This window comes from Nothoprocta perdicaria, unplaced genomic scaffold (assembly GCF_003342845.1).
Source record: "Nothoprocta perdicaria isolate Ctin4 unplaced genomic scaffold, notPer1 scaffold_2, whole genome shotgun sequence".
Taxonomy (NCBI): domain Eukaryota; kingdom Metazoa; phylum Chordata; class Aves; order Tinamiformes; family Tinamidae; genus Nothoprocta; species Nothoprocta perdicaria.
This window is the reverse complement of record NW_020455204.1, coordinates 671466-814275: the sequence shown is the minus strand read 5'-3', so window position 1 is coordinate 814275 and position 142810 is coordinate 671466. Positions and strand designations below refer to the sequence as shown.

Below are 142810 nucleotides of genomic sequence, written 5' to 3'. Positions count from 1 at the left end.
TCGCTTACCTTTAGCAGGTGTTATCACCTCTCAAAATTCTTATGAGCACAAGGAACTATTTTTTCACTCTGTAACATCTGACACTAATCAGAGACATCAAAAGTTTATTTCAGTGTAGACAGAGTTAAAAGTCTTAAAAAAGACAGCTTGTCCTAGATCCATTATAACTTATAAAAATGTTTATTTTGAAAACAACAACAACAACAGCAACAAAAAACAATAAACTTTAGATTTATTGTCATCTCATGGTAATTTATTGCATGTTTTCTTCCTGTCTGGAAATATATATAACAAGGCATTTGGGAAATGAACAGAATGAACTATAACTCAGACATTGTTGTGGTTACCTTGTACAGAATTCATTCTTCTGTGCAACTTGGAAATATATAAAATTTCAGTTCTCTAGGCATGTATATTCGTGATTCCACTAGCACATAAATCTTTTGCAAACAGCATTAAAGAGGTGTTTTTTTTTTCTTTTTTCCTTCTTTACCAGAAATTGGAATTTGGATTATGAAGAACTAACTCAGTTACAACTGTCTTTCTTAATAGGAAGCCTGTAGTATATAACTTCCTCCTTAACCCCAGGGAAATGGCATACTCTAAGGACATCTCAGGTTTGTCTCTTATATTTTGTTCTGTCAGGAAAGCCCAAGAGGAAATGATTTCAGAGCTCAGGCAACAGAAGTTCTACTTGGAAACACAAGCTGGGAAGCTAGAGGCCCAGAATCGAAAATTAGAAGAACAATTGGAAAAAATGAGTCATCAAGACCACACTGACAAGAACCGCCTGTTGGAGTTGGAGACTAGGCTACGAGAGGTGAAAACTTAGGTTTAACCTTCTAGACAGACGTACTTGAATGTACTACATTTTGAGTATTACAGTGAGAGCTTAACTCAAGTTGTCCTAGTTCTAAAATACAATGGTATTTTAAATTGTATTTATTTTGAGCTGGTAATACTATATTTTCCCAGGAGTTAAAAAAGATTGCTTATTGGAAGGAGCTGAGAGTAAGTATTCAGAATTTATCTGAATTTTCAGATGATCATGTTTTTTTCATACAATATCTGTACAACATCATTTAACTAGAATGGATATGAGGTAGAAAAAAGCTGAATTAGGCGCACTGACCAGCTTGCCTACAGACTTAATGGTTCGGTTTGTACTTTATTGTAGAACAGAAACCAAGGGACACAAGAAAATATCTTTAAGAAAATAGGAAGCATGCTACTTTCTGCATGATTTTCAGAAGTTTTCTAGAAATGTAACAGTAATAGAAAAATGCATTTTGTAAGATTTGTGAAGATTTGTGGTTCATACTTTGTTTTTAATTTTATATCAACCAGTTTGAATCCACTCTAAATCTTCTTTTACCTTCTCTAATTTCACTCCACTGGTTTTGAGCTAAGAAATCTTATCTTTAGCTAAGATAAGATCTCAAATCTCATCTTTAGCTAAGGGGATTGGGCGACCAATGTACGTCTTTGACCAGAAGTTGTATAGAACTCATATAAGCTTTCTGTCAGACTTTTGCTGCATCTGCAACACAGCAGACAGATTTACATGCAGTAGCAGACAACTTGAAGAAAGTGCTAAGGTTTGCAATTCATTTTGAGCACTGAGATCTGTTCCGCTGCTTGTTCAGTTCTGATCCATTTCTGGAAGCGATGTGTTTATGAACGTGGTGATATTTGCCTCAAAAAGATCTTCAAAAAAAGCCATTCAAGTAAGCCTAGAGCTAGCAGATCTGGTTGATATGTTTAAAAAGAACTTGAAGGGAAAGTGAAATATGCAAGGAAATTGAAAAATGTGTGCATTTGCATAGATATAAAGATTGGTGAATATTTATTCATTTATTCATAAAGATTCCCAGATACAGTGTTTTAAATTTTAGTTAGGGAAGAGCACCACAAATTATTTCAACTTGCATTCTTTTTATATTAAAATCGACTGTGTGATATTGTGTCTTGTATCCTTCTTTTTATTTCAAAATATCATCTTTTTTTTGGCCTTTTTCAAAGCAAACTAGTAGTTTTTAGGTAGCAGACAAAGCTGTATCCTTGATTTTCTTTGACTTAAGCAATCTGTGAAGATGTGATTTTGAGGTAGACATTGTCATGTTACCCTAAAGTGAGGTTTGAAATGAGACTACATTTCCTGTAATTTCTCAGTTTCCACATTAGCAAGTCATATTTGCATGCATTTTTTCCTCCTTCAGGTTAGTCTAGAGCATGAAGAACAGAAGCTGGAACTGAAAAGGCAGTTGACAGAATTGCAGCTGACTCTCCAGGAGCGCGAATCCCAAATTACGGGGCTGCAGGCTGCACGGACAGCCCTGGAGAATCAGCTCCGGGAAGCCAAAACTGAGCTAGAGGAAACTACAGCTGAAGCAGAGGAAGAGATTCAAGCTCTCACGGTGAGCCCTAAAACTACTGACAGATTGGAATTATGTAGGTGCATGTTTCATAATAAGGTTAATATTGATTTATACTTCTTAATTTTTAATTTTTAAAGCAGGACATGAATTGTGCCTTGTTACTGATAGAGGCAGGAATGACTAAAATGTCAAATTTCATCTTATTGCTCTTAACCATATGACTGCTTCCTAGTGGTGATTCATTAGTGCCAACATTGATTGGTTCTTTGCAAGAACATTATTACTTTGTGATGGAGTGAAAGTTGCATCTGTAGTTGTTATTGCTAAGGATTTTCCTGCCCAATTTCCGTATTTAAATAATCTCTCATGAGTTTGAAAGTACTTCATGATCATAAGTACTTTGATTACTCTCTCTCAATTTTCCTGCTTTATGCTTGCCTGAAAGAAACAAAATTCCTAGGAAGACAGTATTTTAACACCCCGATCTTATTATGGTGCTTATTTGATTAAAACTTGTCACGCATAACTTGCAGTCTCTCGTCAGCTATGTGAATGATACAAAAGAAAAAATGTCAATTAAAACTCCTCCTTATTTTTTCCTCTTGGTAAATGGAATGCTAAATTATATGCTGCTGCTTGCTGTCTCTTGACTACAAAAAGATGCTTTCAAACTGCTCATTTCTAAGTAATATTTTCTTCATGATGGGTCCCCAGGGCTGGGGAGGGAGGGAGTAGGAGACGTAGGTGACCCACTACCGTGGCTGGTATCTAACCCTACTGAGGCAGCTGTCTTGATGACCTTCCAATTGTGTCATGTTGAAGTTTTGAAAATAAGCATTCTCTAGCTCTTGATGGAAAGAGGATGCTGTTGGGCAGGTGGAAGGGAGAACCCTTCACTTGGAGTTATTCTAAAGCAGGTACCTGCTGGGAAAGTAAGGCAGCAACATCTAAGCTTTAGAATAACTGAATAATACATGACATCTGTTTCTTTTTTGCCCAAAATGGAGGTGATCCCCTTCCAGCCAAAAGCTTTGCATACCAACTGCTATCACTGCTAAGGAGATCACAATGTCCTTGGTGTCTTTACCTACACCACCAAGGAAACAGATGAGTGTATATGACCTGTGTTCACTGAGTTATGCAATTATTTTGATGAAATAGTAGTGCTTTTGAACTGACTTTTGTAGGAGTGAGGTAGAACATCTCCAGATCATTTAAGTCTGGTTTAGTGAGCTTGGGGTATTTATGTCCTTGAGTATTTTTATAGACTTTTTTTTTTATTTTTCACATTGCCTGTTGTGGTAAGATAACTTTTCAGCTCTCACATTTGACGTCTGCTATACAATTTTTCCTGTTTAGTCTCTTGGCTACAAGGAAAATGTTCTGAATGAAGAAAGGTGGCTGAATGTGCTGGTGCTCTAGCCTTTCATTTGCTATGGGCTGAGATAGCATCTGAGATTAGACACTTGTTAAATCAGTTGGACAGTCTGAATGAATTTGGAGAGAGGCCATGAGGCTGAAACAAGAACTTGTGCTTTATCATGCTTTGCTTGTAAATTAGGAAGTAAAATGGTGCATGCAATACTGCTTTCTTTAAAACAAGCGTTTGCATTTTTCAACATTGGGTGCTGTCTTCCAAAGAATTGATTATTCTATTACTGATTCGTGGAGAGGTTCAGGATTAAATAGTACTTTATGGTACCATATTCAGGATATTCAGGATTCAGGAGGATTAGCAGAGCTGTTTGGGGTAGCTTGCATGGTATTTCATTGCAGTTTTTCTTTGCAAGCATTAACCACTGCATACAATTTATTTTACATGAAATGCAAATCTGGACATGGAAGTGAAAACAACTCAGTTTTAACGATGTACAAGCTTCACATTGAATTGATATGTCTTCTGGTGACCATTTAAGATGGAACCTTTTACATAATTCAGTTTGTGGGTTTGTACATTGGTCTAAAGTAGTTCAGAACGGGGAGCATGAGCATATTTTGATTGAGTAGGATGTAACTTTTGCTAATCAGTTCTTTGCAACTACAAGTGCTTTCATAGCCTGTAGCATATGCCTTCCAAACTTTGCTTGCTGGTAGATTGTTCTGCAGTTTGTTTAGCAACAGCTGTTGGATTCTAATTCTAATGTATGAAAAATTGATAATTAACTTCTTACCTCCTTTAGGCACATAGAGATGAAATCCAGCGTAAATTTGAAGCCCTTCGTAATAGCTGCACAGTGAGTATTAAATACGGATCATTGAATTATTTTGAAATTAAGGATAAGAAAGCAAACAATTTATTCATTTACTCCTTGATGACATTAGATCCTATGTAGAATTCTGGCTTCAAGGAGTTAGCAGGAGTTAGATTGATTGGATTCGATTCTTTTTAGGCTTCAGGTAAACCTCAAATTAGAGGTTTTCTTCTGATTATGAAATTGATTCTATTCTTCTTTTTGGAGAAGAAAGTAAATTAAAATATCTCATTGCAGTGCAGCTAATAAGAATGGTGTAGCAGCTGCAAAAAATGGTTGCGGGTAAAGATTTTTTCTGCTCACAAGGAGAAGAAAAGATCTACCTGTCCAAATCCTGAGCTGCCTTGTAGATCTAGGCTAGAGTGGAAGAGCAGTCACACTCCTCTGAGCTTTACGGAGGTCTTCAACAGTTTGAAGAGAAGAGAAATTTTATGAAATTATGAAATAATACACTGCCATCCTATTCAAGGAGCAAAACGGACTGAGGATCTTAACTTGTACTTTCTGCTGCTTGAGATCTCTTGCTATTAGATATTTTCTACATTTGATTCATCCATCTAGGATGGATGTCCAAGGGGTTGTCTGTGACTAGGGATTCTTGCAAGTTGAGACTATCTTCAGACTTATTTGTAATACCTGATGGAGAGCATCTGTCTTCCAGTGATGTGAGTTATAGAAATGTTCCAGCTACAGTCCTCTGGATCAGCATTGGCTGCAGACCTCTCCCAGTTTCTTCTACCCTACCTTGTAAGCAGGGCTTAACTGCTATTTTTTTTTCTCTCAGTCTTAGTTGTTTACCAAATTTCAGTATTTTCCTCAAAAATAATTTTCCATACAGGATTAATGACAGATTCTAAACAGGTATCTTGCATACAAAATTCTATCCTACAGAAATAACTTTTCAGAATAGGAGTTTCTGTTTTCATCACTTGCTCTTTAGCTTAATGCTCAAGCAAGGCAATTCTTCTCTGCTTATAGAGCACACTGATGTGAAGAAAAGTAGAGTTTACTGAAGAGCAATAACCGTCATGAAAAAGAAATTCTTCAAAAGAAATTTACTCTTTTCACTTCTCAGATGGATCCTCTAGCTCCATATATGTTATCATATATCTTACATCTACAACTCTCTTCTTTCCTTGTTTTGCCTTGCCCTTCCTTCAGATTGACAACTTTTTTCTAGAAAGTGCTTATGCACACACCTCCCTGCAGGCAAAATCTAGTCACGTGGGAAATCTTACAGCTTCTTTTCACTACATGCCAGGCTGCCTTTCAGAAATTGTAATTCATTATTTGGTAGCTCTTGGCTTTGTAAATGTGGCCAAAAATCTCCAACAGTTAGGAGCATCGCGTAAGATTTTGAGGATGTTGGGAGCTTTGAAGGTCCTGCATGAAAGGATTTCTGAAAGTGCTGAGCACTGTAGGTCCTTCAGTGGGATAAGCGGGTTCATGCATCAGAAGTCCTCATCAATAAGAAATTAATGATATGGTTACTAAATGAATAATACATGCTCATCATACATTCTCTTTGCAGCCCAGGAGAATGCATATATAATTCAATTGACCATGGATGGAAATTTGTTTCTTCTGTGTAAGAAGAGATTCTGGCTGTCCATCTTTTTTACTGAGGAGATAATCATGTGTTGACAAGGAGGGATCAGGGAATGTTTTTTTGTGGTGCCTTCATTACATACTCCTATCTAACAGCAACCAGAATGATTCAGGCTTCACTTTTTGGTGACCATGTGCTTCTACTTGCGAGTGATTAGAGCTTATGTTCATTTTAAGATGAGATGACACGTCAGTGGAATAATTCTAATGTGCTTCTGTTTATGCAGTGTAAATAAGTGGGCTTATTCTGTACCAAGTTCTCAAAATACAACCTTTCTGAGATGAAGCAAGTTCCTTGAACTGTTCTGGTAAACTTCGGTTTAAGATTCATTTTGATTTAGTATTATGGACTAGTTCAAAACATACTGAGAATAATTTAGATGATATTAGACAGAAATATTATTGAAATACCTAATTACTTCAGTACTTTTCTTAGTGTTCAAAAGGCATTCGTCTATTTTTTTTAATATTCTTCTGGTTCACTAGCTTCTCACAGGTCACATTTTCTGTATACCGAGTATCACACTTCAGATGTGTGTCTACTTTTCCTGCACCCTCATTGCCCTTCTGTCTTCCTTTTTACTGAGCTCTCTGACCCAAGACATTTATTACATTCTGCTTTTTGTCCGCTTTAAATTGATTATATTTTGGGGTTCATAAATAAAGACCATATTTATATGGTATATGGTATATTTATATGGTCTTGCTTTCTGCCTTGTTTGTGAATTCATTTGCCCTGATAGCTCCGTATTGTATTACCTTGTGACATCTTTCTTTTATTAGGAGTCAGAAAATATTAGGTTTTGCTTTCTTTGACTGTCAGTTGTAGAAGAAATTATTGGATAAAAAGCAATATCTTATCCTAATCTTCCCACAATGATAACTCATCCAGCAAATCTGTTGAGGGGGAAGGACAAAGTTTCTACATTTAAAGAAATCTCTCAAAAGCATAATCCATATGATCCACTTGACTTTTAAATTTAAAGGGCGATCAGAAAAAAAAACTTAGAAATAAAGTGCATTTTCTTAAACAAGAAGATTAATATTTTTGTCAGACTGATAACCAACTGTCTCATAATACTGGCTTATTTTGGGTTTATTGATGTATTTGAGGTAAAAATACAACTAGATTGATCTCAATAGTTGTAGAATTACTTCTAAAAGAAAACATTCACTAAGCAGGTGGTAGCATCTGTAGAAATTTAGAGGAAAAAAACAGTCCTATAAACTCAACTTAGTAAAATATTATAGCTGTTTCAAGAAAGAAAGAATCACCCGACTTATTCTTGCAAGTGGAATGGAAGATTTTAATATGATTTAATATTTTTTCTGGTAAAAGAGGAGTTCCATCTCCCCCTCCAGATTCTTCTGTCATCATCTTGTGCTGCAGTCTTTATTGACATTATCACACTTGATTCTACCCTCGTGCTATTATTGAACACTTGCCTGTGAGAGTCGATGTTGAGTAGTTGTTGCTTTGAAGCTGCAAGCCCTGTAGGCACACATGAAATTTTCCTCATACATGAAGTCCTGTTGATTTCGTTCTAATGTCATGATTTCACACTGGCTCTTCAAGATGTTATACAGAATAAAACTTTCCATAGTCTTGATAATTAAAAAAATATGTTTGAAGATGTATTATATATTTTGATGCTATAAAAATTATATTTCAGAGATCTTGCCTGCTGTATTAAGGCTAATGCCCAGGCAAAAACTTTTGTGTGGCTTAGTTAAATTTGTAACAAAATATATTGATTGTTGATCGTGAGGGGAAAGTTATCCCTAATTCTCATTTAATGGAAATTGTGATGATTGCTGTCAGTTACAGGCTTAAATGGAATTTTCTAGTTTTGTGAAGCAAGGCAGAACGTCTGAGACTTTTTGGAGCATTACTGAGGTGTTGCTGTGTCTAATGGTGTCTTTCTCCTGGACATTGTCATCATCATTACTGGAGAATGAGGTTTATAGTTGGAAGATGTAGCTTGTCTGCTTTGGACCAGGATGGAGGAGCAGCGAAGGTTCTGTTGGGATGACAGGGTGGTGTGGGAAGGAGAGGAACTTGGCCTTTCAGTGTCCTTCTGCTCTGCAGCTGTTAAGGAGAGCACTGTCCTCCCCTCAGGCTAAACCTTGAAAACTTTTTGGAGGTTGGGATCTCCTGGTAAAGCCACAGAAATCATCCAACTACGGCAAAAGGAGGGAAGTGAGGAGCTGGTTGTTACGTATCAGTCATACAGGTAGCCATACAAGACTGGTATCTCTCTGCTGCTACGTACTTTAAGATGTCTGGTATTCTGTCTTCTTCATGGGAAAAGTTCTGGGTCTCAGGTCTAAATGTGAAGAGGTTATGGTAAAGTGAGACTGCTGCCTGGTCTACTTATTCCTCACACTAATTTGGTGAAGTAAGATAGCTGTTTTCCCCCATCATTTTACTTCTTATGGCTAGCTTTCTAGGAAGGATTAGTGTGGGGGCGAGGGGCAGCAAGACTGGGATGGAAGTGGTATGGAACTGTGCATCAAACTGGAAATTTGCCTTAAGATTGCACTAAAATTTGTATTAAATCGCAAATAACATGCTGCTGATAGCATCCTGAAGCAGTAGCCTTGCCTGTGTCTGTACGTTCTCCTGCACATGTGTTGGTGACATCTGAGAAGAGAGGCATCTTGATGAAAGATCTGAATAAGGTTATGGAGAACTTGGAAACCTGCAGTTAGTCGTATTCTAAAACTGCTTCATTTCTTCATTTCTCCTATTGCTTTGTCTGTGTTTTTTGATACATGGAGCATATAGATTACATTTTGTAATTTAAAACATCATGGTCCTGAACCCTTGATTACTCAGATATTTAATTTGTGATCCAGGCCTGGAGAATTGTGTAGGCCTAGCAAAAACAGCTGTCAATCTGCAAAAATCTCACAATATAGAAACACTTAGGTGGTTTGAAACTGTGAGTTATGGGGAGGGAATTGTGCTGAATGCCTTTTGCTCAAGAGTTGTTCTTTATCAGTGTAATGATAAGTTGTGTGCTGAGATGTGTCTTTTAAAGAGTAGTCATACAAGGTTAGAATGGTCTTGTTAAGCTGTAGGGAATCCCTTAGATTAGAATCCCTTTGTGTTGACAATAAATAATCCCTTTGTGTTTGGAATCCCTTTGTGTTGACAATAGACATGGGTAACAGGAACTGTCTTTCACCCATGGGAGAGTCATTTCAGGTGGACTTATTCTGCCAACAGTTTAAAAATCAAATTCTGTTAATTTAGGTTTAAGAGAGGCATGGTAGAAAGTTGCCAGTACATGCCTTCCAGAGTCTTCAAAAAGAAATGTTTGTCATCTTTCCTGATAGCTGAGTAGAGCTGTATGTTCTACTGTGTTAGATATTTAAATCTTTCTCTTGAAAAGGAAACCAGGACATCTAAAATTGAATGTGTGGCCAATGTTCTGGGATTTGAATTTTTACCACTTCATATGAAGTGCATTGTTCACTTTACGGCAAAAATGCCTCTTGAACATCACTGTAGTAGTTTAATGTGAATTTTATTGAAATTTCCAGTTACTGAAGTTCGTTTTATTAAGTGGTTGTCAAGATCGTGTTGAAGTTTCCTTCTCTCTCCTGATATGATGAGTTTGCTTTTGAAATAGCAGGAAGGTGCAGATATTCACCCATCAAGTTTTCATGGGCTTTCATTCCAAAAAATTATAAGGGAATGTGACAACAGCACACTATTGCTGATATTTTTCTTTACTTTTCATTTAAAGTGTAGAGTATATTACACTAATTTAACAAGTGGATGTTTACACCTCATTAAAAGCAAGGCTACTGTTCTTGTTGAATTTTCACAATTTTCACAATTTTCTATCTAGTTTATTGTGCTGCCAAACCTTCTTTCTTTATATATCTTATTCTGCCATCCATAAGGCTGTTGACTTTATAGACTCTATTTCTCTTTTTTGTTTGTTTTCTGCTTTCCTTGGCTACATATAGTGTCACTTTTAGTAATTTAAACAACTTCTAGGCAGACTTTAGATTATTCTTTCTCCACTACAGCAGCGCCTCTTCTCCCGTTTTGTTAAACGTTGCACTTCAAAAATCTTTGTGAGAAGAATTAGCCGAATTCACCTAAGAGTAAATCAAGGCAAAAAAACCTAATGTTTCAGCAAAGAGTGCAGCCAGAACTCCCATCTCCCAATGCCAGAACTCCCATCTCTCAATAGGTGTGACAATTCTCTCTCAAATAATAAAATGATTGTAGTACATTGGTACGCTAAAGCAAATTAATAAATATTTGGGCTATTTTCTATAAGAAACAGAGCTCTGTTTCTATTTAAAGTACATTCTTATGCGTATAATCTGCAATTACAATATTGCTTCTGTTTAAATTTGGGAATTAAAAAAAAAACCAGAGGAATGCCAAGTTGTCTACTTGTTTGGCAATAAACAGTTCTGGGAGAGGAGACTGCTTTTTCAAGACATTGTACTCGCTCACAATGTAATCTCATTTCTTTTTGCTTTTAGGTGATTACGGATTTAGAAGAGCAGCTGAACCAGCTCAGTGAAGATAACGCAGAACTGAACAACCAGAATTTCTTCCTGTCCAAACAACTTGATGAGGCTTCAGGGGCCAACGATGAAGTTGTGCAGTTGCGAAGTGAGGTTGACCATCTCCGTCGAGAGATCACCGAGAGAGAGATGCAGCTCACCAGTCAGAAACAAGTAAAACTTCATACATATCCACGGGTCGCAATTAGCAGAAAGGCTGAAAATTCTTTTAGCTCTCTAAATTCTTTTGAATTCTTTTATATCTGGAACAAATACGTGAATATTCATTCGTATTAAGAGCGGATATGCTTCAGTGAGCATTTATTCCATTTTGTAATTTATAACTCTTTTTCCTAGAATAGTTGAATGGATTGAAATTTTTAGTATTTCCCTTGGTATTTTTAATACCAGGCAATGGTATGGGGAATTTGTGTACTTTGAAGCTATTGCAACTTATTCGTTTTATCAATTCCTAAATCTTGATAATGAGTAGAACTAGAATCTAGATATTGAAGTAGAACTGACATTAAAAGCAATCGCAAGTGAATGTATGGAAGCCTTGAAATAAATGAGTTCTGATTTACCAGCTTATGTTTGCTGCCAATTTACATGTACTGTAATTCAAATGATAAGGCTGAAGCTTAAAGTGTATGCTTGATGTGGGATGTGAGAATTGATAGGAGGATTTATTTTTAGACGATGGAGGCCTTGAAGACAACGTGTACGATGCTGGAAGAGCAAGTAATGGACTTGGAGGCCCTGAACGATGAACTCTTGGAGAAAGAGCGTCAGTGGGAAGCATGGAGAAATGTTCTAGGGGATGAGAAGTCCCAGTTTGAATGTCGTGTTAGAGAGCTGCAGAGGATGCTGGATACTGAGAAGCAGAGCAGGTTGTCTTCTCCCCCACCCCTTGCCTTTTATTAACTTGTACAAAAATGCTCTGTAGAATATAGTATAAAAATTATATTTAGAATAGGATATGGGAGTTGGAGCTAAATATAAATTCTTTTGATGTACTTCTAAAAATGGTGCATCAGTTAATAGATGTTCACCAGTGATACTGTTCTTTACATTTTTGCGCATGTGTGATTGAGGGGAGAATGGTATCATTGTAATTTAAATAAATGGCTTGATTTCTTAACTTCTACTTGATCATACAGAAGACTAATACTTGCTCTTGATACTCTGGATCTTGCAATTTTCAGGCTCTAGTTTTAACAGGGTTATGCAATATAAAGCGTTGCAGCAAGCAGTCTGCCTTTATAAAGTAACATCTTGAATTTCAGGCAAATCCCTGAAAGAGTTATTGATGCCATTGTGAGATACAAAGAGGACAAACCCAGAAGAGCGTTAGGTAACACTATTTTCCATTTTAATACAGAGTGCGAGCAGATCAGCGTATTACTGAATCTCGCCAGGTGGTAGAACTAGCTGTTAAAGAACACAAGGCAGAGATTCTAGCTCTCCAACAAGCTCTGAAGGAGCAAAAACTCAAAGCTGAGAGCCTTTCTGACAAGGTAAGTGACTTTAAACCCAAAGCTTTTGAAATGAACGGAGATATTTTCCTTTTCTAGAGATGTTACTTGTAGAATGCAGTCTTTACAAGATGCTAGAGTGAACTAAAAAAAACTTGGGACCACAGAATAGAGTTTTCTCTCCAAGTCAGACATCTCAGATTTCCTTCTAAGTAAAACGAGAGCAAAAATCAGTTCATGGTGTCTGGGGCATATGGTAGAATCTGTTAACTTGATGTCCACATTTGAGCAATAGCATACCAAAATTTTTTGTTTGTTTGTTTGCTTTTTTTTTTTTTTTTTTTTTTTTTTCCTCATTATAGCAAGTAGAGAATAATTGAATCATTTTTCTTTTGGGCATGCCTTGTGAACCTGGATTTTGAGATTATTGAACTTTGTTAGTGCTCTGTGGCGTTCTGACTGTCTTCCCTACCTGCCTAGCTTAATGACCTGGAGAAGAAGCATGCTATGCTGGAGATGAATGCACGCAGTTTACAACAGAAGCTTGAGACAGAAAGGGAACTCAAGCAGAGGCTTCTGGAGGAGGTAACCTTGGAAACTTCAGAAGATTCCACATCTGAAACCAAAGAGTTGTGTGAATAGTTTATGAACTAGAAAATGAGCGTTGCACATCCTTCCTTCTATTATGTAATTGAGGAGAATCGATAAAGAATTTATTCTTTTTTTTAATTAAAACTTTGCAAAATGAATGTCTAGGCTAGTAAAAGTGAACTGCTCGAAAGAAGGTGAACTGGGAGCCAAAGGTGACAAGCAGGATGGACCAGGGCTTTGCAGTCAATGAGCACAGTTCCCCCGTAGCTGAACAAGAGGAGCACAGCAGGGTCTGGTGGCAGTACCCAGATTCAGCCAGTGGCCCAGTGATCATTAGAGAGGCTTGCAGTGACAAAGCAAGTTCCAGCCTCTGATAGGGCAGGTCAGGACCAGCAAGGTCTATGACTGGGTACAACATGTCTATAACACAGTTCTGGCACAGACCAAGGGTGAGGGCCAGAGTTTAAAAGCATCTCTGGAGGCAATAGACAGAGGGTGCGTGGGGGGAGGCCCCAGATGAGGCTTTTCACAGCTCTTTCTCATAATTTAGCTGTGCTCGCAGAAGTCTGATCCAAGGTTGAGCAGTCGCACCACAGCAGTGAGACTAGAAATCAGGCAGCCAAGCCTGGGCAGCAGGGGAAAGGGCTACAGAGGGGGATTATAGGGAAGAATGGTTACGGACTGGAGAGGGGCTGTTGGTGTATCCCAGGTGCTGACAAGTTATCCCAGAGCTGACAGCTCCATTATGCTTCACAGAAAACTATTCTGTCTTTTGGTTCATGGTACATGAATGTTAGAGGTTTTTCAGGATGTTTCTCATACAGGTAAAATGAAGTCTTGAAGGTGTTAGTAGTTTATCGTGTCCTCTTTGCTTAGTTGAACACCAAGATGCAAACAATTGGAGTTAATTTTCCTTATCACATATGACTGCTAAAGAAACAGGACTTTATTCTGGTTAGTAGGAAAGATCTCTTTTACAGGGAAGCATTGGGTGACTTGTGGTGAAAGTGTAGAAGGCTTGAGAAACCGATGTCTAGAAATTCGTGTATCTATGTGCAGTCTAACAGTTGAAGACTAAATTTTTAAACAAATGACAAATTACTTGAATATATTGTTGAAAAAGATGGTCTTTCTGGGAATTAATGTAAATATATTGCATAGAAATATTTATTTAGGGATAAAGCATCCTGAAGAGAAGGAGGACTTCTGGGATATTGTAATTTTTCAGCTGTTGAACAAATGACTTTAGTTTTGAGTTCTGAAATGATGCTTGCTTTGCAAGAAATAATATTGTGTGATAGCTTTTGTTTTAAAAAAAGAAAGCAAACACCTTTGTTTTTCTCTTAACAGCAGGCAAAGCTGCAGCAGCAAATGGATCTGCAGAAGAACCACATCTTCCGCCTTACTCAAGGTCTGCAAGAGGCTCTAGATCGAGCAGATCTTCTGAAGACTGAAAGAAGTGACCTGGAATATCAGCTGGAAAACATTCAGGTGAGGGCGAGGAAGAAGTGGACAATGCTCTGTGGTCAGTGCTTAATGTGAGGCTTGGAGATCTGACCTACTGATTGTGTGTGACATTTCCTTATACTTTTTTGTTTGGTTGGTTTTGTTTAGTCCTGTTTTGCAATTGAGTCAATCTGGGGTTTTTTTGTTTTTGTTTTTCTATTACTGGGATGAATTTTCTTGAGTATCTGTATGTGGTTCACAGGTTCTCTACTCTCATGAAAAAGTGAAAATGGAGGGCACTATTTCTCAGCAAACCAAGCTCATTGATTTCCTGCAGGCAAAGATGGATCAGCCAGCAAAAAAGAAAAAGGTGGGTGAGAAAGGTTTGAGAGGCATAGAGTTAAATGACTGATCAGTTTGTGACTTAGTTATGTGCTGTGTATTCAAAATATTGTGTTTTATCTTTCTTTTAATGTTTAACACAAATATGTTCCCATTTAAGAATGTTCTAAGTCACTAAACACAGCTTTACTGGGCAGAGTGTCTTCCTTGTAGCCTTTCCAGTATTTTGTCATTCCTTCAGAAGTTAAGTTTGAACCCAGTAGTTACACCTCCATGAGGCTCTAAGCACTTGGGATTTTAAACATGCAAATATTTAATTATTTTTAAAATGGTAAGTATATATGTGTGTATGAACATATTGTGTATCTAAAGTAGTTGTCTCATAGTTGCAGCACAGTATTGATTAGTCAGGAGATAATGGCTTGTGACACATCTCTTTCATAAGCCTTTCTGTCATTTTGAATTAAGTCATATAAATTAATTTTAACCCCATATTTTAAGATCCTCTGTTTAGTTACTCTCGGAAATTCAAGGTATGAGTACTTAACAGGTAATGTATTAAATGAATGTGTATCTCAACATTTTCTTTCCAGTGTCAATTTGAACTAAAAAATCCATCCTTACATATATCAAAATTACCATTAGGCCCTCTGGCCGGGCTGCCACTAGCTAGTTTCGCTTTGCCTAGATGAAGCCATCTCTTACTAGGAGTTAGGAGTTGTCTGTGTGTTTCTGTTGCTAGGGCCTGTTTAGTCGGCGGAAAGAGGACCCTTCTTTACCCACACAGGTTCCCCTGCAATACAATGAGCTGAAAGTGGCACTAGAGAAGGAGAAGGCTCGTTCTGCTGAGCTGGAAGAGGCTCTACAGAAAACACGCATTGAACTCAGATCAGCTCGTGAAGAAGGTAGGGGTTAACAGAAAAGGTGAATCTGGAGGAGACGCACGTTTTTGGTTTGAAAATGCGTCTTAAATAGTGGCCACTGTAACAGTAACATATCTTATTTAGTCCTTATCTACTGATGTGAAGATTCAGTAATGCTGCACATTTGTTTGCATTTGTAAACATTGCATGGTTATGCAGAACCACTGCTGTTTACCAGTGCTTCATATTGGTTATGTTAATGTGCTGTGTTTATCTCATCTGTAGCTGCTCATCGGAAGATAGCAGACCATCCTCATCCATCCACGCCAGCCACGGCCAGGCAGCAGATCATCATGTCTGCCATTGTCCGCTCTCCAGAGCATCAGCCTACTCCGATCAGCCTGCTCGCTCCACCCTCCAGTCGTAGGAAGGAATCCTCCACACCAGAGGGTAGGTTCTTTGGGGTTATGAACTTCTCTGTTCTTTTTTGGAATAAATCTACTACTTATTTCAGTGCTATCTTTTTTTTTTTTCTTTTTTTTTTCCCCCAAATAGCTATACTTGGTGGCATACAAGTATTTCTGCAGGTCTTCTGAGATGTAGCTAGCATGTTTGGAAGCTGGTGTGTGGAAAACTGGGGCTGGAGAGTTGATTTCAAGAACAGATTTTATCAGTATAGGAGTAATAGAGGATAAATTTGGGATTTGATTTAAAATTCTCTATTTGGTTCATTTAATTTATTTCTGAACATTGAGGAAAAAATTAATAGCAGAATGTATTGTTTTAAAACTGTTTTCCCTCAAGGGTATGTTTACTGTAATTTACTTATGCATTGGTCAAAAGGTCTTACAGATCTTTCCTTAGCAAATAACACTTTCCCTTGTCTAAGGGCAGAGTTGTTCTCCTGCTTAAGTAAAAAGGCCTTTGTTAGACATAAGAGGAGGATATTAGATTAAATAGGCATTAGACATGCCTTAAAGGATAAACTTTGTTCATAAACAATCAACAACACAGAGCTGAACTGCTAGCAGGGATTGTAGGTGTGCTTTAAGGTGTGCTGGCAATAATGGTTAGTAGGAATGTTGTATGAAGAAGGCCTGCTGTTTTTTGATGATAATATAGCTGCTGAAGGGTTTGTTAGCTATGAGCAAAATCAGCAGATGAGTATATCCTAAGAACTGAAGCTGAGGACAGACATGAACTTTGGTTGCATTGATTGGCTTGTTACATCATCTTGCTACACCAATATATTAGCCATTTAATTCTCTGTTCCGAAGTGACTTTCTGTGCAAGGTAGCTGCTGAGGTGGTCCATGTAACTTAAGATATGCAGAATGCAAAGGAAAATAGTGCCTATGTTCGGCAGGTCTTTAATGGAAATTTGCAGTTCTTTTTTTGCTATGCTGGCTTTTAAATGCCAAAATCTCCTATAATTTTCATCGCTGTTACAGCAACCTGATAATAAACTCTGGTCCCTTCCAGAATACAGCCGGCGCCTGAAAGAGCGAATGCATCATAACATCCCACATCGTTTTAATGTGGGGCTAAATATGAGAGCAACAAAATGTGCAGTGTGTCTGGATACTGTGCACTTCGGACGGCAAGCATCTAAATGTCTTGGTAAGAGCAGGGAGTGTGCATAAACAAGGTTTAACTGAAATGAAGGAAATAACATCAGATGTAGAACAAGTTTTCAGTGAAGAGAGTTAGCTTTTATAGTTTCTGGGCTTAGTTGAAAGATCTTTTAGAAAAGGTTGGTGATCGACTCAATTTCTTAACAATAACCTGTTATTTTATGCATGGTGTTTGCTACAAACAACTAGAACTTGGGACAAAATATGACAATCAGAAACTCGTCACCAAGGAACGTACATTGTCTTCAGGACCAGCATTGTCTGTCAAAAGTGGAAAAATCAATCTAAATTCTTTCCAGCTACATGAGACTTTTTGGTAGAATAGTCTGCAGCACTGGAGCTATGTAACATGCCACATTGGAGAATATCTGATATTTTTAGAGTATAAAGAGCTTCTTGAAAAGCAGGGATCGATGACAGTGAGAAGTGGAGGCAACCAAGTTTGTGTGTGTTTTTGTGTGTATATTGTTTGACAGATTTTTTTTTCTCTACCCTTTTGTCAGAGTGCCAGGTGATGTGTCACCCAAAATGCTCAACTTGCTTGCCAGCTACTTGTGGACTGCCAGCAGAATATGCCACACACTTCTCTGAAGCATTCTGCCGGGATAAAATGAATTCTCCTGGTCTGCAGCTGAAGGAGCCGAGCAGCAGTCTACGTCTCGAAGGGTGGATGAAGGTGCCAAGGTATGAACATGGCCCATATCAGGTGCTGGAACACATGGAACAACTCTATATATTCTCATCGTTCTTATAATGAGATAATTGGTACTTGTTTTGTTCAGAATCTGAGTAGAAAATCTAACACAGTTTTTACTTCTTTTCCTCAGGAACAATAAACGTGGGCAACAGGGCTGGGACAGGAAATACATTGTCCTAGAAGGAACCAAAGTGCTCATTTATGATGCAGAGGCGAGAGAAGGTAATTCAGCGCTTCTAGGAAACTTTTAATCTTCAGATAATGTTTGGTGAATGGAGAGGCTGAGAGAATGTTATTGTGTGCTGTGCCCATACTTAATGTAGCGGAAGTTTTTTGCAGGAAGGCAAAGTTTTGGGATTTCTTTCTCCTTAGTTTTATTAGCTATGTGGAAACATCCAATGTGTCATCTTGCCATCACAGTTATTTTCTCACTGCTTGCTTGTTTGTTTTTATTCTTTCTGTGTCTCTCACCATTCTTCCTGAAGCTGGACAGAGGCCTCTGGAGGAATTTGAGCTCTGCCTTCCTGATGGGGATGTAACTGTCCATGGAGCTGTAGGAGCTACTGAACTTACCAATACCGCAAAGACAGGTGAGAATCAATGAGATCAAAAGGATGTCAGCTGGCTTGACATCAGTTTGGAGCTAGTTGGGCAGAAGAGAACTTTCTCCCTTTAACTTTCAGTCTGTAACTGTGCAATTTTGAGATTACCTCTATTTGAACTAGGTTAATAGGTCAGATGTTTAGATACACTTCTGTTGTGATGGTTGGACTGTGTATTCATCAAGCCATATGGAAGTAAATTTTAGTAGTTTGTAAGCACTCATTTCATTTAAGTTTCCTCTTTGAATGTTCTCTATCATGTGTGGACTTTCATAATTCATGTCCCCATTGTGCTCAGAAATTTATTAACTTAGAAATATTGTGGGGAGTATAGAGTCCTTTATTATGAAAAAATGTTGGTGTTTTGATTTGTATGTATTTGTAGAACTACATTTCTGCATTCATTTGCAATGAAAAGATTGTATGTGTCTTGACATGAACATTAAAGGATACAGATTGTTTAAAAACAAAGTTTTCCATAACCAATTTTTACAGATTTTTCCCAAAAGCATGCTTGAACAGTTCAGGGACAATTTTAGTCAAGTGCCTGTTTTTGTAGTTTTTCACAATGGTATTCTTTTGCTTTTATATATAAGGCAAGAAGTGATATTTATTTAGCAGAGACAACCTTATATGTGAGGTGTGGATACATCTAGCTAATATTTAGCTTTAAATAGCTAGACTGTGCAGTACCTGTAAAGGAGAAACCTGTATAAAATTGCCATGGTAACACATCATGATAAATACAACATTCTCTCCAATGGTGAAATACACCATTCTCTCAAAGGTGTTAATTTAAATCCACTGACAATATTGCAGAAACTAATATAAGTCTTATTCTATCTATATAACATCTCAGATGTGCCATATATCCTAAAATTGGAGTCTCATCCACACACCACTTGCTGGCCTGGTAGAACACTCTACCTATTAGCACCCAGTTTCCCTGACAAACAGCGCTGGGTCACAGCACTGGAATCAATAGTGGCAGGTGGGAGAGTTTCCAGAGAAAAAGCTGAGGCTGATGCTGTGAGTATAAAAGTTTTATTTAATAATAAAATATTCTGGGAGGGAACAAAGTTAAGAAAATTATTTTTTCAGTATTTGATATACTGAGGTTTAACTAAAGGTAAGTTCATATTTTTGCATTAAGATATGCAGTCTGAGTGCTGGGTACTGGAGTTCATTAAGAGACTGCTATTTTATCCTACAGTACTTTGCTTTAGACAAGAAGAGTATCTTAAGAGCAACCAAACCTTTTTTTTTTTAATGTCTGTAACTGCACCAAACAGATAAAGAAATATGGATTAGTTGGACTGAATTTAATCTTGTAATGTACTACATTACATGGTATGAGCAAACCTCAAAGGATAGACAGACAGACACAAAAACATTTCTCTTCTTCCATTCATAATAGTATTTTGGGGTGGGGGTGGGGGTGAGGGAGGGGTATTTTAATTTTTAATTTTGGTGATGGAATTGGAGGTATTTTAGATAGCTTTTTCATCATTACTGTGCTGATAAAGCTCTGTTTTCTGACAACGGGAAGTTTTGCTTTATATCACTGAATATTAAAAAGTTAGCTCCAGAAACAGTAAATATTTGCTAGCAAGAAAGCATCTCCTCTCTCGTACAAACATTTCCTGAGTCTGAGAATATGGATGCCCCCACAAACTCTTGTAATTTTTATTTATGCTCTGGGAAGATTTCACTGCTCCACTTGAGACTGAGAGACATGGAAAGAAAAAGGACGGCAGTAGTGCTTGTCTGTATTTTGGTAGATAAATTGTTAATTCTCCTTCATCTTTAGGTTTCTGAGAACAAGAAATCTGTGCAGGCTTTTCTCTTGTCTTAAATGACAAGTGTAAGCTGTTAAAATGCTGATCAGTTCCGTCCATATTACGACTAGACTTCACAATTTTAGCAGCTAAAATTGACCCAGTAGTTCTGCTAGATTAGGAGCTAAGGGAAAAGCTAGATACCGTTTTCTCAATACCGAATATGAGAGAGAACAGATAGAAAACATGATAAAGATTAACTTAACAAGGAAAAATCTTTCTATAATTTACAGAAATTGCTTGGAAACTCCCTGCTAAAGCTAGAGGGTGAAGACCGTTTGGATATAAATTGCACGATGCCCTTCAGTGACCAGGTAATGATAATGCCCTGTTGGACTTAATACCAGGTATCAGCTATTCCATTCTTAGAATTTGTTTCTTAACAACACTATTTATAATTATACACTTCATTGATGGATATATATATATTTTTTTTGTCTTTTCATTCGTAACCCATATCAGCCAAGCTTGCTCATGGAACTTGTTCTCATGTAATGCTCTTTTTTGCCTTTGTAGGTAGTGCTGGTGGGAGCAGAGGAAGGTCTCTATGCCCTGAATGTACTGAAGAATTCCCTAACTCACATCCCAGGGATGGGTGCTGTCTTCCAAATTTACCTCATCAAGGATCTGGAGAAGCTACTCATGATAGCAGGTAGGGCACTGCATGTTCCATTTTGTCTTTATGGTAATATTACCACTTCATGGTAGTATAATTACTCTCTAAGGCCAGGATGAAACTGTCTGCCATACAGTGCCAATGGGCTAGGTTTTCCTTTATTTTTTTTTTTTTACAGACTTCTTTTATTAATCGTGTATCATTAGGAATCAATTACTGCGGTTAACATAGTATTGTCCAAGATTTTCACATAAATGAAATGTGAGTGAAGGCTCAATTACATCACTGTATTTGAAAGAAATTCAATTTCCAAAGCTGAGGGAGGGAAGAACAGAAACAAAACATTTCCAGCTTAGGTTAGTAAAGGTTTTAGTGCAAAATAAGTGAATAAGTGTCTATGCTTCCTTTGTGAGCTCAGTACTCTGAATGTCACTATAGTTAAGCCGCAGTTGTATGGGGATTTTTTGTTTGGTTGGTTGGTTTTTTGCTTGTTTCTGGGTGTACAGCAGTAACACTTAATAGCTAGACCAACTTCAGATGGAATGGGGTAGCACTTCTGAGCTACTTGCAGTCCAGAAAGCCCAAGAACAGCTTGTACCTCCTGCTTCTGCTGTACATTACTTTGCCAAGAGAGACCCTTTAGTAAAGAAGGAGCAGAAGCTGCCTGGAGTGCTCATCTCCTAATGGAGTTACTCTGGGGCTGCACAGAAAGGGATGAAGACAGGAGAAATAACTATGACTCCGTGCCAGAACTAAGGATCCTACAAAACCAATTCAATCTGAAGACTGCTGAGCTGATCGGAGAGGTCATTTCTTCCTAATCACTGCATAAAACTTTTCTTAACATAGTTACATTTGAAGACCAGAATGTGGTCACTGTGATCTATGGCCAGCAACTCTCAACCTGTCATGTTTTAAAGGCTAATCCATGTAACAGAATTAGGATTGTTTTCATTATTTAAAATTACCTTGTGTCAGTAGCACCAGCTGTAATCTCTCCATCTGTGTGGTTTTCTGGAATTCTACCTATTTTGGTGTGGCCTTGTTGAATACTAGGGCATATCTTCATCTACAAGCCCTAGTCACCAGATGTCTATATGACATTTGCAGAGAATTAAAAGCAAATTATTTTTCTTGAGATGTTTTAGGGGGATTGTTTTTCCTTAGTATAGCTCTAAATTGTCCATTCCTTTTCCTTTTTATTATCCTAAAACAAAAAATAATTACAAATGCAAAATTCACAACAAAATTTAGAAAAAAAGATATGTTATTGAATCTCTAGACTTAGGAGAAAAACCTCGTAAGTGTCTACGTGTCTTTGACACTTAGTGTCTAATGCTGTTCATTGGGGCCTTTCTTGCAAATCCCTTGCAGGTTATGTTGGCACAGAGAAAGAAAAAAGAAAAAAAAAAGGGTGCTAAAGCATCTTGCCCTTTAAGAAGCTCTGAAGGATAAAAGAATACCTTCTGGCTAATTTTGGATTGTGCCCTAACAACCTAACAAGGCCACTGTTAATGATGCTCTGCTAGACCTTAGCAGCACTAATAATCCATGGAGACAATGGTTCTTCTCCCAGTGGATTTATTGCCTGCCGTGAGATCATTTTTGGCAAGTTTTCTGGTTCACTTTTAATAGGAAAGATGTGGAAAGAATGCTGCGTGTATCATCCTCTGTGGCTGTTACCACAGTAACAGTCTGTAAAGATATGCTGCAGCTTAGGTAACAAAACAGACTTTTGTAGAGAATAGGGAAGCTCTGCCTTGACAAAATATAACAATTTGTGTCTCCAGGAGAAGAAAGGGCTCTGTGTCTTGTTGATGTAAAGAAAGTGAAGCAGTCTCTAGCACAGTCTCACCTCCCTGCCCAGCCTGATGTCTCACCAAATGTCTTTGAGGCTGTCAAAGGATGTCACCTGTTTGCTGCTGGCAAGGTAGGATATAGTTGCTTCATGTGTCAGACCCCCTGTTAGCCTGTTTGGGGTTTAATATAAATCAAATCCACATCTTTATTTCATTAGCCGCCAGTTCAGGATCTCTATTTTTGCATTTGATGTTTTTCTTCAAAGAAAAGGAGCACTGGGAGGAAGAGAAAAGACACTGAGGTGGAAACAGAGTGGAGGATCTACTACAAGTATGAATAAGCTCAGTCAGAATAACACGGTGGTTTGTCCTAAGCTGTTACGTAACAGGAAGTGTAGCACAATGTGGCTCAACTGCTTCCTCACAGCTGAGTTCAGTTTTTAGATTTATAATTAGTGAACTCCAAGAACTAATTGTTCTTGAATGTAGTCTAACAATTTCTAGGGGAGCAAATTTGCTTTATGCATTTGTACTAATTGATAGCATTTGATATTTACGCTAATTCCCAGTTTCAATAGGGAACGTTCAGCCATAAAAAAAAGTTCCCATTAAGAATCACTTCTGCAAATTACTTAGATTGATATCAAACTGAACATCATTCAGTTTGAAGTAAGGCTTGAAATCACAGTGTGAGGGGTTAAAATTAGGTCTAACTGGGATAAATTTCTTACCACTTTTAATGAAATATTTTTCTGTGGAAAAGCTTCTAATCTTTTAATAACTTGTTTCAAATATGAAAGAAATCACAGAAGCAAATCTATGTTCTCTTTGAAGAACGTGCAGAGGCTGTTCATTATTTCACTAATTGCAATTACTACCCTATTAAAAATATACTTGTGAGAGGTACTTGAAACTGTTTCATGTGCTTGGCCTCAGAATTTACTCTGTATTCCTCTCCTGAATTGTGTTTGTGATCTCTCCATAGGTTGAGAATGGTCTTTGTATATGTGCAGCCATGCCCAATAAAGTGGTTATTCTGCGATATAATGAGAACCTGAGCAAATACTGTATCAGAAAGGTAAGCTGAGTAAGTTCCTTCAGTAGCACATTGCATGAAGACTTTCGTTTTGCTTGGGAGCAACGTCTTAAAGATTTTTGCATGCATAACAGTGTTGTTTGCCGGATAAAATGACAGCAAATTACAATGTAGGCTGTCTAAAATTGGAGTAGGCAGCAATTTCCTGTAAGAAGAGTTGACATATATGGAGAGGGGCAGAACAGCATTGTGAATTTAGAGATACTGGTCCCAGCTTTAATCATAGACTTCCTTTTTTTACCCAAACGGGCTTTCTTCTTAATTATTCAGCAATGTTGCTTCATCTCTGTCTTAAGAGAAATCCACAATAAATGACTTCTCTCTTCTTTGCAGTTAAAGAAGCAAAGGGTATCTTTTCTTTTTCAGTGTTCATGTGAAAATCAAAGGGTATTTGTTAACCTCCACACAGAACAAGTTAGTTAGCTCTGTTTCGTATCCTAGCCTGATATATGGGTACTTATGCATATGTATAAACCAGACAAGACAGTAAGATTTGGATCTCATGTGCCTGTGTAGATAGCTTCTCTGCTGTAGCTCTTCAGATAGCAAATTATAGGCAGATAATACCCCGAGCATCTAACCTAGTATTCCTCTTGACCACAGGTCTAGTGAATGTCATGATTAAATTTTATATGTCGATAGACATCCTTGGACAGAAAAATAGGAATACCTAATGAAATTTGCCCCTCCAGCAAAAGTACTTTCTCAAGTATTTTAAACAGTTCGTGAGTTTGAAGTTGCATTCTGTCCTTTTTATAGAGATAAATGTTGCAATCAGTCATCTTTTGGAAGCAAAATCTCTGAGTAGTTACAGGGACCTCATACTGGTTTGTGTTTTCTTCTTTTCCAGGAGATTGAAACCTCAGAGCCTTGCAGCTGCATCCATTTGACCAATTACAGCATCATCATTGGAACCAACAAGTTCTATGAAATTGAGATGAAGCAGTATACACTTGAAGGTAGGAGACATGTCCTGGTGAACACCCCAAGTGGCTCCATGATGCTTTTATGGGGATTAGCACCACCACTTTCTAAAGAAGCTGGTGCTGACTGAGCTGTTATTTTCTGTGCTTTTTACAGAGTTTCTGGATAAAAATGACCACACTTTGGCCTCGGCTGTGTTCGCTGCTTCCACCAACAGTTTTCCAGTCAGTATCATACAAGTGAACCCCACAGGGCAGAGGGAGGAGTACCTGCTGTGTTTCCATGGTAAGTGTGTTGTAGGATAGTACCTGCTTTCTTCAGTACATGAACTATCAGAAGATACCTGACTGCAGGAGTAATGGAAAACTAAACAGAGGTGACTTTGATACAAGATATCAAAGATTTATTCAAAACTCTGAATCTAAAAGCCCCAGGTGAGCTGCTGGCAGCGTGAATAGCAAGATGCCCAGGTGGGCTCAAAAATGGCACATTCTAATAATTCAGGCTACAGGAACAGTGTTGGTCAGCTTGCTTTTGGCTTATACATTCTTTGTGCCTATGAATCAGTATATGAGGGAAAGGAAGCAATTGCAGTGAAAGGTAAGTGCAAAAAGAGGTTCAATTGTCCTGAAAAAATATTAAGGTTTTTCAAACTTGGTAATTTTTTCCGTCTTCCAAACATAAAGATGCAACTTTCTAATCTTGGGGCAAAATAAGAGTTGGTTATTTTCTCATACAGCTGCTTTTACTGGCCCCCTCGCATAGTGCCATGGCAATACACAGTAAGCCTTCAAAAGCCCACTAGCAGTAATTGTAGGTGAATTACAGCAGAAGTCTCATAGTCTTCCAAACTGTAGAAGTAAATGGATTCATAACCTTACCTTAATTAAAGAGAACTACCTTTTGGTGCTTAAACTACTCACAAATCTAGCCTATTTGATGTCACTGTTAAAAAGTACACAGTTAATTGCGTTTGTCCCCTCAAAAATAAACTCCAGCTGCATACTCATTACATGAAATTACTGTTTTTGACAGAGTTTGGTGTCTTTGTGGATTCCTATGGCAGACGCAGTAGGACAGATGACCTGAAATGGAATCGCTTGCCATTAGCTTTTGGTACGTGTTGAGGGACATTTATTTGAATTATGGACATTACTGAAACCAAGAAACACCCTTGTGGGAAGGATGTTCTTCAGTCTCAACAGTCCTGTCTCGTCGTCTCGAGTCTCAAGTTCTCCCAGAAACTGGGAATTTTCCATGGTACAAGATCATTATTAATCCAAGTGGCAGATCTTATGAAGTGTGAACAGAGGCAAACTAAATCAAAATATTTCCTTGTTTAGTCTAGTGTGACTAAATTGGCAAGTGGAATTTTTAATGATTCTTGGAAGTTTCTGAAATAGTCAAGAATGTATCATTTCAGTGTGGAATCTTCCAGCCTTCTGCATGGCCTAATGGATTTTGTTCTTTTAATAGTCTTTTTTTAATGCCCTTACCATGATACTTAATGATAGTGCCTATGTTTTGTTAGAAAACTCACATGCTTGCTTTTCTGTATGAGCTGTTGGATTCTGCTGTGTTCAGTGATGCTTCTTTTGAAGCATCGTTCTTCTTGATGCTTTCTTTTGATGTAGTAATCGAGATCTTTCATGTTGTATTTTTCCTGCACTGGCAATACTGCTTCAGCCTACAGGGAGCCCTATCTATTTGTGACCCACTTCAATTCCCTTGAAGTGATTGAGATTCAGGCACGAGCTTCTCTAGGGTAAGTTGTTCTCTTTGCATAGCTTTGAACAGCATGTTCTGCAAGAGTGTGTGTATGTGCACGAACGTTCTTAGGAAAATGTGTACTATTCTTGTATTTTTTTCCTGCAATTTTGCCCAGAACTCCTGCACGAGCCCACTTGGAGATACCCAATCCACGGTACCTAGGGCCTGCAATTTCATCTGGAGCTATCTACTTGGCCTCCTCCTACCAAGACAAACTAAGGGTGATTTGCTGTAAGGGCAACCTAGTGAAGGAGACCAACAACGAGCACCACAGAGGCTCCTCTGCTACACGCAGGTGTGTGTTACGTTTCACCTATTGTTTCTGCAGATCGAATGGAAACTTCATTGCAGACATCTTAATTTTACACCAAATACTGATGCCATCGGTCCATTCTTACAGATAGAGGTTAACTTCTCACAGGAACAACTCAAAGAAATGCTAGAGTTGAACAATGATTTAAATCAATGATTAAAAGCCCACCACACTAAGAAATGTAAACTGTTAGGAATACATGGGTAATTTCCACCACAAATACTTCCAAAACCAAAGAAAGGATATTTTTTGATCTTCAGATGTTTTACTTTCATGTTCATGTTGACTTCACAACTTGTCGAGCGTAGTTGCTATTGATGTGACAATAAATGTCAGTTGACTGTAACAGTCTCTAAATCCAGAGCCCTTTGCTCCCGTGTATGTCGTAAGAGTAAGAGTGCTTTAGGAAGTTGTCCTGTAGTGCTGTTCTGTTCAACTGAACAAGGATATTTTAGACAGGTAAGTAAATGTTGTGGCTCTGTACATCAAAAGAATTAAGGCTTGTAGCTTATCCTAACATAGCCTGAATATCCTGCAGCTAACATACATTTTTGTGTGTAAAAAGACATAAATGAATTTTCAGTGCACTCGTGTATGAAAAAATACTAAAAATACTGAGCCTGAGGAAAATCTATAATTTTGTAGCTGTTACACAGATGCGATTTACGTTAGTTCTACTCAGTGCTAGTGTCCCTAACGTGACAGCATCATTCCTGAAAGCCTGATGCTTTTCCACTTAAACACTGCTGGGTGTTGGGGGAAAGTCCTACTTTTGCTAGTAAAAAAATATAACTTAAGGTTTTTGTCGCTCAGCGGTTCGCGTCCATTATTTTTGAATGACAGCAGCCCTAACAAGAGAGGTCCGCCCACATACAACGAGCACATCACCAAGCGGGTAGCGTCAAGCCCGGGGCCGCCGGAAGGTCCAAGCCACCCTCGAGAGCCAAGCACACCACACCGGTACCGCGAGGGACGGACAGAGCTGCGGAGGGACAAGTCTCCCGGGCGCCCACTGGAGAGGGAAAAGTCTCCAGGCCGACTCCTGAGCACCCGCAGAGAAAGGTCCCCTGGGAGACTGTTTGATGAGAGCAGCCGAGGCCGAATGCCTGGCAGTGGTGCCAGAACCCCCCTCTCCCAAGTCAACAAGGTAAGTCGGGAGCTTGGCGAACTTCTCCATTCTCAGGAAAAGTTGTGGAGTTTGGATGGGCTGCTGGTACTGTAAAGGGGAAGAGTGAATCAAATCTCACCCCACTTTACTTTTAATAAAACACAGCATATATGAAGTTATGTAATTCCCTGGCCCTGGAGCATCCTCCCTTGTGCTAGCTGTATGTAATTGCAAAAGCAGCTTGGCTCAGGAATAGGTCACAGTCCTCCAGATGTGAAAGAGGAGGTGCTTTCACCAACAGAAATGAAGTTATTGAAGACTTGGGAGGGAGAAGATGGCTGGAGAAAGAAATGGAGAGGGCTGCAGTGTTGAGAGTGGTGCTGATGACACTTGTCTTTGTTGGGTATTTGACTGTGTCTTGTAGGAGGAAGCCGGTCTGCAGCACCCGCTCAGTGCTAGTTGGACTGCACGCTGCTTCTGGCACCTGTGCAAGTGGGAGAAAAGTGTGTGCAACTTATAACTGTCCTTTAATTTCCCTGCCAGGTCTGGGACCAGTCTTCAGTGTAAGTCTCAGCTAGACAGTTACTCGTCTTGACCTGCAGGAAAAACAAAGGAAATACACTGAGTATATGCACTCCATCCAACTGCTGCCCAGTCACCCAAACAGCATTCCTGGGCCAAAGCTAGCTCTGCATCAGGAGACCCGTGATGCTTTTAAGGATTCTCCGCATCTCAGTTAATTTCTCCGCACTTTCCTGCACTCCTGTTTTTGCACTTTGTACTACTGTTACTCTTTCAAGCAGTTCATGAACTTTTTGTATTCACCTTAGTCCCGAGTAGTTCATCAAGAAAGTCAAAGGGGACTAGAATCTCCCCCCAGATCTTTAATGAGGTTAGTGCCCCTTCCCCAGTAATTAATCGTAGTTCTGAGACGTGCTGGGAGTTCCCGATGGCCTCGATACAGAAGGGCCAAGGTGACTGAGTCTTTCAGTAGAAGGTGTGGTTGGATATTCGCTACAGAACTCGAGAAAATTCAATATTGAGCAGTCTGTTCACCTGCCACTTTTGAAAGTTATTTTGTTCTAAGATTGCCCTAGAGCAGCTTCAGTGGGGAGGGAAGAACCCCGCTTCCAATGATCCTGTGTACCCCGAGACAAAGTGCATTATCTCTAAGCTCCTGGGGTGTAAGACGTGACCCAGGTCTTCTGCATGACAGTTCACTGCATGCTGCTGCACCATCACTGGCCGCTCTCTCCTTTTGGGTTGCTTTGCTAAGTAGTGTATTGTAGCCTCACTTGTAAATTAACAGAAACCTTTAGATTGCACTGCAAAATGACCACTAGTAACTACTGGAAATTTGGCAGTGAAGAGCTACAGGCCTTATTCTACGACAAGAGTTACAGTCACACTCGTCTCCTCCTTCCGGCATTAAACGTGGGTCGCTGAGACGTGACGTCCGCGTAGTCCCAAATCCTGAGAGCTGCCGCTTTCCCCCGAAAGCTCCAAAGGAAAGCAGCGGGGAGAAGAGCCGCACCGATTGCTTCGGTGGTTTGTAACTTGTCGTACAATAAGAACCAAATGGCATGGCACAAGAGGATGCCCACAGTAAACAGCTTTGGCAGTTACCACCACCGCCACCGCCGCCTTTGCTTCTGCAGAGCCAGCCTCCAGCCCCGATTGCTCTCTAGTCTCTTTTGCTGTGATCACGAAGCAGACGATGCTCGAAGCAGGTTTCGACCATTCACTCTGCACTAGCAAGGCTCTCGGTGAACAACCATGTTCTTTACAACTGGAAAGAGCAAAACTGCATCCGATCTCCCCTTGGCCACACACTTAAACTTCTGCTAGTCCCTTGCAAGCCCGTGCTAACCTGTCCTAGAAACCCATAAAAATTCAAATGCCTTGTCAGTGTCCTTGGGCAAGTTTCATGAATATTGTATTTTGTTGTCTGTTGGGTTGTTTTAGATCAGGTGATTTGGCAGGAAACTTGCTGAAAATTTTGTCTCCCAGTCCGAGTACTTTGGAAGGTCACTGAGAGCAGTATTTAAATCTTTGCATCTCATGGAAGATCTACATGACCTCAGAAACGGGCTTGTTGAGTCCTGAATGTGTATATCTTGTGTCTTGTTCGTGAAATGCTTCCTGCTATAGAAATAGCTCAAAGGACTGTACATAGTTACAAGAAACTTTATATTCGTAACAAAAGGGAATTGAATTGGTTTCTACTTTTTTATTGTAAACTGTGCGGTTTTTCAACACTAGCTTTTTGTTTTACTGGTGGTTGTGGACAGCCATCTTCAGACACTGGAGAGGCCTCAGCTTAGTCCTCGCTCCCATGAAGAAATACTGTAACATTAACTTGCAATTGAAGCTTGTTAGCAGAAATGAGGTTTTAGGTATCTAAAAGTACAGAGTTTTTCTTCATTACCTTTTTATTATTGACAAGGGAGGGAACCAGAGGGTCAGTTCCAAGCTCCACCTGGAAAGTATTGAACTTTGTTGTTGAATAAGAACCAAATAAAACAAATAACTCTCTTGACTGGCATGGTGAAATGAACCCGTCCTTCCCCGTAGCGCCCGCTGAGCCCCCTCCCTCGCACCCAGCAGTAGAGGCTGTGTAATCGATAGGCGCCTTCGCTTACCAAAGAGCTTCCCTTGACAATATTTAGCCTTCCGAGAGCTGTCACTTCCTGACCACGTAGCATAAATGGCTTCACCGCGTTAAGCATCTCCATACCACCTACCACAGGTGCATTTGCCCAAATATTGTACTGGAGCAGCAGGCGGCTGCCAACACCTCGAGCTAAACGGGGGGCCGTTAAAGACGCGTGAGTATCCGGGCCCCCTGCCTGGCCCTGCTAGACGACCCTCACCTTTGAGCTGGGAAAAACCCATCTTAATTAACACGAGAGTGATTTGGGATTTGGGAATCCCGGGTTTGGGATTGATCCCAGCAAGGTACCCATAGCAAAGGGGACGAAGAGAGTTACTCATCCCACCGCTGTAAGATGCTGGTGCTTTTAAGGCTTAAGAGCTGCAACTTTTTAAAAACCTTCATGAAAACCCTAATGCCGATTGAATACAACCTGCAGTTCCTGTACAGCTGAACTTCCACCTGCTGGGAAAACTTGCTAGATCAGACTTAAATGTAAATACATCTATTTTTAACTGAACCAGTTTTTACAGGGTCTGAAGTATTCTTTCACAGGAAGAGGTTTTTAATATTCACACTGCTGCCTACAGTAACTTAATTTGTCCTCCTACTGTTCCGTGTTTTTGGGTTTGTGCACACGGCCGCCCCCGTGCCCCCCAGGCAGGGCTTGGCGGAGGGTGTGTGGGAGGGTTACTAATAGCTCCCATTACATTCTGGTCTCCATGACATCCTTCATGAAACTGCTCTACATTTAAAAAAAGAAAACCGAAAAAAAAAAGAATTACAAGCTGCTTGATTTATCTATTGTGCCTACTAGCGGATGTATCGGATGAAATGCTAACTTGTTCAATGTTCCTTTATTTCGGTTTTACTGTGCACAAAGACGACTTATTTAACCCTCATTGTTGCAGTCTTTATGATGCATGATCCGAATTGTAACAAAAACTAAAAATTATTCCAGAAACTGGTGGAGTAAAACAAAAAAGAAAAAAAAAAAAGAAAAAGAAGTTATTTACTGAGCCTTTTGCTTATCAGGACTTCTGCACCAATCCACGGTCAGCTTTACTGCCCCAGTGTGTTTTGGGGGGCTGGGAGGGCGTTCCCACTGAAAACCCACTGGTGTTTTTTGGGGGGCGGGGGTGGCTCACGTGCAGGCGGCTGCACCCCCGGTGCTGCTGGGCACAGGAGGTACCAGCCACCTTCCCGGGGTGGCCCTGCGGCCGTTGTCCCCCTGCCTTGTTCAGGGGCGCTGCGGCCACCACCTCTCGCCCCAGGCCCGGCCCAGCTGCCGGGTGCTTTGACTGAGTTTCCCATCCAGGAGGCGGCAATCCTGCTGTCCAGCACGGGAACGGGAACTGCCGGCACCTGCTGTGCTGGCGCCTTTGCTTTCGGCACCGCTTCCTACTTCCCTTTAAATCGTGATGAGCCTCTGCACTTGGGCAGGGTGCTTACATGCCACGTATACACACAGCACATGCACGCATCTCCCCGCTCCCCTCATTGAGCTCTGTGCAAGCAGGTGCTCTCTGGTGCTCCTAAGAACATTACGGAGGTCCAGGCTGTCCCAGTGCCCAGTCGCAGCCAGTTGCACCCATGGTGGCCTGTGAAAGCGCAGCCAGACACGCTCAGTGCCAAGGAGAAAGGCCTGGAAAAAACACAGGTTTGCTTAAATAGAGGTTTATGGGAACACGGAAATGTCCGTGGCCCTGAGGCTCGCACTGTGTTTTTGAGACTGCAGGATTACTGGGGCTTGTATTTGAGTGTTCTGCTTTGTGTAAGCTTTGTGTCATGAAAAGCCCACTAAAGCTTCCTTCGTCTTCTTTCCGGATAACAAAGTGCTGCAAAGTGGGTCTAGTGTAACGTGTAAAGCAACAACTACCAACTGCAGGTTCTAAAAATACCAAACTCAAAGAAGCCAAGGCCGAGAAAACATAAGGGGAAGGATAAGAACAAAACAAGTCATCTGCTTTTCTTGAAAAATCCTTTATTTTTAACTTGTTTCTGAAAAGGCTGGAAACAAAAGCAATTGTATATTTCAGAACGAGGACTATCGACAGCACAGAATGAAAGACAGTTTTCAGAGAGAACCATTGCACTAGACCCAGCTCTACTGAGCCGCTCGGGATACTGCAACAAGGCTGGTGAGCAGCCCCGCGGCCGCTGCTGCAGCTTTGCCCCGCTCGTGTTATTGCCGACGTGCTCTTCCCCACAGGAGGACACGGGCTGGGATCATTGGCACAGTTGCTGGCACTTAGCAGGCACCAGACAGGAGCAACGGAGAGGGCCTGCGGGGTCCCTCCTGAGACGCTTCCTCTGGGAAGGCTGCGACGTGGCAGCGGTTGTGTTTGGTTTGGGATAACACGGACGGGCAGTGCAGAGGAGAGACATCGCTGTATTCACTTAGGAAAACAGGAACACAAGGAAAAGAACTGTGGAGGTGCCACAGCCCGGCTCACAGGGACTTCATACTTGCTGCTGGTGCATACTTCCTCCGGCAGGAAGGATCCAGCTCCAGCCCCGCGCACGGAAAAGCGGAAAGCTGCTGCTTCCACTGCACATTTGGCCCCCAGGACACAGGGTGCTGCACAGTATCTTACAGACATCAACTCGGCTGACAGAGGCTGTTACTGAAGAACTAATCCCTAAACGGGATGCGCTGGATTTCTTACAGCTCCCTATCCCAGCTTAAGGAAGCCCTTATCAGTGACAGCGTGAGACGTCGGTTGCAAAAAAGTAGATTACTGCAAGACACACGTATGATTGACAAAAAAATCCAGCCATTAAAAAAAAAAAGTCTTTACCAGAAATTCCACAGTGGAAAAGTTGTATTTCTGTTCTCAGGAAGAGAAATGCTACAGAACTATTAACAATAACACAGTGCCTCCCAGTCTACTGTAAAATCAAAATGACCTTGTGGGTGATTATATCACTAATTTTGCCTAGAAAGACTGCTACAAAACATCAAGTTTCACACTTATTTCAGCCATGCAAGTTTCAAACCTGCTACTAAAATAATTGTGTTTGATGCACGGATTAAGTTATGAAAGCAGTAATGGGCTTGCTCTGCTTAGTGTTGAGCTCAATTCCGATTCCACAAGAATCCTGAACTTTCTAGATTTTAGGCTTTTTTTTTGGTATTTTTATAGTGTGCATCACTGCTGAAGGTCTTTAATCTGCTGCTGTTCTGACATTTTTCAGCCTAATCGATTACATAGATGAATCTAAGTGTTTTTAACTGAGCTGACAACTGGCACTGCCACTTTGCCATTAGTCTAGTCATTGTGAAGCTGTCATCTCCGAGAACTTCCAAGGTGGGATAAGAATAAGGCAAATATAGAACCTGGAAGTCTCAGAAATAATATGAAATCAGAGTTTGTTTGCTGCAGCACAGAGCAGGAGTACTTTTGGTTACGAAAATATACTTTTTTTTTTTTTTCCTGAGACCACACTGGCCCAGAACACTTGGTCAGAAACAACCATGATGTTCATATCGGCTTGTACAGCAACGTAGTCACGTATTTCTTCTTGTAACGATGTGTAGCACTAAGCACCATCACTCCGTCCTATGAGAGATGGGAAACAAGGGGACCTATTACATGGCTATCCGAAAGGTTCATGTGTGAGGAAGAACAGGCCTTGGCCCCTCACCTTGATAGAAAGTGCGTAGAGGTGGTTCAGCATTACGTGGTTGGGTTCAGGGAGCAACGCTGGATCACACTGGGGAGGAAAAAGGAAAGGGGGGCCATGAGATTGTGGAAATAACAGGCAAAAACCAGCAAGAACTCACAATTTATCATCACAGATGATGGGTGATAACCACTGCCAATAACTGTGTGGTGATACCCTCAAATACTGCCTCTTGCACCGAGTCCATCAACAAACACAGATGCAACTAAGATCCTCTCAGTGCGGGACCCTTTGAGACCATGAAACAGACCTCAGCTATTTCCTACCTGCTTTTGACAATTTCAGCACAGTTTAGTGGTGTTGCAGTGGGAAGATCTGGTTTTCTGGGAGCCAAGTAACAACTCAGTTCTCATTTTGAAACAGGTCAGGTAGAGAGAAATTTACTACAGGTGGACCCATCTGGACTTGTGTAATAGGCAATTTATGAACATGGCAATTATTCCATGTTTCTCCTTGACTGTACACAGATTTTCCATCTCTGCCCACATTCTCAAGGACCTTATTCAGCAAAGGAAACTGATGTACTCACAGAAATGCCCGTGTCCTTATTCAGGATGACCTGCAGCAGGTGAGGGGGAAGAATGGGTGGAGATTTGAAGCGCTCCTCTGCCTTACAGACATAAGGTTCCTGGTGGTATGGTCCTGGGGGCGAACTTGACAGCTCTGCCAGAGAGACAATAAATATTTATTCTTAAAATAGTCTGGAAGAATATCTGCTCTTTAAAGATCCTCCAAGCAGATTCTCACACCCAGGAACTTGCGACCAAAAGAAGTTAATAGCGTGTGAAAGAACTGTAGCAGCTGATGCATTGAGGATCACTCACTGCATGAGGAGAGTAACAACAGTCTGCGAGAGCCTTAAAAGAAAGACATTTTAGACATTTTAGACATCCCAGGCCTGTCAGCCTTGAGACCAGCTGCAAAGATGTGCAAGGCAGGGCTCTGAGTGCTCCAGAATTTCATCAGTATCATCTCCACCCAGCGCTTCGCCAGCAAACACTTAGTACTAAACATTGCTCCACAATATTATCTGCAAGGGAATGCTAAGCACAAAAACATGAGATGCAAGAGTAAAAAGCAGGTATTATTCCAGTAGAGGGACAGAAAGAGCTGTTCAGGGTAGAAAGCAAGATAACAGAGGGTTGTTATTGCACTTATGGGACAGGATCTACTAGGCTCCTCCATTGCTTCTTGCAATCCCAGTCTCACAAATCCCACTCTTTCCCCAAAAATCTTTGTCCAGGGGCAAAGTATAGAGTAAAAATCAACTGAAGGCACCTTCTGCCTCCGATAAAAAGGTATTCTAAGAAGAAGACAAGATGCTACTTCAATCGTGGTTTGAGTGTCTGCAAAGGCCTATGAAGAACAGAGACCCAAGTGGATCTGAGATGATCCAAGGTAAATCTTGCCTCTTTTCCTATAACTTTGTCAAAATGTTCTGCTCAAAGATATGGTTTACTTATACTAAACTGACAGGATATGAGGCACTCCTCAGCCTGTGGCAGCATGACTAAAATGCATCTCATTTGTATTTCTTATCGGGCGTTTTTTGATCTGCTGAGGCCATTTCTTAGCAAAGGAAAATGGTATTAGGAGGAATTTAGGCTGTCAACATTGGCTTGATGTTTTAAGGTAGAGACAGATCCTCTGAATGTACTAAAAGCAGCCATTTCACATTGCAGGGACAAATGAATTGCAATTAAGCGCTCATGGCTTCCTCCTAATCACATCTTTAATGACCTGCAATGCTTGGCCAAAGGCTCTTCTGCCTTCTTCCTCTGTTCAGATATGCTGCCTGCACACGTCTACAGAGCCTGTCAAAAGCAGAGAATAATCTGTCCTGGAGCTTTAACTCAAGACAAAAATGAAGAGGGAAATTTTTAACAGCTCTAACAGGTGTAATATAAGATTACCAGTAGCTTCATACCAGACATGTCTGAACATTTTTGGGAGTCCACCATCAAAGCATCGAATACTTCAAAGTCGGTTTTCTTCACCTGAATGATGTTGTTGACAGTTCCTAGCTGGCTGGTTACTACTGGCTAGGAGGAAACAGGAGACAAAAGTCACCACAAAAGAAGCTTGCAGGACTAGTAGGATTTTTAAAAACTATGCAGTTGGTATTAACAATGAGATTCATTCCTTTCAAGGTATATTAGCACCAGATATGAAAGAGTTCACCATTGCAGAATTAGCATTATGTTAAAAGGTGGGTACAGGATTTGGGACTGGGTAGGGGGGATTTCTATCAGCTGAGCCTGCTGAGTCTACGGAGTCTTGGGTTATAGAAAATCTTGGGTTACAGCTGAAGCTAGATTAGGTCTGGCCTAAAGTTAATGATTAGCCCAGAAGGGCTTTCAGAGGCAGGTAAGATCTAGACGATCTGAAGCCGTACAGGCAGTTGCATGAATTTTACTCTTAAAGCTAAAGTCCAAGGCAGAGGGTCTAAAAGCTCAATTTAGTACGTGATTCTGCAAAGTTTGCAAAAGCAGCCAAAAGCCTGGAACCAGCAGCTGTGAATGGCTAATTCTGATGCAGGTAGGGCTGCAGGGCAAGCTGTGGATTATTTACAGCAGAGGAAGGGAAAATGCCCTGGTGCCTGCAGGACTTTATGGCGCAATTGATGCACTATGGATAGATCCAGAGCAGCAATAGCAATATTCTGGCATAGAAAGCAAGAGAGACAGAGATTTCAGCTGTCAGCAATGCTACAGTGTTCTCAAAGTCAGCTGGGCACCAGGAAGAGAAAAGCTCACCATCACTCATAAACCAATACCCAGTGCACCTTTGTCACCTATTTCTTACAGAAGGCTCCTGTCATTTCAGGCTCTCAGTCAGGTGCCACCGCCTAAGCCAGCTGGGATCAGAAACATCTATCTCTGTAGACTAAACAGTCAGTTGCTGCTGTTAACAAATGCTTTCTCTTTGAAAAGGCCACTTACTGGTGCAGAATAACATCCAGCTTCCCTTTTTCATCAATCAGTAAACCTATTAAATATCAAAGAAAACATTACCTCTGAAGGATCATGTGTCCACTGCCCATCCACGAAGAACTTATACTGGTGCTCTCCTTCTGGCAGGTCCAGGATTGCCACAAAGTTATTGTGACTGGAATTTTAAGACAATCACCCATGAAATATTCCGAAAAGTGCATCAATCTCTGTGACAAACACCATGACATAGAATATGAATCTCCTTAACAGGCAGAATGTCAATATGGCAACACCGGGTTTAAGAGAATCTCTTGTGTAATATAAAGGAAAAGAATAAGATTATAGTTAATGTAACACACAAGTCCTAATATATTTAATATTAATACTGATACCCCTGGCATCATAAAGGAACTAGTGTGGAACTTTCATAAAATCTCTCTGACATTTTCATTTTACTTGTCAGTACATAAGACCTCATTTTGTCATCAATGCTTTTGTTGATGGAAAAAAAAGGATTAATTTTTCTTGCTTTCCAATATTTGTCATCACAAATTGCATTTTACGGGTGCCAGTGAAGTGAATAAACAATGACTGGAAGATGAAAGCATCAGTTCTGTCGCTTTGACATTCTTTGGGTTTGAATAGCTGTTGTTTGGTAATTTTAACATCCTTGTGCTGTGAACTTTTCAGTTCTCTGGAACTCTTTAGTGCCTTCTCAAAGACACTCAGAGAGAGACAGTGCCGTGTGAGCCATCCCCACAGGCCAGGCAATACCACCACTTCTCTTCTTAGGTAAGGAGTGCCAGCCTACACCACCACAGAGCTGGATTTGAGAATTCAGCAGGGAATAATTAACTCTTTTCTACTTCAGCCTGTTTGATTCAGTTCTGCTAGTTTTTTTTCAGCCTATAAAGAGATCCAGGTATCTCCTTTCTTAAAACAGTAAAAGAGAAACAGATTCCTGCTTCTCTCCTCAAGACCTTGATATGAAAGTGGCAACATTAAGCACCACCTTTCTCACTGCACTCATCATTCCCAGTGCTCAGGGACTGCTTTACATTACTGATGCCGCAGAAGTTTATTACCTCCTTGTCAGAGGAATTTTACTCCAGTTGTTGAAGGAGCCAGATAAATAAACTTCTTTCCCTCCTCCAGTCCAACGGAAGACTGTTGGTCGAGCTTGAGTGGGCGTTTTATCACTGACTTCCAGATCTTGTTGCCAGGCTAGGAACTCTTCTTTATCCAGCGGCGCCTAGGAACACATCTTGATCAAGAATAGTTCACAACTGGCACACTCAGATAATCCATATTTCCCTAAAGGCAAACCAGCACTACCTTCATCTCCTCTGCATGGAACAGGTCTGCATCTTCAGGACTATCCATCAAGATTTTTGGCCTGTCACCCTCTTTCGTACTGATGGCTCCTCCTGAGTTGTCACCTCGGGTTGCCTTATGCCCATGACGCTCTAGGCCTGCTCGCTCGCTGCTTGTGTTCCCCATTTTCAAAGCTCTAAGAGGAGGAAAAGGCAAATTAGCACCTGTATTTTTAAGTCAGAACAGCAGGAGGCAGAGAGCAGACCTGTCAGGAAACTCAGACTCTGAATTGAAGACAAGTGATTACTTCATCCTGCAAGTATCTTAAAACTATGACCGTGCTCGCAACAAAGAGCAGCTTTATCAGTGCCTGTTTCCCAGAGATATTCAGTGAGAGTCTCAAGCTGGAGTTTTAGAAGTTTTGCTTGGCTACACACTGTTGTTTCCTGCCCCATAGTGAGGAAACCTCACAAAACCGGGCACGGGAGAGCCGCCGTTTCGCAGCTGCCTGCGGAGAGCAGAAGCCCTTTTTTTTAAAAAACTCTCTATTCCTGACAGAAGCTGAGCATGAAATTAAAACACCATGACAAGGATGTGGAGGAGCGGAGATGAGGAGGCGGGAAGGGGGGTTGTTGCGAGTCGCGCCTGTCCCTGCAGGCGCCGCAGGCCGCGCGGCCCCGGCCTGTCCCGGGCCCCGAGTGCCCCGCTCCGTCCCGGCCACGGGGCCTCACCGGGGACTCACCGGCCTGCCCCGCGCGCGCTGGCCCTGCCGCCGCCACCGCTGCGCTTCCGCTTCCGTCCCGCCGCACGGCGCGCGGCTCGGGCGCCCGCGCGGCCCCGCGCGCACGTTCCGGCCGCCCCGCGCGGCCCGTCGCCCCGAGCCCGTCTCCTTGGCCTCCTCCTGCTCCCACTTGTCACCACCCTCAGAACAGGCTGCTTGGCCACCACCACCCCCACATCCTGATAGCGCCGTCCTGTCCGCCAGGTCCCACCACCACCCCTGCCACCTCGCCATGTCCTGCTAACACTCAGTGCCTGACCCTGTGTCCCACAGCCGCCCAGTGCTCTGCCCCATATCCCACCACGACCTGTATCCCACACCATCCTGTGTCCCAGCACTGTCCCCGTGTCCCACAACCCTCCCTATGTCCCATCATCACCCTGTGTACCACCACCACGTGTCCCACCTCCATCCCACCTCCCAACATCACAACTTCATGTCCCACCAAACGCCATGTTCTGCCACCACCCTGCGTCCCACCACGACAACACCACATGCTGCAACACCAGCCTGTGTGCCATCACCAACCACCAATCCATGTCCCACAACGACCTTGTGTCCCACAACCACTCCGTGTCCCACCTTCACTGTGTACCACGACCACCTCGCTGCCCTGTATCCTGCTGTCAACCCCCACTGCTGCCCCATATCCCACCACCGCCCCATGTCTTGCCACCAACTCATGTCCTACCCAACCTCATGTACCAAGACCACCCTTTGTAACACCACCACCCCATGTCACAAGACCAGCCTATGCCCTGTTGCCACCCTGTGTGCTGCGACCACTCTGTGTTCCACCACCACCGGCACCCAATCTGGTGTCCCAGCACTGCCATATGGTGTCCACAGGGAACTGCGGTGTGTGTTCCACGACCAACTCATGTCCTACCACCACCCCGTGTCCCACCACCACACCATGTCACCATTGCCTCATGATTCACTATTATCCGGTGCCCCAACAGCACCCTGTGTCCCAACATCATCCTGTATCCTACAAGTACTCCATGTCCCACCACCACGACAAGTCCCATCACCACCTTATGACCTCTCCACCAACCTGTCTCCTAATGGAAACCTGTGTTCAGTTGCCACCCCTTGTCCACCACCACCTTGTGTCCCACTCTTAGCCTGTATTCCACCATCACCCTGTGTTGCACCACCACCTTGTGTCCAGGCAGCAGCTTGTATCCCACAATGATCTTATGTATGGTGACCACCACTACCTGCATTCTAATCACCACACCATTTCACACTACCACATCATGTTCCACCACCATTCTGTGTTCCACCAGCACATTGGGGAACACGGGCTAATGGTGGAATATGGGGTGGCCGTGATACACAGTGTGGTGGAGGGACCTGGAATAGAGGTGGAACATGAGTTGGTGGTGGAACATGGAATGACTGTGGAACAATGGGTTGTATTAGTACATAGGGTGGTGGTGGGACACAGCGTGGTGTTTGAATAGGGGGTGGTTATGGGACACAACGTGGTTGTGGAGAGTGTGGTGGTGGGACATTGGGTGATGATGGGACATGGAACCAAGTTGGGACATAGGGTGGTGGTGTGACATGGGCTGGTGGTCGAACACAGGGTGATGATGGCACACGTGCTGATGTTGAAACATCAAGTGACAGTGAGACACGAGGTAGTGGTAGGACATAAAGGGTTGTGGGACACTTGGTGGTGAGAGATGAGGTGGTGATATGATGAGGGGTGGCGGTGGGACATGGTGAGGGTCACGATCGGACATGTGATGGTGGAGGGATATGGATTGATGATGAGATATAGGGTGGTGGTGGGACACAGCTTGGTAGTGGGACATGGAGTGGTGGTGGGGTAGGGGGTGGTGGTGGGGCATTGGGTGGTGGTGGAAATAAAATGGTGGTGGGGCACGGGATGATGTTGGGACATAGAGTGGTGGTGGGATGTGGCATTTCTGGTGCATGTGGTGGTGGTGGAACACAATGTGTTGGTGGGACACAAGGTGGTGAGGTGACAGAGGGTGGTTATGGGATGTATGGTGGTGGCAGCATGTCAAGTGATTGTGGGACTACCGTACAAGGAGCGACTGAGTTGGGCCTGTTTCCTCTGGAGAAGTGAAGATTCAGAGGAGATCTGATCACTATGTATAAGTACATGAAGGCAGAATGTAGCGAGGAAGGGGCCAAGCTCTTCTCAGTGGTGGCCAGTGACAAGACAAGGAGCAATGGATATAAGTTGAAATACAGGAAGTTCCATCTGCATGTGAGGAAGAACTTCTTCACTGTGAGGGTGACAGAGCCATGGAAGAGACTGTCCGAGGAGGTTGTGGAGTCTCCTTCTCTGGAGGTCTTCAAAACCTGCCTGGATGCTGCCCTGTGCCACATGCTGTAGGTGACCCTGTGTGTGCAGGGGAGTTGGACTGGATGTTCTCTAGAGGTCCCTTCCAACTGTAAGGTTTCTATGATTCTATGATCCCATGTGCCACTGGGACCACCCCAAGTCCCATCACTGCTGTGTCCCACAACCACTCTGTGTCCTACTGCCACCACATATCCCACCACCACACCATGACCCATCACCACCTCATGAAACACCATCACCCCAAATGCCAGCACCACGCAATGTCCCAACACCACACAAAGAACCACCACTCTGTCATGACCCACCACCCCATGCCCCAACACCAGCCCATGTGCCACCACCACTACCCTTTGTCCCACCAACACCCCATGTCCCACCACCACATGTACCATGAATGCCATTTGTCCTACTAGCACCCTGTCCCACCATCATCCCATATCCCACCACTACCTCGTATCACTCTACCACCTGTCACCCTCACTGTCAAGGAGTGTTTCCTTAAGTTCCTGCGGAACTTTTGGTGACTCAGCTTGTGGCCGTTTTCTCTAGTCCTGTCGCTGGTCACCACTGAAAAGAGCGCCCTCTTCCCCCCCATCACTGCCTCCCTTGAGGTATTTATAGACACTGATGAGGTCGCCCCTCGGCCTTCTCTTCTCCAGGCTGAACAGGCCCAGCTCCTTCAGCCTTTGCTCACAGGGCAGATGTTCGAGGCCCCTGATCATCCTCGTAACCCTGCGCTGGACTCTCTCCAGCAGCTCCACATCCCTCTTGTACTGGGGAGCCCAGAGCTGGACACAGTCTCCAGATGTGACCTCACCAGGCCTGTGTATAGGGGCACAAGTAGAAGGACGTCTGTGAGCCCAAGCTGTGTCCTGCGACCTGCTGCTGTGTTGTGGCGCTGGGCGGATTGAAGGTGCTGGCTCCGGTGGCAGGTTTTAAGGAGGAGCTGTGCTTGTTTCGTCTTTCGAGGCGGCCTCCGCCGGCCCTCGCCACGTGTGGCGGGGCTGCGGGAGGAATGTGGGTGGGCAGCCTTACCCAGCGCCCCAGAAGAGCAACACGGCTATAAAACACAGCTGCTGCTCTCGTTATATTTAACACCCTCTTAAGCTCTTTGTCTCCCAACGTGCCTGTTTCATCTCTCCAATTCTTTTCTGCTTTGCCATGGTGTAACTCGTCAGAGCCACCGATCAGGAATAAACAACAGGACAAGGTTGCTAGCAGCTCACGAGGACACAGCACGTCGTCTGTAGGCGGTCTGAGCCTCACCTTGCATTTATACTGCTTTCAGGGTAAGGTTTCAGTTCCTCTGTACATTGTGATGATCCATCCATCCACAGTGTGTTCCCTCACCGCCAAGTGTGAGCAGCAGTCAGCCTCTGTGCCCTGTTATGAGTTGCTGGGTCCCCATGATTTATGAAGGCTGAATCATATCACTACACAGATGACAAATCTTATGTGGGAGCTGGCCAATGTGGCCCACTAAATCACCATCCCTGCACTGGAGTATTGTTTTCCCCAGTCAGCTCAAGTGGGAGCCCTTACAGCTGTCCAAGCAGGAGATGTGGGAAGCAGGAGCTTAGCTGCAGACATGCCGCGAGGGCCTGGCAGAGCTCCTGCCCCCGAGGGTTTTTGGCAATCCTGGTGTTTTGCTCCAGCCTTTTAGTGCATCTGTGATTCCTGACTCCTTCCATGCTCTGCAACCTGATGGCAGAAAACTGTTCCTCTTCTGCTCCATGCAGTACCACAGAATCACAGAATAGAATCACAGAATATTCAAGGTTGGAAGGGACCTCTAGAGATCATCTAGTCCAACCTTCCTGCTCCAGCAGGCACACCTAGAGCATGTGGCACAGGGTGGCATCCAAGCGGGTTTTGAAGACCTCCAGAGAAGAAGACTCCACAACCTCCCTGGGCAGCCTGTTCCAGTGCTCTGTCACCCTCATATTAAAGAAGTTCTTCCTCACCTGGAGGTGGAACTTCCTGTGTTTCAGCTTATCTCCATTTCCCTTTGTCTTATCACTGGCCAACAATGAGAAGAGCTTGACCGCTTCTTCCCTGCATTCTTCCTTCATGAACTTACACATGTTCATCATATCCCCTCTCAGCCTTCTCTTCTCCAGAGAAAACAGGCCCAACTCACTCAGTCAAACATGGACTGAGTCCAAACATGGACTGTACCAGCCTCTGCATCCCAAAGGAAGACCACAAGATGCCTTCTCTGTTCCTATCCCTTTGCATACCTGTCTTAATCTTCCTTTCTTACGGCCAGACCAGGACAGAACAGAGGGAAACTGATTCATGTTCTTCCATATCCACCAAATGAAGATGATGCTAGGTAGGTGAAGTATGTAAAAATCTTGTTCAGGTATATCCAGGACCCTACTTGTGTTTCTTGTCCATATTTCCATATAAGAAATATCCACTGGAAGCAAACATTAGCCCTAGACATCATGGAAAATAAATACAAAATTATTTCAGCATTAGTGATCATACTGACAGTGTGAATGGTCTAAGATTTGTGCTTGTCTGCTCAGCAAACCTTTCCACAAACCATAAAATAAGACAAAATGATTTAAGTGCTTTATCAGGTATCATGAGTATGCTATAGCACCTTATGGGACAACACAAGGTTCTAAAAGGTTATGTTTTTAAAACACCTGCACGATAGGAACAGCCATTTGATCCTTTGTGGTACTCATCACATCAGTATTCAAAGGTGAGCTTCTTCACCCCTCCCTCCCTCCCTTCCTTCCTTCCTTCCTTCCTTCCTTCCTTCCTTCCTTCCTTCCTTCCTTCCTTCCATCCATCCATCCATCCATCTATCCCATCTTCAACAAACTTGAAATAAAACTGTCCTGACTACTAAACCTCAAACAAAATATGCTGTTCATTAATTAAGAGATTTTGGTTGATGGCTCGTAAGATGAGCAGACTGTCAAAGTTTCAACAATCATGACTGAGAGGTAAAGGGAAGTCACTTTTCCTTGGGTCGCTCTTGCCTCTTGGGTACATCTTACCTCTCTGTTCATCAGCTGACTCATTTTTAACAACAATAAGGAACAAGCAGAAGAGATCTGAGGTCAGGAGAGAACTTTGAGAAGTCTTTAATTAAAGATGGTGAACATTGGCCTCACAAATTGGCAGCCACAAAAAGTCAAAGTTAAATGCTTGTGCCTGTGCTCTAGTCCAGATCTCAGTATTGCTGTTTGGTTTATCTCCTGGAATTTTTTATAATCAGAAAACCCTTACATGCCCAGTAAACACTGATTGACATGTGTGTACAAGAGGCCGCCAAGGTTCCCTATTGCCATGCAGCCTGCTCTGAAGGCTTTCCTCAATTTCAGCAGGGTTTCCCCTTCTTTTATCTCGAAGTGTGTCATGAAAAAGAGATACAATGGCCAAAAGCCTCAGATTATGGTGTTTGAAGTCCTTATGAATTTCCAGTATCTGGCAAAATTCCCTTTCCTTAATATCACAGAGCTTAATTAGCCAAAGGGAAGCAGTTTCAAACTAAGTGGAAGTTCACCCAGTCCTATAGCTAGATGTGACAAAACCAGAAGAGCCACCCTGGAGCAGATCATGTTCAGACATGCCATAAATCACAAAATAAAGGACATATGAGCAAGTGCTTCTGCATTCATGTAGCTTCTCTGCCGTGGAGACAAATGAGTTGGATGGCAGGAGCAGAAAAAATATACCTAGTTTTATACTAGAACAGGGCTTTCTACCCTGGGCTCAAGTTCATTCCTGCACCTTTTTGTTGGCTGACTGACCTGTCTCCTACCCACCCTGAGGTCACTCCTGAATTTAGCCCATTGTGCCAGGGTGCCAGGGAGTGATGTAGAGGAAGTTGGGCGGCCTCCTCAGGGGCTCACATTTCAGGACCGCATGCCATTGGCCGTGCATGCAGAACATGCCGTTGTGCTTGGGAAAGGGAAAATTGCAAGTGCTCAAAAAAAAAAAATCACTCCTGGACCACCGCATCCTTTCCCGGGTCCCTTACCCTACACCCACTGATCAGCTAACTGAACAAGAAGTTGGAGATGGGGACACAGTAAGAAGAAGCCGACCTTCAAACAGCTTCTCAGCTCAAGGTGCTGCATATAAAAGATGGAGGGCTCTGTCTTAGAAGATCTGAACCAGGCAGCAGCAATACAAACAACGCTGCACACAGCTTCCCCGTGCCTTCAGCTTGGCCTGGAGATCTCTCCAAAGGCACTGTAGGCTTCAGGTCATTCATCTTCTTACTTTGTCCTGTTACCAGAAATGAAGGTTTGGTGATATGGGCCCTTCCCTCCAGGTCCAACACATTCCACAAAGGCAGGTGAGCTGTGCTCAGGTAACCAGGACGTGGCTTACACCACCTTGGCTCCAGAGCAAACCACTGACCTTGCACTTAATTCTTACTGCTTTGGGGAACCTGGTCCTTCAAATGAGTCCTTTTGGGTGTGAAAATAGAGTAAAACCACAAAGTAAAGACTAACTAGGAAGATAACCCGATCTTTCCCCTTTCATTAAAATCAGAAACAAAATCCATCTCATGTTATTGAATAGGAAGGGACAGAGCCAGGCTCCAGGTGAGGAGATGAGCCTAGGCTACATCTGTGAACTCCTTCAGTGTGCTTGTAGGGAGACACCTGAAGAATTGAACTTCATACTGTCGTCTTCATGGTTTTTTGCTGTGCAACCTGCTGAAACGTACACCACATAGTGCTTCCACGTCTGGCTGCCCTCCTTCATGCAGCAGCGAAGAAACTCCTCTTATATTTAGAAGCCCTGTTCTAGGGTTACATATCAAGATACATGCACGCTGCTGTTTTGCAGAAAGCAGCTGTCCTGTAAGAAGCGAAAGATGCTAATCTGATCCAGGAGCTGAGGCCAGCAATTCCGAGTCTCCATCTGTCTCTGCCTGTAATACATGCAGGAAGGAAGAGAGCTGGACTTTAGGAATGGTGTCTTCAGCATGTGGGCGGACTGCAGGAAAAAAAAAAACAAAAAAAAAGGAAAAACAAAAGAAAACCTGAGGGATGACTCTGTTGTCCTGCCCAGGACACAGATGTTGAGGTGGAAGATTTCTATTCTCTTTTCCTTTATCTGTTATTTTTGAAATAGTACCGTTTTGAGTATACACCTGATGGTTCATTCTTCTTCCATCAGCCTTGGTAGCTGCCATGCATGAAAAAAAAATGGGCCAAATCCAATCCATGCAGTCCTAGATGGATGATGATGAATGGCAGGTAATTTCCCATTTATGCCCATAAATGTTGATTTTTTTTTTTTGTATCTGTCCCAAAATATAAAGCAGGCACTTACTCCTCCATCAGACAACTTCATCCTGCCTCCACATCCACTGCAGATGGTCACTAGTGGTCTGGCCGATTGGAACAGTTGAGCGTCATTCATGTTACCCTGGCCTGATATTTCTCTCTGCCAGGGTCTATCATGGCACCCACCATGGAGTGGTTGGGTTGTCCAAGAAGCACACACATCTTCAGCTGAGTGGAGCTAAGAGTGACCTGTGTTTGACTGCACTTCTCAAACACGGCTGAAAAGCCATGCAAACACAAACAAATGAAGAGAACTGATACCAGTACGTGAATGTAGGAAAAATAAGATTACTTATGACAAAGAAGCACTCAGGATGATTAGAGGAATTACTGCATTTTCTCCTTTCTGTCACATTAAGTGGTTTAATATACAGCCTTTATTTTGATCCCATTCAATAGAACTGTAAGCTAGCAACATTTATCAGAAACAGTGAAGAAACAAGGGCTCAATTCTCATTCATATTAAGGGTGAGACTTCGAAGATATTTAAGTTAGATTTCCAGTATGGTTTTCAAAGGCATCTGAACAAGTCTAGCTCCTGTTCATCTAAATCCTTGTTAGGTACTTTCAAAAAATACTTCAAAAGTTGCCTATCCCTATCTTCCAACACCAACAACTTTGAAAATCCTCCTCTGTTGCCACATTAGCTACGGCAGCACTGACAAAATTCTGACAAATTCTGAAGGTATTAACTGCTTTTCCACTGGAAAACTCAAGTGTTATGCCCACACAGTCAATGGAAGCATGGGGAGAACCAAGAAGAATCCAAGCTAAGATATTAACTAGATATAGATTAACTACTAACTAGACACCGTCCATCTCCGTTGCTGCACTGGGATAAACAAGTAACCAGGAATGAATTCTGCTCCCACCAGCTGTGATGCAAACTGAAACAACTTCAGTTGACTCATCTAGGCTTTGAATACACAAATACACGGTAGTATGACAGAACAGAGTTTGGCTTTTAACAGGCAATTGTTATATTCATCTTTTACAAACTTATTTTATAATTAAATGATGCAGCTTCATAGACCACGGAAATAATTTGTAAGAATTTCTCTTCGCGGATGGTTTGTATAGTGTCATGTAAGCCAGCAATCCTTTATTTTTGCTTTGATCTACCTTACTCTGAAATCACCTGATGAATTTGGGGAAAAAAAAAAAAAAAAAAAAGGATATTATTCATTAAAATAGGAGAGGCAACAAAAAATAAGGAAAGACAGTTCCCATTACCAGAATGGACATGAATTAAAAGTAAGTTTATTCCACTTCTCAATGACAGTTCTATAATTTCTGACAATACAGCAAGCTACTAGAAGTCCCACAAGACATGTTAATCATTGAAATAGTATTCAAAAACTGAAGAAGAGTTCACAGAACAGCCAGCTCCTGGGATCATTAAAATCAGTGGCAAAATTCCCATGTGGACAAATTTTAGCACTGTAAATGCTGAAGAAATCAACTGATTTCAGTGGTATGACAGATTTTATACTGCAGTAATTAAGGATAGACTATGCATCACTGACTTTGATGAAAAACAGAATTTGGTGGAAAGAAAATTAAAAAAAAACACATTAGACGTAATCTCAAGACACAGAAAATACATGCCGCGTTTGGAAATATGCTTTGAGAAATACAGGTTTCTGAAATACTATTGTTATTTTTTCTTTGCTACTCTGCAGTTGTACTCCTGTTGAGCTTGATTCGTTTTTCACTTGCACCTGCAATTCTCCCTGAATTTCTGGATAGTCAGTCTGGATTATGCCAGTGCAAGGAGAGTAAGCATAAAGTGACATAACCTGCTTGGCGATGTAGTAAAAATGAAAGGAAAGGGAGCAACAACCATTGAAGATGTAGCTACCTGTGTTAATCTTCATTAAAGTTTACTCGTTTGTACATGGAATATTTAGGTGATGGAATACATATATTATTTCAAAAATTTTGAAGCTAATATGAACCAGCTGTCCAATCCTAATTTTTTGTAATATATCCAGAAATTACATTTATTTAAAGAAAATCAATTCTGTAATTTAAAGCTGTTGGCTGAGTTGGCTGACTCAAGGTCAGCAGGAGTCTGTGTAACATTAAATAGGGTAGAAGAATTTGCCCGTATCTAACAGCTCCACTGACATAGAGATCATAACAAGATGAGAGGGTGAATAAAACAAAAAGACACTGACAAAGCAGAATATAATGAAACTATGTGACTTGTTAGAGGAGTAATAATAAAGGGATGGAGAAGCACTTCTAATTAAAAACAAGATCCTTTGTCAGATCAAAAAACAGAAAAACGCAGATCTGAGGGTTTTAAAGAGAAAAATATGCTCAGTACAACTTTAATGCAGGTCTGAATCTAAGCCGAGAGAGTTCAACAGTGAAAGACAACAAAACGAAAAGATATCATTTAGAAAAAAATGCTATGGAACAAGAGGGTCTCAATAATCAAATGACTGAAATCAGTCAAAAAAGCAACATCAAAACCTGAAAAGCTGCAAGTGCCAAAGCGGCTGCTGACAGATTATGCAGCATTATAAAATCGGAGAGCAAGATAAAATCACAAACCTGTGGTTATGCCTATATGTTGAGGCTCTTTTAAAGGAATACACAAATCCCTAATGGAGTGACCAAAGCCCACTGGAGGGAACAGGAGTTCTGCTGCTGGCGGGCTGCGCATCAGATCCCATGCCGTGCACTATAAGCAATCTAGATAGTTTGGCTTTGGCTAGACTCGACCAGGGAACCTCATGGATCCAGCATACATTTCATATAAATTAGAAGGAAAAGGGAGGCATTAGGACAAGATTTCATTGTACAATAGCATAAAAGAGAAAATTCTGTTTTATACTGAGATTCCTTATAAATAAATCTTTTTGAATACCTGGTCATACCACCCCGATTAAATAACTGAATTATCAGTTGATCCACCAGCAACGTGCCTCTGCAAAGAGACTTGTAGGGTCAAATCTAATAGTCTGGAATGAAGAACTTTGTTTTCTTCTTCTTACTTTCCCTCTTGAGGTTTACATGGCGATATCCTTCAAGCGCAGTCCTCGTATTCAGATAGCATGCTGCAAGGACACAAAAATATGTCTGCTTTCAGGAGGAAAAGATAGATAGTTTGCCTGTGAGTTTAAATTATTCATTCTACAGATCTAATGGATATATTATTTAGGGGCACTTGATCTCTTAACAAACATCCCTCTGGATTAGTGGTTCAATACAGCTTTGAATCAAAGCCCTCAGGTTCTAATGGCACCAGTCATCTGTCAGTCTGAACTGAATCTTTAAATTGAGTTACCTGAATCGATACAAGTTAGGATTTTTCATTGCCAGGAAATGGGGTCTTACATGCCAGAGCTTCATGACAGTAACGGTAACTCTGATGCCTTGAAGTAAAACAGGGAAGAACAACACTTTTAGCAGTAGACAACTTGACAAATACAACAACTGGACCAGATTTTTTTATGTGATTTGCTAAAGAAATGAGGTGATTCTTGACTCTGAGCATGTGTGTCCTGTCCACTACTCAGCTCACAGGTCACATTTGCTAGAGAGCTTGTGGACTTCCAGCTACCATGTTTTGCAAATGCACTTAAACAAGGTAGGGGATCAGTGAACCAGTTTATGCTCTTCCTGACAGAAGCGCTGCAGTGTGAACTCCCTGGTTGCCTGAACACCAAAAATTCATGTGGTTAAAAGACAGTCAGGATGCCCCGACTTCAGACTTTGCACTGTCCTGGTTACCAGCAGACCAATCCTTGCAGCCAAAGGCAGGCAAGCTTCCTTAGCTCTTTCTTTCCTATAGAATGGTATGGAAAGGAGGATGTGTATCTGGAGGATGGCCAGGCAATTCCTGTGAATTTGAAGACCCTCACTTTATTGTATCTGTAGGACAGAGACAGTGAAATGATTGCAAATCATCTTGAGGGGAAGAGCATGGCAGAAAAAAAACAGGTAATAAGCTTAAAAATAAGCTTGTCTATCTTTCTCCCCTAGAGAATTTGTGCAAGTTAGTATAAAAAATGAATTCATATAAGTTGTTCCTGGCACACAGTTTAAATGCGTGTTCCTTTTGCTTCCAGTAGGGATTATCAGTGCTACATTACTGCAAATATGCTTGTTTTAAAACCCTCCTGCTAATCAAGCCCTATCAGCTGGTACTCTCTGCAGAGTCCAGCTGTCCCTATTCCTCTCCGGAGCCATGCAGACAGGTGGGAACAAAGCTGGAACCGCCTTGAAGTCCTGGCTCAAATGAGATTAAGGAAGAGGTCGGGAGTTCAGATGCCTCTGCAAAAGCATTAAACGGCATAATGATGGCACGATGAAATTGCAAAGGTGCTGAACACAACCATCCTTCTCCAGCATGCACTTACCAGTGGATTCGTCTCCCTGCCTATGGCTCTGGGGCTCAAGGTAAGCCAAGATGATGAACTTCTGATCTCAATGAAGAACACCTTGTGCCCTGTCCATGGCAGGAGCTGCGACTCCTTCTCTTCCACGCTACTCTTCCTCATAATCATCCTGTCTTTGCCTTGGCCTGGGCCGTGCAGCTTGTTTCTCTACTTCACTCTGACAAGTGAAGGTCACTTGTCAGGTTCTCCACATTTCTATCTGGCTCTCTCCCCCTTGCCTACACTGCAGAGAGCTGCACCAAAGATATAGGCTTAAGCTGATAGGCTTTTTGGCTCAGTCAGTAAGCAAATCTTATAGGAACCATTATTCTGCTCCTAACAGCACTGTCAGCTTCACCCAGACCCTAGAGACAATCTAGAGTTGTCTGCTATAAGAAGCTGCATATTGCTCTAGACTACTTAGAGGCTACACTGCAAACCCAGCAAGGGACCAGTGTGATTCCTACAGCAGCATGAAGTAGAATATGGCAACGGAATGTGGAGCTTGAGACCCTAGGTTCTCCTCTGTTTAACTAAGGAAGTCCCAGCTAGTGATCGTGCTTCCTGAATCCTGCTGGTGGGACTGAAATGACACCAAGCATCTCGTGCTATCAGAGCAGTCCAGAATCTGGAAACCGCTCTGAAAACTTGGAGACTGCTCTGAAAACACAGGTCTTGAATTACTGAAGCCTCACACAAAGACAAAAGTAACTTTCAATGATCAAAAGCCTCAGCAGGAGACGAGAAGCCTGACTCCAAATCCATGCATTCAGTGAAAGGCTTCTAACAAGACTTACAAAGCAGTGTAAGAGCGTCTGCACGGGGTCAGTGCAATCAGCTCTCCTTCAAGATCTTGCTTCTGCCAGTGACATGTTGCAGATGTCTGAAAAGGCTGACTAGAGAGTGGTATTTCTGCCTTTGCCACCATCCATCTCTGGCAATCTGCAGCTCAGAAACTTTCTGAGCCTGCAATTACATCTGTAGCTTTGCATTTAAGCTGTCTTTTGTGAAATTCTCTGGTTGTTTTTTCAAATCTTTTATATTTTTGGTATCCAAAGCAGCCTAGAGGTGTAAATCCCAGAGCTGCATTTTTATCGTGTATCTATTTTGTATTATGCAAGTTGCTCTGCACCCTGCTGCCTGTCTCTATTTTCCTCTGCCACATCTTGTTTGAGCCTGGGCACCAGGACTGCATTCAGGATGTGGTTCACAGCCAGCATTGCCCATCGTTAGATATCCTGCCATTAGCTTTCTAACCAGCCCATTAGGGCAGATTTCAATCTGCAATAACGTCTCCTTATGGAAGACAAATCAGGCACTTCCCTCACGGCAGGTCTTGATGGACAACATGCCTAGGAGCACATATGCAGGGCTGGACTCAGCTGGGATATAAATACTGGCTTAAGTTACATCTGAGCAAGCACTGTAGGTGTAATTCGGGGCAATGGGCTGCCAAGAGGAGTGCAGGACACGCTGACAGGAGAGGGAAAAAGCAGCAGAATGGAGCAGGGAAAGCAAGGCCTCGGGCACGATGGGGATAGCTGTGATTCAGCACACACCTCAGCTAAACCCTGTGCTCCTCAACATAGGGAACCAAAGATTGTCCTGATCCAGACAGGTGAGTTTTGTCGCTGGGCTGTTAACTCCAGCGATGCAAATGACAGTTTTGCCTTATCTACTTTTGGGGCCATCACTGCAGAAAGTAGATGATTCTCAAGTGCTGAGTGGCCCCTACTCCTGGGTAAATATATACGTATATACCCTAATGTTCTCCAAAGATAACATGCTGGTCTTATAGATGAACAATGCTTTCCAACACAGCAGGACAAGCCCAGAGGTGGCTCAGCACCAGATCTTAAATGAAACATCAAGGCTGCTTTTCTGGTGCAGATGTAGGTACCACCACTGTTTTTCCTGTACTACTGTTGCTCTGCAGCTGAATAGACAAACTGAGGTGTGCAAGGAAGCTTGGAGGGGAAGGGAGCTTTCTGAAAGTGAGAGGCTCCTTCTCGTCTTCAGTCCATCACTCCTTGCTGATCTATTTTCTGCTAGGTGAAGAACAGCCTTTCAGCTGTCCCTATGGTCTGCGGATTGTTATCAGACACGCGCCCATGATCTCATCCACCAGATCCTGGGCACGGAGAGCTCAATTCAAGACATTGCGGGCAGCCTAACCCAGGTCACTCTCCTTATCAGGCTTCATGTGTCACAGACAATAAGCAGCTAGGGTGGAAATGAGTTACGGGCACCAGACATTACTGTGTCATGTTCCTTCCTGCTCACTCCACAGTTCATGAGCATCTGGGTAGTCCAGGGGAGCTGCAAAAATATCAAGTCTAATCCCATTTTCCTAGCAGGGTATACAATAATTATTGGGGGTATGATCACTGCCATTCACAGCAGGAATTTCTTTGGACTTCCTCATGCTTTAGTTTTACCATTTCTGCCTTCAACAGCCCTAACTAGTGAGTTTTCTTCTAAAACCATGGGAGGCCCTCTTAGCTCTGCTAAAAAGACAGGACTTTTAGTCATTTTCATAAGCAGGACAGAACACATAGTGGATTTGGGTACTGAAGAGTGAGAAGATGTGACAACGAATGGAGAACCTCACCTGAAATTTTTAATGGGACAAATGGCATTTGGAATCCTAGTTGTACTGAAATTCTGTGGACTAGGCACTGATCTCAAACTGATCTTCTAGAAATGTCATTCATAAAGAGGCCAGTTGGGAGCTACTGTTCACCCGCTTTCATGTGAGGAGAGTAAACACTGTTGTTCCCACAACACATGGGAATAAAGGGGAAAAAAAGAAAATAAAAGCAACACAAAGGGCTCTTTTGGAGGGTGACAAGTGCGAGTGGGAAGTAGCGAAGAGCCTGGGAAGCTAGAGAAGGGTGAATCCATAGAGGGATGCTCACAAATACTAGCTAGATGTAAAGAGCAATCTAATTACCTCTAATTTCTAGCAGCGGGCACACAGGAGCATTCACACATTCGACAAGCAAGGCCTTGCTATAGTGCAGCTGAAATGCTGATTGAACCTACATGTCACTAACAGTGCCCCAGGTAATGGTGACGCTTTTGGCCACCAGTGGTTTCAGCCATTCCTCATGCTGTCCTTCTCTCCTTCTGCTTAGAAAATAAGAACTGACTTGCCACCCTTGTCTGAGAAGTGATGAGGAAGGTGGCACGAGTGAACAGGGGAATTTACTGCCGCTGTCAGCTACAAACCTTGGCACATCCAGCCTCAAGTGACTTGCTTTACATCTTAGAGGGCTGCACAGGCTGAATCAAAATGTGATCCAGGCTTGCAAAGGGTTTGGGAAACTAGTGAAGGGTACAGTCAACTTCTGCCTTGATAGCACCATCCTGGAGCATCCTAGAGAGGTGAACCCCAGTTCCATTAACTTCTCTGCAGTTCAATGTGTGGTTCAAACTTCAAGATCTGTCTGAAAATATTGCCCGTGCCTCATCAGCTACCCTCTTGCACTCCCCAGAGATGTTTGCATTTCTGTGGTGGATGAGGTTATCTCTATTTATAGTGTATGTATAAGTTGTTTGGGCAGCCTTTGGAAGGCTCAGGGAAGACAGCGCTCCAATCAAAATAGCTAACAATAAATGGGTTTAGCTGAATTATTTTAGTGGGAAATGCACACTACTGATGAGAGAAGAACTTACTGTTGCATAACCCTAAGCAAGGTATTAATGTCCCAAATATTTTTCTCCACTTTTCCTAACAGACTTGTAATCTACTTGTGCAACCACTTTATATACAGACACTCATTTCTCCTTATAGCTTTCATCCACAGCAAGCCAAGTCTAAATTACATTTGTAGTCAGCTTTGATACAGTCATTATTACCTTAATAACAAAGAGTAAAATAGTAATTGCCTGTCTTCTCCTGCTTGGAAAGGTTTTTTTTTTGTTTGTTTGTTTGTTGCTTTTTTATTTTGGAAAGAGCCATTGGAGATATGTTTGTAGTGAAAATTTGCACTTCTACACACTACCACATGAAATCTAGCGATCTCTGCACCCTTGGTCTTGCAGATGGAAAAACTGAACGACTATGAAAACGGGCAGCTTGCCTGAAGCAAACATCTAAGAAAACTGCAAGAGCTTCTGGAACTACTGCTAATATTCAGGTCTTTGCTTTTAGCCATGGGAAATACCATTTCCTTAATTATAAACTACGAAATAAAAAATTATCTTTTGGAAAACATGACTGTGTCCTTAAATTGCAGCTGGAAGGTTAGGCCAGTCTTTAGTTTCTGAAGCCCTCATGCAAGGAAGACCTTCTTGCATCGGAGCCGTCTGCACGTGCTTACCGTTGTGAAGTGAACTACGCAGTAGATGCCAATGATGACAAGGCCAATGATGATTGAGGCGACAGCGACCCAGAGCGCGTTGCGACCCAATCTTTTTGACCCTTCTATATCTCCTTGATTATAACTGTTCAAAGCCTGTAGAAGAGAAAGAGCATAGTGAACAAAAAGCAACACACAAAGCAAGGCAGCTGACTTCATTAATATTGAGTTTATGCGGGTAAACTCTAGAAAGGACTTCAGAAAACGGGTATTTGTTTCGTAGAAACACATTTGCACTGTAGTTCAAGGTAACTCGGGAGTCCTCCTGTTTCACGCATTTTCAGCACTGTTCCTTCCAGCTACAGGTCTTCATCTTCAGTGGCGAGGAGGAGGTGGTGAGGTGGGAGCAGCCGCAAGGAACTCGTTTGAGGTGCTGGCTTGTGCACACCGGCATGAGGGCTGTCAAACCAGCCCCAAGCCACCCACTTGCCTAAGTCAGCAACTTGTAGCTATTCTTTCCCGAGAATGAGACGCTATCAAAGAACTTAAAAAAGCAGAGCAAAGGCCATAATTATTTTGAAAGATCTGCAGTATTTGAATTCATAAACCAATGAGTTTGTGATTGAGTCCAGATTTCTTTATCAGCCTGCACTATTGAGTTATTCCAGGATGTTTCCTGGGTGAATCGGGCTGTTCATGTCTTTAGCATGCTCTTTAGCATGTCTTTAGGAAATGCTCTTTAGCATTTCCTAAGTATTCCAGGCCTGTCCAGAAACAGGGCAAGAGGAAAACCTGATCAAACACACCATGGACTAAATAATACAGGTCGTCTTTAAGAAATGACTGCATGAGGTATCACCATGTGCTATTACTACAGTGAATGAGTCTTTTTTTTTTATATAGGAAAGGCAAAACAACAGTTAATTCAAGAAAGTGAATATCTGGGACCGTGGGAAGCAGGAAGGGAATGGAGGGAGGGGAATGCAATAACTGCAAGTCCCATCCGGGTCACTTTTTTTCCACCAAAAGCCAAATTCTGCCCCTTCTATGCTGATAAAAGTGCTTACATTTTCACATGTGCTTTAAAGATAGAAAAGCTTTTAAACTTACTCTTAGGTTATTCGGAGAAATGGTTTTAAAGCAGTTAGAAAACATAAAAAAAAAAAAAAAAAAAAAAAAAGAAGAGCCATTCTGCAGAGAGGAAATTACTCCAACACTTTGCCATCACTCATTTCCGTAACTGCTTGGCCAAGAACATTCAGGCTTATTTGGAAGATGATGGTGAGAACAAAAGTAAAGGTATTCAAAGCTTTGATACCCCAGAAAATCGGATACTTTGAAGTAGAAGGCATCTCACAGGGGTCTTCAAGGCGATGTCACCAGTGAAAATCACAGCATGACAACTGCGAGGTGCCTGGCTTGGTTACCGAACACCTCAGACACCAAGCAGAGCAGTGCAGCACAGTGCTAACTCCTGGTGCTGGATGGCAACGCAACCATCAGAAACACTAGTGCTGTGTCCAGTGAAATGAGGTCCTAGGTCACCACTAGAGGAGCAGGAAAGTGCACAGTCTGATCTGAAGCCGAGTGGAAGATTTGGCAGGAGATTCATTGGCTTCCATGGGATTTGCTCAGGCCAGGAGCACCAGCACCACAGTAAGGTATCAAGCATTCCCAAGGTTTCCCTCTGATGACATAGGGAATGACATTTAGGTTACATGGCAGCTACCAAGTATTTTCAAAAATCAGTGCTGCTTTCAAATTTAGTCTTACTGCTGAATTTCGTATACTCCTAATGCTAATAACTTCCAACATCATTTTAATTCTGGATCTAACAATTGCCCTCTCTGCCCAAAAGGGCTTTGCCATGGATGTACTGCATGACAAGCCTTCAAAACAGAAGTATCCCGCTGGATAGCTCTGCTCTTCTTGCCATGCAAAGCCCTGTAGCTGCTAAAGCACATTCAGACCTCCCAGGATACCAACCATCGCTATAGAACCCTTTTTTATTTTCCTCAAGCGGAAAAATAATTAGGGACATTATCCATGTTCTGCCAATTAGTGAATATACAGAAATTAATGGGCTAGATGAGTCCTTGATGGTAGCACTACGGCAAGATCCCTTGTGCCAAGGCAGTCCCAAAGCAATGAAGCCCACATTCCCACAACTGCATCTCGAGGCTCCCTGCTCTCTGGGGTCTAAGGAGGACCGAGCTGCAGATGCATCGGGGCCGTTAAAGACAGCGCTGATACATTTCTTCTCTTCCTGGCAGCCTGCTTTCCTAGACACGTTTCCCTGGAGGATAGCTCAAATACCTCTGCTTTGCTGTCAAAATTGCTTGAGGTTGGCCAAGAGGCTTAAAAGACATAATGGGGAAAGAGGGGAGAGACGGAAATGGGAGCCAGAGACACGAGCACGGATGGGATGACTGCCTGAGCCTTGTTTCCACAGGGTATCCGGCTAAAATCTGATCACTCGGGCAGAAAGGCAGTCAGCCTCCCTGACTCTGCACTGATGGGAATTCTTCCCACAGGAGTGGCCAGCAGAGCTCCTTTCCTGGAAGGTACTTTGCTCTTTTTTCCCCCACCGGTCCTGTCCTGCAAAAGAAAAGGTTCCTTGCGTTTTCCCTAAACATATCCAGGAAAGTCAGTAAAAAGGAGTATCAGGAAAAACAGGACTTGGTTTGGTCTTGGGTGGCCTGACTTCTCCTCTGCCCCTGTCAGCGACCACAAATGCTTTGCCTATAGGGAGGAAAATGGAAAAGCATCACCGACCCCCACATCTTTGCTCCTCTTGCTCATCAGGGAGCTTCCCATGACCTGGAGAGTGTGACCCTGCCGAGACTTTACGGGCAGAGCCCCACTCGTGCAGTCCAAGCCGTTGTTCGCAAGACGTGGACAGCGGCACCAGCTTGCAGTTCTGTAGCCTTTTGCTAATGTATTTAGGGAGCCTGGAGGAAGTCCATGCAATTCCTGCAGATACTGCATAAATAATTCACACTGTACACTTTAATAAATAATGTCATTTTAATAAAAATCCACAACGAGGAGGATGGAATTAGCATAAAGGATAAAGAAAAGGATCTGGGACAGACAGCAAGGAGACAGAAGCTTCTTTATTAAGAGACTTATATTAAATAGTTCAATTTAGACAGTATTCAAGAAAAAAAAGATTTGGGGGAACTGGCTGGGGTCTGATGTAAACTTCTTTTAAATTAATATACTTCCACATACTTCACCAGGGGCTTGGGTCAAGACTTCTAAAGCCTTAAATGTTACCTCTGTGTTTATTTCCAAGGCCTAGCCAGTAAATCCGGGAAAGAGCTTCTGCAAATAACATTTAGACTACCTAACTTTTACAAAAAGTTTCAGTCATTTCCAGCCTAATACCATATGGTGATTTTTCAGACTTCTGCTGACTTTGTAACCTAAAGCCACACTTCTGCAGCTGCCAGTTTACCTGAGCAGCCACAGTCTTGCATATATCTATTAATAAAAAAAAAAAAAAAAAAAAAAAAAAAAAAACCCTCAAAGAGAAATTTGCTGAACTAGCTACAAACTGTAAATTCCTTTTAATGTACATTTTCTGATCCACATTCCTGCAACATCAAAGATCAAAAGCAAAAAGAATATCCAATTGTTGCAGAAATCCTGTTCTACATCCATTAAAAATGTGGGCAAATGTGTTTGAGACCAGCTGCTATTGGATATCACTGCAGTAGGTACAGGTTGTCCCATATGGGGCTAGATGAGACAGTACCTACAACCTATATCAAGAAAGAATTAGGGAAAAATAGCTTTAAGGGAATGTTTTGAAGTTGTTGCAAATCTACACAGCTTTAGCAATGCCACATGAATTTGGAAAAGCAACTTTCCCCACAGATCTTGGAAATACTGAAGCAGCTAAAGGTGCTGTTTTGAGAGAGGCCAACAAGGTGCATTAAATCACCACACCTAAGTTCTGGTAATCAAAAATAGCTACTTGATTCATCCTTTAGGGTTGTCCCACAGCCTCCCCCAGCTCCCTGATTCCATAAACCAGGTACTGCTCGCCTGCAGATGCAGCAGCGAGGGGGTTCACAACAGGGCCAAGAGGCACCATGCAGATAAGGAGCCAAAGAGCTCAGCATCACGCAGCCTGGCCACGGCCAGCAGCAGAAGAGCCTCTGCTACCACGTGTTCATCCTCACTTGGTACCTCTGCGGTTCGGAAGGTATGGGCAATATCTGAGCACCTTTAGGGCAGAGCAGTTGTAAATCAATCCGATACAGCTGCCAGAAGCAACAGGAAGCAGGAGAACCTCCAGCATCTGGCTGGATCCGCACTGTGCCGCAGCAAATGCTAATCCTGCAGCGTGGAGCCCTGGCCAGGAGCCTGGGGCGAGCACATTGCCACCAGCTGAAGCTGCAGGGTGAGCTGAGCACCCGAGTGACCAGGGTAAGGTTGGAGGGGCAGCTGCTCTAACATCCATGTATCAGCTCCCTGAGGCCGTTATCCTTTGCTGGCCATCCTTACTCCTCCGTAGTGATAAATGGCTTGTTTTCACGGTGGAGGTAAGGAGCCAGAAAATCCTACCACCGCAACTGGAGGACTTGGGAGAGCACTATTCTGAAAATCAAGTCAAGGAGGTAAGATCTGGAATGGTAGGATTTGTGTCCCCAAAGGTGAGAAAGACGTGGAGAGACAAGTGTAACTGGGACAGCAGAAGAGACAACACAGACTGAAGACAAATCTGTCATTTAATTCGGGGGTGTGTTAGAGCCTACTTTTAGTGTGAACATGATTTTCATTGTCAGAACTGAGAGCACCGAAGGAGGATGCGACATAGGCAAAGGAAGGGTTGAACGAGGCCCGCTTTGAGGCTGGCAGGACCTTCCTCCCAGGCCCTTTCTAGGCACTGGAAAGTTATGGGCAGCTCCAATTCTATGGGTCTGTCTCTCTTCTCACACAAGATCTCAGCAACACCTGGAGGCTACACAGGGATCTTCAGGAAGAAAATAGAATAACCCACTCCTGTATCTCAGTGTTAACCCAGGAAACAGCTGGGAGAGAGGGAAGATGTAGATCCCAGCAGAAGAAGAGCTAAAGCAGCACAGGTTGTGAGGCAGAACCTTGTGCTGAGACGTGAGGCAGTTACAACCTGCAGCCCTAAGAGGCAGGGGGACAGGGCTGTGGTACAGAGCCTGGACACAGTATTTTTATGGAATAGGAAGGCTAAGAATGATACTGAAATAAGTGGCATTCACACATGCTGGAAGCTATTGGTTTGGGTTTTGTTTTCTGCCTTCAGTGGGCAGCTGAGACCTGCACAGACCGCTCAGCATCCAGGAAGGGTTCTTCCCACCGGCACAGCCCACGGGCACAGCTACTTATGCCTGACTCCTAAAGCCTGCATGAACTTTGGCTAGGGTGTGGGCAGCTCTTTCTCCATATGGGCTGCAAAAAGCTTTAGAGGCCAAATTCTGTCCTTGGCAGAAGGCTGCTGTGCAGCCCCAGTGCTTAGGAGAAAGTGCTTACGGCCCCGGGCCACCAGCTCGCATTACTTTAGACAGTGCCCCACCAGAACCAACTCTTCTTCACTTAAGAAAGAAAGCATATGGCGAAAGCAACGTACATAGGGAGATGATCTAGTATACCCATTAACAAAGAAAAGCCACCTACTTTTCTTTTTTTTTTGAAGAAAACAATAAAGATGGCTTTCTGATTAATGTTAATTTAATTTAAAAGACTGTGCTTTAGTGTATTTGTCATAGAGACAACCATCGGACTGCCTAATTGTGGAAAGAAACAGCTATATTTTTTACTTACCTTTTCAGTTTGGCTCTTAGAGAAAAGGATGAAAACACACAACAAGTTTTACACCCTTTTCAGTTCCTAAACAACAGAAATACATTGTGGAATTACCAACTATACTGCTCAGGTGTCCTACAGAGCAGCCTAGATCTGAGTCTGCAACTCTTAATTTACAGAAGACAATTCTGTTCTAAGAATCCTTACACAGTTGATAGATCTGCTGCTTTGTTAGGGATTATTCAAGTGCGTTAGGACTTGTAGGAGCAGGTTTGTTCCCTCAGTGTGCTCAGTGCTTAATTTTACATATTTTTTGCCAATGAGCTAGAATTATTATCATTTTATACATTATTCTAAGAAAACTAGTACCAGGCAGAACAGCCTGCTTACCGCTGAAGATGCCACTTCCACTGTGACTGATAGTCCGCAGCAGAGATGACATCCCTCGCAAACCAGATTCGTGCTCCCCAGCTGCCGCTCGCACACCGAAGCATGCTGCACGTTAGTGCAGCTCCCCAAACCCCATGAACTGCAGCAATAAAGCGCAGTATTGGAGTAATAAGCCTCCCTCCTGGCCCCGCCGGAGCGGGCGGTGCAGACGCGGGGCGAAGCCCTTGCCCCGCAGGTTGGGCGCTGCCCGTGGCCGGGGCCGCCGATGCTCCCGCCCCGCTCGCGCCCCGCGCCCGGGGGTCGCCCCGCGCCCGCTGCCCGGCTCACCATGACGGCGAAGACGAAGGAGACGATGTTGACGGGATAGGCGGGGCAGAAGCAGGCGAGGATGCTGAGGAGCAGGTAGTTGTTGGGGCGCGGGTGCGGCGGCCCGTCGGGCAGCTCATCCTCGACGTTGGTCTCGGGGCTGCTCTCCAGAGCCCTCTTGACGTCGGCGCCGGACATGGGGCTGCGGCGGCGGGGCAAGGGCAGCTCCGCGCAGCGGCCGCCGAACGGGCCGCGGCCCCGAGCCAAGGGAGCCGCCCGGAGCCGCGGGCGCCTCCCCGGCAGCGGGGGCGGGGGGCGGCTGCCCGGGGGGGCGGGGGAGACACGGTCCCGGTGCCGGTTCTGCCCCCGGGAGCCTCCCCCGGGCTCAGCTCGCTGGGGCGCAGGGGCTCGCTCTGCTCGCGGGCTGCGGTGCCCGCTGCGAGGGGGGCACGGGCGGCCGGCGCGGCGCCTGCCAAGGCATTGCCTCCCGTCTGGCTCGAATTTCGCAGCTCCTAAGCACCCTTCCCGGCGCTCTGGACTTCGCCAAAACACTAAAGATGGGCTGGGAAAAGGCAGCCTGAAGGATTGGGGTAGCTCAGGCCCGGGAGATTTTGTCCGATTTGAGCCTATTCGAGCTGGAAAGAAACCTGCAAGGAGTAAGCGTGAAGGGGAGCAAGCAGAGGAAAGTCTCACTTCCAAAACGTACAGTTACAAAAACATAAGTAAACACAGCTCGGCTTCAGCCGCTCCTGGAGCTGTCACGGTTCTGAAGCTGGGGGGACGCGAGGCCGCAGGCTGTGCAGAGGGAACCGTCCCGCTCGCCGCTGCGCTCGGGAGCTCTGCGTGCAGAACTTGCCGCAGGACAAGGAAAGAGAGTTGGGGGCAAACGGCAGCCGGAGCTGCACGGGTTGTGCCCGGGCTGCTTCCTCAGGGAACATGCCAGCAAGGGAAGGCACTCGGAGCAGCGCACTGCGCCTGCAGCGCTGGGATGAGCCCCCTTTGTCACTGCGAGTTTGGCACCTGGATTGAATGGAGCCAGGGTTCCTTTGCTCCGGCTGTGATCCTTCAACAAAATGAACGGCCATCATCCCAGTAAAGGCATGAGGAACAGAGGTGCAGTAGTTTTTGCTTTTGTAGACGTTGATCATCTCTCAGGCTGCATTCCTGGCATACGCTGTGCAGTAAGAATCTAGTGCTCTGTCCAAACATCAACAGAAATACTCCATGTCTTTAGGAAATAATAAGAAATACCAAAGTTCATTTGCTTGCCAATTTACCCATTAGTGTTCAGGCACTGGCTTTTTGTAGCTGCAAAATCACTGATACGTTCTCAGGGGACTCGAAACATAAAGTCACCAGCCAGTCTCTAAAAACGGAGTTTATATCACAGTGCACAGTGCACTTTTAAAATGGGTTTCAGTAGGGATGGAGACCGGGTACTTTCCCTCTGCTGGAAATCAGCATCTTCCAGGACCACTCCAAGCTTTTAACCTGTGAAAGAACTTTCAGAGACTAGTAGTCACAGTCACTGCAGATACTGGGCTGTTTTAATGAAGAAAGCATAAATTAATGCTGTAACGAGCCTGGATTTGTCTGCTTTTAGTTTACCTAGTTTAGGTAGGTAGATAAGAACCTGCTGTAGGGCATGTGAATGACAGCATCTCACTCACAGGGAAAGTTTGAGCTGTTAATGCTGATCATAAACACAACCAAAAGCTGCTGGTAAATCAGTTTACAGAGAAGGAAATACCATGTGTGGAGATGAGGCAGGCAGAGCAGAAAGAGAGGGGTAGGGAAAGGATTTTTTACAAATTTCTAGCAACTTCAGACATTCAGTTTAGATGCCTGCATGGGCAAACCTCTAAGCGGGTGGTTTAGACACTGGTGGAATTATTCAGCTGCACTAAATCGTTCTCTGGGGACACGATCAGCTATAGGAGGAATCTGGCCTCTGTTGAATTGGATCATGAAAATCCCTTTCCAGATCTCTCCGAAATGCAGACCTGGAAGGAGAACTTGAAGTCAACTGTTTCTAGGAACAGGAAAATCTAATAGAGCAAATGAAGCAACTAGGAGATGCTAATGGGTTGGAAAGGAAGCAGGAGACAGTAAATGGTGAAGTGTGGGGAGCTAGTAAAGATGTCATTCAGGAGCAATTTGTGATAATGAGAGAGCTCATTAAGAGGCTTGTGAGACTGAAGTTCTGTATGTGGAAGTTACTGTAGCTGAATTCAATGGTTTGTTTTATGTAAAAGATGGGTTAAAATGCAAGTAGATACTCTATTGAGGTAAGACATGCATTTTTAAATGTCATGGGCATGCAACCACTCACTGAGCTAGAGAAAAAGAAAGGATTTCAGCCAAAAGTTTGGTTTCACAGACTGACTTGTAAGGAGTGAAGGTGGGGAAGTCTTCAGATGGAAGGACCATTGTGCTGGGATGGCGCAGCAAAGAGCTGTAAAAAATATTTCAGAACGTTAACTAGGAGTTGCAAGCAGTTCCCAGAACTGCAATTGTAAAAACAGTCCTCGAAAAGCATGAGTCAGAGTAGCCAATATACTTGCTTGCAGCCTTGCTCAGGTCTCAAACTGAGTCCTGAAAAAGGAATAGATAATTTATATTTGATCACTCTGCACAGGGCAAAGATTTTTCCCAGTGATATGAATAAGGCAAAATGCTGAATAAATAGCTTATCACAAGGGGCAGAGCAGATAAGCTACAGACATGACAGCTAATGATTTTTTCTTCCGTTTTACTGATTTTGGTGGGAGCTGTAGCTCGAGGGCAGCGTTTGTTGTGCTGCAGAGCATGGTTTGCCACACTGCAGTCTGGCAGAGCTCTCCTCGCAAGCATGTTCATAGCAGTTGTGAAAAAATTCTGGTGTCTGCACACAAAAATTGAAGCCCACACAAAGGTCAAAGTGTTAGCTTACGGCTCAGGGGTTGTCTAGGACTGATGTCTATCACCAGACAAGATGCTCAAAAGGATTCTCTTCTTGCTTCTCCGCATTGCTAAGGGAGCACTGTCTCTGCAAGCCGTGAGCACTATGAATACTCTTTAAGTGCACTTGGAATGCAAAATCGTGCTGGGGAGAAGGAGCAGGTGGGACATTGTGCTGGCCCAAAACACTGGCCACATGGGCTGGGCTTCTCTAGCTCTCTGTAGGGTGAGGGGGACATTTCTGGGACTGTAGTTCTTGCTAGACTGTGGCGCTGTGGCACCGAAGTGGCCTGAACAGGGCTGTACTTGATGAGCAGAGCCAGGCCCTATAGCAGCAGTGCCGGTTTTGCTAACCTCATTTCAGATCATGTTCTCACTAGAGTGAAGAACAGGGCTCTTTTCTAACTGATCTGGAAGTAGCAAGACCAATCAAATGTTTTCAGACAGTGTGCTGTATACCACGGAGGAATAATAACTTGTCAGGACTGCAAACAGTGATCTCTACAAACAGTCATTTTTCAGACAGTCACACAGATGCCAATCATTTCCTCTGTTTCTTCTCCAACTCTTCTGGATTATAAGCAGAAAAAAAAGACAAAAGAAATAATAAAAGGAGACCTGTGAGGAACATCTTCCTACTTTTTCTCTGTTTCTCTGGCTAGATCATAGACTCCAGACTTTCAGCAGACAAGATGTCCTCAGGAGCCTTCTCCATCCAGACTTTAAAAAACACTTTCAGGGAGGGAGGTCACACTAAGAGCCTAGAGCACGTAAGGCTCCGAGCCGAGTTCCACACACCTTAAGAAAAAATTCTCGGAAGTATCTTCCAACATTCAGCCATATTTTGTTCGTCCTGAGAAAACTCTAAACCTGACTATCTTACAATCATTAGGGAAGAGAAAATCATAAACCCGGGAGACTGGAAATCATTTAATTCAATTTCCATATTAAACCCAGATGCCAAACTTGGAGCTAAAATATTTTCATGCTACTTTGTTCCATGGGAACCATTCAGTTAATGAGAATATCACAGATGTCTCAGCATCACCAGGAGTTCAAAGCCCTGAAGCCTTCAGGTTCAGGTACTTTCAGGACATGGTCTTGGACCGTATCTTTACTTGATCATGAAAGCAAATGGATTGCTGCTTTAGTAACAATTCTATTATAGACTGGGTAGTTTCCAGCCCATCTAAAGTTTTCATATTGTCTCCACAGTGACTTAAAATTCTCAATATATTTACGACAATCTCTCATGGTAGTAAAATAAATCCTATTTTACAAATGGAACAAGAAAGCCCATAGAGATTAAGGCTGTGTCCATACAACAGGACTGGTACTTGTGTCATGTAGCTGTGTGTCCTGACTTGCAGTCATCCAGAAGGGAGATCGCCTGGAGCTTGGACGCAGGGAATTCTGGAAACGGAGGCCTCGAGCCATGGTAACAGTTCACCTCATTTTATTAACTGCTTGTGCAGATACACTCTTCTGCAAACCCTATTTTTTTCTTTTTGAAAAACCATGTTCTGCATGTGGTCATGGGATGTTCCTTTGTAAGAAGTCGTGTTTAAGCACTGTGTTTTCACAAGATCTAGTCTGTTCTTTTTCTGCTTGCTTTTTGTTCTTGTGATCGCCAGGCCACTTGGCAGCACTTCACAAACTTGGAGCCTGGGCTATGAAGGAAGAAGCATAGAATTGCATTACTGGTTCCTGTTAAAGACACTTGGATCACTCAGGCAGCTATGGGATGGAAATGACTCCTTGTCGGTTCCTAGTCAGTAATGCCAACTAGTGTCTCCATCTTTCTCTCCTTCCAGACTTTCTGCTAAATCAATCCTTTCTTCTGTACATTTTGTGCATTTTAGAGTCCAGATTTGCTTTGCACTGACTGGTCTTTGTATAGAAGACTCTATTTATAGCAAACTGAGATGAACTGTTTATTTTCTTCTACTTGAACCTGGCTGCAGAAAACATTTCTATCCCTTCTTACCTGACCTTAAACTCAAATGCTTTTATACTTTGGGGTGTTCAAGGTTTGAACTGGAACTCTGTGCCTTGTGCTTATTGTTAATGGAGAAGTCAAGTTGTTGAATGTAGATATTCTATTACAGATAAAATCCAACAGAAGTTCTAGAGAATCCTGAATGGGGAGAGGAAAAGCTGTCCATGCTGCTACTGCTTTTCAGCCTTTCTAATTTGTCTGTTTGGTTGGCTGCTATGAAACTTCTCATATAAACAGAATATTACGTGAGTGTGACATTACATCTTAAACTCTGGCAACAATAAGGAATGAAGGAGACAACGTGATGCAGTAGTAGTACCACTATTGTGGTAGTGGTAGTGTGAACATTGTATTTTAGTGGTCAAAAAGCATTTCTCAGTCCTTGACCAGTCAAACTTACTGGGACACGATACCTTTTAATCTTTACTGGTTAAGTAACAGGTGCCAGGCAAAACAAAAGTGGTACTGACTGAACCCAAATAGCATCCTGCATCCCAGGCAGGCCCTAAATAACCTGGGACAAGCCTGTCTAAGGGATACTCACTTGTCCCAAGGCAGTGATCAGCGAGGACACTCAGGCCAGCTCCTTTAGAGGAGCTTTACGTGCGTTCTTTCTGCAGGGTCTCTTAGACTCTCTAACTGCTTCTATTCAGCAGAGCCTAAAATTAGTAGCTTTTCCAAGTATGCTACAAAAGGCAGCAGGTACGAACATTTCTTAGCACGTCAATGACTCTTTGACTCACCACCAAATTCCTGCCTAGGATTCATCTCCCCTAACTCCAGTTCCATGGAGTGGGGACTCTTTGGTGGTGCCTTTTTCTCCACATGGATTCATAAGAGAACCTGGTCTAGCTTTAGCTTTGATGCCTTGCTTTGAGACGGTTAAAGGGAGCAGTAAAATGAATCCTGCCATTTCAGCGCTATGAGGGGACTGCTACAACAGGCTGTCTTGTCAGTCACGAGGAGAAAAACTTCCAAGAAATGAACTCATTTCCAGGGAAATGGAACAGTCCGAAAAACAAGGGCTCCTCACAGCACAAAGCAGGTCACCCACAGCACTGAACAGATGCCCATTGCTGGTCTTATGGATCCTGTAATGTAGGTTACGTGACTAAATCAGGCAAGTCAGAAACTGGGAGATGGCATGGAAAGAAACAGATCCTAGAGAAAAAAAAATGTTAAGACATCTTCACATGGCTTTAATGCTTTTGCTTCAAATTATTGTACTACTCTTGAAGTTTAAGCTTTCTTTCTCTGTCCCTGCCTGTGAATATCCTATTTTATATTAAAACTGACTTCATGTGTTTTCCTCTGGGAACAGGGTCACATATGAGGCACCTTTCTCAAATATATATTGCTTTTTTAAAAAAATTGTGCAGCTATTTTTTTCAGAGATTTCCTGATACAAGAATTAATTTTGGAAATTGCTATAAATTCAGCCTTTTGAAAATATTAATAAATGTTTTCAGTTCTTTTTTAAATTAAGAAAAATTTTTAATATTTATTTTCTAGAAGCCCATGAAAACATTTACAGCAGGCCTAGTAGTTTAAGAATTTTGGGCAGTTTCACAACTTACATGGTGTTTTATTACCAAAGCGATTGAAATGTTAATTTGCCGTCTGATTTCTACTAGCGTGTAACTGAAAACTGCTGCTGCACCATTTTCATAAATTCAAATTCATATTTCATTCTACGGCTGGACTAGGTCAGTTATATTACAAGAGAGAACCAAAGGCTACACGCACCCACTAGGAAAAGTTTGGGTCTGGCTTCAGATCTATACGTGGGGGACAAGCTTAATACTAATTGGTCTATAAATAAATAATAAACTTAGCACTTTTCTGTTGTGTAGCATCCCACGGGAGCCATCTCTCCGTCTCTCACATGTATACACATGGATTCTTTTCCTATTAAGAATTTCCAAATGCTGCAATTAGAACAGTCATTGAACTTGGCTCTTATTGACCACATTACTCCAGCTTCACTGGTGAACATGGCCCTGAACTCCTTTAGCTGTTCCATCAGAGGACCATTTAATGGGGAAAAAAGCAGCTGAGACATTTTCTATAACATGAAACCCAAGAGAAAATAACCTGAACATAAGACACAACAGAATCTTCTTTTTTTCCTCATTTATACTTGATGTTTGATGACAATTCAAAAAAATCCATTCAAGCATAGGAACTCACTGTTTACATTTGTCCTGTTATATACAATCAAGAGCAGCACTGATAAAACTATTGTTTGGGTAGACAGCAGCACTTCAGATGGACAAGGATGCAAATATTCCAGCCTGGGACAGACTTGCCACACTGCTCCATGGCAGTCCCGCAGCCATACGCAACGCTGTCTCAGAAGGATGCCTGCTCCAAAAATTTTCTTTGGAGGGGGGTACCCAGAAACATGGGCTTTAATCATGTAACTCTAGTCAAGTAACTTCTGTTAGCTCTCCCTATAGCTAAGAGAGAGAGAATTGCCTTTCCATGTCTTTTGAGGAACTTGGAGAGGTCTTCCAGAAAAAATTATCAGATATTCCTTCCTTGCTCTCCTGTCCTGAATTCTTTTTTCGCCCAGGTGGAGCAGGATGTACTGCAAAGCTGCTGCCTGTTTTTGAAACATTATATTGCTTTTTGTCATTTTTATCTCAACCTCTTAAGGTTATATGGGTCACAGTTGTTCCTCCTCTCCTATAGCAAATGGGAACTGAACATTGTAACCTTCCCTTTTTATACTAGTTTTCATTATGAACCACATATAGCTCCCTCGGCTGCAACCTGCCCTGCTTTGCAAACGGGGGTAAGAAACAGTGGGCAGGAAACAACCTCCTAAAAACTTTTTTCTTTTTTGCTATAATATTGTGTCTTTCTAGCATCTCATGATCAGTTGTTCATGACTTTTCAGAACGTTTAAAAGCTTAAAAAAAGCTCTTTCCTGGAGATCTTTTCTAGCAGTGTTCTTATACATACATATATCTACATATCTGTGTATAAGTACAAGTTTTTCTCCCAGCTATCAGTCAGCTATAGACGAAATCTACAACTTCACAAACAAAGTGTATAGTTTCTGTTTCACTTAAGCTGTGGATTTTTTTTTTTTTATTCCTGAAGTATTTTGTATCAAGAAACTATAATTTCTGTTAAATTCTTACATATTAGCAGCTTCAGTCTGGATGAACTTCAAAAGGGAGCATATGTCACCACAGCCTTAGTTCCCACACTCACCGGCTTTGGATTCTGTTTGCCCAACTGTCGCCAAAGGCACTGCAGCTTGCAAGACAGATTATTTGTCTTATACTGGAGAAAGGGAATAAATCATAAAGTATCAAACTCTTGGTTATAACAGTGTGGCTTATTTAAATAGAGGCTAGTTACAGGTTCTAACTTTCCTGACCTCTCTCCCATCCCTGGAACGTTTCAAAGCATGGAGGAAGGTACACGGTTTTCCCTCAATCATATTCAAGTGAATTCAGCAAGGTACTTACCTTTGATTAAAACCATAAGTGAGATCTTAGGCAAAGGGAAAGAAAGGTCCTGTGTGCCAAGCCGTGCAGCACTACCTGGATGCACAGGTAAAGTGATGGTGGGGGGCTGCCCATGATAGCAGTCAGAGGAGCAGGACATACCTGACCGCTGGACAGGGAACATCTCAGCAGACAAAGCTGGAGAATTAACTGAGTGAGGAAGGGCCAAGGCAAAGGTCTCCCCTTGTGTAATCACAGCTTAACTGAGAGCCTCCAACCTGCTGAATTAAGGATTTCTTCTTGCTGTAGTATTAGCTGTCTCCACAGGGTGACACGGCAGCACAAGGATGAAGCTTGATCAGAAGGAGATGATCCCAAAGCACAGCAGAACTTGGATCTCCTGCAGTACGAGTTTTGAACAATACTGGAACAGTGATTCTGCCATTTCTGCGAGGCATGGGCCTCTCTACCTACACAAGTGCAGCAAATATACTGCATTTGAGAGCACTGGTTTTACCCAGCTTGCTTGCAAGGGCAGGTGGAGTGGGTGTGCTTGGATGTCCCACAGCTACTGCCTCCAACACAGCTACAGGACAAATTCCGGACAAATCTCCAAAATCTTCCAATGCCACCTGGATGAGATTTCCAAAGAAAGACGTGACATGTCTGCAGTAACCTGTCAGGTACACTGGCCTAGCTATAATACAAACAGTTTCTGCAGAACTTGTTCCTATTGCCTCCTGCAAAATTAACTGAAACTCAAGGATGCCAGGGAAAATACACAACTAGAACGTGATGAGGGAGTGTGGTGGGGGTACAAGCTCTGTTTGTACTGCAGCTCTCGGCCCTTTCCCAAAATTACGGGGAGCTACAAGGAAGTTACAAAAGCTGCGGAATACAACAAACATATGGAATTGAGCTCTGATCAGTCAAAAGGAGAGCTCAGATCCTGATCCTGCTCATCAGGTAAGAGCACTGCCACTGATTTCACTGCACCAGAGGTCACTGATTCCATTGCCCACCCGCCATGAATCATATGGTTAAGCCCAGAGACGTTCATAAAGGTCATGTATTCGGGAACTAGTCTACTGTCCTACCCAGCAGAATAATAACAAGGCTAAGGTAGTCAGAGGTAAATGTATCTTTAAGTGGAAACCTTGCAAATGAATCTAAGGATTTTTTTTTCTCCAATATTGATTTTAATAAGGCAAAAATTTAGCCATATCTACATACTGAGTTTACAGAATAAGCTCAATGCAGAAATAACACATCTAAATTCCAAAAAAGATTCATCTCAAACAGAATTGTCTTCGTATTTACAACTACCCTGCATTTTGTATTTTTTTTTTTTTTTTTTAAAGAGCTAAACTGAAGAGCAATAGTATTTAGATATGGAAATTAGTATAGTTGTACTAATGCTGTGAGACTGTATGTACTGCTTGAAGAAAGTACCTGACTTGTGACTGGGAGCTAGGACTTCATCTTGCTTGGCTAGGTGAAATTGAATTTTGACTGCATGTCCAAGACATCACACACGCAGCAACATTATTTAGCTTTTGTTTTCTATGGCTGAGCATAGCAAGTGGAACACCATGGAGGGACAATTTTCAGGTGGACAGAGATAGTCAGTGGCATTTTCTAAAATTAGCTTCCCTTTCTCTGTTCTCTTTGAGGCAGATCTCAACAGACAGTGGTGTTCTGCTTGAAGTCAGAAAGTTCTCGCTAGAAAACCATCTCATCTGGCCCTTTGATTAAAAGGTGGAAGATTGTGCACTGACAGGAGTTACTCTTGTCTGAAACCATGCGCTGAAATCCTCTTCGGGCATCTGCACAACACTTTCACGTACAAACTGAAACAGAAAAAGGTGTTTTCCTGAGCATTTAGTTTATGGGCAAGAGAGAGAACATCAACCAGATGTGCTGTGGGAAAATATGAGCATGGTATCAATGGAAAAAACATGCCAACTTCTGCAAGCAGTTAGTGCTTTTTATCACCAAAATAAAGATGAAAATAGGAGAACCTAAATTATTGGATTTGCTATAAAATTAAAAGCAAATTAATTAAAAGCAAAACTCCACGATCTTCATTGTAAACTGAACCCTGAACACTTCAAAGACAGCTTGCAGCGGTCTTCTACCTACCATTTAACTAAACAGAAAGCAACCTGAAGTTGGTGGTACAGGCCAAACATGCAAGATGCCCAAGACATCACAACCTGCTGCCTTTCAGATATTTCTGCTGGTCATGTAGCTGAGAGCAAAGAACTGTGATGAGAACAAAAAGCACAAGGTGGCATCATTGCCACTTCTAAATTAGAGTTACCTGGTTAGACTACACAGTAGTATATATTCTAAATGTATTCTCTTCTTTTCCTTCTTTTCTCTTTCTTTTAGCTTTCCTCTTCTGTACATTGCTTTTAGAACTACAAGAGTTGAGCCCAGCTTAAGAAGTTGAGAAGCTTATTATTTTTCATATGATGCTAAAGCACAACAAACAAATTTGTGGAGTTCCTAGATTAATGGTACTTGAATAGCTGGTGGATGTAACCATTGGGAATGACAGGCACAACAAGCACTCTCTTAAAGTACCCACAAAATTTATGACAAATGTCACCATCACTCTGGCAGTAATCAACAGTGATCTAATGATAAAATGATACAGAATAACAACGCACTAAATAATGGCTTTCTTTTGAAGAGCTTGAAGTGCCTTATAAAAGATGACTACTACTCTCTTCATTTAGTGAGATGCCGAATGATTTCATCTCGTAATTTCACGCTGCATGTGTTTCACCCGTGAATGTCTGCTCTCCCCATCCTCTCATCACAGAGTACCAAGAATTGGACTCGTCTCACCTCCACAGCTGCAGCAATTTCTGGAGAGCACAGCTCCCACACTTGGAGATCAGCCAGGGCCTTTAGAAATGTGTCAGGACGAATTCTCAAGTCAGGATTCTTGCCAAATTTTTCCAGTTTCTTTAAGATTTTCTGTACATAATGGTCATTCTTCACAGACTCTGGGAGTCTGGCCAGCAACACAGGAAACCTTTAGCGGAAAGAAGAGCAATGAAAGAGAAGCCCTTAGTACAATTTCTTATCTGCTGGGTAGTCTGCGTTTGCTTGGCATTTCTGCTACTTCACCACCTCTATAGCTTACACAAGAAAAAAAGGCTCTTAGAGGAATGCAATAGTCAGTGTAATTCCCAGTGAATAATGGAAATGTGTTTTATTTTACCAACCTTGTGCACTGGCATTAAAACAGATGCTTCTTCATTGTTCATTTGAATTCTAAATGACAAACTTGGGTATGAAAGCTAATAATAAAACCCTAACAAATGCTTCCATTTTTTTCTAGTGATTTGTCCTCTTCATCTTTCCTCCTTTTATTTTGTTTAGCCTCTGAGGATCTTCCTGAACAATCAGTGCCTGATCTGACACACTTTCTGATTCCCTTTACTGTTCCATTTCCCCGTGCTATCATTTCTCCCCTCTATGTGCTCACATAAATCTCGCTGATGTGAGCACTCTGTAACACACTGTTTTTGCCTTTTTACTCTGAACATAAAGACTCAGAAGGAGAATTACACATTACAGTAAAAATGAAACTCTTGTGAAAAGACTCCCTTAAAAAAAAATATTCTGTGTAAATTCTGCAGTATGACAATTGTGGAGATTTATGCCCTAAGCCTCTCCTGACATGACTGAGGTGGACTGTGGCTCTTCCACTGGAAAAAGCTGGGAATTTGGCAGCATATTATCAGAAAGGGCTGCCTTCCCTCTCCCTCCCTCTCAGTTTAGGATACACTTTACTGTGCCAGTAGCAGGATGAGGAATTCCCTCCTTAAGCCAGTAATAAAAGGAAACAGGTCTACAGTTGGATCTACAGTTGGACCACAGCAGTGGTACAGCTGAACAGCCAACTCATTAGCACTGGTTGGGTTACTGAGGACACACAGAGGTCTTTTATAACCCATACATTTCTTAATTCCCCTTTTCAAAGAAATTATCTTATATAACTGTGCTCTTTACCCCACTGTGTACAGTTTATATTATTTCTGTCTTTTCTCACTTTATGAGAGAAATAAAACAAGCAGACTGACAGCATATACTAGTAAAATGCCTCTACTGTGATTCAGTTCTCCTGGCAAAGCAATGTAGAACATAAGGGAAAAAAGCAACCTTCCTTTAAATGAAATAAGTGGCACGGTAAGAGCAATTTCTCTGACAAGACTTTGTCTTTCTATAGGGATGTTGACCGGCTCTATCAGTCTGGGATTTCATCATTTTCATTATGAAGGGATAGTAGACTGATGCTACTATGAGATGCTATTATGAGACAGAGGAGAAAAGAAAAAGCTAAGTAGCAATTTGAAGGTTTTCTAGCTATACTTTCACCTAGAGGTAAAAAGGTAAAAAGTATTGTTGTACTAGAGACAAAAGTCTTGGACCTCAACTCAGCTGAACGGAGGGTCTTCATGCTTCCTTACCATTTGAGCTCATCTTCATCATGTTCTCTTTCAGCTCTCATTCCCAAGTGTCTCATTCTTTCTAGGTCTCTCTTAAAATACTTGATATGCTTCAAAGCTTGGTACTTTTGGCAACACCTCTCTTCCTGTCTTCTACAAAAAAAAAAAAAAAAAATTAAAATTATTTTAAACTTCTTTAAACTTTACACATTCTTATTGTTACTCAGGAAGATACTAAGATACTTTATCTTCCACTTTTGCACTGTATCCACTGCTTAAGAGGAAGCAGTAATGCTGCACAGTCGTTTAAAGTAAAGTACTATTTCAAACACAACATAAAAGAGGTAAATTTGATGACCCATGTAGAACTTTTATGCTGAGTTTGGGTTAATGTATGCATTCCTACAAGAAGCTCTACTATGTTATAAGAAAAGTAAACAAAAATCTATTTTTTTTCCTAATAAATGACTTATACTCAAATGCTAATCAAACACAAAATGCTTGTGAGGCTGTATGGAACACGGCTAAATAGCTGCAAGAAGTACATCTCCATCTGACTTCTCCTTCCCACAGGATGCACCCATACTGCATGGAATGTCTTAATTCCTTAGCCAGTCACAGCAGCAGCTCAGGGAATAAAACAAAGAACAAAGCTCCAGATAAGGAAAGCTTTAGAGTCAAAAGGTATATGCATACAGATAGACAGTGTCTGTAACACTCCTCAGAACAGTGATGTAGAAAAGACCTCAGGTCTGTTGCTTATTGAGGAAGAGCCTAGAAAATTGTCACAGATGATGCTTCTAGATGAAAGGAAATAAGTGACAGACTTTGACCGCTCAACATAGTAAAAATCTCACTGATCTAGGAAAAGGAGAGAGGCCTTTGCAACTGTTACTATGAGAAGAGTCCACGCAATGCTGAAGAACAATGTAGTGACTGCTGAACTGAAAATCTGTCAGTTTTATGGATTGTATGGGGGCTAAATTTATTATTCACTCCTTTGGGGAAAAGGATTATAACATCCAGAGCAAGTACAGCCATAGAAGTAGTTCAGAAATCCCCCAAAACCCTACTGTAAATATTTAACCTGTAGTACATTTTTTTGTGCTTTGGCAGTCAAAAAAGCTTCAGGGCCATCCCGGTTACTGTTAGGTTAATGTCATTCCATATGAACCACCGGATGCATCATTAAAAGCCTGAAGGCAGGTCCTAAACCTGGTCAGACGCAAGGCCTCTAGCGTCTTAAGGGTTATGGAAAACACTCTGTTCTTACCTCTCAAGGCTCTCTAGGGTGTCATGTAAACAGGAAGCTGCTTCTTCACGTACTGCCGTGAACTTTTGCCTCATATCAGCACACAAATTCGATTTGCTTTTAATAAAAGAGCTGATATGGCAGCTGCAAGAGGAACAGCACAGAAAATTGGAATTAAGCATCTTCTGGTAACCATCTTGTGGAAACCACCTGTGTTGCTCAGAACTCACACTGACCTGAACCCAAAGACTTCAGTTCTCAGATGCCTAAATTCTGACATCTCCTTAGCCACAGTAAAAATTCAAATTTAATCATTTAGAAGGTTTTTAAAATTCATTAAATGCATGAAAGAACTGCCTTCAAATATTTGTCTGCAACTTAAAATGCATTTCCTTGTGACTATATGCATAATCTGTTTATGTTCATCATTGGGAACTATCAGGGGTCTGAGATTTAATAGTAAAACTGTTTACAGAAGTGAATTTTCATCTGGAATTCTTAAATATTCATTGAGAGTAAGCATCAAGTTACACATCAGAAACTCATAGTTTCTGATGAATCACCAGAAGTCAGGTAAAAATCACCCCAAATCTGTATAAATACAGATTGCTAATTGCAAGTAATACTAGATATTACGAACAGGCCAACTTCTTTGATAATTAATGTTTAGCACTTCACTTTATCTGACATCTAGCTATGAAACTTTAAGTGCAGCAAGGCTGTGGAAAATGTACTGTTGCACACAGTATGCCTACCCATTGGCTTTTTTCATTTGCTTTGGACTCTCCTGCTCTTTAGTTGTTGCTGTGGCTGTTCCGTCTTTCCTTTCAGTCAGAGCAAGTGAACTGCAAGGAAAAAAAAATGTATATATAGAAAAAAAATTATATATATATATATATATATATATAAAAGTTATATATGCAGTTAGCTTTAACCTTGCTAAAAAGAAGACATGAAAAAGGAGGAAAATAATTATTATGGAATAGGAAAATTATTATTATGGTAAATATAGAAATCCAAGCATATAATTACCAGTTATAGCAACAGGAAACCCAAGGGAAAAATCCTTTGCACTGTATTGAAATATGCTGCAAGGGTTCCCAGTTGCCCTGGTGTCACTGCAATAAAATGCTCTGTGCTCTCTGACATTTGCATGCTAAATGCTTTCCACGCATTCAGGTGAGTTTACACAAGGCACAATGTACTTCAGACCCATGCATATCCTCCTCCCTACCGTCTGGCTTTCTGCTCTCCCGATGCGATGCTCCCCTGCTCCTTAATGAGTGCCACATTTACCCTGTCATCCTTTGGAGCCACTGAGAGCAAACTGTAAGACAAGATAAGGTTTAAAATAGCGTACAAGATGCCTTCTCCAGAACGTGAGACATTCTACAGGTGCTGATGAAACATTTTTAATATAACAAATGTATTGGAGCTATCCAGGAATGATCTTTTTTTTTATTAGTAGGAGTTTCCCTGACCTCAACCCAAATGAAAAAATGCTTCTACAAAGTCCCTTTATAAGAATGGCTTCTTGTGCTGATTCTGTTGCTGTGGAAACTACCACAGAACCAAGTTACATCTGTTTAATTTAGAAACAGACGTAGAAATTTTTTAGCAGAAATGCTAGGAACAGAATCACACTGAAGAAGTAGTTGGGATATTATTTGTTACTCCTTTGCCAAGGGGTCAGCTGCAGCAAGAACCATCTTGCTTTGGCATATCTAGTGAATCTCCAAAAGCAGACAATGGAAGATAAAAGATCTCTTTATTCCAGCAGAACTGTTACACAGCATAAAATCTTTTTTTTTTTTTTTTTTTTTTTTTTTATAAGGAGTAAGATCCATGGGGTATGAAAAACAAATATTGAAAATTAAATACGAAAGATTTGAAAATAAATCAGAAAATAGATACTGCATACCCAGCAGTAACATGGGCTATTCTGTCACCCATACCAAGAAACATCAGCGTCCTCTGAATTCACTGAATGTTGAATTCAGATGTTCTGAAAAAAACATAAGCTCTGTCAAGGTAAATTGCTTCTCTTCTCCTAGTCATTCAGAAACCCATCAGGTAACATACCCTTGCAGTTCAGTCTTCTTAGCTCTATCTTCTTCCTTATAAAAATCTTTTGACACCTCTTCATGTGTTATCTGGATTAACCTCTGTAGGGCTGACAAAAAGTATTCTGTAAAAACATGCCAACTCAACAGTGACAGTATTAAATAACTTTTAGACATAACTTAATAGACAGTATTAAATAACTTAATAGACAGATGTTTATAAAATGGAAGAAACAGAAATGAAGAAATATTTTGTAGCTTTAGAAGCTGCTCCAATTTTCCATCTGGAAAGAATGAGGAAATGAATAATCTTGAATATTGACCTCCACAGCTGGCAATTAGTGAGGCATTAATTAGAAAAGAGAAAAAAAAAAAAAAAAGGCAGGAAAAAACTGCAAAGGTAGCTGCAGCAATTTCACTTGACTTCAGTCTGCAGCAACAGAGCTTGTGATGCCCAGCTCTGCCACAACTTCACTGAGCCTCAAAAAGTTCCTTTGTTCATCACCTGTGAGACAGCATGAAAACATCTACCTGTTTTGCAGGAATCCAACAATGACCAACTCATTGCTAAGACACTAATCAGCTCCAAAGAAAAGCCTCAAATTTGGATATAAGCTTTATTATAAAGATCCTTTTACAAATATGTATAACTCTGTAAAAGGTATGTTTTTGACTGGGAATTACAAAACTAGATTTCTGCCTGAAAAGCTTTGGAGATAAAATATGGTTAGTGCTTAATTCCTCAGATACAAGCCCCACATTTTACCTCCCAAGGTGAAGAAAATGTTTGTCATTTGAACTAATTTGCATGCACACATACTTCATTATGCAGTAACCATGATAAATTGGGCTTACATTTAGTACTGTGCTATTCAGGCCAGAGATTATAGAGTCTCTATGTACAGAAAAAGACAATTTCTAGATGCAGTGAAGGTAGTGGGCTTGGAACACTAATCTGCATTTGTAAAGCCTTGGACTGATTAGATAGGGACTGAATGATAAACGAGACAATCTCAGCAGTGACCTGAAGGCTGCAGCTTCCAACGCAGCGTTCAAAACTTTGGGATTAATATAGGTCTTTTGAGCAGACATTCCACAGCAGCACCCCGCAAAGAGCAGTATCTAAATTACAACTGAGCAAAAGGCTTTTCACACACTTTTGAATTCTTTCCTTAAATTAAAATCTTTCTGTAAGAGTCATGTTCAGATGTATCTGCTGATTAGCTGCCTAAAATAAAATCTTTTCCCACTTTTGACATATCTATGCATGTGTGTGGGTGAGAGTTGTGTGTGTTCTCCCTGTCACGTCTGCATGAGTTCTATGGAGTTTTGTGAATGCTGAATATAAAGGTACAGGACAGCTGATTTCTTGTAATCCATTTCTGACTTGTACATGAAACATCCTATCATTAAAATCTTATACTAAGGATGATCCTAGAGGCTACAGAATTTGTTATCTATTCCGACCCTTGCTACAGAGTTGCTCTGCAGAAATTAACTGCATAATTTTTAGATCTAGGGACCAGGAGGGCTACTCAAGAAAGCCTGAAATCACAGGCGATCATGTAACATGTTGTTCTAAAGGGTACACAGGTATCACAGACACCACAAAATATTTCCTCATGCCCCACAGCAAACTGATGCTCTCAGCAGCTACAGCTCTAATACAACCTGTATTTGAAGGATCTGAACATAAGAAGCACATACCATATATTTGTACGTTTCTACAACAGTGTTTTCTTTGTTTCCCACTTCCTTCCTTATCGTTCTTAGCTTCTTCTTACCTTTTGATTAGTGAGCATTGAAAGAACTACCCCAAATAACTCCAAGACCTCCTTCCTGAGAGGCAATTTAAAGACTAGCAGAGCACAATGTCAGCCTAATAATGATAATATAAACATCAATTTAAAAGAAAATTTGGCAGTACTAAATGCTAGCGTGCTTATCTGTTCCAGCTTGACTCAGGAGGAAGAGGAAAGAATTAAGATTACCTGCCTTTGTACTGAAATGCATTACAGAGCTGTCAGATAAACTCTTCTGTCAGCTCTGTCATGGGCAGGTAATTACCAATGGATGAGTAGGAGGAATACAGAGCAACAAACTCCAAAACTAAACAGGTCTGTATTTCTGCTGTCCTTGTCAAAATTCACTGCATCAGTTGGTTCTGCCAGAGAACAGCTTGACTTTTTTCAATCTCTTGTCAGGCATTACTGACATGGAAAACAGTCTGATCTTACAGTGCCCTGAATATTAATTAAAACTCCTACTTGATATCCACATGGGATTAAATTGTCTTTAAATCAATTTGCTAACAGGGAGGATGACATGGAGAGCTGTACAAAATTCTGTAAGCTTGAGGAGGAATACACTCCTGCATCCAGCAGCGTCTTTGAAGCTGGTTCTTCCTAGAAACACTGAAAGCAAATACATTTTTTTTATTGGCAGTCCAAAAAAAAAAAAAAGGCAACTTACCAGGGCAAAGAGTTTCTTCTTCTTCTTTAGTTTGTGCTGATTCACTTGTAACCTCAGATGAAGCTATATTCACGTTGACATTGTCTTCAGAGCAGAAGACGAGAGAAGGTGTGCTGTCAAGAGGAGTTTGTGTATAGGGAGATGACTGACTACTAAGCTGAGAGATGCCTAGATTAGATACTGTCTTGTATATCTTCTTGCTAAGTGGACTGTGTCGTGCTTTGTGGGTGAATTTCTGTACATACAAGAAAAAATGAAAATACAACAGGAGATTTCTACAGCATTGAATTTGACAGCATAGAATCATATTTCAATAACTACTTCCAACAGAACGCCCTTCTGGCCTTCTTGTAACCTCACAGAATTTTCTTCAGACTTTAACAAGCTAGCTGATTACTTGGATAGGACCTCGTTCATTTGGGGATCTTTCTTGAATACTCCTCTGGTGTGGCATTAATGCCAACAGACTGTAAACACATAACACTGCAGCTGCAGAGGGCTCGTAATAAAGCAGTTTTCTCATGTCCACAGAGGTAAAGGTCAAAATCGTTTGATAAATCTTTGGAACTCCTCTCCTCCCCTCCCCAGTAACCTAACAAATGAATTTTCTGTGTCAGGAATGTAAAACTTCTGCAGATTGAATTCTGTATCATACAGCAACTGCCCCTGGAGGAACCCCACGCATTCACTGGAAGCAAATATGAAAACGGCATTCAAGTAATATTAAAGAAAAGACAACAGAAAGGAAATTGTCATTGATTCAAGCTGCAAGAAAAACAAAAGCCACAGCAGTGTGAATGCTAAAAGATACAGCGAGACTGACATGCACTTTGGATTCCTCTGTTCATGTTCATTTAGACCTGACTTTAAAGAATTGGTAAGACTACAAGGAAAAATGGGAAAGTCTCCTGTTTAGGAACAACTTTGTTATTTATGTGACTCACTGACTTTCTTCTCTGTTTGCTATCAGCAGGAAGAATATTTGCATAAAAACACCATCTTTGTCTTTCAGAAGTTTGACAACTCTTGCTGCTTATTCCCCAACAGAAATCATAAGCTTCTCCTAAATCATTTTAATTATTATGTCAAGAGAGTACAAGCTGCAGGTGCTTGACGAATAACAAGAGCAAATAGCCTGCACATAACAACAGCTCGTATTTCAGAAAAGCGTGCTTCACTTCGGGATTTGAAAGCACTTCACAAAACTTGCTTAATTTTAGCCTTCTAGGGAGGCAAAGCAAGGCACTAAAGGCTTAGGCAAACTGCTGAAGATCAAAATATAGATGTAGTTCAGAGTGAGGAACAATGGAACCCATTGATATGCCTTTACCTAGCTCTCCTAATTAGACTCTGAAATATCACTCACTCCCCCTTCATTTTCATCTAGGCACTTCAGCAGTTTCAAACAGACAAAAACGCTCGCTGTAGTTTTAGAAAGATGGACCATCACAGCAGAAATGTTATCAATGCAGTACAGATCATTGCCTACAGTTGCAATTTTTAAGAGGAAGGTTAGCTTAGATACATTAGCTACATTTTCTGAGAATATTTCATTCTTTTCACATCAATATTTATCACTAAGGCCAAGCCCCACCTTCCAGTCTAAACAGTTTAAACATATGGCTTTTCCTGTTGCCTATCAGACAGGTTTTTCTTCAAGACACAGATGAGAATTCTGTCGTCACACCATCCACAGCACATCATGTTGTATCAGGGAGTTTTCATTATGCAATAAAACAAAGAAAAACAAATGCTCGAAAAGTTGGATTAGATCCCAAGGAAGATAATAGTAATGAGGTTACCTTTGTGTCTGTAATAAAGAGTTCCCACATGTATGTTGTTAACTTCTCCTCTTCAATTTCTTCTAATGTTTTCTTAGTGCCACCAGGGTCCCTAAGTGGAAAACAACTTAATTAGTTTCCATTTCTAGACTCTTGCTTTTATTACAAATTCTTTTAAGAAATGCAATAAAGAGAGGATAAATGGTAGCTGATCTCTACTGTGACATATATCTTCACTTTCAAGAAAGGGGAAGGTAATGCAAGGAGTATAAGCCAGGAATAAGTTATAGTCACAAATGAAGTATAAAGAAAGCACAGTCATTTATACTGCAAATTATAATGCATGCATTAGGTCAAATTATGCTCTCAGCTTCCTCTGTGCAAATACAGAAGAATTTTTTCCACTCTAACATGGTTTCATGGATAGAAATGACAGCAGGTTTAACTTCTCAGAAGTGGAACTGATAGCAGTAGCAGAACTTGACAATGCTTCATACTTCACACTTTAAGACTTTTTTGCTTTTGCTTACACTCTTACTAAGCCTTAACACTGGGGCTGAATATTCCACCTTTGACACCCGCCTCAAGATGTTTTTCTGTTATTTATGATTGTTTTTCCCTCTTTCAGGTAAATTTCCATTTAACTGCACATGGTCAATATTTAAGAATAATGGAAAATACTTTCTCAGTACTTAAATGCTTTAGTGCTGTACAAAAATAGAGCATGATTTGTGAGAAGGATATTATAGTGTTTAAGATGCTCTTTTTGCTGTTGTTGTATAGAATTTCTCCCAGCTTCGACAACATAAAAAGGGGTTTGCATGAACATATTCAATAGAGAGATGTCAGGATAGCAGTTAAATTTGTTGGGAATTCTGCTTGCAACAAGGATGCTGTAAACAGAGTTTTCGGAGACTGAAAGGCTCCTGGTAATTGCATCTTCAGGCACATGCATCAAAACTGAGAGCTGAGAGACAGTTATCTTCTATATTCTCAGTATCTGATGATATCCAGGCTGGAGAGAGGATAGGAGACAAAACCAATCTTCTTTGAACGGGTAAGAGTGAAGAATTTGAACATAAAGTACATGAGCTAGGGGATGATGAACAGGTTAGAAGCTAAAGAAACCCAAGCCAGGTAAGGGTGAAGGAGATGGGAGGTGAACAGAAACAGAAGTGCATTTTACATTAATTTATCTCTCATTTTAAGTGTAGTAACAAGGAGGTAAAGAGTGAATATAGAAGAGATGAGGTGGTACACTACAGCAGAGGGAAATGAAGAATCAGAGCAAAGTGAGCAAGGAGAGAAGAGAGAGGTAAGTGAGGTTACAGACAGCATCAGAGGCACAACATGCCACATGAGACTGCTCTGCTTTAGAATCTGGAAATGAACCCAGAGTCTTATGCACTTATATCCTGTTGTCAGCCAGTATCTGGAGACTTGCTGCAAAATTGTTTCTCTTATCCCACTTTATTGCGTAGTCCTCATATGGAAAGGGGTGAAAATCTCATCCACAGCACATCCTGGACTGAGTCTACTTGCTGGGGTACCAGGCTCATTCTCTATATGAGTACTATCCACCTCTGTTGTACATAGGCAAACAGCCCTGGTTAATTAAATGACTGAGAATACAAGGAGAAAACAAAACAGCTTTGAAGAGCTTTACCTTGCAAATCAGAGAATAAATTGTACAGTGTTTTACCAGGCATGAATAATTTAAATATATTCAGTGTCAACTATTTTGTATTTATTGATGAAAGATGTTTAGAAATTAAATTACTATTTACTTGTAACAGTATAAAAGTTCAGCAGCAGTGCATCTTTACAAGTACCCATCACTGTCACACATCATTGACAGAATAAAACCAGCTAGTACACATCACTTAATAGTCAGCTTTGTTCTGTAATTACAGCATATCTGAAATTCATGGTTATTTCACAGGGAAAACCCTCTAAGGAAGGCTGCAGAAATATACATACATTACTACATGTATTTAATGAGCATAATTATTAAAAGGCGGGGAAGAGAAAGAAAACACAACTAAATTAACTAAATTTGGCAGGGGAAGCTCAGTATTTTTTGCTAATTCTGCAACTTGTAATAACCAAGGGCCATGCTGTGCTACTGATTTGAATGTTCAGCCCCTGCCAACTGCACGAGGGCAAAGTCAAAACACAAGTTGTTTGTGCTGCATGGCTCAATCAGTAACATTTCACTCAAACAGCTGTTGCCTGAAGAAGGTGCCAACATTGTATTAAGAACATAAAAACCCGAACCCTTCAATCCTTTCAAGTCTATTCTGCATTGCAAACTTACGTTGGATTCCAGCAGGTTAATATGGAATGCATAGAACCACTGGATTCGAGAGTCAAAGCTTCCAAAAGCCAGTGTACGGCGCACAGCTGTCGGAAAAGATGTTCACTGCAAAGGAGAAGATAAATTTAGACTTTGCTAAAAAGTCAGGGAAACACAGCCAAACTGGCAAATCAGCCAGGGCTGCCAATCTGATGCACCACCTTAGGAATGGAAGAGATGAGAAGTTGCTGTTCATTGCACAAATACCCAAAGAAGCTGCTGGTCGCATTTCCCTAAGCCTGCGACAGCCTGCACACCACCAACACCATTCCCAGTGCCTGGCCCACATGAGGAGGAGCTGGAGATCTGGTACCACATGTGTACAGCTCAGCCCCAAGCTGAGTTAAATGACTGTTAATGATAATGATAAAGACTGAGAGTGGGTGCAGACCAACCTAGAGGTTAATACTCAGTGCACAACTGGCGTGGTCAAGGAATATTTGACTTTTCTGGCAACGGGACCACTTTGAGGACTGCTAGGAATGAACTTAGAAAAGAAGCCCCATTTAGATTCCTATGGTTTGGGATTCTAAGGTACCTTCCAACAGCTTTGTGCTTAGGTGAAAGTAGCCAAAGCGGCTGCTATTAGTACAAACTCTTTCAACATATACTTCTGAAATTCTCAAGAATCACCTTCATGAAATGACCAAAGGCTCTTAGTGTATGTATTATGTGTCTCTATTGCCCTGAATTCTGCATGTGTCCTGCTAAGACACATGCAGGATATAATTTGCCTTCAAACATACCTTTTTGCTTCAGTGGAGTTTGGAATCAAGACACTGGTATAAATAGGAGTGAAAGACCGTAAAGTCACCTTCTTTCTTCTCTTTCTTTTCACTATCTTCCCCTGGGAATGGTCTTCTGTCAGAACTGCGGGACTGGGGGAAAGAATGAAGATGACAGTTAGAACAAGAGTATGTGAAATGAAGACAGAACCAATACAATTGTTTACTCGCATCACAACATTCCTTCTCTCCTGCTTAAAAACAAATAAATAAACAAACGCTCAAGTGCATTCCTGAATTCCTAAAGTACAGAATTTGTTAGTACTTAATATTACAAATTAAGTGCTTCATTTTTTTACTATTATGTATTATATTTGTAAATCATGACAATCTCAAGAACTTAAAAATCATTGAAAATATTCACTTATAAAGATAGTGAGCACAGCATATGGAACTGAATGAAACCTTTACTATAGGCCTTTTGGTCTATAAAGAATCATTTACCAGGAAATGTGAGTTTCTCGAGAGCTGTGTTTTTGAATTTTTTTCCTCTGTGATTTTGAATCAGGGTGTCATATTAAAAAGCATCAACTTGCATTTTAAAAGGCACATAAAGGTACATTCGAAGATGTATGAAAACCTCAATATCTTTTTAATGCAAGGAAGGCAGGATTATGGAGTTAGCAGAGACAGAATATAGTTACTTCTCAAAAAAATATGCATAGCATATTTCTATATATGCATAGTATACTTCTGCATACTATGTCAAAAATACAATATTAAAAAGGAATAGAAATTCCTGTAACCAACACAGACTGTCAGCACTTTGCTGTCTGAAGCAGGACAAGTAAAGTAGGCTTTCAAATTGTCAGTTAATGGGCAGTCTAAAGGAGCCACTTTTTTTAAACCATTGCCCTTGGACCACCAAAACTCCTCTGAGCTGACTTACATACTTATCTCTTCCTCAGACTCCTCGTCAGATGAGTATCTGGGTGGCTGACATGTAGTTCTCCATCTCATGTCCTGAGCCTGTTGTGCTGCTTTCAATGCTTTTTTCCTCTCCAGAGATTCTTGCTGAAGCATATGAAAATATCCTCTCCCTTGCTTCACCGCCGTGATATGACGCCTGCCAAAAGTCAACTTAAGATGGTCAATGTACAATTCCTCAGCAGGAACTAGCACATCTTCCTGTTCGCTACCTCCGCACAGCACTGATTAACTATTAGATATATTGAATTCAGCATTGATTTCTCCAGTATTTGATGTGAAAATTCCATAATTCTAATTTATAGCAGCCACTTGAATACTGGCTGCTATAAATGAGGGACAGTGAGTCCCTCACTGTTTGAACTCAGTGGTCACAGGCTGCCAGCCACAGTCCTCAGGCTACACGGTAGCTGCTCAGTTCCATTTGCTGTCTCCCCACTAGGCCAAGTAGGTGAGAATCATTCATTAAAATGCAAATGTAATCGAGATGAAATTTGGAATACATTTATTAAAGTAATTGAGCTTCAGGCAGCTGTAGTCACCACACAGATTTTCAACTGCTTTTCAGACAAAAGGATGTGTCTTATTTTTGTAAGTTAATGCCTCTGTCAGCATGGGAATTTAGACTTTTCTGAGCACTAAGTGTGTAAAGGAATACTTCATTTTTTTCTATGGGAATATATCATTATAGATAAGGGTCAGTGACATGCACAGTAGAGTGACCCAGTAGCATATTCCACAAGGAGAAAATTGATTGTAAACATATATGTTATAATGCTTGGCACATTCTTATTAAATTACTCTTTAAGTCCTTTATGGATCAACAGATAATTGTAATACATAGCCATTAAAGTATTGGTGAATTGGTAAAACCAAAGATTAGGGTTTCTTGATACCTTTTTGAGCAAGGAATGATTCACAAAAATAAAAGAAAATCATTAATTCATCCTAATCATAAATTTGGTGCTAGACTAACATTAAGAAACTCCAGAAACTTTGCCATCAGGCTCAAGACAGATTAGATATTTACTGGTTTTCTTAGACTGTATTTTAATATATCTTACTTAAATAAATTGAAGGGAACCACACTGTATATGTACTTGTCCCAGAAGATCAAATTTTACAGTTATTAACAACTTGACTTAGTATGCAAAAAAATCCCATGACAGGTGGTTTACTAAAGGACTAAGATGTACAGTACTGTATGTGGGATGCCAAAATTCCTGCTCAGCTGTCCAAGGCTGAATAGAGTTGTTAGGAAGGTGGGCAGAAACCTACCCAGCCATGTGGTTGCTCCTCTCTCTAACGACTGTCCTCAAGGCAGCTGGTGATTACCAGGGAAGCTGTAATCTCATTAACTCCCCCTTTTAATTGGCCCCAATCCCACTCCCTGAGGTGCAATGGAGTTGCAGTTTATTTAGACCAAGTGGCCTTTCTAAGGCCTAATTTGGTCTTAGGACCATGGTGAGCAAAAATTGAGAGCTGCAAGGAAAATAACTATTTATCAAACAATATAACTGAATACCTAGCATTTCTCTGATTGTGGGAATTGTTAAGACACTGTCTCATAAAACAGTCGTACTATTTTCCTGTTTTAATAGACACGGGTTTTAGATCAATAAAGCTAATGGCCGGACATCCCTTGTTCCAAGCACTATCTTGCAAGACTTCAGTCTTTTCCAGGGGCTTTTCCATAGCCAATTGCAGATATAAATTAAACCAATGTGGCATTACTCTGAAAGCCATTAGGAGCACAGGCTTTCTTAATGTCACTTCTTATACTTTCAAGAAAAGCATTTCAATCTGCACTGGCAGCACCGCCTACTAAACCAGGGAAAGGTTCTCCTTGGGTGCAATGCCAGCCTCTGCTAGCGGTGTCGCAAGGTGAATGTTAGATGGGCACTGTCAAACTTGTTGCACTTTTCACAAACCGAACACGAGCTAACATTTGTCAGATGAAAGCCAAGTGCAATCTCCTGCACACTGTCACTTAAAGGAATCATTCCAAGTAATATTTGAGTAGTGTTTTCTGTAGCAGAGAAAGTAATATACCAATACATCTCTATACAAAACATAAAGGGCAGAAGGTAAGCGCAGTTACTTTGAAATTACAATAGAGCTAAACTATATTAAATATTCTGAATATTTCCAACTAAAGACAGATTAAAAAGCTGGATAAGTCTTCCAGATGAACGCTATATTACCTCCAGCCATGCCTTAATGGGCTGGGATCCCACACAGCTCTCACTGAAGCTGTTGAGTATTTGTATCTTAATTCAAATACCAACGAAGGAAGAGGTAGGAGCAGAAAACTTCTTCCTTTGAATTAAACACGCTGTCTCTGCCCTTGCCTGCTTTTACTGGGCACTGTAGTAGATGAGGGGCCGTCTTCTTGAATGTATAATGAAATGGAAGTTTTGGCAACCTGAAGTCCTTAAGGATCCTAGGGCAGCTTCTGCAGGAGCAAGAATGTAAGCATCTGCATTCTCATCACATTTCAGAAAATTAAATGCTGCTGCCCTCAGTGCTGTTTCACTTGGAACAGTTCACTTAACATTCCAGTCCCTCGAATACTATATGATGTGGATGAAAATAACACACATTGGATTTCGTTCGAGCAGTTGCTGCACTTTAATAGCTGAATTTATATTAAGACTGCTTTGCATCTTTTGGATGTTGAGTAAGTTAAAATAATTTTCCTGTAAATGAGAATTAGTGCATTGTTTACTTAAAATAGTCTCGGTGAGTTATTACAGGATGCTCACACTACTCACACCACAGAATTACCAAAAGCCATGGTGGTGAGACTAAGCTAGCGAGTCCTGCTATTAAACTTTGCATGGAATTTGGGTCACATCCTGGAAGCTTTCCTTGTGGGCAGAAAAAAATTGCAATTATTTATGTAAATGTAAATTTACATATGTAAATTATTTATGTAAATTAATTAAAATTCTGTTTGGAAGTGTATATAGTCAAGTTACAGAGATGTGAACAGGTATACACATTAAGCAATGGAGAATCAGGAATACACTGGTTACTGTAACTATTTAGTGGCTGAGTAATTGCATCATAAGAACCAAATAATTTATGCATAAATATTTATTAATTTTATCTTAAGTTCACCAAATACCACAGGATTATTACATTTACATCTATTAATTGTAGTTACTAACTCTTTACAAACTTTAGTATATGTTGTCATTTACCATATCATCGTCTGGTTTGTGTAGCTGAAGAAATACAACCTGAAATACCTTCATTAATTCTGACATAAACTCCCATTTTAGTCTGCTACAGCTGAGTACAATACTCCCTACCCATAAGGGTTTACAAAAACTCAACCCAGGATCTGCCTAACAGCAAAAATAATATTTTATCACCGGAAAATCTGACCTTGAAATAAATCATGAAATAGGAAAAGTTATAAATAAAACATGAGCAAATTTACAGTATGCTTGCATAAGAGCGGACAGGAATAAAGAGAGATCTTCAGTGGCCAAAAAAATACCCCAAACTGTTATAAAAGGGGTCACTAGCTGAAAGTATTAATGTATTACCATCTATTTAAAGACATCTCAGGTTGCTTTTAAATTAGCTACCGAGACATGGATGTACAGAAGATATTGTTCACTGTGAAATGAGGCAGAACCCCTCCTTTGAAAATGAGGAGAGGTCCTGTGATGTTGAAACATACAGACATTTGACTACCTGGATATCAAAAGATAACATATCAAAGTTGAGAGCAGGCACATGTGTCAGCTCCTGGTGCTTCTGGAAAACTACATGAACACAGGTGAGATGGGGAGGTTCTTCCAGGGCCACATAGAGAGAAAAAGTTTGTACTGAGGAAGGGCAGAAAAATAAATCTGCACCATTCCAAGGCTTTGCTTTAAACTCCTCTTCCAAAAGCTTTGAGAGAACTATTACTTAAATTCAGAAAAGTTTAGCACCTGCAGACTTCTGGTGTCTCTGTTTTTTTTGCTGTAAAAATGTAAAATAAAACCTTGATGATCATATTACCCACAAAGAGGTGAAGTTGATGCTTGCCAAGTGGAGCTCCACTGAGCTCACTAGAGTTAGAGATGACATATTGCTGGTTCAAGATTTTCTTCTGAAAGTAGAAGCTCTATCTCACGATCGAGTGTTTTGTCCTACCACAATGAAGGTACTTACAGAGCAATGAGATTTTACTACTAGGTAATGGAAACCTATTTTAAGTCTTAGAATTGCTCTAACATTCAGTGACAATATGTCATTTTGTGTCACAGAGCATGGGATAAGTCTGTCATGTTTAGACATAGAGCACAAACTAATAAGCACTGAACTATTTCCACTTACAAAATTTGAAACCTAAACAAACATATTCTTTCACAAAAAGGAAGGAGATTGAGACTAAAATGAACAGCCTGGAAAGGCTGAGATGTTAATAGGAATAACAGCTTTTCCTGTGATTGATGATAGAGATAATGATTTATACATCCATACACTTAAATGGATGTCTTTGCCCATGACTGCTGTCTAATTAATGTGAGCCATCATCCACGTAAAATAAAATTTTTGCTTCTGGAAAAAAAAAGTCCTGCAAACTGCCAGCAATGACAGCACTAGAAACATGCCAATTACAGTGATTTCTGCCAAGCAGCAAAAGGGCACAGAATACCCGTTTCCAAGCAACTGACATTACAAAATATTAAATACAGAGGAGACTGCTATCAGCACATAGATATCCCACCTTTCCAGATAGTATTGCCTTTCTTACTCACTTCTTAACTTTACATGGCCTTGCTTACCCCTCTCAAACACTCCACTAAGTCTTCCAGTAAACTCTATGTATTAAGGAATGCCAGCTCATCAGCATCTTTGACCACTATGGAGGGTTTTGCCTGTGTTTATTAGAATAAGATTGTTACAGATGCACAGGTTAGCATTGGCAAGGTCATAACCAAACACCCAAACACAGCACACTCCCTGCTTTTTTAAGTAGGAGCCATTATTTTAAACAGAGAATGTAAGCATTTAGACACTAAAAGGTATCTAGAGGCAACTGCTGAGCCACCAGTGTAACAGTCGGTGGGACTGTAGCTGTGGGCATCAAGCTGCTTTAGCACAGCCTGGGCTTGCTGAGGGCCATCTAACTTCTAGAGATCTGCCTTCATGGAACCTAAACTAATTTAAACAAACACCCAGCTCCCAATTTAAAACATTAAAAGCTGCCAGTGGAGCCCTGTTTAAACTGCCAGCAGTTTGACATTTATTTTTATTCACACAGCATAGTGAAACAGATGCATAGGGGCCATTTTCTTCCAATTACAGGAAACGCAATATATCTGCCGAGGTGGAACATGCCCTCTTTGCCCATGAAGGCTGGTGTGGCTCATAAAATGGTACACATTCTTTCTCTCTGAGCTCAATGCTGTCAGCTCCCAGGCCTCACTGACTGAGGATGACAACAACCTGCCATTTTTTCAAGTACCTATGCTTAGAGGACTGTCACTTTGTCCTTTTTTTTTTTTTTTTTTTTTTTTTTTTATGCTGAGGCAATTAAGGTTACTCTACTTCCAGATCTTCCGAGCACTACAAGTTGTAACTCTAATTGGTGGAGTTGGATAACCTAGAAGGAACTGAAGAGCACTTCAATTTAATAAAAATAGACACAACCGTAATCAAACATGCTTTTTTTCTCTTTAGTTTTCCCTGTCAGAAGGGGACAACGGCAGCCTGGCAAATTACACATATCACCTCTGCTTCCTTTCTGATCTTGGTCAGTCAGCTTTGTTAGACTCTTCCAGAAAACATTTCTACTTTTCTAAAAGTGGCCGTATTCTATGAAAAATAACTATTCAGACTCAACTCATTCAATTTCCTCCAGAATATAAAATGAATCTTTCTCCCAAGTTGAAGGATAACATTATGTCCACACAGGATCAGAATCACCTTCCAAAGTATCTGTTTCCATCCAGTGACAGTAGTAGTCTATGGTGACTGCAGGCAACCTGGCCTGTTTGTGGAGCTTACCTCTCTTCTCACTTTTTTTTCCATATTAAAGAATTATATTTCTAACTAGATCTCTTTCTGGCCCTTGTATCAGTTTCTATCATTGCTACCTTCTCCCCTTACCTTCCCTATCTCCTTTTTACAACAATAAAATATTTTTAGTTAGTTTTATTTGGATCCATGTGCTTATTTTTAAGGACTACTTTTCATGGGGATATTTAACAACCACAGAAAATCCAGCACATTTGCACAGCACTTGGCAGCAGAATTTTATGTGTCTCATGTCTGCACTGTCTTACACTCTACAGAAGTGACTTATGGCAACCTGCTTTTACTACAGATTAAGTACAAGCCTTCAATTCTTTATTTTATTTTATTTTATTTTTTTTTTTTTTGCTTTGTAAGTGTTCCCACCTCTCTCTACAAGTTATGAATAGTTATAAAGACTTCTGCTTTCTTGGTTCTCACTCAATACAATCTCACCTAACCATGCATTACTTGACATTATTTCTGGATCACATTTACAGATGTCATTGGATCAAAGCAGTAAAAAAAAGATCTCCCTTGGAGCTGAATGTCATTTCAATGTGTCCAAGTCTGAGTTTGCACAGTCTTAGTAAAAGCTGCAGAGAAGATTTCTTACTAAAGAAATGGATATATTATTCTTAGCTCAAAATAAGAGAGATCGAGATGCTCACGGACAAAGGCATTGCCTTTTCTGACATATTGTACTCCACCCAACGAATCTGATTTTGTGATATACTTAGTTAAATTAGGCAGGGCTTTGTGCTTATACAGGCAATCTTTTATGATAGGGAGATGTATTCACTATAAAGAAACAGGAATGATCATTACCTACACACTTCCCAAACATTTTTCCTTTTTTTTTCTGCACAAAGACATGTAAATTCTTTCTTACATTTTAACGTGATGTTCTGAAAAATGATATCTGAGAGTTGACAGGTGTCCCCTTAACATGATTTGGTACAACTAATCAGGAGGAAAAGCACTGCTAATACTTTCTGCTTAAGATTAGCAACTGACACTTAAGAAAGATGAGCAACCTCTGTGCTCTATCATCAGCTGCTTCTGTATCATCATGAGGATTCAAGAAATTATAAGAGGATATTGATGCAAGGCAGGCAGTATGAGGTCATAATTAGGAAGTTTATCTTTAATTATGTTTTTAATGCATACATAGAATATTAAAGCTTTATGAATTCAGCTAATGCGGTTCCAGTAATGGCCCTTCAAACATTTCTAAGATAATTTTAAAATTCATACTAGTGTGATATATGTCTGTGATCTTTACTGCTAAAAACTTCCTCTTGGTTGTGTCATTACACACAATACAAACAAGCTGCAAGATCACAGACACTACTTTCTGTGAATCCATATCAATTAACATACAATTAAGACAACTGCTGGGTGTTCCGTTTCAGTCATGAGGAAGAAAGGCAGCAAAAAACAAATGCACAAAGATGATGTGTATTCACCAACTCCCTGTAATATATACTAGCTTGCTATCCTGAGAACCTGACTGTTTTAACTGAAATAAAAAGTTGCTGTCCTAATGCTTCACACTACAGTTTTCCTTTTTCTTAGGAGTGCATGAAGAGGCTTTGATTTGGGTCTGGACCAACCAAATTTCTTTTTTCAACAGACAACTTTGTGTAAATGTATCATTTAGTTTGTCGTAAATAAAAATACACATTTATTTGTGCTATTGCACAAGGTGAAATTTCTCCCCTCTTCATCTTCCTCCTACCTTTCAACAGTAATGCAAAAGTAGTGGACTGGAATATTTATATCCAAGCATTGAAAATAGCATGAGGTCATGAAGTTTTGAACACAACTGTGAATTAATTTTATGAACCGAGAAGATGCTGTAGGAAGAGATGCTGCAACAGGTAGGTATTTTCTTATTTGCCAGCACTTTGGACTCTGCAGGAGATACTAAAGCAGAGCTGGGTTCTTTCCATTTTCTGCATTAACCTTTAAAAGCATTCTGCAAGCCAAATCAGACCGGTGACAACAGCGGGACGTTACTGTCCTCCAAAGATGTGACACAGTTAGGACTGATCAGGTCTTAACTGGCAGTTCTGCTGCTAATGGACTGAAAGGAATACAATCTTATTTGTGGCTTTAGCTATATTGGCTTCCGGGGGTAATGAAGGATAGAAGGTGGGTTTTTAAATCACTCAGGGAAAAGATATGACACCAAGATCAAATCTATTCATATTATTAAAAATCTGTATTTAAGTCTATTTTGTAAATTATGTTACCATTACATAGTCAATGAAGGTAAATCTGCATTTATCTTAATGTAGTGCAGGAAATTGAGAAATGTCTCCATCTCCTAGGCTAAACACTTCATCTGTCATGGGAACAACTGCACTTATTCAGAGGGGTGGAATGCATGATCATAAAAAGCATTTCCTGGGTCCTCAGATTTGTCTGCTGATCTCAAGAACTGATAAATCAGAGAATTCGACACAGTTGAAATCCAGAAGATACACAAAGCATTTACAGACCAAGATACCTGAGCTCCAATTGTGAATATTCCAGGGATAATTAATCCTACATCTCAAATGTGACTTTCACAACTTTTCTATGCGGGTAATAATACTTACCCACCTCACACCTAGCTGTGTTCTGGAGAGGAGTAAGATAATGCTTGCCTGTACGTGACTATGGGGCTCTGGAAGATTTATGGAGCTTACCTCCTAAAAGCTTGAGAAAATAATAGTGATAGGATTAAAAATAAATTGAAGAAGAAGAATATAAATAAATATATATAAATAAAAATAAACAGAAGAAGAATTTCTAAGCTGTTAGCTTAGAAAAGTTGCTTATTTTGCCTGTAATCCAACTGCTGCTATTGCAGAACCAAAATCAAAAATTGCTCCTGTTTTCTCTTTAGCTGTGACTGGGGGGCTTCTGTGTGCTCCAAACTCCCTTACCTTGAATGGGCAAGAACTTTACTAAGAGTTTTCAGTTCCTTTCCTGTCTGTCTAAGTGGGGTGAGCATCTTCACTGATTCTGGTGGACGAGTCTGAAAAAGATCAAACTGAAAATTAGCCATATGATAATAAGAAGATTTTAGCATGAGACATGCAATAGCATGAGTTTGGTTTCAATCCCTAAACGTTTTCCAAAATGGTCCTTATCTGTGATGGCATTGTCACTTTTCATAAGCAGGTTAACAAAGTGTATGGCCCTGCATGCACACTCGCGTGCGTATGTTCCAATAGTTATTTCTCAGCACTGGCAACCTGAATCAAAACTCTATCAGTAATAGAACAATAGAGTCTCACCCTTAGATTCAAAAATAATTTCTTAGTTGTAACTTTATCCTCTTCTTCTGGTAGTCCTTCTTGAACATCTTTTTTCACTGGTTCCTAGAAAATAAATAAAAACATACTCCTAGTTACGTGTATAGGGACAGGCTATCATTTTCAAAATTAAAAGGTGCAAACGAATTTCCCTATAGATATGCAACCTAAAGCAAAAATAATGTCTAATCTTATGAAGAACCACGTAAAACGTCTCTGAGTAACTCTGGCATACAAATACACTCTCATATGAAGCATGCACAGACAAACAGGGCAAATATTGGGCAAATCGAATATATACTTTTTAAAATTACTTATATACTTTCAAAATTACTGAGCTTGAATAGTTAAAAAAAAAAACTTTTCTCTTGGAAGACTGCTGGATAGACTACTGTGTCTAACATAAAAAGAAAATCCAATTTCTACAACCAGGAATAGGAAATGACTTACTTGTAATTACTCTTCCTTGAAGGTATACCCTGTGATAGATCACTATTCTTGGCTCCGTGCTTTCCCTCACAAGGAAGGCACAGACTCATGAAAGCCCTGGAGCCAAATACAAGAACAATTTTAGACTCCCTCCAACCAGCAGTTTATTCAAGTGGAATATTATTCCCTTCTCTACAGAAAAAGAATACATAGGTAGATTAATAAGACTTCAGAACACAGCTGTACATGGTGCTGAGACCAAAATATAAAGATATGAGACTAAAATATGAAAATAGCGATTCCTTCCTGCACTACTTTTAAATCAGAGAGCTCATTTCTTCAGTCTAAGCAAAGCAAAGCTCAGCTGGTCCCCCTAGCTATGCATCTCCATACCACGGAGCTAGTGCAGAGCTGCTGGATCATAAAGGCCAGAAGACTCTGCACAACAAAGTACTTACTGCATAGTATAGCTTTAACACAGCAAAATAACACCCCGTGTGAAAAAAAAGTGTTATTCAAGTGCAAAATATTTTGCTTGTTGGAATCTTGATTAGACAGGCAATTCTCACCAAACTTATATTCCGATGTAATTATTCCAAAAGGATAAAGACCAAAAGTATGAGGAGCATTGTCCTCACCCACGGGAAAACTGCAGCCACAAATGTTCTCATTTAGTGACCAAGGCAACCCACAACAAATAGAAAATAAAAACATTAAATGCAAAAATTGTACTAAGGGCAAAGCAGCTGGAATAGAAAGAAGATATTCTACAGATAAGGTGTAAGGATGAACGAACGAGATGTCAAAGACAAGAGACCAAAGACTCTTGCAGTTCTAGTTCTTGCAGGTGGGTTGCTCTTGACCAAGGCTCAGCAGCAGAGACAGATGACACTGTTATAATGAATTAGGAGTTTCACAGAGCACCACGGTTCTGCAGAGAAGGAAGAGTGTGGGGATGTAGCCGCAGGTGTCAGTGGCTGGTCACTCAGAGCAGCAGTGCAGGCTCTGGGGCCACGCAGCCACCTGCATTGCCGGGGTGTTCAGTGCTGCAGAGCACTGTGAGAAACTGTTTCTCACCGCAACTTCTTTCAGAGACTTCTGGGTTTGCTGAAAGAAAAGAAATTGTCACCAACTTTTTGCAAAGTGAGACATTATCCTACTGCTGACCAGCCAGTTCTCCAAGTTGTGAGGAATGAAGAAAACAGCCTTTGTAGAGTTGCTCGGGCAGAGAGGTATCGCACATGTCACCTCTGCAATCTATGCACTCTTAATAGGATCCAGTCAGGCTTATCAGTGAAAACAGAAGGGAACAGCTTCTATTTACACAACACTGTCTTTTATTGCATTGTTGTGCACTCAAAAGCACACTCTCATCTCAAAAGGTATACATAAATAATTATGTAATTTTAACTTTTCAATTTGCACTGTAGAGATAAGGAAAATGAGAGAAAGCAAGAGAAAGTGGTAGGTGTGATCTTTATGCCTGTGGATTGCTGCTATGATCTGAACGGTCTCTGTGCATAAGTCAGGAGGGGCCTGTGGGCCTGGAGGCTTTTCACCACAGTTCACATGATTTGCTTTTAAAATATCAGAAGTTTGATTTCAGTGATCATTGCCTGCTTTTAGCACAGCTAAGTAACAGAACACCATTCAATTACATACATATAAAACAACAGTAATTAAAAACACATAAACAATCATAAAACAACATACGAAATTCGTCCCAGAGTGAGCTTACCTGAGGGAATGACCCAATATTTTTCCATGAAAATTCTTAAGGTCATTTTTTCTTCAGATGAGACGCAGTAGCTACAGGTAAAATGAACTACAGAAATGCTGCAGTAGGTGGAGCTCGATGCCATCGGATGGCCTGGGGTTCTGCTCCTGCAGAGCCGGAGGTGACCCAAGGTGACACAAAGCTCTAGGGTTCCTGCCTGCTGGCCCAGGCAGCTTGTTATGGATCTTCTTCATCTTTTAAAGAAAGGCCCTTGAAGTATCTTTGGATGAATGATTCCTCTGCGTAGCTTCCTTCAAACCACTAGCAAACCGCTAACAGCAGACACATGAGCTCTTATCCTAAAAAATCCCAAATACTTCCATCATCTCTTCCAAAAAAAAATCTGGAAATTAAGAACTGTTCAACTCAGATAATTTTATATTAGGAAATACAGGACAGGAAGAATCTCTCCATTTTATACAGCTGTCATCTTTGCTCATGTCATTTGGTAAGTTTGGAGAATTTCCAACTTTGCTCTCCAGATCCTATTGTGGAAACATGAGCTGCTGGTTTGTATTCCTAAGGCTGTACATTTTATAGGCAGAGAGTAGAGCTACAATAAGCCTGCCTTTAGGTGGTACATTAAAAAAAAGGGTTTATGATTGTGAAAGAAGCTGTTTCCTTGGCAATTCCTGACTTCTTTTTGTGTTGGATCTGGCATTTGGTTTCCACGATAATAACAAAGAGAGCGGATGGACAGGACTATTGCACTCTGCCTGCTGCCAGCACATCACTTCAGTAGGAGCATTATGATTACTGTTGCAGAGCATGAATGTGTTTTGACAAAAATTAAGCCACACAGTCTCATCACAAAACACCCATTCAGTCATCCAAATGCAAGATGAAATATACTTTTAATTATAGAAGTAAGTTTAGAAAGCTCTTGTGGAGCGCTATTTGTACAGATGACTGTTGCTGTTCTCCAGGTGAGACCCTTTAGTGTTGGTTTTATTGGCAGAACTCTCACTGAGTGTTCAAAATTTTAGTTTTTTTTTCCTTTTTCTCTCTCTTTTTTCTTTTCTAAATGCTACTACTTGATATTGAGCCATTTCTGCCCTTTTGCTAGAAAGTGAAAACACGGAACAGGCACAGCAGGACTCAAAGAGAATTTGCATTTAAACCCAGACTGCACAGCAAAAAAGAATATGCTTTACAAAATTAAGCTAGCGCTACGAGTAATACTATTTTAGTCCTTTAGCTTAAAATTCTGCCCATACAAATAGGCATTAGCATCAAGGGTAGGGACACCCGATTTGTTAAGGTTGTGCAGTGCTGTCTCAGTAATGCCAAGCACTTTGCAGTGGAGAATCCCTGTTGCCAAGGGGAGCTCTTGATGCTACCGAGCTGGAGCAGCAGCTTCCATTCCTTGGTTGTGCTGTGCAGGGGAAGGACATTCGCCCCGTTACGTTACCCTGCGGAGGGTGGATGAAAGAAGGAGCTTCAGGGCTGCTGGGTCTCGCTCTGCCCTCCGGTGAACACGGCCCTGTCAATACGGATGCAGCGGTGACATTGAAGGAGGCGGCAGAAACGCAAGAGAAAGGCTGTCTGCGAGGGAGGACAGGAGCATGAGGTTTGGAATAAGGAGATACAATTTCACCTCTGTCAGATTTCCTCTGGTACCCTAAATAAAACATTTAGCACCTTATCCCAGCTAGCAGCAGTCTTTTTATTGACCGCAGTAAATTTTGGCACGCTCCTCTCAGCTCATCATGCCTCCACTCCCCATCTGCAAAACGAGGAAAAATAATCTTTCTTGCTCATCAGCACTTACGAAGCATTCAGGTATTATCGTGACTGAAAGCACATGCACAGAAAGGCTTATTTTCATGGCTGAAACATGCTCAAATAGCTTGGTATTGTTTATTCCATCCATTTACCTTGGCTTATCATATTCCTTTGGGGAAACCCTCCTTTTATTTCCTTGCCTCCAAATAACATTGGCCTTACTCTGGCAAGATTTGTCCTGTAATTAATCACCGAATCAAATTAATCTTACTTGTAATGCCATTGTTGTCAGTGCAGTTACTCCACAGTTACTTTTAACCCCTTAACCAACTGCATTATTTGAACTGTCATCTTCACAGTCTCCATAAAGTCTCTCCATTATAACAGGATCTGAAAAATGCTTGTATTTGAAATGTGTCCTTCGCAGTCAGTGCAAACAAATAACGAAGGCCCCCAAAGCCCATCACTTCTATATGACATCTCTTTCTATGCCTCTTACACGTCTGGCTTTTGTCTGCTTCATTTACATGGTCTCTGGGCAACCTGCCAGTAATTTTCACGTTCTGCAGCCCTCCCAAAGTCTTTTATTCACGTTTTTGGTCATATACTGGCAATGAAAATATTCTCCAACCTTAGCCAAAATTTTCTAGATATTTTCCATTACCTAAGTTAAAATTACAAGAGTTCTCCCCTAATCTGCTTCTATTGTATCTAGAAAAAGGCATTTTAGATTGTTAACCATCCACTTTATTAGAAACAAATATAATTTATGTATAACTGAAAAAAAAAGCTTTTCTGCACTACAATCATGCCCCTATCCTCTTTGCATTTATATTAAAATAAGAAAACATTACAGAGGTGCTAAAAAGATATACTGATAAGTACAAAGGACATTCAAAAGGCAGAAAAAAATCCATAAACACTTAGAAAAAAAATAGTTGCTTGTTTTTGCTAGTCTCACCCAGGATTTCTCAGGATGCAATGCTATGCTAAAAACTTGAGAGTTCATGAACCAAGGCAGGAGTTCCTAATAAAATTAACAGATCGATATCTTCTACAGCACAGAGTCTCTATTCGATCTCAAACCGACAAACAAAAAAAGAACACGCCATTCTGTTTTATTTCACAGTGAGAACAAAGTCAATTTAAGAAGGAGTTGAGGGAAGACACAGCTGGAGAGCAGAGTTACTACCAGCCTCAGGAAATTCAAGGAAATGTAATTGAGAACAAATTATCTCTTTAATTACTTTTGACCAAATCAATAAAAACCATGGAATAAAAAGCATGAGGACCACCACCTGGTAGGGGACAAAGGACAGCAAAGTTGAAAATTATCCCAAAAATAAAACGCAGCCACGTCAGGAACAATAAAAGGCCTTTTCTTTTACAGCAAAAATAGAGGGCAAGGGATATTAGTTCAATAAACAAGCAGTGCATGCACAGGCTAATGGCTGTTGCTGGCCACTGCTCAGTGTTCTCAGTTGTGATGCCTGTTAACTCTTTGCTCGGATTTCAAAGACAAAAGGGATCCTGCTAGGCCAGGCACTACGCCTGCATGAGGGGAGAAAACAAAACAGAAAACTCCCTGTTTTCTCCTAAACTTGGATGGTTTTCTGCGTGCTGCTTTTATTCACTACACACCGAAACAGGAACGAGTCGCTGTGTAAATTCGTTAAGGCGCAGCGCTGTCTTTTGTACTAATAAATCAGGGCGAGATTCCACCTCGCCTTTGGCTCCCTTCCCAGAGCAAGGAGTGCTGATCACGGCTGGAGGTCGTGGATGCCCAGGGAAGCATGTCTGGCTCTGCGCATGATGGATGGACACAGCCTTTTGGCTAGGCAGACATAAAGGGACTGCAGGGCTACGCTGGCAGCAGCACAGAAAGCTCTGATGTCCCCATTATGGTAGCAGTTTACCACCTTCAGCATATGAATTGTCACAGTATTCATGTCAAGTAGAGGTCTTATCCTCTTTGCATGCCTGAAGAATGAAGGCTCTGCAAGATAACTGACCTGCCCCAGTCACAAAAGATTCGTGTTGGGAAAAGAGGGAACCAAAAGCAGGTCTCTAAGTCAAAAGCTCAGACCTGACTTAGCCTGGAGGAGGGAGATTGTCAGGCTGTGGGGAGCAATCTTACAGCATTTGTCATTATGAGCAAAGAAAGGAAAAAGAGACAAACTTCTGAACCTCCTCCTTTTTTTCTCACCGGAGTGTTAGTTTAACTTTCCACAGCTCTTCATCATGTGGATATGAACACAGAAATTAAAGGAGTGGCACTTCAGGTGGACTACACTGTCCTCTGGCCTTTTCTCTATCTCATCATGACTCCTTACAGACCTTAAGATCCTCTGTGCTTCAAACCATCCTTTGAAAGTCTTGGTGTTTGTATGTGAGCAGAACAATCTCTTGACTGAAAGGGTTTACTAAGCAAAAGAAACTTTACTCTAATGTGATCTTTGCTTGGGATCTTTGCTTGCTTTCCTGGAGGGAAGTGCAACGGCCCTCTCCACTTATCCTTCCTGTGTCTGGGTTCAGAGCAAATGTCCTAGGAGGGCTGGATCAACTCACTGGGTAGCAACCTCACCGGGAGCTCCCTGGACATGCTGTCCGCTTCAACATGCCTGGCAGAGGGCTCAGTGTGACCCGAAGTTCTGCTGTCTACTGGAACCTACATTTAACAGAAGCAGTATCAAGATGGTAGCTAATTTTTTAGGCTGTGTCTCTACTTCTTTCTGAGGTGTCCTCAAAGTCAGCAGTCGCCCTACCTGATTGCCAAATGCTGAGCTGGTGCTCAAGTCTGAGACAACATAAACTGCTGTGCAACCTTCTCCATGTTGACCTGTGCTGTCTGGAGAACATAAATGATTTTTTTCTTTCTCAGAACTATGATTAGAATTAGCAAAAATAGAAGCCTTTAAAAAAAAATAGGCAGTTTAAGAAAGTGGAGATAGTCTATACGTGAGTATAGGTATTGGCAGGGAAAAGAAAGAGCTACTGCCAGAGAAAGAACATGTTCCAATAAAGATGGTCTAATATTTAAAAATCTGTGAGCTAAGCCCTACTCCAGAACTAATGTGCCATTCCAGTCCCACAGATGTTGATTATGTTCAGCCTCTATTGATGAGACAGAAAGAGACAGGACATTGATGAAGTGATGAGGGAGGAGCAATCCAGCAAATAAAACACAGGAAGATTTGGACCTTTCATCTCAAAAATACATTAATGTTTGTGGTTTAAAATTGATTTTTCTATCTTGAAATTCTAACTCTCATATTCTTGCCAGAAACATGTGTCTTGTACTTTTTGAGTAGGTCTAATTAAAGTTAAGGTTACCAAACTACTACCATTGGCCCAGAAGAACCTCAGAAAGACACTGGCTTTAGAGCCTTTTGTTTCTTATATGTCACTGTAGTCTATTTAGTAAATAAATGCATCTGGGGCAGAAACCATTATCAGCATTGAATCTATTTCCATCCTTCACGCTGAAGCCCATTTTCTGAGCGGCAGTGGGAGCAACATGCACCGCTCCCATTGGTTTTGTCAATAAATAGAAAAATCTCATTCTGAAAAGATTATTAAGTAAGCCCTTTTCGTAACATCTAAATTCACTTTAAACCCCAACAAGAAAGAAAAACACATTAAAAATGCAGTATGACAGGCTTCCTGGCACAATTTTCTCAAACAACAGCTGGCCCAATACCTCACGCTCCCAGGAAAGGAAGAGTTGGCCAGACCTTCCAAAGGATATTATTTCAAGCAAGCCAGAACTTAAAAGCCCCTTGATTTTAAGACTTTTTAGTAGGAATAAAGATAGGAAAACCATTGGGAGGATGAACGACTAATTACAGTGAAATCTGCCTCTGGAAGAGGTTGTAGATGCATAAGCAAGACCAGCTTTGCCTTGTAAAGTGCATCTGTCACGAGAACTTCTATCTCAGGCTCTGAGAGTTAATTTCATAATTGTTTTCAAAATATTGCTTTTATGTAAGTTCAAAAGTATCACTGTTTATGTGGGTGATTTTACCACATTGATTTTGTAAAACATCTGAACACAGAGAATGGAAAAAAAAATATGTTTAAAAGACAGTCCTTAGCTTGCAGAGCTTACCACCAGCCATTGCTCACAGGCAGCACCTAGAAAACCTCACATTTCACAGTAAACCAAACATTTATTTCGATGAAAAATGGGGTCCTTAACACAGTTAAAAATGGTCACTCTCAGATCACAGTTCAGTCAGTTTAGCTGCTTGAATGTTAGCAACAAAACAGCCAAAACTGCTCACGGCCAAGCCCCTAAATCACTGTATTTTACCTCACTTTAGACTGCACGACCCTACTGGTTGTGAAGAGTATCTCTTACAGCATCTTTTGCCATGATTCTTCTTTAGAGAAAAGCTGTGAATAACTGCAAGCCACGGTGATTTCTGCTTGTATTTTAATACTAATAGCATAATAAGATAAGCCAACAGTCTTTATCTCTAGCCTATGCTTTGCATTGGCCTTGCTGTATTAAAATGAATGGACATCACCGAAACGTTTTTGCAGTAAAACGGTGAAAGGTGGCTCAGTAATGAGATTCCTTCCTGCGCTGAAGACCAAGACCTACTCAGCCTTATGCAAGACAGATCCATCTTGGATTTCTCCAATTATAGACTATTTGATTTATTCAGAGCTAAGCTGGGAATGTCAATGATGGGCTATTCATAAATGAGACATATCTGATTGTGATTACATTCGCAGCGCTTGAAAATTGCTATAAGGAAATGTAAGGTCTAACTGGACAATGAATGCAGTTATTTTGTCATCTTTCATTGGCTTCCATTTAAAATATCTTTTTTTCAGATTTTTTTTTCCTGTACTGTTTTAATTCAGCATAAAACAGCACAGATAACTTGTTAGCTATTTCAAAAAGTGATACTCATTTTTTTTTTTTTTTTTTATTTAGGATACAGAATGCTAGGCTGTGTTTTTAAGAATGTAAATCATGACCTTCAAGAAACAAATGAAATCAGTGAATCCCAGCCCTACTTGGTCCATATGTCCTAATCAGCAAAACTAAGAAGCAAGAATTAAAGCTTAAGGTTGGACTCTAAAGTTTATTTGTAGGAACACCTCAAGGCTCGAGTATTATAACGAAGCCTCTTTACGAAAGTTTGCTTTTTTTTCCCCTCTAATGTCCCAAGTCCCATGGCTGATGCTTAAACCTACTCTTCACAGAGTGACCAACTTGTACCTTGGCACCAAATCATAGCTAGCAAGAAGGCTGTTATCCCGGTTCTCAAAAGCTTTGATACTACGGAAGCGACCAGTTTGGCGTCACTTTGTCACTCTGCTAGCAAAGCAAAGTTGTTACAACCAAAACAAATAAATGCCAACATTAATTAAACATTAATCCTGAATTTAAGACTTTTATTGGGAATATAAGATACAGTAAGAATGTCTGGGAAACAACTGTCTGGAAGCATTCACTTATATGAGTTTATAAAGTTTCTAAGTCCCGTTGTAGTAGGCAATTAATTTGTTCTACATACCTAGTTTGCTAAAAAGCTATAAAGCCCAGCACAGTCTTAAATGAGCTGTACTTGCTATATTTTAGGGTATGAGAAGTCTTACAAATACCTCAAGGATTGCATTTGTAGTCATCCCATACAGACAGTCTAGAATTAGCTGTGGGTCAACAACACATTTTAGTGAAAAAATACTGTCTTAGTCTTGGCATAAATCCATAACCTAACATGTTCTTTATTGTTGCTCTGGCGTTGGCTGGGTAGAACCCAAAACTCACGTAATAGCAACATGAAGATGCCGGGGAAGCTGCAGTATTGTGGTGGAGGAGAAAATGTCAAATCTACAGGGAAAGATTAAGCCAGAGCTTGTTAGAACTATTGTTTCCCTTGTATCTTCCCAGCTCTCTAGTGGCACTTTAAAAGTTGTTATTCTGGGATCACAGTGACTCACATGTTTCTGTGAAAGAAAGAAACCAAATGCCAACATCAACAGAAAGTTCAAGTGATTAAATATAATTTCCCTCCATCTATGGCTTTGCTAAGACGACTCTTGTGTAAGGGAGTTGCGCTGACAAACAAACTGCTTTCCAAGCAAGATCTAAGCAAGTTATTACTCAGGCCATATAGTTCAAGGAGAATGGAAGGAAGGAGAAAAATCATCTTTCCAATATCTACTAAGACTAGGTAATTAGGAAAAAAAATATGCAAAGAAATGATAGTTAGACAAAAGTTTAACAACAGCAATTCTCTTCCACTATCATACAGATACAATACATACAATAAAACAATTTTAAAGGGGATGAATCCAGCAGGTTTCCAACCACATCAAGAAAGATAATATTTTGATGCAAAAATTACTACTAGACATTTCTCCTCTAAGAATGTAGACAGAAAGCAGAAAGAAAATTAATCAGAAACTCTAAGCAGATTGGCAAATACCAGGCTTTTGTTTGGTGTTACTCTGTATGCAGTGATATACCTAAGGTCAGAATGCAACCTGCCATATGGAGTAGCTAGACAATGAGAATAAAACTGTAGGATCGTTATGGAATTCATCTATCATTTTTTAGAATTATATTCTGCCTTTCAAAATTAAAGCTTCCACATTTATTTTGCATACTAATCTTTTGGATATTCCAAATCATATTTTAAAAAACTCAGATGATTGAGTTTGTATAATGAGAAATTTAATGATCTGCAAAATGAATAGGGTACATCTGTCAGCCTTAAAAAAGTCACTTTTTCACTGCATGTATCTCATAATATGGGAACGACAGTTCCATTCTATTTTTGTAGACAACTAACCTTTCTACTTCCCTAAAACAAATATGCATTTTTGGATGAAAGTTTGGGACTAAGATTATTAAAGTGCTTATATCCTTCTTAAAATAATTTTCTGACAGCGTTTTAAGTAGAATAAACAGAGCACAAATGACGGCTATAAAAATAAACATTCTCTCCAGGTACACTGAAAATGCAAAGCTGAAAACCTCTTCCTCTCCTTCCAGAATGGGAATGACTCTTTTCTTTCATTCATTTTCTTTCATTCAAGTACATTTTGGTCAAAGGGTCAAGTTTATTGCAGAAATAAAGAATTCATATTTTGAAGGGATAAATACGTTGCAAAAGCAGAATGACTGTGTACCACAGGCTGCCTGACACCAATCACTTCCATGGAAAACACCAGACAGAGGAACCATGTCAGAAAAGAGAATCTTAGAGGCTAGATTTTACACAAGATTACAGACCAAGTTGGCCGCATACAAAGCCTTATACCACTTAATCTGTGTTTTAAAAAAGAAGGAAAATGAATAGGGAAAGCCTACTATTTAGGAATTACCCCACAGAAAATTAATTCAGCCCAAATCACTAATGTTTGACATATACATAAGGGAACAAGCCACAACTAGCCCACCAAATCTTGCTTTTCTGAAGGACAGCTCTTTGCACAACTCTTTGGCAGCAGCACTGCCAGCTGCGTACACAGACTGCATTACATCTGTGGCCCATTCTGCTCAAGCATTGTCTTTGTGTTGCTTTGCTCTGCTATATTCCATTAATTTTTAAGGCTGTTTGTCATACTGTTATTAAATCAGTGTTTTCAAGCAAGCAACTTCTAGCTGACCTCAGAGAAAACATTACAACGACTTGCATTCATGCCATTTGCCATCATAACCAAGAGGTGCTTGAAAGCCCTCCTGCAAAGCCCACGTCTTGTGCAGCAAACTCCCTCCGACCTGCCAGTTATTGTCATGCACCGATTGTCATCTCAAACATCTCATGTAGATAGCACAGGCTAGCAGGAATTTTAGGAGAATAAATGAAATGAACTACTTGAAGGGGAAAAAAAATAATGAACACAATTTTTCTAGAAGTAGGTTGTTTTAAAAGGAAGGACTGAAGCTTTTCTGATGAGATACAATTGAAATAGTGAGGTCACTATCTGCAAAAATGTTTTTTAAAAATATATATTTATCTGCTTTTTCTAAAAGACAAAGTGAACTCAGCCAGCAAGAGTGAATTTTAACTGTCAGACAGCAAAGCGGGATGCATTCAGGGCTGTCAAGCTTTCTGAAAAAGCCAGAAAAAAAATATCCCAGGCTTTCACTTAATGAAACCTCGATAAGGATCATAACGATCCTGCCAAGGTTTAATTTCTCATTTTTTTGTGGATTAACCTCACTGTTTATAGCTCAGGCTGTTGCATGGCGATATAAACTTCATACAAGATGACAAGAAAAGACACCAACTAAACAAAAAAACAATTCCAGAATACAGCAACAGTGATGGGAGTTCAAAATGAGCTAGTTCTAGAGAAATCCACCCCTGAGCTTCACCCCCAGCCTCCGGCAGCTCATGCTGAGGCAGAGCTCACGGGTGAAGCGCCCGGGAATCCTCCGGCACCAATCCAGCTGTCTGCACACGGGATTCAGCTCCCTCAACTGTAACGAGCAATTTGTCTCACAGCTTTGATCCACTGTCAGTTTAGCTGACAGTGACTCTGAGAAATAATTTCCAGCGTTTCAGGGTAACCTAACAAAAAAAATGACATGTTATGCAGTAGGTATCTGTAGATAATCTGTCACTCGCTGCTTGTCTTAACAGAAATGTTAAGTTTCTCCTAACGATAAAGGCTTCCAATTGCTCATGTGCATAAAGATGTAAAAACATACCCCAGGATGTAAAAACAGGGTTTATCCACAGGGTAAAGCAACAGCAAAAACAGAGTCATTCAGACACACACTTCAGGCTAACACTGCGATATCCCTGTTTATTTCAGAAGATTCCTCATGGGAAAAGCTTCCTCTATGTAACTGGATGGATCCTTTATTTGAACAATTTGCCCCCTCTTAATGTTCAGGACTACACAGCTTCATGTTTTTATAACCATTAGTAACTATCAGATTAGAAAACGTTAGCTTGCTTTTCACTTTTGGTTTTAATTACAAGGCAATTGTTATGGATTTTGAATGATTTTATCAGGTTAATAAAAGCATTCTATAAAAAAGAAGCATTTCTAGCTCTGCCATATCTGATCCACCCTAAACCGAGCAGTAAAGGCCACCTTTAGAAAATACTGACGAAGGGAATATAAACTGTAATTAAATTCAGTCCTACTGTTATGCAGCAGATGAATCACAGTGTGCCTAGCTCAGTTCTCTGGGCCAAGTCTCTGTCACTAGTAGTGGCTTTTGCCAGTCACGCTCGACCTCTGTGACCTGATGGTGGCCAAACAACCTGCCCACACAATTACACGTAATTTAAAGTATTTGTTCCGAGAGCTGCCACAGCAAAATCTGTATCATTTTTGTGGAGGGAAATTTGCTCTAAAAAGTTGAGATTGTTCTTAAAAGGTAAGATTTGTAATGGATGGAGCATGTGAAAGAGTGATTACAATCTGCTGGGATTAGTGAAGACGAAGCAGAACTCTTTAACAATCTAATTAAGAAACCAAGTTAAACACCCTATCTTAGAACAGTTCAAAATAGTAAATTGTCAGATTATAACCACACAAAAAAAGTCATATATTTTCACAAAATGAAAGCTTACAACACCTCTAACTCGCTTCCCCAATGTACAGAATCCTGAGTAGCTTTATAGCTATTACCTCTATTCCCCATTCCCTGCTTTTGAGCTCTTAATGTAAAATGTGACAGTTATATAGCTGCCTAATTAACTTGACTATTGTCCGCTAAAAATATTCTCTATCTTAGCTCTCCTTCTGTGCAAATAGCATAACATTAATTTAATGGAAAGGTCACATTATACTACAAGGAATGTAGTGACATTCCATTATGTCCTTCTTCCCTGCTTCCAGTACTCCCCACATTGCAGTTTTGCATTCAACACTTTTTCTTTAGGCATTTCATGAATAATGAGAAGTTACTCCAGCCGTAGAAAGCTCTGCCTTCCACTCATCATGATTTAAGATACATCATTCTGCAATTTCAAGTGAAACACCAACCTGATTTTACAGCAGTGGGCTTCTTTTTGCTCTCTCAATCTACCCCAAGCTTCAAATATTGTACTTTTTCCCCTCACTGCTAAATGACTCCATTCAGTTTGCCTGCACAGGGAAATATCCCAATCTAAGAACTGATTTCAAGGCTTTTGCATTCAGATCAATTTACCCAAAGTTATTACACTCAATATAAGAAGAATGAGCCTCCAATGCTCTTCCTCTGCCATGCAATGCTCAAGAGGAATTAGTGAGGCATCCTGGCTAAAACTCAAAGGTTTCTTCATGGCTTTCTATCCTAACCCTGTCAAATAGCATTGTTCTGCTCTACTAACTAGAGTTAACCAGAAGTGGGCGATACGACTTCTATGTTCAGTCGACAAAGTGATTTTTGCAGCATTTTGGGTAAAAAGTCATCTACAAACACATAACCCTCCCAAGAAAGAAGCTCAGCCCAACGTATCAATAAACACACCCTACATATCCCTGTGACTCAGATCTTTTTCATATCAATGCTAAAACTTCCATATTTTCAATTTTCCTCTGCCAATCACCAAAGTCCCTACTAATAGTGAAAACTTTCATAGAGAGATTCCTGAATTCCACGTATGCAGAAGATCTCAATTTTTGCATCTGAACCATTTTTTTCTAAAATTTCTGGTACATTTATCTCATTCCTGACATAACTTCACTGAACATAGTATTGGAGAAATCTTCCATCAAGTGGCAAGATCAGCATTAATCTGCCTTGTGCTACCAAAGAAATGCAACACAGTAGGAGTCAGGAACTGCTCCACAAACTACAAAATCCAGTGTGAATCTTACTGTTCAGTGCAAGTTCTAAACAGAACAAATTACACTCTTAGGCAGTTAACTGTTTCTCCTGTAGCACTTTCGTAATATCTAAAAATGTTTTCAGCAGAGTCTTTCTCCCATCTTTTCCCAAAAGGTAGCCATTTGAGAAAACATTTAGGAAAAGTCATTTTAAATGCCACACGCCAGCCAGGGCAGTCATGCAAATACATGGGACCAAGTCCTGCAAATACATGGAACAGTTTATTCCTTTCATTGTGTAACCTTAACAGTATTTTTATGCCCTATTTAGAAGAAGCAGCCATTAAACCTGATAAAAATCTCATGTTTTGAATATTAACCAGAAAACATCACCTTTGCAGCACACATTCCTGTCCCAGGTCTGATCCTGCAGATCATTTCCCAAAGCAAGGTAAAGGAAAGCAATCCCCTGGAATGACAACCCAAGCTGTAATTGCAGAAGTGTAACACACCGTGACTGTCCCTGCAGCCTGACATTTGGTGAGTTTACTAAAACCTTAATAATAACACATTATTACATTTGATATGCTTCCCTTGATTCATTATGGAAGCAGCCATTCAGAATAGATATTGAACTTTCCAAATCGATTAGACTGTTTTGAATTTAATAGCATGGAGATCGTGTGGACATTACGGGTTAGCTGCTGGTTCAGAGATGTGTCAGACTAATTTAGTGATCATTAAACTGCTATTTCTACATAATAATATAACATCGTGGGCAGTTAGGTCCGGGTCAGGACTTCCACCTCGCATCTAATACTTACTTTAGGAACTATATACGCTTATATAGGAACTTTATATACTCTTAACTGAATACATAAAAAAAAAAAAAACCAAAGAATATAATTTTACAACACACAAGAGTTCTCATTTTTCTGTTCCCGTTAAGCTGCCATTTCTGTGTTTCACTTTCTGTAAGATAAATCAGGAACACCCACAGGAGTAACCAAAAGTTCAAGGAGAGAAAACCCTTAATTATGATACCAAATTTGCTATTTTCTGTATCTGTTTAGCTAAGACAATTTGTTTCTCCAAGTTCCTTTCTCCAAAGGTAGAAGAGAGGTTAAGTTTCACAGGGCGTATTGCGATTGCCAGCTTCACAAGGCTGTGAGGAATAACATTTTAACAAAGCTCTGAATACAGAAAGTGCTTAAATGTTAGGATTCCTAGTAATAAAGTCAACTATTACAGCACATAAAGTCTGATGGTCTTCTAATAAGGCTACAAATAGCCAAAAACTTCTCACATAGGCATGAGTAGAGAGCCAGAGGAAATCACATACAAGAATAAAATGTAAAACTGAGAAGTTCCAACAACTCTACTAAAAGAAGCAAATTAAGTATTTGGTTGCCAGTATTGGTTTCCTTTTCTTAGAGGATCCTTTTCTTTCCTGCAATAGGATGCGATAGATATTTTTACTTCTGCTTTATTCAGGGACATGTACAAATTAAAGTAAGTTCCTCAAGAAGGGCAAATCTGACATTTTTAGGTTTCTTAGTGAGGGTTCTTAAAAATAAAACTCAGTTTAAAAGAAACATATTTATGTTTTAGTCTAACACAGGGCAATAAGCCTAATTAGCAAATCCAATAGCAGTCAGTGTATCATGCAAGAATCTAACCTCACCTAACACCCTTCTGAAGAAGCTGAAGAGACCTGCTATTCCAAGTTAGGCTTATATCCGGATTCGACAAAACACGTAAAAAGGCTTTGCTTTCTTCACACACGATCTGCTCTATTCCAACCCCGTTCATGATGGCATCATTACCTGTCACTTCGCAGCCTTCATTTATCTTTCATTTCATTTCTACTTTACTGCCAATCTCACGTAACTGCTTGAGACTGGTATTTCTGATACAAAAAGCTCTACCATTTTCTCTTGCTCCACAGCCAGATTATCCATAGTCCACTTATTCACCACTTTCTCATATACCTTCAAACATCATGTGCTCAAACTTACTACTATTTATTAGCTCAGGTGCTAAGGTGCTAACGGGGACAAAAGTGAAGATAAGCAGACAACCAGATCATGGGGGCCACAACATCCACCCCACTGTGGGCAGGGCCACCTAATTATGCTTGGATAACAGTTTATAGGATGGGAAAAAAGAAATCTCATTTGATCTTTTAAACCCAAATATTATACTTGCTCAGTTCCATTCCTCACTATCAGGGAGGGTTTACAGTTTTCAAGGGGTTTATTTTGTTCCAGCTGGTTGCAGCAGAATAGGATTCTTTCCCTGGATCAGCCCTGGCTTTACTTAATGTTTTTATTATAAGATAGTTACCACATTCACTGTATAACCATAAAAAAGCATTTTTTTCCTTTGCAACAATTAGAATATTTGAATACAAATTGCAAGCTTCCAGCATTAACCAATTTACTTAGTAAAGTCACATAATGCATGAATGGACGCAAAGCATTTCTGACCATACTTGTCATGAAGCATTTAAACAGTTACTACATACAATATCCTGTGCCCATATCATTGCATAATCCTCCCAGCATATTCAGTTAAATAATTTTAACATCTTTAAGTCCCTATTTTTTGATAATATTAATTTAGAAAGTAGCATTTCCCAGCAGATTTTAGGATGCAGGAGAACATCTGCTCAGGTCCTATTGAATTCACGGTGTTTCATCATCTTCTTGCTGTTTGGTAGTGAACACCTACATTAGAATCTCTAATTATAGCATTTTCTTCAGCCATGAGTGTGGCTAACTTAGAAGGCAGAGATGACATATCTGCAGTAATCAGAGAACCCACTTTTGACTACCCAGAAGGTAATGCCCTTAAACATCCCTAGTAGATGGATCCATATATCTTACAATAGTTAGTCTCGGATTGTCAAGGTGATCTAGTGTTTTTAGCTATGCTCTCCAGAAGAAGGAAGGACACGTGTGACTACATCCCCTCTGATCGTTCCAGACATCTAAAGCATAAGTCACAATCTCTTTTTTAATGACCTACCTCCAGTTTATATTCTTTAGCAAGTATATACTTTTAACTTGGTATTTGTTTGAGATCTCAAGTACTAGAGTTCAAGCTTGGGCAGAGCATCCTTAAGGACAGAATCCTGACACCATTTTTAAATGAAAAAGAAGAGAAGAGCTCAGCATTTGGGGGATTATCAGAACGTCAGAGAGTCAGTCTGTAGTTGAAAGACTTGAAAGTCACTTAGAAGATAAGCTACGTTGGAAGTTAACAGTTAAGGCAAAACCACTGGCAACACTTGCTGGGTATCGACAAATTCACAGAAACAAACATCAGAGTGAAGACAGAAAAATGATACTTGAAGTATTCTGAGAAATCAAATTAATGTAAATCATTATGTACTTGGAATTTTAAATACTTAAACCCCAAACTTTAAATTCAGAATGCAACACACACAATCAGAGCAGAAAAATTAAGTAGAGGGTGGACAGAATCTTATCTGTCTAGCCTGAATAATAACTTCGCTGCTTCTACTTCTGTGGCAGCTGTCCAACACTATCCCTTGGGCACCCCACTAGAAAGCACATAGCAAACCATGGGCTCAAAATCACAAACATTTATGTTACAGCTTGCACGCTGGATAGTCTGAGAGGACTTCATTCTGTGTGAATTAAGATCACAAGGAAAATCGCGTTTTACACAGAGCAGCACCCAGGATTCAGGGAGCTTCGCAGCCAACAGGAAAACAAGACAAATGGCAGCACTCTCATCTCAACCACCAGCAACCAGGTTTTGGTCCTCGTGGTTTAAGGAATCCAGTCTGACGTAAAAGCAACTTGAGATGGAGCAGGACACGCCAAGCCAGGGGCTTTGCAGCACCAGGGATGCAGGAGGCAGTATTACCAAGAGCCAAACTAGCACAAACACAGCAAAGCTCCTCAGAGATTGCCACAACTCAAACACAGCTGCCAAGTGAAGCACGGAACATTTAATCTGCTACCTCCAAGGCTGCCCCACCTATATTGTTCTTTCTTCTTACTTCATTTTTGTAGCATTCTTACGTTCAATTGTGAGCTTTTCACGACCTCTCAAATCTGACCATTTCCTCATTCCTCTTATTTAATCCTTCCTTCACGGCCTCACTATGACTCCTTTCATTGAGTTTTCAAGACCTACCTTGTTGCCTTCCCCCAGTTATTCTATTAAATGCATTCCCATTACTCCATGTTTTCCCTCTTCATTCATCAGTCTTCTCACGTCTCCGCTCCATTCCAGCCACTCTCCTTAAAAACTTTAAAGCCCAGTTATAAAACCCGGTTCTCACACACTAAAATAAAAATGCCACAGCAGTCACATTTATCACAGCCTTATTAACACCCATTTTGCACCATGTTGTAATGGATATCTGCAGGACAGCCCAGCATATCACTCCAAACCTTTTTGCACTTTAAGCAGGGAGGTATCACCCTTCTCATTGGAAATACGCGCTTCCCGTTGGAATTTTCTATTTAAAACAGATGCATTGCTCCTACCGGCATGAGCTGCCCCAGAGCGTGGAGGGTGAGTTTCTTTGGGTCGGTGTAGAGGATCTCGCCGAGCTCCTGGTAGGGTTTCCCGCTGCTGGTGAAGTGTCCCTGGGCGAGCTGCTGCTGCCGGCGGCGGTAGTTGGCCCAGAAAGCCTCTTCTCGTGAGGGTTCGCTGCTCTTATAAACCGTCTGGCTCCGGGCTAAGATCTTCCCTGCTCTCTGCTCGAGGGCGGGCAAAGCCTGGATTCGCACAAAGTCCCGGGGGTTCAGCGCTCTGGTGGCCGTCGACACCTTGACTCTGCCGCTCTTGGAGGCATCCGGCACCGGCATAGCTCCCGCTGGGAGCCGCTGGGGATTTGCCGCTTGTGTTATTAAGAATGGTCTCCCAAGGCTCAGTTCAGGTGGCTGCTGCCCAAACCCTGGAGCCGGCCTCCCTTGTCACATCCCACAGGGGCTGTGACAGAGGTCGCGTTTAGTCTCATCCCCCAGAGTGCCTCAAAAAGCAAGAAGGCACCTGAGGGGAACAGAAGCTTCCAGAACTCCGGGGCACACTGAGCACCTCCCTCTGAAGCATTTCACTTAAAACCCACTTTCCTCATACTCGTGCCTAGCTCCAGCACCCCCTGCCCGGGCCCAGAGGGCTCCGGCCGCCGCCCGGCCGGGCCCGCGGGACGGGACGGGCTCCCTTCCCCCGCCGCGGCCTTTGGCGCCCAACGGTCGCGTCGCGCCGTTGCCGCGGCAACCCCGCGCATGCGCACAGCGCCCACGCGCGGCGCTCGAGGGGCGGGGTGGCGGGTAGAGCTGAGGGGAACGTGGGGAAACGGGGAGCTGAGCGGGGCGACACGCCGCAGTGCCGCCACGGACCGGGGTTTCTGCGAACACCTAAATGTCTCGGTCCCTGTCGCTGTTTCACTCGCTGGAGGAGGCGCCTCAGGTTGCCCTGCAGACCCCGCCGGCAGGAAATTGCCACTGCAGAAATCCCCACTGCTGCCCTTCTGTCCCTGCAAAAACAGCCCCCAAAAGGCACAATATCCATCTGTCATCGGCAGGCGGACAGTTTATTTACATGACACATTCAAGGCGGTTTGCAGGCAACTTTGCTACCTCCCTTCCAGCCCCTTGTCTGCCCCACATGCCAAATGTCCCCTTGGAATTCAGCCTTCCCGTGGAAGGAAGCATTCCCACAGCCAGCATTAAGAGACCATGAAGAACACCACCCTCCATCCTCCAGGGTGGCTGTCCCTGGAGGACATCACTCCAATTACTTGCTTTTGCCATACCTGGGAACACAAGTGTGTTTTCTGCTAGAACACTCAAGAGGCTGGAATTTTTATTCCGAGGGTTGAACAGAAACATCTGTGTGACAATCACCAAGTGAAAGCCTGAAGTGGATTTCTAAAGCTGCCCTGATGCCTAAAACGCGGTTCCGCATCCACACTGAGGGCTTTTTGCGTCAGGAATGGAGCTTGATTAGCCTTAGTGATTTGTTTGCACTTGAGCAAACCTGCTCGCAAACCCTCAGGTGCTCCAGAGCTGCTCTTCTCTCCAACACACGTTCCACTTATTTTTCCCACGCGTTCAAGGACCAGATCGTATGCAACTGCATGTGCTTTGAATTGGTGGTGAATTTTACAAGTCTGTGTTTTCTTGTTATTTTAATAACCTTGGTATTAAACTCTTTTTGCATTCGTGACCATCAGAGTATTCGTTTCGCTGCAACGGCAATGCTCTGAAGTAGGCTGACATATAAGCTATATTATCAAAATTGTGAATTCCTCCTTTCCCTTGACTACCTGCCAAGATGATGCCCAAATACTTTATTCTGGTCACTCCTTCCAGGAGGTCAAATGTCCACATGGCTTTCAAGGCCCATTGCAAGAGCTGACAGGGTTGTGACCTGCTGAGAAGAGAGGCCTCCAAAGTTCAAGAGCTGGAAGCCCCACCTGGGACACTGCACCACCAGTGCCCTTTACTTATTTTATTTCACTTGAGTCAATCTAGATGCTTCAGCTGATTTTCACTGCTGAGGGTCAGAGCAGGCAAGCAACACCCTTACAGGCACCCACGTGTTGTAAAACTTCTATACTATAAATGCTTTTGAGTTGTGCCTCAAACATACCCCACTCTCAGGTGCTTCCAGTGAGTCACTGATCCAGGGAGGAAAAAGGAGACCATCTCCAGGGAAAAGGCTGTTTCAAGAGGAACAACCCCAACATTCAGAGGGGTGGCAGCAGCAGGTCTCTGGTTCCAGTCAGCTCCTCTTTCCCTCGACTGTTTGCCATTTGTTTCCTGAAAAAGTTGGTCACCCAGCAGCCCATCCAGTTAACCTTTTTAGTGTCGAGAAGTTCTCTTTGGAGCTGGCAGTAATAAGCCAACCGACTCGACGATGTGCAAGCCACTGGCCCAGCACTCTTCCTGGCTCAGGTTGTAGCATTTCCATATAAATAGGCTCCCTCAGAGACAAGGGAGAATATATTATTCCGAAACAAACAAACAAACAAAAAAAGATGGATATGCGGTTTTACATTTTTGGAGACAGCACACAAAAACATTTTCATTTTGCAGCCCACGAAGGATCCTGGGTAAAACGTTCTGACTTGATCAGCTCGAGTTATCCAAACGTCAGGTTTTTTCACTGCTTTTGTTTTGACTCTCACAGATACATTTCTCTTCCACTCTGTTCATTGTCTGGTCACATTTTCAAGAAATATTCCAAGAAAGACAGGTATGAATTTATTTCTTTTCTCCTTCCATGTAATTTCTGCATCCAGCTTACAATTTTTGGTGGCAATTTAACAGCTTTTACAAATTACATTCTTATCTTTTTCTCGGTTATTGTTGCAGAGGAGAAAATCACATTTTTTTACTGCAATTTTCAGAATTCTGCTGTCGCTGTGGTTAAGTTTTTTGGGTTTTCTTTTTTTTGTCCTTAGCTTTTATTTTCTTATCCCTCAAGGGCAGCCTAGGAAATTCAAAGCTGTTTTCTGACTATCAGATGATCTGGTATTCTCTTTTGGCAGTTATGCAGAAACTGTCTCTCTCTGCCTTCAATCCTTCCACCTAAATGACACCCTTTTCTCAATAAATTACCCTTTGTCTTTCAAAGCAGTATCCCCACCGGTGACATTTTGAACGAGTAATAGTTGCATCCCAACGTATACCTTCAGGAACATCAGCCAGCAGCCCAATACAAACTAACTGGTGCAGAAAATCACAGATTTGCATATTTGGGCTTTACTTCCCCCCAAAGAACCGGGCTGCACACTGAGTTTCTGAAGTTGGAGTTGCAAAGTGTGGTTTCTTGGAGGGCTCCTGTCACCAAGATGTTTGTCTCCTAAAGCACCGCGGTCGCTGGATCGTGCTGACAGCCCTGAGCGCGCGGGAGGACGAGCTTTGGCTGACCTTACTTGGAGGGGAAAAGACGGGAAAAAAAGCCTAGAAATAATGGAACAGAAAAAAAAGAGAAGCTGATTTTATCCAGGTCTTTCTGTTCTTCACGGAATGGACGTGAAAAATAGTTTCACAACGCAGGCCTGGATGATTCAGGCTGCAGAAGAAGCATCGATTTTGCAGATATTACCTAGCAATGAGGGCAGGGATCGATCATCGCTGGTGATGCCCCTGACCTCACTAGCAGCACGAGGATCTGCTGCCCGGCACCTCACGCTGCCGGGGACACCCAGCGCTGGGAAGTCCCGTTTCACCGGAGAGAAGAGGAGCACAGAATCGCAGAACGGTTAGGGTTGGAAGGGACCTCTAGTTCATCTAGTCCAACCCCCCTGCTCGAGCAGGGACACCTAGAGCATGTAAAGCAGGAGGCAGAGGTTTGAGGAGGGCCCTCTGATCGTGGCTGGATCAGAGGAAACCACACATCAGGTCAAAATGGAGCAAAAACTCAGTAATGAATTATTTCTAGGCTGCAAAGAGGGAAGATATAACCCCCCAGAACAGGCAAAGCAGGAGGGACTGATGCAAACACAGAGCCAACACCAGCACTTCTCGCCTGCTCCTTCCCCAAGCTGTGCTTAACGGGCTGCTTTTTCAGGCCCAGACGTAAATGTAGCTGCAGACGTGTCCCGCGTGTGGCTACACCCCGGGGGAAGAGGAAGGCCGTGGTGAAGCACAGGACGGGCGACAAGAGCTGCTGCCCCCAGCCCTGCGGGCCGCGGGAACCGAGCAGATTGCAAAGCTTTGTGCAAGTCGTCAGGATTCCGCCCCTGGCTGCTGCTGCCTGGGACTTTCCTCTCGCAATTGTTCACCTTCTGTCCTCCTTCCCAGCGCCAGACAAGCCAAACATTATTTCACAATCCCGGCATCTGGCGCGCGGCGCTCAGCAAGCCGCGGAGCCTGTCACCGGCGAGATAAACGAGCACGTTTCAGTGGCCGACTTCATAAAAGTATATGAAAAGTACTTAACAAAAGGGTATTGCACAAAGCCGGCAATGTAAATGCAACCTCCAAGATAACTAATTAACTGAAGCAGCTATAAAGAGGGGAAGCGGCTTCCCATCTGTGGAAATAGATGCTATTTTATAGAGGCTCTAATTAGCTGTGCCCGGTCCTGCAGCCTTTATTTCGTTTCATCAGGCAAACGACCACACGCTCCACACTGCCGGCCTCACAAACAGCAATTCCTTGGAGGCGGAGAGGGAGGGAGGGAGGAAGGGAGGATGCAGCCGGTGAGTGTGGTTGCAAGAGCCTCGTAGGAGGCCCGGGGAAGCAGGGGTCTCGCGGCCTCCCGCTTCCACGTGCGACCAGAGGGCTGCGTGGAGCCACGCGGAGCCGTCCGGCAGGGAGCAGCAGCGAGGCCCGGCTGGGCACAAGCCAAGGCCAAACAGTCCACGACAGCCTGTCGGTTATTTGCACTCCTCCAGTGCGGCCCTGCTTTTGGTGGCTCGGATCTGCAGGGAAGGTTTGCAGGGGTGTTTGGCCCAGCTCTCCCGCTCCCCGGGAACTCTCTGCTTGCTCCTTCATGCCCTCAAACCCAGAGGCCTCCCTGGGCTGAAGTCTGAGGTGTTCACATGCCCCGTGGGGCCCGTTTCCTGCTTTGGGCCAGTGCCCGCCACAGGAGCTCACGCTGAAAAGCTCCTTTGGCTCAAGGTACATTAGTGAACCTCGGCCACCAGAGTCACCGCAGCCCGTCCTGCTGTTTATCCAACATGTGCTGCCAACACTTCCAAAGCAAAGGGACCCCAAAGAAGTACGTTATGCTTGGTAGATCGCGGAGGGGTTGAACACGCAGTGGGACGGCACCACCAGCTTTGTGTCTTGCAAAATGGTTTGGAGGTGCTTAGTCCTTGCTTTGCCCCTCTGCCTCCTGTGATCCCTGCAAGCCCCCAGCGATGTGCAGTGAGCTCATAGGGACTAGCTAGAACAGCACGTGCCCAAGGAATTAGTCACTGTTGGGACCTTCGTCAGTGATCTTATTTAATATCCTTTTCCATTTGTACTTGAAAAAAAAATCAAGAATTATGAGCTCCCTGCTCACAGAGTGACTCAGAAGAGCTGGAGGCACAGCGTGGAAGTCAGGAGTGTCTGAACAGCTCCAGTGTGGTGGGGATGAAGAGGGGAGTCACTGTCATTTGCCAAAATACCTGGTCTGGGCCAGCTCCCCTTTTTCTTACTAAGAGGCAGGATTTAGCCCTTAGGTTTTGCAAAGAAAGCTGCTTTTGCAGAAAACCTGACAGCTTGTACTACTGACAGCCCTTTCTGGCTCTCCATCCCACCAGGCAGCGAGGCAGCAGCTCGGACCACTTCTGGGAAGAGCACAACTCCGAAACCAAAGTGCCAAATCTTGGCTGGCCGTCTGAGGCGCTCAGGTGAGCAGCAGCCGCCGTGGCCCGTAGCGAGTGGCCGTGGCCCTTAATGCAACACGCAGGCACATGCCCAAAGTACAAAGCAGAGCAAAGCGCCGCGGGAGAAGGACACGCTGCCCAGATGGACGTTTTGCATCTGTCCATGTCACCTACGAGCTCCGTCGCTGCCCTGCTCTCGTTACCCAGTTTCTGGAAACACGAGAGCTGTTGCCGAAGCCTCCCCGGAGCCAGCTGCAAAGGCAACGCACCCTTGCCAGGCATTGCGTGGTAAACAAACCCTGTGTGCAGACCCGTGCGCGGAGCAACAAAATGACAAATATTTACAGACTCTGTTAACGTATCACCCAAGCCTCGCTAAGCATGTGGCCTCCAACCTGCTGCTGCCACATGGCCACCAAGCTCCTTTTGTCACATGCCCCATCCATGGGATTGCGCCAGAGCCGTCTCGGCTTTCAAATGCCATTGAAGCTGTCCTGCCAGCGAGAAGCAGGAGGACAGTAGCCCGTGCCAGAAAAAACACTGTTTCTTTGGGTCTTCTGCACACAGCATCTCCTGGCTGCTTCCAAGAGCAACCTCGGTGGCCCAGGTTGTGGGAGCCAGGGAGTTAATGAAATACCGGGTGGCCACAGCCTGTCTCCTAGCCCCAGGCTTGCTTTGGGTGTGCCATGGTACCAAACCGGCTGAGCTGTCAGCAGCATCACCAGAGAGGAGGAAAGAAAACATAATTGAGAGCAGTTAGGAACATGGAGCCACGATCACCGCCGGAGAGGGGGGACACGCGTGGAGGCCCCGCTCCTGCTCTTCCCACGCGGCAGCTGGGAAGCGCTTTGCGGCAAAGGTGGATTGGCCCCGCACGCCGTAGGCTTTGCGTGCCTTGAGCTTTCTCCGGGTAGGCTTTCCATGCATTATCGGGATGGTGCGGATTAGCTGCAGAAGCACAGGCATTTGGAAATCCTCCCAGGTATTTTCCAAAGCGTCAGGGAGGAGGAGGTGGCCGAAGGACAGACTCACGGGCTGCGCTGCCCCGTGCCCCAAGCGTGCTCTGGGCTCAGCAGGACCGCGGCCCCGGAGGGAGCAGCTGGAAAAGGGGGATCTGTGGAGGCTGCAGAGAAACCCCAGGGCGAGTCCAGCCGGCAGGAGCGGCCATGACCGTGCCGGGAGCGGTGACTCTGCAGGACAACACTTCTCCCTGTGCTCTCAACACAGACATGCACCAGCTGGCCGGCACCAACTGGCCGCAGCTCTCCGGGGCGCAGGTCGCAGCCAGGATATTATTAGCCAAAACGCTCCCCTTCCTGCATTCAGCCCCGGGACGGGCTGCTCTAAGGGGCTCCGTGCGGGACCTCCTCCGCGGGCGCGGGGCCGTCCTGCCCCAACAAGCGGCTCCGCTTGGGCGCGCGCTGCCATCTGGCCCTTTGTTTGCATCGCCCTGCTGCAACGCGCGGCTCTGCGCAGCCAAGGAGCTCGTAATCCTCCTTTTGTTATTATTCTTGTTAAAAAAAAAAGAAGAGACGAGAGAAAGAGAAGCGATAAAAATGAATTACCCTAAGCTGGGGCACGCAGGGTGCTGAAGAGCGCTGCACTCGCTCTGCCCGTTTGTATAAGCCTTCCTATTTACGCTCCCTGCAGAAACTGCCTCCCCTCCTTTCTTTTCTTTCAGCCCGATGTGCGGGTTTGCAGAACGCAAGTGGTCAGGAGCGCGTGCTCTCTGCTGCCCTACTTAATGGAGAAAAGCCAAGGGGAGCATGTACTGCATCTATATCCAACTGAGGTACATTCCTCTTCTTATATCAAATAAGCCCTTCCCGGGCAATCCAAACCTGACAATAGGATCTAGGCAGGCTGGATCAAAAAGCCAAGGTGGGAACAGTGGGAAGCGATCATCAGAGCTGGACCAGGAGGTGGGAACAGCGCTGCCTGCACGGAGCCAGGGGCTTCCTTGGTGCCGCTTGCCGTGTCTGCAGGACGGCACTGCCTTTTTCAAAGGCTCCAATTTATAATTGGCTCCAGAACTTGTCAAAACTTCTGAAAGTGCAATATTGAACCTGTGTTCCCGGCTGCCACATCAGCTTGTTAGAATAAATTGAAATGTAGAAAGGAGACTCATTAGGATGTCTTTCATTAACACCATTCCTTGCAGGTCCAAGGAAGCTGAAATTTTGTCGGATCACATTATCACGGAATCTTTGGGGTTTCCAAACCTTGAAGAAATTCTTCCCAAAAGAGCAGCCTACCATCCTCTCGCCCCCTCACAGTCTTCATCTGTTTTTACTTTATACCTCCTTGAGATAGATGCACGTGTGGGGGAGGTATATATTTACACACACATAGGAGAATATAGACACACTTAAAAATAACTTGATGATTTGAGAGAGACATTTAGCTTCTGCAGAGCTTTTTGCTTCATGCCCTGTTATAAAAAGAACCAATTTGAGATGCGTTAAGCTGGTTCGGGAGTTTTGCTGGGGCTCTCATTACATCCCCGTGATGTAGCTGCAGAGCATCCTCCTACCCGGGTGCTGTATCCATGAATACAGACCCCGCGAGGAGCCGGGGGCAGCTCTGGGAGGGCTCATTGCCTTAGCTTCCAAATTCTTCCACAGGGGAGAATAAAAAAGAAGAAGAAAAAGAGATGCCTGTGCCTCGGAAGGTTTAGAGCTCGCTGGAGAATAAGCAAGATTAAAACAATGGCCCAGATACCCTGGAGATGGTTTCTAAAGGAATCCTGTGACAGCTTAATTATATTAACAGTGCATTTCCAGGCTCCTGGATGAGCAACCACACATCCTCACACTGTGTTTACACGGCCCGTATCTGCCGAGTGAGCAGGATAGGGCAGATCCGTGCGCGGGATGCTGATAGTGAGCCGATGCCACCCTGTCCAGCGTGCCCGGGAATGGGCGCACCTGGAAGTGCAGGCCCCGTGCTGGATCCCAGCGCGTGATCCCAGTGAGAGCGTCAGAGCCAGGCTGGCACCGGCCCGTCGCCCTCTGGGTGACAAGTGACAGCATCAGGGCATCAACAGCCCCCCACCAATTCCTCCTACTATTATGATCTGTTTTTGCGAGTGTAACAGATATAATGACTGTTGCCCTGCAAAACGCCCCGGCACGGAGAGCAGAGGCTCGGGTCACTCGCAGAACGTCTCCCGCCACAAGCCGGGGCTGCGCTCAGGCCGCGCACACGACGCTCCCGCAGGATCCGCCGCCGCGGCCCTGCCCCAGCCTCGGCCCGCGGAAGCAGCTTCTTGGCTCTCTCCCAAACGTCATCCCGGATCCCGGGCACTCCGCGCTCTGCTGCGTTTGCAAAACGGGAGCAACGTGCACTGCCAGCGACTCCTCTCCATGCTCAGTGCGCGAGGTCTCCTGCCACAACTTGCAGCCGGAGCAAAGTAGACAGGGAAGGTGCTCATTTGCCTCTCACACGGAAACATAAATCAAAGGAGCCCACGCCACGCGTCCCAGTTTCCCTTCCTCGGGTGGAGACCGGCCTAAGTAACCGGTGGCGTGTGCCATTTCAGTACTCCTGTGAGTCGCCAATAACGCCACGGCCGCGGCGAGTCCCGGTGACGTGAGGGCGCTTCCCGCCTGGAAACGCCTCCCCTTGCGCTGGAGCAAGGCTCCCGCTGGGACGGGCTCGCAGGAACAGCACCTCCCTGGGCCCCCAACGCAACCCAGAACACAAGCTGTCCTGCCCTGTGCTCTGTGCTCGCCCCAAGGAGCATCGGCCCCACGAGTCACATCAAGGATGGCAGGAACACTTATCCCAGCCGAGGTCATTTTCCAGCTGGTTTCATCTAAGGATCCCGCTCCTTCTGCAGGCCCACCCCACTACAGCCGTCTCAGCCGCAGGTGGTGAAGGGCAGGGGAAACAACCCATAAAACACTGAAAGTTCCTTTAGCTTCAATTTATCCGAGCAACATTCAAGCGGCACAATTTCCCCTGCCATCTGGGTGCTACTGTGAAAGACATTTCCTCATGTCATTGCAATTTCGGAAAATCTCCTCGCACAGCTACGGAAGCACGAGCTGCCTCCCCCTAAATCATGCAGCAGTGCCAGCTTCCCAAACCACAACTGTAGTTTGAAGGTATTTGGTTGGCACGTCCAACCCCATGAAGACCTCCGCTTGGGTCTGTAGCAATTTTGCTCCTTTCTGTTCTTTCTGTTTGCTTAGGTGATGGGAGGAAGGCTCCATCGTGGCATCTGGCACTGCTTTGAGCCTGCTTTCCAAAGAAGAGGAGGCTTTAGGTTATTGCATGTGTGCATACATGAGGGCACGGGCCCACGCCTGGTGTTTTGCCCTCACGCTCCTAAAGCACCGCTTGAATGGTCACTGCAGCTCAGACAGTGGTTTGGAGGAGCTGCCTTTAATTTTAATGATTAATGAACACGGAATATCTCTGAAAAGGAGGGACAGAGGCAGCTCTCGTGTAAGCTGCTTGGGGCTGTCTGGCCCTCGATCGCCCTTCAGCCCAGGTGTCTGCAGTGGTCAGACCAAGAGAGACCCAAGGAGGCAAGATGCAGGAGATGCTGTTGCTCTAAGGACAAAGGTGGGACAGCCTGACGTTAATACAAACCGTGGGTATAAAAGGGGAAAGCTTTTGCTGTGAAACACTCCCGGACTCGAGTTGCTCTGGTGATTTGCAGCTAGATTGAGAGGGTTTGAAAAGCCCAGGATCGGGTCCAGACATGGCAAGTCAGGCCTGGAGCAGCCCAAATCACAGTGATGTGCTCTGGGTGCCCCTGCTTGAGCGGGGGGGGTTGGACCAGGTGATCTCTAGGGGTCCCTTCCAACCTCCACCATGCTGTGATCCCACACTGTGATATGGCACAATCTTAATGGCGAGGACCCTGCTGTTGAGAAAATCCATGCCCAATTTAGGGAAGCTGAGGGCATTTCCACTGGGATGCAGATGTCCGTCGCAGTCCAAAAAGTCCTCCAAGGACAGAGGAGCAGCCTACATACCCCCGGCACCAGCCTTCTGCATAGCCCCTGCGCGTTGCTCCACATGGGCCTCTGTTTCCCCACCACACAGAGCAAGTGGGACAATTTCAGCCTCTGAGATGCAGCCGGCAGCCCCCAGCGTTGGTGCTGTCACCACTACAAAGTTGCCAGCGGACCCTCGAAGCTCTGGTGAATGTGACTGCTGCTGTATTTTTCCCCCCGAGTCGGTTCTTGCCGGCTGGAGCCCCGCGCAGCCTGCGGGGCGGCATTGAGATGCGGAGCATGCCTGCCTGGAGCGCGCGCTGATTTCCAGCAATTGCAGCAAATCAGTATCGCAGCAAATTGGCCTCCTTTTTTTGGCTCTGCCTTGATGTAAAGAGGAAAACAAATGGGGTTTTAAAATGCAGCTAATCAAGGAGTTAAAGAGAGGTTAATCCTAATGGATTAATCAGGTTGCAAGGAGGGGTGGGAAGGAGGCGGCAGGCAGGAAGGAGGAGATAAGCAGCCGAATTTGGCTGCTTTTCCCAAGGGCAAAGTCAGGCTCCAGAGAGGGTTTGGGGAAGGCTCCGACCCTCCTGTTCCTCAGTGCATGGGGCACCAGCAGGTGCCGTCAAGCAACAAAACTCAAGTGCAGGGCCCAGTATTTTCTCAGGAAACACACGCCCATGTCCACACCGTGTTCGTTATCCAGCTCCAAACAGGGGCAGCATCCTTCAGCTGCATCACCTTTGCCTACAGGCCACCACTGCAGGTCACCAGGGTTCCCAGCATCTGCCTCTCAGCACGGATGGAAATTCCTCATGGGTGGAGATCCTCTTTGCAGGCAGCTAACTGGGCTTGGGCAAAAGGAGGGCTTGAACAAGATTAGTAACAGGGAAAGCAAGGATGTTTGAAGAAGGTTATTAATGATGTACAGTGCGGTACACAAAAGCATGATCATCAGAAAAATTAGATCCATGAAGTATCGTTATCAGTGCCCGGAGCTCATCATTTAAACATAATGATGCTGGTGCATTTCTCCAGCGCTGGTGGGAGCATCCATCCCCCTCCAGCCCAGAGCTTCCATTCGTGGGGATTTGCTCCTCTTCTCCCCATTTCTATTCCAGTTTTGTGTTGTTTTTCCAAGAAAACCGTGTTTTCCTTCCCACTGAAGATTTCCAAGAGCCAAATTCCTCTCAGGAGCTTCCCATGGGCAGAAAGCCGAGAGCAACCCATGCAGAAGCAGCTCCAGCATGAAGCCTGTTGCCTTGGCAGCTCAGAGCACTTCCCTACCCAGCACTTGGGCGTTTCTCACGTGCCTGTGGAAGCCAAGCTTTCCCCCAGCGGGCGAAGGACCAGGGTGACCCTCACCGTGGCCGTGGAGCAGGCCAGCACTCCTGCCCTTGCTCAAGGTCTTCTGCTCCCTGCAGCGCAGGTCTGTGCTGACGGCTGGGGCCAGCACGGAGGGGTGGCGAGCACTGCCCAGGAGGGTGAGGAGAATCGACTCGGAGCCAGTGTGGTCACGAGGCTCTCACTTGCTGCGCACAGGAGCCTTTTGGCTTCAGCTTCACCTAAGAAAGCCATAACAGACACGAGCAAAACCCCAGAGCCACTTTGGACAGTGCAGATGAGAGAGGACGGACCGTGTGAGCGGAGCCAAGTGCCACTACCCACTGCCTTCACCCTGCATCCGCTGCCATCAGGGACAGCCCAGCCTGCTCACCTTGGGGAACTTAGAATTTGCCATGCTTTACCTCGGCCTGAGCTTTGTGCCCCGGTGCTAAACGCAGGGCCGGGGGCCACAGTGGGTTCCCCACTCTTCAGAGAGGAACCTGGGATTGGCATCGGCCTTATTAAATCCCCTCACACCTCATTTTACCTTCATGCTGGAGACGATTTAGCTTGATTTATTCCAATTAGTCCTAATTTATTGTTTTAATGAGCTCTTCTGCAGGCTTTGTATGCTGCATAACCACCCTCCTCAGTGGTTATAATGCGTTTCAAGGAGGTCTCTTAATGAAGAGAGATTTCCAAGGCCTTCTCAGATAGGAGGCTTTTTGTTGCAGTATAGGGGAAGAAAATTAAGACTGAATTTGACTTTCCTCCAGGATGGGCTCAGCACAGAGCAGTTGTTCAGGAGGCAGGAGGCTACTCTGCAGCATTTCACTCCAAGGGAAAGGCGGCCCATAATTACCTGAGGGGTTCGCACCTTGCTTTAACGACTGACAAAAACAACCAAGATAAAAACCTACACCAATCTAGGCAGCAGGTTTAAACACAAAAAGGCACCTTATCTGGGGGGAACATCCATGGCATGAGGTGCTGCAGTGCTCAGCAGTGGACATGGTTCCTGGGTGGAGATGACTGCATCTGCTCAACACCATGGTCACGATGAGGGGACACCTGCTCTGGTAGTGCCATAGCTCCCTTCAGATCCCCTTCCAGCCCATTCCAGCGTGGGCGAGAGCAAAAGTGTCCCAAGCACGATGCCATAGCCCCCAAGCCCAGGGCTTTCCGTCACAGAAAGCCAGGTGCTCCCCAGGCCTGAGAAACCCCTTCCTTGTTGAGATCCTGCACAGAGGTACCTCTGCGTTAAAGTGGATATCAAGCTATAAAACGTAATATGCTGTGACACCATAAAGTGCTGTGTAATTGCTCAAAGCCCATAGAATGTAAGGTAATTGGCAGAGGGGCCGTTAGGGCATCATGGTACAGCTCAAAACAGCCCCTGTGCCAGGGCTGGGCACAATCACCAGCACCTGCGCTCCACTCACCAGCAGCCCCAGGCCGGCCGCGTTTGCCACGTCCCAGTGGCAAGTTCTCCTTTTAAAACCTCTCCACCAGTTTAGCAATCAGGTACTACTTAAATAAACCGCAGATATTCCCTAATAGGCATTTCAGGAATCTATAATATTCTGCACAACAAGGCCTGCTGCCTCAAGAAGCCGCTCCCTGCTGGGTCCCAAGGCCAAGGTGGTGCTGGAGAGCAGCAATGCTCATCACTAGCCTCAGCTGCCAAGGAGTCACCACATTTTTCAGCACGTGGTCCAGGAGCTCCCAAAGGATTTCAGCAGGAAGCAGAGGCAAAGACAACACAGAACAGGATGGGGAGGGAAAGAGCTTTCCCTGCCTGCACCATCAAGCAGGGTCCCCAGGGCACAGCCACACGCTCCCCATCAGTGCCCGCCAAGTGGCTGGGCCCTTACCAGGGTGCCTGCCGGGGTCCTTGAGGCTGCATCTCCCCTTATCTTCAGCCCAGGCACCCACCAGCCTCTGCCTCAGCCCAGCAGCCTCCCCATGTACCCTTGGATCAGCACTGGGGTTGCAGCTGCAGCCCGTTCCCCACGTTACACAGGATAATTGTCTGGGAGCCACAGGGAAGAGGGGCAGGTGGGTGTTGGGGACCACCATTGTGGCCTGAAGGAGCTCCAAAGCTCCCGTCACTAGGAGCTGCTTTTTGCCTGTAGGCAGTTGTGACATTTGCAGCGTGGACATTTGTGCTGGACCCCAGGCCAGCTGTGCCCGGGTGCTACGAGCAGCCGTGTGGCACTGTGGCAGACCTCAGCAGCCCCCACACCAGTGCAGTGTTAGGGCAAAGCCTGGTCTTTCTTGCTCCCAGGTTCCTCCCCCTGACGCAAAGGGCAGCTGAGGAACCCCGATCCTGGCCGTGTCTCCATGCGCTCTGTGCTGCCTCGAGCAGGAAGAGCCTGAGGGAGGGCGATGCAGCTGCCTTGGCAACAGCATCATCAGGATGTGACCTCAAGGGTGGAAAACCACAGCTGTGCACCTGAAGCACTCAGCCTTCCTCCTCCTTCTCCTCTTCTTCCTCCTCCTCCTCCTCCAGGCCTCTGATGCTGAGGCCCCAGGCAGCCCAGTGGGAAGAGCAGGGGGAAGCAGCCGCTGGGGACAGGAACTCGCGGTCTGGGTGACGTAGGACAAGGCAAACCCGGGATGCGCAGGTTGTCCCTGCAAAGGGGCTGAGACAGAAGCCGTCCAACAACTTGTCACCGCCTGAGTGGCTGGGGGAAGCAGGGACACCTGGCAGGTCCATCCCAACGGGACCAACAGGCTCCTGCCCGGCCCCCTGGGACACGCCAAGCGTCGCCTTTGTGGCTGCCTCCTGCTTAATGAGAAGCCGCGTTGCTGCTGGCCCGTGGGACACAGCCTGGGGCTCTGCGATGCACCTTGCGACAGAGGCTTCTTGGGCTGCTCCGCGGCCACAGCGTAACGCCTGCTCTGCAATCACGGTGTAGCGCCCTGCTCCACGGTCATGGTGTAGTGCCCTGCTCTGCTCTCACAGGGTAGTGCCTTGCTCTGCGGTCACGGTGTAGTGCCCTGCTCCACGGTCACGGTGTAGCACCCTGCTCTGCGGTCACAGGATAGAACCCTGCTCCCTGGTCACAGTGTAGCGCCCTGCTCCACAGTCACAGTGTAGCGCCCTGCTCTGCTGTCATGGTATAGTGCCCTGTTCCACGGTCACGGTGTAGTGCCCTGCTCTGCTCTCACAGGGTAGTGCCTTGCTCTGCGGTCACGGTGTAGTGCCCTGCTCTACAGCCACAGTGTAGCACCCTGCTCTGCGGTCACAGGGTAGCACCCTGCTCCCTGGTCATGGGGTAGTGCCCTGCTCCACAGTCACGGTGTAGCACCCTGCTCTGCGGTCACAGGGTAGCACCCTGCTCCCTGGTCATGGGGTAGTGCCCTGCTCCACAGTCACGGTGTAGCACCCTGCTCTGCGGTCACAGGGTAGCACCCTGCTCCCTGGTCATGGGGTAGTGCCCTGCTCCACAGTCACTGTGTAGCACCCTGCTCTGCGGTCACAGGGTAGCACCCTGCTCCCTGGTCATGGGGTAGTGCCCTGCTCCACAGTCACGGTATAGCACCCTGCTCTGCTGTCATGGTATAGTGCCCTGTTCCACGGTCACGGTGTAGTGCCCTGCTCTGCTGTCACAGTGTAGCACCCTGCTCCGTGGTCGCGGTGTAGCACCCTGCTCCATGCTCACAGTGTAGCACCCTGCTGCATGCTCACAGTGTAGCGCCCTGCTCCGTGGTCACGGTGTAGCGCCCTGCTCTATGCTCACAGTGTAGCACCCTACTCCGTGGTCGCGGTGTAGCGCCCTGCTCCATGCTCACAGTGTAGCGCCCTGCTCCGCGCTGCAGCCCCGCGAGCAGCCGCGAGCGCCAGCGCTGTGGGCGTGCGGTCTGCGTGAGCGGCTGCGGTGCCAGCGTGCAGCAAGCCCAGCTTGTCACACCTTGGGGGCTGATCCCAAAGCGGAAAACGCATCTGCGAGCCCTGCGCAGGGAGGAAGAACCCAGGAGCCCTCCCCAGGGCACAGAGGGCGTTTCCAGCCCCTTTGGGGTCCTCTCCTCCCGCCGTGTGAGAGGCTCTTGGCCTCTCCTTCCTCCCACGGAGCCTGTCTGCACCTCGCCCCGAAGCCTCAGGAGCGAGAGACACGGAGGCTAAGAACGTCAACTCATCTTTATTCCTCAAGTCTGTCACAGAAAAGCACAAGTTCCCTTTGGAAAAAAAAAGAAACACGTTCAGACCACGCGGACAGTGACATTTCTAAGGAGGCCCGGGGGTTTACCAGGCTTGGCAATCTCTGCATCAGACACTCATCTTCATGCTGGCAAGAGGCTGTTCAGACATGTAGTTTAAAAAGAAAAATGAATAGAGAAGAGAAAGACACAGGATCCCACTTAAATTTAAGAGAAGAAATGGGTACCTTTCCTTGCTATTGTTATAAATATCCCATCCTACTATCCAATAGCAAAACAAGGATATTAATGAAGACATCTATTTTGTTCGGTCTGATATACAGATAAATTCTACTGGAGCACATAAGACCTCTATAAAGCCTCGGTGAAACTGTGGCCTTGTTGGGTGGTTGTTGGCAAGCGGATGTGTTGAAGGGAGAAGTCAGAGCACAGGAGCCGCAGGCCCTGGTTCGAACACGGCCCTGCTGGGCAGGAGCCAGCAGCAGAGCCCAGGCTGCCAGCGCTTTCCAGCCCTTGCCTGCGTCTCGTGAAAGCAACTTCCTCACCCCGGGTGCTGGGTCACGTCAGAAGAATCAGCGACGGGCGCTGGCAGAGGCAGCGGTGCCCCGGGGCTGCCGTGGGGGTGCCGAGACCTGACTGTGCCCTGCATCCCTTCCCTTGCTCGCTTGTCGCTGGGCTAGGGGGCTGCCGGAGGGGAGATCCCTCGCTCAGAAAACACTTTCGTCCTGCTAATGCAACTGAGGCTGGAGCCAGGGAGAAATCTTTGCATGGAGGGAGAGGAGAGAGGAGAAACCCAGGGGTGCGGAGGGAAGGAGAGCGGGGACGGCTGCCTCAAGCACAGGTCGCTTCCTGGCTGTCGATGGGGATCTCGCTGCCGCAGCTGCCGTCTCCGTACTGCTGGTAGGGGGGGATCTGGGGCGCTTCGATTATCAGCAGCCCCTCCGGAGATAAGGAGGCGAACACTGTGATGGGATCCACCTCGTAGGGGAGCCTGGAGAGGGGGACAGAGACATGAGACAGGTTATAGCAGCTTCCCAGGGCCGCACACACATGCCCTGTGCATCCCTGCAGCCGTGGATCCACCGCGCATCCCTGATGGGGATGCCCAGAGAGGGCTGTAGAGCTGCTGAATGCAGCTGGGGAACAGGAGAAGGTCATCCCAGCACACTGGACACAAAGGGCACTGGCAGAGAGCAGATGTGCAGGGACGGTCATGCTCGCCCTCAGACACCAGGGTCTGGCCAGGCTTTCACCCAGAAGCAGCAGTTCAGTCACCTCCTGCTCCGTGCTCGGCAGGAGCCGCACAAAGCTCCTGCCAAGGGTTCTCCCTCTCTATCCCCGCCTCCATCTCCATCGGTACCAGCACCCTTGCCCTTGGGAAGGGGGCTCTAGTCACGCTTGCAAGCAGCTCTGGGAAGCCCGAGCTGCGGAAAATGGTTGCTGCCGGATTAGCAGCGCTCCAGCAGCGCCCGCCTGCCCATCCGCCCGCTGTGCGCGCTCTCCCCAGCCCAGTGTGCTTATTGGTGCAACCGGGAGCGCTCTGGGGATATTTAAAGCAGTCGCCTGCCCTGTCTCGCCGCTGCTGGGCTCTCTGTTTAATCTCCTCGGCAGATATGTTTGACTGGATGTCACTCACAGCTTGTGGCGCTTGAGCTTCTGCAGCGCATGAGTAAATCATCTGTGTGTTAGAGCCTGCGTCACGGCAAAAGCCTTGCCCGTAAAAGGAGCCTCGGCGGCTGCCTCCTAAGGAGCTGCTGGCTACGAGGCGAGGGAGGGAGCGCTGCGCCCGCGGGGCTGCACTCCCAGGCCTGGGCAAGCGCGGCTTTCCACAGGGCTCGACTTTGGGAGAAGGGGGGGATGCAGAGGAATTACTTGGGGCTGGGGGAAAGCGAATGCTGAAGCGCTGGCAACCTGAGCCATCCGTGTTTGCTGCTGCTTCGGGCCCCCACGGCACGGGGATTTACCCCGAGGCGGCACCGCGCGGCTCCGGGCTCGCCCGGCGAGGGACGCGCCGCGGCGCTTCCCTGCCTCAGGACTCTCATTTCCTCTCTGCCTGCACCAAACGAGCCATTTCTGTGAGCCAAAGCGATAGCAATCTAATTGGCTTTCATTCATATATGTATTTATATATACACATACAGATAAATCGATATACACATATATAAATATATGTGTGTGTGTTTTGAGTGTGAAGATGATTTCAGCCCATTGCATCCTGTTAAAGCCTGCAGGATGTGCTGGCATTTTGAGAGCAGCACCTTACATCCCTATTCTGCTTTCCCTCATCCTGGCTGACTCCAAAATACAGCCTGAGACATGAAAGAGGCTAAATAAACACATAGGAAAACATCTCCTGCTTTGCCCTCACTGGGAAACCACTCTGTACAGGCTGAGCTAAGGTACATATTTGCCCCAAATAATGAGCTAGGAACATATTTGCCCCAAATTATGAGTCTTCATTGGCAGCAGCCACAAGCATCAAAGGAAATATTATCAGTTGAGGCCCTTGGAGCACCATCTGCATGCACCCCGTGACTTGCCAGGCCTTACTGCGCTCTGACTTGCCTGGCACTGCGAGGGATATTTGCCACACAAGCTGCAACCTGCAGGTCATCCCCTGCTGACACACAACGGAGTGCAGGTGCCCACAAATAAGGTTCAAAAGGAGCCCTCAGACTGTGGCTGAGAGGGGAGGAGACGCCCTGCGACTTGCAAGACTCGGCGCCTGCTCTTTGCTGCTTCTGCAGGCAACTTACCCTGTGGTTTTTAAGGGTTTACTATGCCGGGGAGGCAGACTGCTTGTTTTGCAGACAGGAGAGCAGAGGCAAGACAAGCTAAGTAGCCTCTCAATTCGGTGGTGGAGTGGGGAATGGATTCCTGGTCCCCAGACTCCCAAATATAACCTAAATTTCACTTGCAGGCTGCTCTTCAAAGCCCACAGGAGAGAGGCTCTGCCCCGACTCCCACTGCTCTCAACAGCATTTGAGCCCAGTCTCTGTCTCCACTAGGCTGCGGGGAGCAGCAGGATTTAACAGCTGGCCAGAGAGCGTTTCTCGCTCCCGGGGCGGGGACACTCCCCAGCTTTCCTACGTACAGGTCGGCACTGAAGCCGTTTCTGTCTGGGATACGTACTGGATTTTCTTTGTGAAGTTCTTGGAGACGATTCCTCCTTCCATCTGCTGCTCCTCGTGTTTACCTGGAGGGAATGGGAATAGTCCACGTTAGCATCTGATGGGGATATTTTTCCCAATAGGTTGAAATTGTTTTCTTTTTCCAAGTGGAAAACCCTCCCTTTCTTGGTCATTCAGGGAATTTCTCCCTGGACTTGCCAGCAGGAGACCTTCTGGGAAAAAGAAAACTGTCAGGAAAAAACAAGCTTAAGTCCTCCCAGATTGTTAATGCTCGAGTCTAGCAGCCTAGAGGCACCGTGGGAAGAAGCAGCTCCCTAACTCTGGTGGAGGAGCCTCCCCCTGTCTCAGACATTCCCAGTGTTTGAGGCTGCCGCTGGGATGACACCACCCTGCGACCAGGCTCGCTCCCCTGGATCCTCCCTATGCTGCTTCTCAGCTGACATGTTCCAGCTCCCCACATGCTGCAAGCTGGGCTGGGAGGGGCAGGATCCTTCCCGCTGTGCTGTGGCGAAAAGGCTCTGGCTATATAATAAATGATCATAAATTCCCTGTCTTGGGTAAAAAGAAGAGAAAAAATGGGGAAGGGAAATTGAGACAATTTCAGGCAGCACCATGAGCCGACATCTCCCTGAGGTGAGTGGAGGAGGAGGAGGAGGGAGCCAGGCTGCTTGGAGAGGTTGGCACCACTTGGAGCGAGTCCTCCAGGCTCGGGTGGAGGGTCAAGATGCCACTCAGGGGGACGTGGCTCCCCCAAAGCCACTTTGGCCACGATCTTGGGAAACAAGCCCGGCTGCGTCCCTGTGTGATGCCAGTGTGAGCTGCCGCAGGTTAGAAACCACACCGCATCCCCTGGCAGCGCTCGCCGTGGTTCGGGAGCCACCCGCACCCGGATCGCTGCCCGCAGGAGCCGCGCTGCGGCGGCGAGGCCAGCGCGCGGCCCAGGAGGCAGCGTCCCTCCTTCAGGGACCTCCTCGGGCCAGGGCTGCGCCGGAGGCTGGGGCTACCGCCGGCCCGCGTGGCGAGCCCAGGGCTGGCGCGCTCCCTTTCTGGCCGGGTTTAATCAGCGCCGTGCGCATACCTGACCCGCCAGCCTGATTTAAACCCGTGACTCAGATGGTGGCTCAGACCCCAGAAACCACGAGATCAGCTGCAGAAACCACAGCAGTGCTATAAAACACCTGGTCCTTCCCTGCTTTGCCAAGCCCCTGCGAGCAGGTGGGGGGCCGCTTTCCTGACAATTCCCACTATCTCCAGGAAAAGCCTGGGGTTTCGCTTAATCACCCACTGCCAAAAGCTGCACCTTAAGAAAATATCCCAGCCGCGATAACATCTCTGCTTGGCTCTGCTGCCGCCAGCTGCTGCTGCCGCTGCTCCTGTGCCTTTTCCCGGGAACCTGATAATTTTAAGGCTGGGGAATCGCGGTCAAATTTCACGGGCGCTGTGAGGCCGCAGGTTGGCCCGGCGCCGCCGCGGGGCTGAAGCCTGTGCGGAGGCGACAGGACGGGGCTCCCGGCCTGGCCCCGGCCTCTCCTGCGCCTCTTGGCCCTCAGCTTGACCACTCGCTCACGATGCCCTCTCCTGCGAGGCCCTCTCTTTGCCTCGTTTCCGCCAGGCTTTAAAATCAATCAGTAAATAAATCACCCCTTTAACCCGTCGCTGCCCGCCCCGCCGCCGCCGCCGCCGCGGGCAGGGCGCGTGCCAGCGGCGGCAGACGCACGGGCGCCTCGCGCAGCAGCTCGACCCCTTTAAAGGGAATCTCGGTGCCGAGAGCCGCGCTGGGGCGCGCGCTATAATTAACCGCCGCGAGCGGGGCCCCTCCTGGCAGCGCGCGCCGACGCTGCCGGCACCTTGGGCTAAACTAAAGCTGCTCTTTGCATTTGGCGCTGGAGTCTGCAGCAGGTTTGGGGCAGGATTTAGTTTTTCCTAACTCATCCCTCCTCCTCCTCCCCTGGCCGCCGCTCACCCGACACCTCCACGTAGCCATCCTTGGTCTTGACCGTGAGCTCCTCAGGCTTGAAGCTGTGCACGTTGACGCAGACTTTCCAGGGCTCGCGGGAGAAGGGCGCTGGGCTGCGGCTCTCGGGGTAGCCGCTGAAGCGGGCGCTGTAGCCGGGCGCCATGGCCGAGGCGCGGGCCATGCCGGCGCGCAGCGGGCCCGGCCAGGTGGTCGTGAGCCTCGGGCGAGCCCAGTCGGGCCAGTCCGCCGTGAGGTCCCCGGGGAAGGGCGACATGCCGAAGTCATCGTCCAGCAGGCGGGAGGTCAAGCCGGGCTCCCTGAAGGGGTCGCGGACGCTGCGGCGGCCGGGGTAGTGGCACGAGAAGGGCATCTGGCTGTCGGCCATGGCGGCGGTGCGGGGACGAAGCACAAGGCCGTGAGCGAGGCCGGCCGCTGCGCCCTCAGCGCTCGCCTCCCTGCTGCTCCCGCGCGCGCCCTTGGCCGGGGAGCCGCAGAGGCATCCGCTGCGCGCCGGGAGGGCTCCGGCTCCGAGGTGGCGGCGGCAGCGGGATCCTCCCTCTCTCCGGAAGGACGAGATGAATAATTAAAACAAAAAAAAAGAAAAGAAAATAGCAAGATCGATGCGGGGCTGTAGCAGCCGAGGTGGAAGAGCACAGGGAGGCGGGAGGGATTTCTCCAGGCGGGCGGCAGTGAGGAAAACGCTTCCTGTCTGGCTGACGGCCCAGGGTCCGGGGAGAGGGAGGTAGAACTTCTCAGCGAGCCACGGAGTAAAACTAAAAACACAAAAGATAACTCCCCAAAAGCTGATTTTGTCCTGGCCCTCTTGCTGCCCCACGCGGCTCTCCCCACCTGCCCCGGCAGGAGCCGCAATAAAAGCTCCCGCACGGAGCCGAGAAACTTCTCCAAGCTCCTGGGCGTGGGGCCGGCGCTATTTATATGTATTTTGGTGGCGGGGGGTGGGAGGGGGTGTTTTGCAATCCTGCCCCGTCAGAAGAGTATTTTGGAGCGGATGAAACAGACGGGGAGAATCCGGGCGGCAGCAGCTGATGGCTCCCGCTGGCCCCTGGCGCGGCGGCACCTGCCCCCCGGCCCGCTAAAAATACCCGCCCGGCTCCAGGGCAGCTGCTTTCACCCCGCTGTCACCCTGCAAAAATACCGCCCGCGCTGCGGCCCCTCACCGCGAGGCACGGCGGGTTGGCAGCGCGCTGCGCGGTGGGAAGTGGGTCACTCCGGCTGGTACCGGTGCGGGGTGCGCGGCCATGTGTGACTACTGGGACGTGCCCTAAATCCCGGGGGAGCTGCCGTGTGCTGCGGGGGGCCACGCGGCACCCGTGACGCTGCCGCTTCCCGGCTGGAGCCGGCGTGGGGCCGGGCCCTCTCGGCACTGCCATGCCCTCGCCATGGCGGCACCATCCACATGCTGCGGCAGTGCCAGGGCTTCAGGGTTCTGCCAAGGCCTCGTGCTGCCCGCCTCGCCTCATGGCGACACTGCTGCTTCCTCCCGGCAATAGCACTGCTCCCTCCCGGCGCCGCCTTTCCCTCGAGACATCACCACCATTCCCTTGGCGAGGATGGTGCCATCCCTCACGCTGCTGCTGCTCCTTCGAGATGGCGGCACCATTCCCTCCCTACACCGTGCTCTAAGGGCATGGCCATCCCCCCACCATGGCGCACCGCCTCCTCCTCCTCCTCCTTAGCCTTCCTCCCCGAGGCGCGCCGGCCCTGCCGTGAGCACCATGGGCGAGCCGGGCGCGGCGGCAGCACTAATTACAGGGCCGGCAGCCGGTGCAGCGGGCCGAGCAGGCGAGCGCCCGCTGGCTGCCATGCCGCCCTCCCGCTGGCGAGGGAAGCCCTGCAGCCCCGCTCCTCCATGGCACCCGGAGCTTCCCCGAAGGCCTCTAATGACATCGGGATGGCCGCAGTGCCAGGCTGGCCGTGCGCTGCCCGGGCCGGCATGACTCATGCCACCCGACGTGGCGTTACCGGGGCGGGAGCGGTGCTGGGCCGCCCTGCGGCTCCCCACTTCCCAGTGGACAGCGGATCCCAGATCATGGCGGGGACGGGGAGCCCGCACGGAGGCTGTCCAGGCTCCCAGGTGTCCTGATTGAAGGGGCAAGGCAGGTGCCGCGGCCATGGGTGCTGCACCAGCAGGTGCCTCCCAGCTCCTCCAGCTCAGTGTTTCCCTTCTTAGCTCCAGGCCGTGCTCCCTCCCCAGCCAGGAATCCTCCCGCTCTCCCTGTTTATCCCCATTAGTCACACTTCCCCTCCAAGCCATCCCGATTTAGCTCCTGTTGTCACGCCACTCCTCCCGATAGCCTCCCGGAGTCGCCACGTCAGCTCCAGTGACTGCATGCCCACCTCGGGCCCTGCGTGGCCGGAGAGGCTCAGCTCACCCGCAGTTCACCCTGCAAGGGCCGGGCTGCTCCGCTTCCCCGTGTTCACGGCTCCGGCCCCGGGAGGGCAGTGAGGGAAGGAGCAGCGGGGAGGAAAGCAAACGCGGGTCACTCATACCGTCTGAACCTTTATTTGGACCCATTTGCTAAACAGGCTAACAACTTAAATACCTCAGGAAGACTAAAGAATACAGAACGCGTTTCAAAGGCGACCAAAGGGAGTTTCACAATGAAGTCAAATGAACGGATGCGCTGGTGTAATTTGGTAAGGAATAGACCAACAGGCAAGAAGAACAGAGACGCCATTTCCCTAGAGGCTTTTCTCCCGTCTTGGCTTCATCTTATGCCTTCCCAATTCCTGGCAGTCACACACGGAGACCTGTCACTGGGGCGCTAAGGATCCAGGCTAAGGAGGTTCAGGAGGTTGTTTTCTGAGGAGCAGCCCCAAAATCAGTGACTCAGCTTTCCTATGCAAGATTCAGTGCCCTGGACCTCTGGAGCTGACATCCTTGCACCAGTAACCAAGGGCTTCCAGCCAAAACCACCTGTTGTCTCCTAAGAAGCCAAGCAGGACGTCTTAATACAGAGCTTTGCTTACCCCAGTGGAAGCATCAGTGCTTCCAGAAGCCTCCTGGTTGTGTGCGAACTTCCAGGTAGCAGCAAATGTCATAGGAATCATTTATTCTCTAGTAAGGAAGTAATAAAACCCACGGGGTGCTAAAGGGCAAAGTCTTCAATTTGTCACCTAAACTCAGCTCTTGCTAAAACGAGTAGTCTGCCCAGGGCTTCCCACTGCTCCTGGTGGTGTCCCAGGAGGAGCTCAGCCCACTTCCCACTTCCAGCTCAGCTGCTTCCTGAACTCCTGACAGAAGCTGAACCTTGGGCATTGGGCCGGGAAGGGCCAAGTGCGGCGCATTCCAGCTACCACAGAGACTGCTGTATCTTCATGGAGTTACAGTGAAACCACTCCTGGTTCTGGTGTGCTCCATGCTTTGTTTCAAACCAGGGTGAGGAGGCCTGAGGGAAGCTCCCATTCACTGTAGTGCTTCAGAGGAGGTCCAGGAGGCCTCTCAGTTCCTGCCATGGTCACCTTGCCCAAGGTCCCTTTTGGGGAAAGCTCCTGCTTAAAACACCAAGCTCTGGGAATGAAGCAAAGCGGGGCACAACACAAGGAACACCGGCTCCAGACTGCAACGGGGTGGACATCCCAGGGCTTTGCTTCAGCGCCCGGCAGAAGTGTGCGGTGCCACTTCGCCTAGCCTGAGCTCTTCCTCACACCGATGAAGGGGCAATAACCCTCGCCTTGCCCCACAATAACCACCGGGAGCCATGAAGGGATCAGTGGGGAGAACCCACAGATCATGGGGGTATCTTTGGCAATCCAAGCTGCACTCTACAGCACAGAGCACAAGGAGCAAGTTTGCCTTCTCCAGCAGCGCTGCAGTTGCAGGCTGACGTGTCGCTTCCAAATATCTAGAGGCCCTGCAAGGAACGGTGATTTGTTAACAGAAACTGGTGCAAAAGGATGGAGGATTTTCTCCTGCTCTGTTCATTTCCATCTAAATGAGGTTTCTCCCTAAATTACTGGAGGCTGAGCTTCATATAAGCCTCCTGTCCTTGCCAGATACCTCCCCAGCAACTTGCCTCTCTGATAACCTCTCTCCAGTGTATATGGTACCATCTCAGTAGGAAGGGCTCCTGTTGTCATGACCCCAGCGGCAAGACCCAAACAGCTCTAAGTAATGCTCAATAAATAGAAGAAATAAATATTAAATAACAGGCCAAGTCCTTTCAGCCTTTTCAATATATGTACAATGCATAGCAAAATAACAGTGATTGGCTATTGCAAACAACAGTTTGGTACAACTTAAGTCCCCCGAAACAACAAAAAACACATTGAAAAATGTTGCAATCAGCATAAAGCAAAGAACGACCAAGTGCTGTAACCCTTGAAGAAAAGAGGTACACAGCAGAGCTTGGAAATGCCTCTCATCCTTGCTTTTCAGCGACCTTGCTGCAGAGACCGTGCTGGGTTTGCTGGAGTGGGGAAACTGGCCTCATACAGGTGTCAGGACAAGGAAGGATCCAGCGAGAGGTGAGAGCAGTGCCAGGAATCCCAGGTTCCTGGGAGACATTTGAAGCTGAACAATTGTCCCTGCAGTACCTGGCAGCCGGGACAGCAAAACGCAGCGCATGGTCCCGTGCTCTGCCATGGAAAGGCAACCAGGGCATTCAGGGAGACGGAAACAAAATTATGGGCAGGAAAGCACCCTTGTGAATGGAGAAAGAAAAACCCTCCAAGACAGTCCTTCCAAAAGACATCTGAGATGTTTCCCTGAAGCTGCTTTGCTCTCTCTGAGGTTGCAGATGTTCCTGGGCATGCCTCGAGCTCAGGAGCAACTGGTCAGCCTCAAGTGAGCAGCGATGTGCACACACTGAAACGACCACATCGTGTTTCTGCTGCAGGAGAGCAGCCATCTGAGACACCAGGTGGAGAGCAAAAATTCCTTAAAAGCAACAAATGAGTGAAACAACATTAAAAATAAAGAAGAAACAAAAGCAAAACAAAACCAGAGCACTGGCAAAAGGCACAGAGATGGAAAAGCTCATGGGCTTCTCACAAACAGGCAGGAAATTCAATTGTCATCCAACAGGGAGGACGATAATTTGGATCATTCTGCAAATTATAAATAATTTAAAAAATAAAGAAATAAACATCATCACTGAGGGAAAAAAATATATACGTGTATACACATATAAACATGCACGTATACATATACAGACACACATCTATATGTGCACGTACTTGGTTAGGCCCTGCCACTGGAGACTGGGCTTTGCGAGCGTTTTCAGTACAGGTTGTTCTCGTGTCTGTAGTGTTCAAGGGTGGGTCGTCCCTCCATAACAAACACTGGGGAGTCCTGGCGACGCAGCCGCCCAGGGAAACCAGCAGCGCCGTTCGGCGGAGCGGGGTTTCGGGTTGTGCCCTGGCTCAGAGAGCCAAGGGAAACAGCAGTGCCAGCCAACTGGCAGCCGCGCCGCGCGAGCACGCGCGCGGGCCGGCGAGGCTTCCCTTCGCCGCGCTGCAAATCCCTCTGCTCGTCCGCTCAGCCACGGAGGCAGGGGGGCTGCAGGGCTCCTGCGGCTTCCTGCACGGGATCCGAGAAGCTCTGCTCCCAGCTCCCAGGACAAATTTAACAAAACCCCTCAAGATTTTTAACAGGAAAGCAAACAACGAACCACACTCCCTTCTCCTTTGCCTGCCTTAGACCATGATGCATTTTCCATCTTGCTCTGGGGAGCACAAGTGAGTGGTCCCGGTCACTGCAGTGCCTGGCCACAGGCTGCACCAGGAGCTGCGGTGCCTTCTCCAGCCACCCGCCCCAGGGGCACAGGGCTCGCGGGCCAGCGCTGCAGACCTTCCGGCATGAACAGGGACGTGGATACATTCAAACAAACAAACAGATCCAAAAATAACTTATTGTTCCCCCAAAAACAGAATAAATAAATACTGCTACCGGCGACCGCTTGCATCCCTTCTGACATAAAATTAAAAATAGAATAATAATAATAATAGTAATAAATAAATAATTTAAGAGGTTTACTCCAATGCAAGTCCAACCGGGAAAGCCCAGGAGGGTTTAGCTGCCATTGACTGTAGATGAGGGGCAGTCCTCAGAGCGCAGAGCAGCAGCCTGGTACAGAGCTCGGCGCGGCGCTCGCTGTCGGCTCTTTTCCCACGGTCGATGTGCGCTGCTCGCCTCCACGCCGTGCTTTGTTCACCTGGCCCCACCATCAGGGGACTCAGCTCCATGTTGTGCCTTCATATTTACACCGGGTGCACAAAGCTTCCCCTTCCTTTCCTCCACCTGGCTCTCTGCTTCATTGCGTGTCAGGGGGTACTAACGGGCATGAGGCTACTCCTCTAGAGTCGCTAGATTTGGGGCTGGGGGGTTGGTC

At 44.0% G+C, this 142810-nt stretch overlaps 5 protein-coding genes across 5 annotated transcripts in view; 1 reads left to right on the top strand and 4 right to left on the bottom strand.

Moving 5' to 3' along the window:
- CIT (citron rho-interacting serine/threonine kinase) overlaps nt 1-30929 on the top strand; it is a 66365-nt gene extending 35436 nt beyond the window's left edge. Inside the window, exons 21-47 of the mRNA XM_026037843.1 lie at nt 646-820; nt 2220-2417; nt 4559-4612; nt 10751-10948; nt 11471-11664; nt 12156-12291; nt 12730-12834; nt 14191-14331; nt 14549-14656; nt 15371-15533; nt 15777-15941; nt 16973-17110; nt 17628-17808; nt 17952-18043; nt 18307-18411; nt 19283-19452; nt 20495-20575; nt 20778-20913; nt 22668-22807; nt 23662-23754; nt 24623-24731; nt 24853-24981; nt 25732-25812; nt 26383-26461; nt 26582-26761; nt 27623-27926; nt 28431-30929. Coding sequence (XP_025893628.1) covers nt 646-820; nt 2220-2417; nt 4559-4612; nt 10751-10948; nt 11471-11664; nt 12156-12291; nt 12730-12834; nt 14191-14331; nt 14549-14656; nt 15371-15533; nt 15777-15941; nt 16973-17110; nt 17628-17808; nt 17952-18043; nt 18307-18411; nt 19283-19452; nt 20495-20575; nt 20778-20913; nt 22668-22807; nt 23662-23754; nt 24623-24731; nt 24853-24981; nt 25732-25812; nt 26383-26461; nt 26582-26761; nt 27623-27926; nt 28431-28454 — 3679 coding nt within the window. The 3' untranslated portion in view covers nt 28455-30929. The remainder of the gene's footprint in view (nt 1-645; nt 821-2219; nt 2418-4558; nt 4613-10750; nt 10949-11470; nt 11665-12155; nt 12292-12729; nt 12835-14190; nt 14332-14548; nt 14657-15370; nt 15534-15776; nt 15942-16972; nt 17111-17627; nt 17809-17951; nt 18044-18306; nt 18412-19282; nt 19453-20494; nt 20576-20777; nt 20914-22667; nt 22808-23661; nt 23755-24622; nt 24732-24852; nt 24982-25731; nt 25813-26382; nt 26462-26581; nt 26762-27622; nt 27927-28430) is intronic.
- Nucleotides 30930-32720: 1791 nt separating this feature from the next.
- Nucleotides 32721-38665, bottom strand: PRKAB1 (protein kinase AMP-activated non-catalytic subunit beta 1). Its single transcript, XM_026037793.1, has 7 exons — nt 38496-38665; nt 38246-38412; nt 37242-37335; nt 36155-36269; nt 34757-34890; nt 34189-34257; nt 32721-34103 (listed from the first exon to the last, which is right to left on the bottom strand). The coding sequence occupies exons 1-7, from the start codon at nt 38658-38660 to the stop codon at nt 34026-34028; spliced, it is 822 nt and encodes a 273-aa protein (XP_025893578.1). The 5' UTR covers nt 38661-38665; the 3' UTR covers nt 32721-34025.
- Nucleotides 38666-48988: 10323 nt separating this feature from the next.
- Nucleotides 48989-62308, bottom strand: TMEM233 (transmembrane protein 233). Its single transcript, XM_026037432.1, has 3 exons — nt 62132-62308; nt 55646-55780; nt 48989-49997 (listed from the first exon to the last, which is right to left on the bottom strand). Exons 1-3 carry the CDS (start codon nt 62306-62308, stop codon nt 49986-49988), a joined length of 324 nt encoding a protein of 107 aa, XP_025893217.1. The 3' UTR covers nt 48989-49985.
- Nucleotides 62309-71510: 9202 nt separating this feature from the next.
- CCDC60 (coiled-coil domain containing 60) lies at nt 71511-115693 on the bottom strand. The gene is made up of 15 exons (XM_026037717.1): nt 115139-115693; nt 95924-96007; nt 95570-95661; nt 86575-86751; nt 85647-85778; nt 84862-84966; nt 82566-82656; nt 80764-80998; nt 78311-78401; nt 77463-77555; nt 76984-77073; nt 76250-76372; nt 74998-75129; nt 73367-73556; nt 71511-72360 (listed from the first exon to the last, which is right to left on the bottom strand). The coding sequence occupies exons 1-15, from the start codon at nt 115460-115462 to the stop codon at nt 72262-72264; spliced, it is 2058 nt and encodes a 685-aa protein (XP_025893502.1). The 5' UTR covers nt 115463-115693; the 3' UTR covers nt 71511-72261.
- A 15654-nt stretch (nt 115694-131347) lies between these two features.
- HSPB8 (heat shock protein family B (small) member 8) lies at nt 131348-137029 on the bottom strand. Its single transcript, XM_026037702.1, has 3 exons — nt 136464-137029; nt 134502-134565; nt 131348-132360 (listed from the first exon to the last, which is right to left on the bottom strand). The coding sequence occupies exons 1-3, from the start codon at nt 136840-136842 to the stop codon at nt 132201-132203; spliced, it is 603 nt and encodes a 200-aa protein (XP_025893487.1). The 5' UTR covers nt 136843-137029; the 3' UTR covers nt 131348-132200.
- Between the last annotated feature and the right edge of the window lie 5781 nt (nt 137030-142810).

Excerpts from the sequence above, each read along its gene's own strand:
- PRKAB1 (XM_026037793.1), bottom strand. The coding sequence starts at position 38,660 with ATGGGGAACACAAGCAGCGAGCGAGCAGGCCTAGAGCGTCATGGGCAT. Across the intron at positions 34,258-34,756 it reads ATAAGGACACGGGCATTTCT|TGTGATCCAGCGTTGCTCCC; the intron begins GTGAGTACATCA and ends TTTCCTCCCCAG. Across the intron at positions 34,104-34,188 it reads TCTACGCACTTTCTATCAAG|GACGGAGTGATGGTGCTTAG; the intron begins GTGAGGGGCCAA and ends CATCTCTCATAG.
- TMEM233 (XM_026037432.1), bottom strand. The coding sequence starts at position 62,308 with ATGTCCGGCGCCGACGTCAAGAGGGCTCTGGAGAGCAGCCCCGAGACC. Across the intron at positions 55,781-62,131 it reads CCTTCGTCTTCGCCGTCATG|GCTTTGAACAGTTATAATCA; the intron begins GTGAGCCGGGCA and ends TCTCTTCTACAG.
- CCDC60 (XM_026037717.1), bottom strand. The coding sequence starts at position 115,462 with ATGCCGGTGCCGGATGCCTCCAAGAGCGGCAGAGTCAAGGTGTCGACG. Across the intron at positions 85,779-86,574 it reads TCTGAGGAAGAGATAAGTAT|TCCCGCAGTTCTGACAGAAG; the intron begins GTAAGTCAGCTC and ends TCTTTCCCCCAG. Across the intron at positions 84,967-85,646 it reads AACTCCACTGAAGCAAAAAG|TGAACATCTTTTCCGACAGC; the intron begins GTATGTTTGAAG and ends TCTCCTTTGCAG.
- HSPB8 (XM_026037702.1), bottom strand. The coding sequence starts at position 136,842 with ATGGCCGACAGCCAGATGCCCTTCTCGTGCCACTACCCCGGCCGCCGC. Across the intron at positions 134,566-136,463 it reads TGGCTACGTGGAGGTGTCGG|GTAAACACGAGGAGCAGCAG; the intron begins GTGAGCGGCGGC and ends CATTCCCTCCAG. Across the intron at positions 132,361-134,501 it reads AACTTCACAAAGAAAATCCA|GCTCCCCTACGAGGTGGATC; the intron begins GTACGTATCCCA and ends CCCCCTCTCCAG.